Genomic DNA, 125026 nt, shown 5'->3' on the forward strand with positions numbered 1-125026 from the left:
TGCATCGGATGTGAACCTGATCAGAGCGTCATTGGTTGATATTGCTCAGAACAGGGGAAGGGAGATTCTGGCAGTGCGTCCAGTTCTATTGTTCATTGGAATCTGGTTTAGGGTAGCATTGCATGGGTTAGATGCTGTGTGCTGCTTGAATTTTTTCACATGTCGAAATTGAGAGTGCAAATAGTGAAAAGACGTCCGCACATTCAGCCCAATTATGGCTCAGGTGCTACAAGAACAAAAATAGATTAATAAAGGAAGCACTTGGCACACTGAGTATATTGCAAATCTGGTTTAATTAGCTGAGCTTTCGATCAAAATGACCTTCTTCAGAGCATCAGCGCATTCAGAGAAATTGAGAGTGCAAAAAAAAAATCCTTGGGTCTGAGGCGGAATTTCTTTACTTTTGGGGTTTGGGATGACATTAAATCAAAGCTTTTGGAAAAAAACGATGCAATCCTAGCAATAATTTTGTGGAGTTGCTCATTAATCATTAACAGTTGATCAGATATAACAAGGCAACCTAACCAAAAACACAACATGCCAAAAGAAGCAACCAATGAACCAACATTTTGATATGCTTGTATAACTTTCAATTTGGTACAAAAAAGCTCTCTCTCTACTCTATCACTCTTTTGCTTATTTTAAAATTTGTACTTTAATTACATGTTATGAGTGCATACTGCAAAGCGTAATCACATTGACTAAACAAAGTACAAAAAGCCCCTTTATAGCATGCTGAAGTCCCTTAGTATGCAATAATAATATTTCCAGTGCTATTGTGTTATTGCTAATCTGTGTTGTTAGTTTTTCCATTAATGTTTGTCTGTGTCTGCATCTCTGTCCTGCAGTGCAGTGCACCCTCCTGGCACCTCTCAATGTCACCATTGTATCCTTCAACCTCGAGCACATTCTGCACTGGCTCCCAGCACCAGGGACGCCCGGCACAGCGCACTTCAGAGTGCACTTCTTGCACCTGAGGTAACGTTGGTCACATGATCTCCTGCAGGCCCGGAATATACGGTACAGGCTAGCTGGTCTGCCATAAATGTACCCCTGGCTGTTTGACCCTTTGATCATTGATTAGAGGGAGAAAACTATTATTGTTACTACAATGCATCAAAAACTGATGTGGTTTTGTCCAGGGATAGTGTCAGTGTGTCTCCCACGAGCGACAGTATCATAAATAATAGCTGTATAATGCACCTTATTTATTAATTGTTTCATAAATTGTATGTGGAAAATACCCCCCCAGTGAAGTGTCATGGAAGCCTGTCCCCTGGTGTTTGAAAGTGGACACAGAGACCTTGTCATGTGATGTGACGGACTCCTTCGTGGACTCCACCAGCTTCTACTTGGCCCGTGTGCAGGCCTTCGGCTCGGCTCGGAGATCCAACTGGACCCTCTCCGCCCATTTCAACCCCATACTGGACAGTGAGATGCTCCGCCTCTTTACTCACTTCCTCCTATTTCCCTTTACTCCTCTCTTTGTTTCCCTCTTCATTTCCAGAAACATGAAATGAAACTGAAATAATATCAAAACTCCAAAATGTATGTTGCCCATTAGGGACAAATTGTGGAAGTAGTTTCCAAAAGCCGTAATGCATAAAAAACCAACTAAACCCGTAAATGAGTGGGAATCCTTGATATATAGAAATAATGAAGAAAATAAAACAGAGCTTCTTCCCCTCCTTCTTTCACCATTTCATCATTCCATATTTTATTCCAGACTCACTTCTTCATCCGCACATCAAGAGCAACTATGGGGTGATGTTCTCAGAAGTTTTTGGGGGAAAATATTTTTTATTTTATTTGACCTCTGACCTCTGACCTCTCCCATGTGATAGCTGTCCTGGGACCGCCCCAGGTGTCGGTTTCAGGTTGCGGGAGCTGCCTGCGCCTGCAGATCGCACCCCCCACAGGCAGGGGACCGCAGCACCTTCTGTCTCGCCACCTGCTCTCCGAGTTCACTTGCTGGGTGCGCAGGAGTGGGGACCACACCCAGGTGAGAGGGTTGAAAATCCAGGGACAGTCTGATTGTAATGGAGAAAGTCCACTCGTGTACCGTTCATAACCCCACTGGTGATTATCATCAGGTGCTGAGAGACCACAGAAAACTGTGCCCTGTTCCTTTAGAGTCACAGGCTGTTTGTCTCTGTTTATACACCAGATGAGTCAATCAGTCTGGAAGTTTTTGTTTGCATAGTTGACTTGCCTTACCTGGCTTCTTGGGTCTAATTAAGTTATTGATTTTAAGTGGAAAACAAAAGCCAGCAGCAACCCTACAGCTACCTAGGACCACGGCTGGAAACACCTTATATATATATATGCCTATACTAACTATGCATAAATTGACCTCCAAAAGTAAGGGTACAGTAGAGTGAAAAATTTTAATTTTTGCTAAGAACTATATACTTATTTTGCTATATACATCTTTTATTTCATGGTATTTATATGTGTTTAGGTTTCACCATTTTCCTGTAAAAACTCTAGCTGTTTCTGTCAAATGATAAAACTCAAACAGATGTAAATACCATGAAAAAAATGTGTGTATTTTGTCTTGCATTCAACTTTTTATCTCAAATCTTTATGCCTTATGTGTATAAAAAAAGAAAACAAATTTCTCACTGCCGTTTCCAAAATTTCGGAGAGCACTGTATAGCATTATGTATAAGCTGTACTTTTGTGTTCACTAGGGTACCGAGTTGCCCTTATCGCATCAAAGGCTGCTGGTTTCATTCCCAGATGGGTTACACCCTTCTGTTGAACCCCTCAATCAAATGCTGATATATTGTGGCAATCACCCACCTGTGTGTTTGTGTGTGTGTGTGTGTGTGTGTGTGTTTGTGTGTGCTGGTGTGTGTATGTGCGTGCGTGTGTGTTTGTGTGTGTGTGTGTGTGCACGCATGTGCGTGTATAAAACCAAAATAAAACCACCATAACACCGACTGTGGGAAGAAATCAAAAGTGAGAACAATAATAACAGAGCTGTTACAAAGCGTAACCATGACAAAGAGCTGTAGGTGTCCACCCCTCCCCCTCTCTAAAACACACCGCTTATTTCTGAGAAAAGCTGTCCCAGGAAAAGCACCTACTGTATAAGTCACGCTGTGGCTGAAATGCTCCGGAAAAAAAAGGCGGTTCGAAAATAGATTTAAAACCCTGTTGTGTATAGTCATGCGTCAAGCATGTCACGCGATTCTTATAAAACAATGAGGTTTTCTCCTTACTGCTGTCAGTGACGGAACAGTTCGCGCACCTGTAGGCCGGTACTTCCCCGAGATGAAGATAAGCAGCGCATGCCTTAAAGGAAGTTCTCTCGCTCTGAGGAGAATTGTTTTGAAGCTTGCCGTGAAATGGGAGGATTTAGTCAGCCCACGCGTTCTCTGTCACTGCTCTCTTTACGCGCTTTCATTACTCATTACTCTAACATCCCAGTGCTACATACAAACTGAAAGTAAACTGCAGTGAGGCCTGCTTTTCTTATTTCCAAATGTAGCTGTGACACATATTTCAGGAAACCACCGTTGGAGGTTTTTTTTTTTTTCCGGGCACGGTGAATTTAAGCATAGTTACTGTACACCCAGCTGATGAGCAGTATTCTTGCAGCTGTTCAGTCTTCTGTGAAGCTCTATTTAGTCACATTTGTGCTTACAGTGGCTTCAGAAAGTTTTCAACCCCATTATTTATATAACAACCAGAAAATGACTGTGTAAGTGAAATTAACAGTGAGTGTTCATACCTTTGTATTAACAACTTGTATTGGGCGAGGTGTGTATCTTGAGAGATAACATTAAATACGCTAAAAAGTTCCACCTGTGTTGATTTCGAATCCACTTGTATTCAATTGCATGATCGGTAACTTATTTTTTTATAGAGCAATGCAAATGTACAACACAAAAAAGTGAAAAACTGAAAGGAGCAAGGCAAATCACTGCAGCCTTTCACAGAAGCAGTGACATCAATATAACTCAAACAAAATTTTGTTTAAAAAAAAACCAACAATAATTTTGTTATGCGTTTCCTTGACTTTGGGGGAAATGGGACATGACAAATAAAAAGTGGAGCTTTAATATCACCAACAGATGTAGACGAGTAGAAGTGTCCAAAAAGAATATGCTAAAGCTCATTGCCTACTAGCCTGTTTATGTTTTTTATCAGGGTAATAATGGAATATATTTACAGGGAGGGGACTGCAAAATACTTTGAATCAATTTCAGTAATGATATAGGAATGGTCTTGTATATCATTTTACAGCCTTTACATGTAACTTCCACTCTATGTTAATTGTTTTAGTCATAGGACAAAAGAGGCCCATCAGTTTCCTACAGGTCCTTCACAAAACAATGCCTTTTTCAAAGCAATTAGCCTTACAAAGATTTTCTATTTATGGCAACAGCCCTAAGTATTACATTATGTCATTACAAGTATTACACTGAGGAATTATGACAAAACAAAGTCACATCTTAACATAAATTTAAATCCAACTATCATATTAAAGATTGCACTGGGTATGTGATACCATAAAGACTGTGATTTCAATAATCACTGACATTTAGAGGTTTCACAGCAGATCGGCTAAGTCTTGTTGCCATGGAGAACCAAGTAACTGCCGGTGGAACTTCCAGATTACATTACATTACATTACAGGCATTTAGCAGACGCTCTTATCCAGAGCGACTTACACAACTTTTTTTTTTTTTTTTTTACATAGCATTTAACATTGTATCCATTTATACAGCTGGATATATACTGAAGCAATGCAGGTTAAGTACCTTGCTCAAGGGTACAACAGCAGTGTCCTTACCCGGGATTCGAACCTGAGACCTTTCGGTTACAAGCCCAGTTCCTTACCCACTGTGCTACACTCCGTCCAGATGAAGTTGCTAAGAGGCAAACATCAGGAGAAGTTAAAAAAAATTAGCAAAGCTTTTAAGCTTCATAGCAGCACTGTTGAGTCAGTTGTTACAAAATGCAAAAATACAGTACTTCCCAAGATCTAGTACTTCCCAGCACTACCAAGATCAGACCGTACAATGAAACAAGCAATGAGAAGGGCAGTTTTGTCAGAGAAGTGGTTCAAGAGGTCAGCAACAACACTTAACAGAGTTGAAAAGCTCATTGGTTGAAACTGCCCAGAGATCAGTAATCTCTTCAGCACTTCATAGAGTTGGTCTTTTGGAGTTTGACAAATGTCAGATTAAGAGCAAATTTGCGAGGAGGAATGGGCAAAATGTCCTTAATCTAAATGTGCAAAGCATTCATGGTGAGCATTCATGCATTTCTCTGAATTCATTTTTAAATTTTTTATTATTGCACACTGTACTGTACAGTGAGTGTATAGAGGTGTCACTGTAAAAGGGTCACTGGGTGGTCACTGCTAATTCTGGTCCTAGCTCTTGTTTTGGCACTGGTTATAGTTCTCTTCCAGTTCTAGTTCTCATTCTGGTGCTGTTGCTGGTTCTATTTCTGGTCCTGGTTTCCAGTTCTGGTTCTAGTTCTTGTTCTGGTTCCAGTTGTGGTTCTGGTTCTGGTTCTGGTTCTAGTTCTTGTTCTGGTTCCAGTTGTGGTTCTGGTTCTGGTTCTTGTTCTGGTTCTGGCACTGGTACTCTCTGCGGTCTCTCTGGGCTGTCTCCTCCGCAGTTCAGCCTGAGGGTTTTCTCGGAGGAGTTTCTGGTGGAGCACCTGGAGCCAGGCGTGGAGTACTGCGTCACCGCCGTCGTGACGGTGAACTTCAACACCCGTGCCGAGCCGTCTGAGCCACAGTGTGCCTACACTAGCCCCCCACCCATCGACACAGGTACAGAACAGCAAAGCACAGCACTGTAAGGCTTTGTGCGTTCCGCTCTTTTTCATCAGAGCAAAGTACATTTTTCAGTCCAAAATAAACTGGCAGAGAGTATTTTACTCTGATATTACAGTAGTACATTTGATCACTACTAGATTCATATAAACCCTCATGGAGTTACATTAACACTGAAAATATGTATTTGCATGTAGTTGCATATATGCTGATTTGTGATGGTTTACACTGTAGCTCTGTGCCACCTGCCAAGCAATCTCTATCATCTGCCTATAGTTTACAGATACATTTGTTTGAGAGGTATTTTGTACTTTTTTTTCTCTGACAGGGTACAGAGCAGAACAGCAGTTATAATTAGTTATAATTAGCTTCATTTTTGAGAAATTACAGAGGACACATAATTTCCTTTCAGAAGAGATAGGGAAAATAATATATAAAAAATGGCTCCATGATAAAAAGTGATCCTTGGCCTGGTTAAACTCAGAAATAGATTAACCTGAAAAATGCGGACAGCTGGATCACATTTTGGACATATAATGAACAGGAAAACAAGTTACCCGGATAAGGATTATTTTGGAATGCAGTATGATTGTTCTGGCTGTTCGTTTTGCTGGAGCCCCCCCCCCCCCCCCCCCCCCCCCGGCACTACTTTTTAGTACTTCTGAGTATTCCTTTGTCTCTTTTTTACTTCCCTCACAAAATCCCCATAGGGCTCATCCATGACCAGTGTTTCCAGAGACTAAGGAATAATCAGAAGTGTTAACAAGCTGGAACTGATCACCAGTCTGTGCGTTCCAGCCCTAGGCTGTGAAATGAAATGATTTTACAAGCTAAAACTAAGCCTGGTTCAGTTTTTAAAGCTGCTGTCTCCTGATGCCCTCTGCAGCCACTATCCTGCTGATTGCATTGTGTGTGGCCTGCCTCCTGGGGGTGCTGTTCTGTGGCTTCTTCCTCTCCAGCAGGAGTGCACTCTCTCTCCCAAAAACTCTGCCTCAGATACTGGTAATTATGTACACTTGGCTGAACATAGCACTTTAACCCAGTGAACTCATAGGGTGTTAGACATCCAGCTGAGATTCTCAGTTCTGGTGTGTGGAGCTTCTTTGTCTTTCTTATAATGTGTTGCCCACAGCTGAACACAATGCTCTGTGTGGTCTGACAAAGGCACTGTGTAACGTCTGTCTCATGTCTCTTCCTGAAGCTGTCCATACCGTCCTTAGTACAGAACCCTCGAACGGCTGCCCCAGAGCACTTCTCCCTGGTCACCATCCTCCCGCTAGAGCCCAAAAACTGCCCCTCTGCCTGGGCCAAACTGGGCCCCAATGCAGATCAGGAGGAAGAGGAGGAGGAGGATGATGATGATGATAATGATGAAAAGGAAAGTTATGGACATATGGTCTGGGAGGCCAGCTCAGAGCCCTGCAATGATGGCCTGTTGGATCCACAGTGCTCTCAATTGGAGAAGTGACTCACCTGTTATTGCTGTTGTGATTTTCCCTTTCCCTCTGTGTGCTTTTCACTTTCCTTTTCAAATAAGACATTCTCTTGGTCAGCTATGCACGTTTTTTTTCCATTTAAAAAATCTTAAACTGCTGCATTGTTTTTTTTCAGTATGCTATACAGCAGCGCTGTAAATACAATATTTGATATTTGTTGTAACAGCCGATTTGACTTCGGTTGTTAAAACAGTGTGTGGTACAATGAAAAACTGAAAATACATTTTTTTTATTTACAGTCCTAGGGTTGTGTCTTTCTTTAAAAAACGTGGTTTTAAATCATTTTAGATATCTTATTCCACCACACAGGTATTGCAGGTCCGTGGAGGCGTGGCTGTAAACTTTCCCGAAAGATTCTCTAAAGTAACGAGATGTATTTTCTTTCGTGTAGTGAAACTTACTTTACTACAATCGTGTTGCTAACCGGAACTCTCTAATTCGGATACATTTTTCTAGCCACCGGAACTTCTTAGGCGAAATAGAAAGTATTTTTCACAATGACGGATTGGAGTTTCGTTTTCCGTTAAACCCGCCCACACGAAGATGTCCAGTTTTCATTCGAACTCCTCGTCCTACAAGGAAATAAGACAATTATTGTCACGAAACCTCTGCTGTAGCCTACCATGGACTGTGCCGAGAGGATTATGGTTTCATGGATAATATGTGTTCTCACAGCGTTGTGTACCATATCAGGTTGGTATTTTAATATGCTTTTATGACAATTTAGGCTACATGTAATTTAGAGCTTAATGTTTCCCATTAAAAATAGTCGCGTAAAGTCGTTTTACGAGGAAAACACGCCATTTTCTAACATTCAATTTTAGGAACTTGAATCCTCATCTTTCACCGTGGTCTGTTTTGTTTTATACATTAGTGTGCAGTACAAAATCCTTTTTAAGAGCAAAGTGGCTTTGTGTGATATTTTTGTCTAGAACCCGGTAATTCAGCGTTCGTAATAGAGCTATGACACTCTTTAATGGAGATGTGCTGTCCTTAATGGCTGGTGATATTGTTTGCCATTTTCCCAATTTGCTCTTTTTTATTTAAGAAAAATGTAGAGGCTGTTTTTACCAAGTCAATATCCCTCTCTCACTCTCCCTCCGAGTGCGTGAGCGTGCTCACATGCATAGTTCAAATGACGTAGCAGCCCCCCCTACCTCAGAGAGATATAGGCCTGTAGAAAGTCCCCAAGTTGGGCAAGGTTACGTATCTGGAAAAAAAAATACGTAAGTCAATGTAGGCTGTAACTAACTCTGAAATGAATACACAACTGAAGACATTTTTTCGTCGAGAACATTATCGTAAAATGCAACCCAGCCCCTAACACAATATTTACAGTCATTTTACAGGTGAAGTAGCAATTGCTTGATAAACACAATAGGCTACTTAAAATCCTTTGTTCTGCCAAGGACATATTAGCTTGTTTTAAGTTACTTTTTGTTTGACTGGTGAAACTGTCTCTTCCCACATTGGCAAATCTTGAAATGGATAAAATTCAGACCTCATTGGTAATCTTGTTGTCTTATTTAACTAGAAAGTAATAGAAATAAGATTTTAAGCGCCAATATAAGACTAAAATACTTCACTGGTTTTTGCAGTGTACTTTCTATATTGGTGTTTCCATCCATGCACTATTACAGTGTACATACAGTACATGCTGCGAGTCGCATCGAGTATCAGCGCATTAAGGGAATAGTCTTTGTCAGGGTTTCATCCGTTGACATGTCACAGGTGCATTGGAGTTCATGCGCTCGTAATGAAGCCGCACTGGTTCTGCTGTGCTGGTGTGGGTAGCAGTGCTAATGACAGTAGGTCTATAACTACAGTCGCATACCCGTGCTAATGATAGCCACTGCATTGCTGGTCATTGTAACTGTTTAACTGACTCTCCTAACCTCGCAGTGGTGCTGGCCAGTGTGCCCCAACCCGAAAATGTGAGGGTGACCTCCATCAATATGGATGTAGTCCTGGAGTGGGATCCCCCCCAGCCCTCATCTGGCAACCTCACTTACACGGCGGGGTTCACGCCGGAGTACCGGTGAGTCGAAAGAGAGAGATATAATGATAATTTATTAAGTTGCACTTGCACTTATAGGGTAAATTTATAAGTGTTTATTTATGTATATGCCCAATTGTATTTGAGCATTTGTATGTATACGTGTATATGTATAAGAATATGTGTGTGTATATATGCATGCCTATGTATATTACACTCTATTGTATGTGCGTTGTGGTATGTATGTACTTATGTGTGTATATGTTTATGCGTATATGCATGTATGTGCGTACATACATGCATATACGCATATATATATATATATATATATATATATATATATATATATACTGTTCACTACATGGCCAAAAGTATGTGGACATCCAAACATCACACCCAAATGTGCTTGATGAACATCTCACCCAAACTATGGGCATTAATATGAAGTTGGTCCCCCATTTGCTGCTATAACAGCCTCCACTCTTCTGGGAAGGCTTTCCACTAGATTTTGTAACATGGCTGCAGGGATTCGCTTCCATTCAGTCTCAAGAGCATTAGTAAGGTCGGGCACTGATGTTGGGCTATTCATCCCAACAAGTGTTTGATGAAGTTGAGGGTCAGAGCTCTGTGCAGGCATTGTCATGCTGAAACAGGAAAAGGCCATCCCCAAACTGTTGCCACAAAGCTGGAAGCACACAATTCTCTATGACATTGTAAGGTGTAGCATGAAGATTTCCGTTCATGGAACTAAGAGGCCTAGCCCAAACCATGAAAAACAGGCCCAGGCCATTATTCCTCCTCCAGCAAACTTTACGGTTGGCACTATGCATTCAGGCAGGCAGTGTTCTCCTGGCATTCGCAAAACCCAGATTCGTCTGTCAGACTGCCAGATAGTGAAGCATGACTCCAGAGAATGCATTTCCACTGCACCAGTGGAATGGTGGTGTGCTGTACACCACTCCAGCCGAAGCTTGGCATGCTGATCTTAGAATTGCGTACGACTGCTCGGCCATGGAAACCCATTTCATGAAGCTCCCGGCGGATAGGTTCTTGTGCTGATGTTGCTTCCAGAGGCAGTCTGGAACTTGGTAGTGAGTGTTACACCCGAGGACAGATGATTTTTGCGCGATACATGCTTCAGCACTCATCGGTCCTGTGACTTGTTGGAAAGGTGCCATCCTATGACAGTCCCACGTTGAAAGTCACTGTGCTCTTCAGTACGGTCCATTCTACTGCCAAAGTTTGTCTACAGAGATTGCGTGGGTGTATGCTTGATTTTATGTACCTGTTTGCTGTGGGTGTGGCTGAAGTAGCCGAACCCACTAATTAGAAGTGCTGTCCGCATACTTTTGACCATGTAGTGTGAATGTATTTATATATATATATATATATGTGTGTGTGTGTGTATATGTAAATATATGTATCTACATATATATATGTGTGTGTTTTTGTGTATGTATGTGTGTATAATGTTTGCACATGTGTGTTTAGATATGTGTATATACATGAGTATATAGAATTTTTTATCAACTTTCAATAATTTTTTTTATGTCTGTAAAATTGTTTACTATGCTTTGATAACACAAAGTTATTTCTCATGCCAATAAAGCTCAATTTGAATTGAAATGAGAGAGGGAGGGATGGAAATTGCTAATATGATTAGCCATACAGGTCTGCATATGTAAGAGCCCAGTCTCAAGAAATATACCTTAAATGTAAAGTTACCTGTTCACAAAATCTGTTCAGGAAGACACAAACAGAGTTGAGTATGAAGCTGTGAACAGTAGATGTTCCCTAGCTTGGTGATGCGGGTCGTCTGGCAAACAGGGGGTTTCTTGTAGCTTTGGGCTACAGTAGCATTAGCTGAGTAGATACTAGAGACTGGGATTCCAGGAAACCAGGTGAGCTTCCCCTCTGCTGGGAAGGGCCCACCCACAGAGCAACGTTTCATACCAGAGCTGTGAAAAAACAGCCATTCTGCCACACACACACACCCCACACACACACACACATAGCACATTCATCCAGAAGACAGTGTGGATGAATAAAAAGTATAATAGAAGTCCTCGCTGCATTGTTACTGGAACACTGGAACACTGGAACACTGGAACACTGGAACACGGAACTGGACATCACACAAAATCTCCATCTAGTGGACAAAACTTCTTGTATATTTTTTAAGTATTTCTAGATTTACTTTGCCTCACAGCTTAAGAATGTAATTTATTATTTATGTATTATTTATTCATTTATATTTATGATATGGTATACTTGTCCAAGGTGATTTTCAAGGCCCTGGTGAGACAGTATTTTTTACAAGAGCTGCAGTGAAGGGCACAGGTCTAGGATAACAGCACACTAGCAGTAAAGATTAAAATCAGTTTGGTGTTACACATGTTTGCAGCACTTAAAAAGATCATAAAAGCTTCTTCTTGTATTCAGTTGGAGGGCAGTTACAGTCTAGGTGTTGTGAGGGGAAACGAGGCTCCTAACCAAAGGTGCTTTAAATTAGCACTGTCTGTTTGTAAAGGAGGTCCCAGCCTTGATAAAGCAAGGTATGAAGTACAACACTTCATTCTGAATTGCTGCAGTAAATATTAGCCTGTGGAAAATGCCAAAATAAGATATTAGGCATATTTCATATTTTTGTTTATGTATATTTTAGATTATGTTGACAGCATTTGTGTGTGGTAAAGGATGTTTTAGGAGTTTTGAGAAGTTTATGGTGACCTGTTGGCTTTACAATGGCAAGTATAGGGCATTCAGGTTCATGGTCTGCAACAAGAAAATACACTTTGTGTAACTCCAAAACAGCTGCTGCAGTGGTTTTATAACTGCAGAGGTTGTATGTATGTACTATATAACCAGATTATTTTTCAGAAAAACTTAGCTTAATATTATTTTTGTTTGGAACTATTTCTTATGCCATATGAAACCTCTAAAATCAATGCCTTTAAGGAAAGAAGTCCCGGCACAACATGAAAAGTGATACTTATGTTTGTTTTCTGTGGAACTTTTGTTAGTATGAGTGGAGAAAAGGGATATGGAACCCTGAGGAGCTCCGCCTCCATACATAAATCTGTTCATAACCTCTCTATGCCATCTCATAACTGCTCAGCGCACCCGTCCACATCTCACGTCTACTGAATTTTAATACATACTATCCCCAGTCCACAACATGTATCATATCATCCCCAGTTATTTACACGCGCATTTCATTCAGTCCGGAATGTGGGTTTGCCTATGGCTTTCAATCAGGTTCCTGTAATGAGGAGGCCTGACGACAGAGGTGCCCTGTGGGGGGCGCTGTGACACAGTTTATGTCACCAGACCTTGGTCTGGCCTTCTGTTCACCACATGGCTCCTTCTGGGTTCTGGTTTCTCCAAACAGATAGCCATCGGCAAAGGTCGCTCGACTCGCTTGAATGGAACAGACCACGAGGCAGTCCCAGCTGATGGTAGTTTTGATTCCTGCTGTTTCATAGTCCCGGATATTTGTTGTTTCAACAGTCTAGGGCTGTGTTGATTTGGGTGTGAGACACTTTGTGGTCCCCAGCATATAACATTGCACCTTATGTTTTATATTTATTTGAATAAACACTGTTAATCAGTTCATATGTACAGCCTCTGTAAAAGTAACGTTGCTGTTTCCAAATTTGGTGACCCTCAGTTCCACTGGCTTATGCTCAGTTCAGTAAAACTATACTGAGGAAACTGGGCACTGCCGTACTGTACCTGTGACGTAGGTGGCTGATTCAGGTGTAATGATGGAAGAAACAAAGGTTGTAATTACAGGTCAATTACAAAAGAGGAGGGAGTTTCACAGCTGTTTGGGGAAATGCCTCCTGGGAGCTGTGGGCCTCAGCTGAACACCTGAAGGCCAATCAAACAGCCTTTAACCATTGTTAATTGTTGTTCACGCTCTGCTGTTCCTTAACCTGTTTTTCTGTGTGTGCAGTTCTGTCAGTGGCCTGAGGATCGTGTGTCAGAACCAATCGGAGAGGAGCTGTGACTTCACTGATCATCTGTCCAATTTTGGAATCTACACATTCTACGTGAGGGCGGAGTTTCAGACAGAGACCTCCCACTGGGTGAACGCTTCGGAGTTCGCCATAGACAAAGACAGTAAGTGAGCATTCTTACTGCCAGTGTCACACCCATGTCATGGGTATGACATGTACTGTGTAAAAAGAAGTGGAAGGAATGGGGCGGGAGACTCAGATGTTTTACTGAAACATACATAATTGATCTGCTAATCGGTGCAGTTCCCCACACAGCCATTCTGTTCTAGTGCATCACATAGGCCTGTCCCCAGTGGTAAGAATGATTTAAAATGACCTGCCACACTACTGTTGCCATTCAGCGACTGGGAGTGCATCACTCTAATAGGCCTATATTATGTTCAGGAAGTTCTCCAAGTTCTCTGAAAAGGATATTTCTGTTTTCCCCGTTATACCAGTGATTCATAATCTTCTCTTTAGAAGTAACACTCGTAAAACCCAGGGACACCCCCGACAATTACACGGCTTGAGCCACATCTGACCCAGAGACAAAGGTTAAGATACAATGCCTTTACACATCGAGGAATTACCACATTTTGGATTACCACAACCATCTGCACTTACTTTATTTGTGTCGCCCACTGGATTTGGTCAGCAAGATTTCAAAATTTTCTGTAACTGACTTCCTGTGGTTCTGTTGACAGCCCTGATTGGAGCTCCCACAGTGAGGTTGTCATCCAAGGCGGGTAACTTGGAGGTGGACATCCAAGACCCTGTGACAAGAAATCCAGGAGGTCTGAGGACTGTCTATGACCATGTGTGCTTCAATGTCAGATATTGGGAAAAAAACAAGATGGAAAATGTAAGTCCAGTTGTTTGTACAGTCTTGGGTCTGGGAGGTCACTCTAAATCCTTCCAGTACAACCCCTTCTTGGTGTAAATGTCAAACTCCTACTGAATGATGGCTGGTAACTTTCATATTTTGATTGCGAGCTGTAAAGTAAGAAACCCACTCTTAACCATGAAAGGATTAGAGGAGCCAAAAGCCTAGGTTTGAGGCACGAGAACGTGTGACCTTCTCCACCCAGGCAAAGCAGAAGCACTGTCGCACATCGGCTTGTCTGTGGAGTGGCTGAGGAAATGCAGCTAATGTAATCCTGGGCTTGCTATTTATTGTGCCTCTTGTGGTCTCCCTCACCCCCCCTCCAGGCCACTGTGCTGAACTGCGAGCAGCAGAACAGCTTGGTCCTGTCTTCTGAACTGAAGCCCAGGACCAGGTACTGTGTGCAGGCCCAGGTGTACATTCCCAGTTATGAGAAGACCAGCGACTTTAGTCGGGTGATGTGTGAGACCATCACAGATGGTGAGCCTCCTCCCTCTTCCACCTCTTCTTCTTCCTCTTTTCCCCACCTTCTCCACCTTCATCTACCTTCTCTTTATCTTTCTTTCCCTGGTCTTGCTTGTTTTTTCCCCTCATTTACTGTGCTTGATATATGGTATATTGCTTGGTAGTATGCTTGATGGTAGGTTAGCCCTCTTATATTAAGACTAGCTCAAACCAGTTTGCATTAGTAGCATTATTTCTTATCACTGCTGTTGTTTCTGCTGGTAGCTAACAGTGTCCAAGGCAGGAGACAGGTCTAGGAAGATGAGGACAGAAGAGAGTGAGGCAGCTCAAGCGGTAAGGAGGGCTTTGGTGACAGAAGGAGCACGGTCTCTGTGGTGTGGACAGCCTTGATGCCAGGCTCGTTGGGGTTCAGCACATTCTTCGGAGAAGGAAGTTCAGGAAGTTGATTAGAAACGGCACGTTCAGGGACTTTTAAAAAATGGAAGTGGCATAGGTCTGTAGTTTTTGACATGATGTTGAGTTGAGGGAAGGCTTCTTGTTCTTGAGAAGCGCAGTAACTCTTGCTAATTTGAGGCCAGTCGGAACACAGCCAGGTGTCAGAGAGAAGTTGATGATGGTAGTGAGGACAGGAAGCAGGCCTGTAGCGATAGTCTGGAGGAAGCAGGAATCAGCTCGAGAGGGCTGGTGATGGGTTGGCTCATGGAGACTAACTTCAGGACTTCCTCTGGGGAAATAGGAGATAGAGACATTAAGCAAGAGTCAAAAAGGTTCAGTCAGGGTGGATATGGGAGGGGCTTGGGGGAAGCTTGGAATAAGTAGCCTCGGACATCGTTGACCTTCTCAAAGTAGGAAACAAATCCTTGACAGAAAGAGAGGAGGTAGGAGAAGGTGGAGGTACTGAGTGAGACGAGGCTGCCGCAGTAGGGAAGCTGAGGCCAAGATATGTTACTTCTAACGAGTCCAAACTGTTAACAGGTGTGCTGAAGGTAACAAGCTTATTATGTTGCTGGTGGAGGGCTTTGTGCTTAGCAGCCCTGTCAGTTAACAAAATACAGTTAGTCGATTGACACTGGCTTACATGGTGTCATGTACTACCTACACTCCCACGAGGTTCTTGCTTAACACGCTTGAAAAAAACCATTCTAAAGCACAAAGAATAAATCCAGCACTAGTCAAAAAGCTATTTATCCAATCCTGATGACAGAAGTACCAGTCACTAAGGAGCAGATTATCAGTCACCTAACAGACACACTTCAGCTTGCAGGGACACTTCATGTTACACATGTTGTAGTAAATGTTTTATAACACTGTTCTTCGTGTCTGGCTGGTTTGTTCTCCAGGGAGAGCAGAGCCATGGCTTATCGTGACAGTCATGGTGTGCAGTCTGTTGGTGATGGCGGTGACCGTCTTACTGCTCTTCCTCATTGGCTGGTATGGCTACAAAGGGATTAAGTTCATGTTTCCCAAAGCAAAGCTGCCCGAGCACTTCAAGCAGGTCTGTATCATAGCGGTGTGTGTATGTGTGTGTGTCTGTGTGTGCGCATGTGTGTGTTTGTGTGTGTGTGCGTGTGCATGTGCGCACGTCCACATGTCCATATGCTCGTGCTCTGTCACATACACACGTTAATATGGTTGCTAGATATTTATTAGGTTTTATGCGTGTGTGTGTTTATATGTGAGTATGTCTGTATAAGAAAAACATCTCATGAAGTTTGTTTGATGAATGTTAGGTATTAGTGTTGATTATTTTTGAATTAACTGACTGACTGACTGCCCTACCCCTCACAGTACTTGGTCGAGCCCCCCCACTCCTACATCTTCTTGGCCATGCAGAACAGCTCCCAGCCGGAGGAGAAGTGTCACGAGGTCTGCATCCTGTCAGAGCTGACAGAGGGCACGGAATCAGAGGGAACCCCTCTATAACCCCCACGGAGGGGACTGTGTGGAGAGAGGATGAGCTGGGGAGGGAAGGAGGCAGAGCAAAAGACCGGGAGAATGAGGTTCCATGAATCCAAAAATGTGAAGAGCAACACATTATGCTGTCGCCCACTGATTTGAGCCAATCGTTGTCTTTTGCTGAGGAGGACATAATTTAATTGGTTTAGACCAGTCATTAATTGGCAGCTCATTGTAGGTCCACCCATTATGTAGCTCATGAAAACTCACTTTCCCATCCCTACCGGCAGAAGGGTCTGGATCGGGGGAGGTCAAGGTCGGAGTATACTTTCTGTGAAATAGAACTTTGGCAGGTTTGTACAAATTGAATGAAAAATGATACGTTTGTGGAGAAAACAAAACTCCGCATTGACTTCTGCCACCGCAGTATGCACATCCCCGCTGGACGAACTAGCTGAGATGTTAAAACACCAACCTACTGATTTCCTGCAATTGGTCTGAAATATCACATGGGTGGCTGCATTCCATCTCCCCCACGAGCAGACACACACGCCATCTTCTCTTTTTCGTTTCTTTTGTTGCAGCACTAAAGAAACTAAAGCGACTTTGAAATCATCGCCGTCCATTTGTCAAAGCTTCTCCTCCTTTACAACCACAGAATATGAATTTGTGCCCCGCGCCCCCCCCCTCCCCCCACTGAACGAACAATTTGAACAAATTTTTGCACACATTTTTATGCGACACTGTGTTCGGCTCTGCTTCTCTTTTGGCTGAGTTCACCTTCTTATCAAGTATACTCCCCCTTCTGAAGAAGTAGGGTCTGTTTGGTCTGTATAATTAAAAATGAAGTCTGGGTCTGAAGTCTGGCTTTATGGACCAATCAGCTCAAACAATGCACTTCAATGTCCTGTTTACTGTACAGAAATTTATGGATAATTTATATAGACTTTTTTCCATCATGTTGTTTGTTGTGTGTGTGTGTTGTTCTGGCTGGTGCATTATTGTTTTTTAAATAAATTCTGGCTGGTGTCTTTATCATTTCCTGGTGATGATTGGCGACTGAAATGAACTTGGCACCCTGTAATTTGTCCTGACACCTTGAGGGTCAGGAGCCCCCCCCCCCCCCATATTTGCCGTGGCCCCACCTCCACGTGGCAGCTGAGCCACAGGCCCCTCGATTGGCCGGCTGACTGCGTGCCAACTGAACATGTGACTAGACCACTGTAAAGGAGACAGAATACTGTTTCTTGTTTCAATGAGGAATGTTGCTGGAGTCACCCAGACATAAATTTATATGAGCAAGACTGCAAGTTTCAATATGATTTTAGACTCATTTCTGATATTGCCATGCTGGGGAGGTGAGATTTTCTTTATTTATTTGATTTACATTTTCTTTAGCATAATTAGCATGATAGTTTCAGTTCAGCCAGTCTTTGCTGTATGGAGAGCAGTATCATGATTTGCATGGGTGAACTTTGGTCATCCGTATGTATGCCATATTTGACTATCATGGAATAGGATCTTTTCATTTTAAAAGTTGCAAAAAAATGCATTCCAATATCCAAAACACATATATATGTTTATATATATATATGTCGCAAAACATTTATACTACTGTCTTGCTACTAAATGCTATTCAGGTAATAAAAGGCCTATGATCTGCTGTCTTGCCACTGAAGATTGTATTGGTCCTAACAAGGTATAAACCAGTTTAACCACTAAAAGCAACACAAGTAGAAGGAAGACAGGCCACTGTTTACCACTAAAATGATAAAAGTATAACCAAGGTGTGGTATTGTTGTGCATCAACTGTACTACTAAAAAAGAACAAGCTAAATACCAGCATATGTTTAACAGTAAAAGGTGTGGCTGATGTTGTCTAGAAGGTAGATGACGTCGGTCTGCCTCAAATGATTCATGGTCACCAAAAAAGGTGTTGTGCTGTGTTGTGAGACTGAGTAAATGTTGATGTTCATCAATATAAAGTCACTTAATACAGTGTTGGCCCACCACATGTGGCCCATAGAGCCTACTAGCATCTGGAATTCTGACGTAGGAGTACAAACCACTCTTCCATGAGATAGTCCATCAGCTCACACTTTTTGGATGGAAGTAGAAGCCGCTGTCAGATGCATCATTCAGGAATATCCCATAAATGCTCAGAGGGCTTCAAATCTGGTGACTGAGAAGGCCATGACCAGGGTTGTGTCAACTTCATGCTTCTACAACCATTAGGTGGCTATTCATGGGAGGGGCAATGCCGCTAAATATTTCAATAACCAGGACACTTCAAGGTGTCAACAGACATGAACATATGAATAAAGCTGCATTTTTTCAGAATTAGCTTTTCCTAATATTTCTTGACTTGAGGAGGGGGTTGATTTATTTTGTGGTTTCTTAATAAATGAAAATGGAGGTATAGTAATACAGACACATTACTCATTCAGATTTAGCCACAGAGAAATGTATTTTCTGTGTTTAACAGTCATATTTGCATTGGTGAAGTCTGGTGATGAGAAAGCAGGAGGACAGTGCCAAGACCACCATGAGGCAATGTGTGACCAAAATAATGTTGAACTTCCATATTAGAAAAAGTGCAACACTCATTCCAAATGAGTGCCCCTACCTCAATATGGGAGATTCCCAACACTGGTGGGTGACATGACTCAAAGCGTTATGTGCCACAACTGCCTGCCTCAAGTTGGGTTTTTTTTTTCAGCGTATTCGATGTTCCTCCTTTTGATACAATTGTTTTTGTTGACCTTTTCAATTATGTTTCATCTTTATCTTCTATTCAAAGAAACCATTGGCAAAAAATAAAGAGGTTTAGATGATGAACAACACATAGAAATATAAAACAAGAACCAAATGTACACTGGTTGAGACACTCAAAGTGTCATCCCTCTTTCATTATAGTTTAAAATGTGTCAGTATGACCCAAACCAAGCACATGGCTTAATGTTCCTCCCTCCAGTCCAACAAATATACTCCTAATTGGTGGAAGTTTGGTGGAATGCCTCTTATTTATAATATACAGTGTATTTGCATTGTATGAAAAGAGAAAACAAGGACATTTCCATATGTTAGGACCCTACATTCCATGGAATCAAAGTCAGAATGCAGAGACTCACAAAGACAACAAACACTTTACTAGAGAAATTAAAAGCTTATTTTATGCCATACTGGCCAGCGGGAAGAGCACTGAAACAAAACCCAAGTTTGTGGTATAGCAAGCTCCAAGCCACTGGTTGTCTAACCTGGTTTAAATACCCTCAGAGGCCTAGACTTCAAGCACATGTATATCTTATCTGTGATGGCCCATCTTTTTGTTCCAGAATGACATGTTTTGTTCATCAACATCAAATGCTACCTGTCTTGCCCAATACCTGATGGTGCCACTGTGTCAACTCCTATCCAACCTAAGCCCTTGACCTACGACCATACAATTTGCAACCTAGTCCTGATGACCAGGCCCCACCTGCTATGCTAAAGCATTGATCAACACATGCATGCTTAACTATACACATAGGAAATACCTCTGAACCCATCACATACCACCAATCTACTATTTACTCATGAAGGACAAGTACTATGTCTGTACCATAAGGCTGTTACAAATATTAATAGCTTACGAAAGAGAGCAATGCAGTATTAAGTTGTAGCATGAATGTGTGTAGTAGTTCTAAAAGAAAAAATGCTCTTAAATTACTGAAATTTCAGTAATTGTTTTTAGGCAGCAACTGTGCACTTGATCCGCCTCTTCAAAATAAAATCAATACATGACTGTTCTCTTCATGCACAAAGTACTGTATGAAGCTGGCTGTATCAGATTGGTTGTCTTCTCCCATAAACTTGTCAATATGTGAATGCATAAACAAAGATCAAATGCAGAGAGTTTGGGCCATACAGCCTTTTTTATACTTCATGCATGAAGAGAAGTATCAGGTAGAGTTTTGCTTTTAGGGAGAGTGATCAAATGTTCTGGTCTGAGACGCTTTATCCAGGTAACTGGTTAACAGCGACTTTGATGACATGTTAATTAATGTCTGACTTTACTGTGAGTTAATGTTAATAAATTGATGATTCAGTAAGTAATCACATGAACTAATAGTATCTTGATCATTTATTAATATTGAGCCACAGGAGTTCTTGATACATTGTTCATTAATTCATGCATTAAATCATGATGAGTCATGCATTATATAAGCATGAGTTGTGTCCCCTTCTTGTAAAGTGCTACTAATAATTGTGAATAATATTTCACACCTTTTTATTTAGATATAATAATATATTAATATGTTATATCAGTAGCCCATGGTCTTCAAAATTAGGCTACATGCTTGTCAAAGACGTGCCGCCGATCAATAACTTACGGCTGTGAGTACCGATTCGGCGATACATACAGAATTACTTTCTTGACACTCCCTAAACCGCCTTCACTACATTAGCTATTTGTCGGTATCGGAAAGAAACATGCGCACTATTACCAGAAACTGTCAGTCATAGGTAGACGCGAACAGGGAATGTTGTGTCGAGTGAGGGAAGAGCCTACTTTATTTAAAATATGAAATCTTAGTCGCGTTATAAAATATGAATGTAGGCCTTGGGGTTGCTGTTATTGTCATGTTTTTGGGCCATGTGTACAAAGGTAAGCCTTTGGTTTTATTTTTCCATATCTCTCTTTAAAATGGCTACAAAGAATTCCCTGAATGCGAAGACAAGACTTTGGGCATTTATATTGCATTGAAGCATACGTACATTTGCTAATTCTCTATCTCTACCTATTGCTATATTGTTACGAGCGATCTTGTGGCAATTCCGAGTTCTAGTTTGTAAGCCAGAACGAAAACTAAAACGTAGAATTGATCACTACAATAAACATTCACAATTATTTCCCTTCACCATCAAAGTTGATCATCTGCTGTTTGAATCGGCGGGCGATAGTTTTGTATAGGTCTGTTAAAGCACACGGATACTATTTTAGCCTTGTTTTATTTGGTAGTTAGTGTGCTTAGCTTGTAGGTTACCTAAGACGTTCCACTGCCAATCCTGATGCTAACAGTGGTCAGTCTTCCATGTATTCCGTGTATGGTTTCTTCAGCGTGGCACGAGTCGGCTAATTAGTGATTCGGTTGCTGGTTTTCTGTTAAATGCTGAATGAAATGCTAAAAATGAGCCTAATGTAAACAATTCAAGGAGATGTGCCTTATATGCGTGTAACCCTGAATAACCGATGTTTACATTGGCAGTTGGCCTTTTCTCGTCATCACTGTTAAATAAAATGCATTGTTCTCTCAAAAAAATGTGTTCCTTTAGCCGCCTGCAATGACAAGAAATTGGCCGTCACACTATTTTGTTTGGTGCTCATAGAAAACAGTTGAGAGAAATACAGTGCCAGTGGAGACATAGACATATATACATGTCTACGAGTTGAGAGATGAGAGTTCAGTAGCTAAGTGGTAACGCCAAGGATTTGTATTCATTAACCTCCTCGTTGGCAACAGTTAGGCTACTGTCACGCAGTGTTTAAGTATCGGGTACTGACGGTGAAACTTAGGTAGCTACGTAAATTGGATAAAGGCGAGGTTGTCTACAGCTACTCCTTTGGTGGGAGAATTTAGCATTTTCAACATTGCTTTTGAAGCACAAGTCGTAGTCTACAAAAGACTATCTGGAGCAGTGCAGCTTTAAAATATTGCTTTCATTAGTACTTTTATTAGCCTATACCTTATTCAGAGTCTTGCCGTTTTACTCGTTGTCCAGCTGTGGACTTACAAGACAGAAATTTGGGTTAAGTAGTCTAGTCTAAAGTTAAGCCAGTACAGCCTTTCCCAAATACTGTCATGACATATTCACTTATAAAAATTAATAAATAAAAAAACACTAGAGATTATTTTAAAAACAGAAAATTACTCCCATGCACAAAACTTGAAATTAATGTAAATAAAATAGAGATAGCTATAATGTAAACCCTAGTCTGTTTAGAATGTTGACTTTCTTTGATCATCTCTCATCAACATCAGCCTTAGTCTGCTACATAAACTGGATAATTTAGCAAGGACAGGTCGTGAGAGTGTGCTTACCCCCAGAGCGAAAATGGACTAATTCCTCAAATGAAAGACCGCAACTGCTCCATCCAATTCCATCGCCATCACCCCCCTGCTGCAGTGAAGGCATAGCAGCAGTGGTGTAGCTAAATCTTAATTTTCAGGTGGGCCTGCAAAAAATGGATGGGTGACAATGTCTTGCTCCAAAAATGGCTATTTATTGCCATTAGGATTCATTATTGTCACACAAACATGTCTCGTTATGTCACCTGTAGGCTTCTTTAAAAAATAGCACTTTTTGGGGCTGCATAACATTCATCACTGAGATGTTTCGTAGCATAAATAGGCGTATTTGTTTTTAATAATATGACATTCACCCTCTGAAATATGAATAGACTAACAGACTAATACAGATACTTAGCTCCTGACAGCAGACAGGCTACACAGCAGAATCTTCGCAAAACAATGAAGACAAGAGTCTTATGTGTACCATTAACCCAACACAGCCAAACAATTTTTAAATAGCCAACACAACACACAGGCCAAGATCTTCTAGACCTTCCTTTGATGTGCTCTTTGGACACTGAACTCCATATGTACTTAGCCTACGCAAGGCAGAGACGACAGTGTTTGCTGTAGAACAAGTCCATAATTTCACTGTAGTCCAAAGAGTCTGATGGCTTCTGTTCAAAAGACATAGGGGAGCGGCTGTTTGAACAGAGGGTTGTCAATGTCACGCTCAGTTGTGTTTTAATCCAACTTGTACTGGAAAAGAGTCTCTCGACAGTGCATGATGTTAAGGGCAGGGTTATATTAGCCCTTAGTAGACCATTGATATTGGGGAAAATATCTGCTGTGCAGTTGTCCAGAAATCAGGGAGGGGCAAATCCTGTACCCGTATGAATGTTTGATTTCATCCGCTGCATGAAAACCGAGTATTCTGGATCCTCGACAGATATAGTGTACAGTTTGCTTGGGTCTCTCAGCATATATCTTGCATTCCAAAGCTCGCTGATACAGGCTCACTGGTGCACGCATGGTCCCATATACATTGCATTACATTGTGATACATCGTCTTGAAACCTGCATTTCAGCTCTGTGACCTGTCTGTTCAGCATATCATTCCAGAGTACTCTAAGATCTTAGTTTCGCTTGCTGATAATTTTCTCTCTGGGAAACACCCAATATCCTAGTGCATGATGTCATTCTTAGTCATAGTCACTCATCTTTGAATTCCAGGACTTTATCAAAACCGGCCTCCCTGTATCGAGAAAGTCATTTTGATGGTCTCAGTTAAATCGAGGCAGTCCGTTACGCAGTGTCAAGCTTTGTAGCCTCTTTGCGGCAAAGTCACTAGTCTCTCTTGGTCAGTATTAGATGTGGCAGGGCCTCTGCATCTTGCTTTGTTTGCAGCTGTCTTGAGAAAACTCAGCCAGTGCCTCCAAAATCAGATTCAGAAGTTGCAGTACTTTGCTTACAGACCTTGGCTTTGAGCTCCAACGTACATCTGTTGATCTCTTCAGCCCTTACGACCAGGATACTTTTCTTTTCAACTCCACAAATCATGCGTGCCTCTGCGTTACAGGCATAACGTTTTGTAGCTGGTTCACCATCTCATAAAAAGTACTTCTAGGCCTATGTCCTGCAATGCATAACACAAAGTTCAGATTCTGCGAGTCACAATTGAGCACACAAATAGCTTGCAGAAAGGTTTGCTTCAAGACAACATACATACATACTTACCCAGTGGTTACCTGACATAAGGGGTACACCGTCGAAAGGATGAGAAATGGATCCAGGTCCTCCCGTTCAAGAACCTCAAGGATTTCCTGTCGTATCCCATCTGCAATCCTCTGTAAACGAATCTGGCTGCCCTTTCCTTGATATTGCCACCATGGATGTAATGTACACTGATAAGTTCACGTTTGGGTTGGTCCTTGTGTTCGTCTATTGGATGGCAAATGATGTTGAGGGCTCATGCAATTCTTTTTTAATCTTCTGGAGCAATAATAAAGCTGCACACTCCAGCAGTTCATTCTGCATGTCGGGGTTCATAAGTGTAGCATTACGTGGAAGACGATGGGTCCATTTTCAGGTTCATATTTTGATATGAATTCAAACATTCTCAGAAAAAGTTCCCCTAACAAAGTGGCTCCTGTTTCTCTGTGGCCTCTTAAAGGAATTAGGGGTGGGGGTTACGGTTCCTGAATCAGTTCCCTAAAAGGATTCGTTCATGGATTTGTTCTTCGGTTCCTTCACTGCTCTGTTTCAGGCTCCCGCAAACGAGAACGAGAGTCATGCATTGGCTGGTTTCGACTTCAGACTCTCGTTCTTCATGAGCAAGAAAGATAGTCGTGCAGTGACTGGAAACTCTAGGTGGCTAAAGGGAGAACCCAGCTCGGTTGTGCAAACTCATTCTCAAACTGCTCAGAAATTTGCAATGAACAAAGTTTGTGTTTCATTATAACAATATAATCTACAGGCTATTTTATTAAAATAGTCAATATTTAGCCGTGTTAGGTAATTTCTAATGAATGCGTAGCTTTATTGGTACAGAATCCATTGAGAAATGCGTACCTAAAACATACTCTTTTGTTCACATCGTATTTTGGCTATTATATCCCGCAATCAAAGAGCTGGACTAAGCTGTAATTAAAAGCCAACTGCTAATTTTACTCGGGATGGTGTTTGTCATTGCAATACGAAGACATTAGGGAGAGGGAGAGTGGTAGAGCTGCAGTGATTGCCAACCCGGTTCCTTCCCAGATTTGTTCCTCGTTGCCACTTCTTTCAGTTCAGGAACTGTTGCTTTTGGTCACATTTGATTCTCCACTGTCCCACGGCCATTGGCCGCATGGATAGACTTTAATTCATTTAGTTTACCTCGTAAAATGGCACGTGGTTTGCTGGAGGCATGGTTAGCGCAGGCCTGTCCAGTATGTTTCCAGTCTCAGCTTCCAGCCCTCGCAAATGCAAATTTGGTGTGATTTTCTGGGAAGCGTCTGCATTGATTTGAAAAAGATAGCATCTCTGGCCTTGCTGTCCTCCATTTTCTTAAAATTGTTGTAGAAGCAGGCGGAGAAGCAGCTTGACTTTATTGAAAATGTAGTCCCTTGGAAGGTTTTTATCCATGGCTGAATGGCTGGTTCATTGATTGTAGACAGATTGGATTGGGGACCATGCACTTCTGCTGCAAATTCCTCAGGTCTATTTTCAGCTCATATGGGCAGTATAATGGGAAGCAGTGTGGGAGGAGGTTCTAGGTTCAAGCTAGCTAGCTGTCAGCAGTACAGGCATAAAAATAGCAAAACAATCAAGTGTTTCAGCTGACAAAGTTACTTAGATAGCCGTATGATAAAAAAACAACCAGTGACATCGCAAGTAGTGAAAAAACACAATTTTATTGGCTCCGATAATTGATAATTGTCAATTACCAGCAGAGAATTTAATAGATAGATAGATAGTTTATTTTGTCCTCAAGGAGGAAATTCTTTTCCACAATAAGTGCATACACTTGACACAAATGGCCGTGACGTCGCAGCTAGCGCATGTTTTCATTACTGTGATTTAAAAATGCATATGTTTGTGGATCAGCATTTAGTGGAAGAAAGTAAGATGCCATCTGTTAAAAATGAATATCTCAATATTTCAAAGCTATTGAGAGGCCCACCCATATCCACACCCCTGCATAGCAGAGTGTAGCAAAAAAGCTAAATTTAGTGAAAGGTAAGTGAGCTATAGTCTGTGTAATGTTATTTGTCCTACAGGGTTGTCTTGTGTGGAGACTGGAGAAACCTTCAAACCACACCAAGGTTCCAAGCAAACTTAAGCATCGCTCACAACCAAGTGTTCCTTGCTCACAAGGACCAAGATTATTTCATTTGTTTCAGAGATCAAACTCAAACACAGCTGAAATGCTCGGGGGTGGGGGTGCAACCTGTGGCTAGCTGTGCGGTTGCTGAAATTATGGCAAGAAAGGGAGACACAAAAGCTGCACACGAATGCTCAATCAGTATTATGCTGGCATGCAAAGTAAAAAAAATTTTTGGTTATGACATATCCTCAGCTTTGCTAACTTTTCTTTATTCAAAAGTTTCAAACTAGAGGGTACCTATAAAGACAGTCAACACTCTGCCAGTAATCATTGACACGTTCTACCAGTTATTCTTACCATAAAACATCCACAGCCATAAGCTGAATTTAGTGCATACACAATCATAAAGAGCTATATAAAGACCCTGACGTCATTTTTTATCTTTGGATCTATGTATCTACAAGCAGGCTGGTACTGGCAATACTGCACGGTGATACGGGTCCATAGTGCACAGCAACAGCCTGGACTTCCTCTTCCACTGGCTCTGCTGTCATCACAAATTTATTTAAATTTAAATTTAAAATTATTTAACTCTCCGTATAAGCCAAATGCACACCTCTGTCCTGTCCACATTCAAATTGTGAACTCTCTGAACAAGCCAAATGCATTAAACCAGCACACTACTGTCCTGTCCACTTTAAAATTGTGAACTCTCTGTATAAGCCAAATGCAGTAAACCAGGACAACACTGTCCTGTCCACTTTTAAATTTTGAACTCTCTGTATAAGCCAAATTGCAGTAAACCAGCGCACTGCTGTCCTCTCCACAAATTGCTAATTTTGTGCATTAAAGAAGCTCTACCAGTCTGGGAGTTGTACCAAAAGGCTTATCACAAAAACATTTAAATACCTTTTTGTTTACTTTTTTTCTTTGCACAACCAAGCTGTAAAATGGTATAAAATATCACTTATCAAGGTTTTTATAATTTAGGCTAATTGTCCATTTTAATAACTGTTCTAAATATAAGCTGTCCTAGATCTGTGGCCTCAATTTGCTTCCTTCTCTTTCTGCCAGTGGTGGAAAAAGTACCCAAAAGCCGTACTTGAGTAAAATTTAAGATACAATGTTTTCAAAATAAAATGCATGTTTTTATTCAGTCATTAGGAATGTTACTTTAGTAAAAGCCTGATATTACATGTGTTTAAGTGTCAAAAGTAAAGGTAAATACTGTTAATCCAAAAAAATAAAACAAAGCAGCCAGACTTTGAACTTCATGCAGTTTTTTCCTAAAAGGAAACATCAGGAATATGAGTAAGTGAGTAAAACTGCATTGTACAGGACCGCACGCAACCAGGCTGTGGGAACATGAGGACGTCACAACTGATATAATCGCATCGAAAATAAGTGTTTAACAAGTACACACGCCTCCCCCGTTTCCTACATTTTATCCTCCTTCTGTCCACTCCTCTCCTCCAGGGCATTCCTTCTCCCTTAATCGTTGTTCACCAAAGGGAGTTGGGTGCACTCACGTAGCTCGTGTCTTTTTCCATTTACATTTATTAAAATGTAGCGTGTTCAGAGGAAAGGTATTGGAGTAAAAGTATGCTCTTTATTTCGAAAATGTGGCGAAGTACAAATGAAACTTGACAGAAATAGAAATAGTCCAGAAAATACAGATACTCCACAAAAAGTGTACAGTAGTGAAGTATTTCACACCGTTGCTGTTCAGCTTGTATCACCTAGCCTACTTGTTTGACTTAACATTACTCTCTGACCTAGCCTACGCTTACTGTGTGAACTGGACTTGATGCGTTCATGGCTATAATTAACTATTACATAATAAGTATTGTACTTTATCGGACCTCTGTTTTGTAGTTGTTCTAATGACCTACGGTATGCACTTATTGTATGTGGCTTTGGATAAAAGCATCTGCCATATAAATGTAATGTACCTCGATAGCACCCACAGCACTGATTTTGAACCGGAATACTCCTACTTAGGAGTTGTAGAGAGAGGTGTTATTTGCCTATTTAATAACACTAGGCTGTGGCTTGTGATGAGTCAACCATTGGCTTCTCTTGGCTTCATCAACCAGACAAGTGACATACCGCAGTCAATATTTAGGTACACATGGTGGCCAGACCAAACATCTGATTACTTGGGCTACCTAGCAACAGTATATTTGCTGTACTCAATAAAATCTCTGTGCTGTTAACTTTTTTCAAATACAGAGCCTACGCTTAGAAAGCAAGGTGCTTGTTTTTCCGTTAATGCGCTGTACTTGCACACTTGATTATTTAAAACTTTTTTTAGTCCTTTTTAAAGGATTGTTTTTTGTTCATAAACAAGACAATAAGTGAAGGTTGAGTGAATTTTATTTGTAATGTATGAGCTGTGACAAAGGTTTTCAACAATGAAATGCAAATATTTTGCAAAGTGTTTTGCACGTCCTGTGAGCATTTGTCTAAATGTACTGATGCAAAAAGCGAGAGTGTGTAGAAAGAGGGATGAAAAAGAGAGAGGTGAGAGAGCAGGCATATAGAAGGAGAAAGATTAAGAGCGTTTCAAGGCACAGTTACATAATGGTGTGTTCTCTTGCGGTGTTGAGGTGCGGGCACATATGCAGTAACCATAGCGTCCTTTTCAAGAAGAGCGCATGTTTCCTGTTATGGCACAGTCACGCACCTGAGAGATGGAAAAAATATATATATCTTCGCTTCTTTTATTAGAATGTGTTTCAGTATGGGTTTTTTCTAAAAGCGTGTCACTCGTCTTTGTTGAATTACTGGTTCCTGTTTCATGTTTCTTCACAATGCATTGTGTTTGTGTGTGTGTGTGTGTGTGTGTGTGTGTGTGTGTGACTGTCTGTCTGTCTGCCTGTGTTGCAGAGACAGTAAGACAGTTTCACTGTTTTACCTATGCAATTCTACTGTTCCTGTCTTATTATCTTTCGTGTATTCTTATTTTATCGTTTGGAACAGTATTTTGTTTTTATTTTCTGCATGTCTTTGTTTATTTACCTTTTAACTCTATTTATTATTTTCATTGTTGTTTTGCTGTCTGGTTATACTTGTGTGTCTTATTGGATTGCTTTGTGCAGTCTGTACAGCCGCACTTTCAAGCTGTTTTATTAGCTTGTTGTCTGTGGGTATTTTTGGTTTTTTATTTTTTATTTTATTGCAACAGTTATTGTACAATACCAGAAAAAAAACATAATCAAATTAACATTAGATTTTAAACAGACAAACAAGGACTGCAATGGGGGAGTACAATAAAATAAAATAAAAATAATAATATATAATGTATTTACAAATCTAATACACACAAGGCAAGTATGGCTTATGAAAATACATTTACCAAACATATAAGGATATATTGAGACGTAGACTTAAATATTTTTTCAGCTTTTCTATTTTTGGATTTCGTTAGTTTGAGGGATGAGAAGTAATTCTTGAATTCATTTATAAAGAAAGAAAAAGGTGGTTTAATTTCCTTCCACTTACAAACATGAATATGGAATTTACCCATGAGTATGTATACATTTACTAAATCTACAAAGTTTGGCTGAAGATTATTTGGGGGGGTATTTGTTCAGCGCTGCAGTAATTCGACGCTCTTCCTTTCTGCCTGCAGCGTCGGCCCTGTTGCCCAGCCCCCAGAACGTCACCCTGCAGACGCTCAACACCCGCTACGTCCTCGTGTGGACCTGGGACTCTGCGCTGGGCTGCCCGGCCAACCAAACGGCCACGTTCACCGCCCAGTACCTGCCGTAAGGCGCACACCAGCACGCAGGCACACAGGCACACAAGCACACACGCACACAAGCACGCATTCACACAGGCACACAAGCACGCAGGCACACAAGCACGCAAGCACACAGGCACACAAGCACGCAGGCACACAAGCACGCACGCACACAAGCACACAAGCATGCAGGCACACAAGCACGCAAGCACACAAGCACGCATTCACATAGGCACACAAGCACGCAGGCACACAAGCACGCAGGCACACAAGCACACAAGCACGCAGGCACACAAGCATGCAGGCACACAAGCACGCAGGCACACAAGCATGCACGCACACAGGCACACAAGCATGCACACATACAGGCACACAAGCACACAAGCAAGATTTTTTTTCTTTTACGGCTTATAGGGGAAAAAACGGGCTGGAATGGATGGTGCTGATTGACAGCGTGTTCATCACACTGTTGAGCCTGTAGCCTCGCTAGCCTTTTACTCCTTCTCGGTCTTCAGAAATAAAGGACGGCTCTTTCTAAAAGTAGCCGGCCAAACAGAGGTCTGTAGTGTGCGCACGCATGCCTCCTGCCTTAAAGAGGTTACTTTTCCAGTAAATTTAAATCTATGCAGGTATCATGTGTCCAGACATCTTTTTCCATCCTTGGTTTTCTGTTGGTCATCCGAGCCCTGATTTGCCTCTCTGCCACAGTAAATTCAAACTGCGGACGAAGAAGAGGGACTGGAAGTCGGCATGCTCGGAGACCGCGGATGCCTACTGCGACTTTACCAGCTGTGACCTGTACTACATGGGGGTCTACATGCTCCGGGTTCGAGCCAGTTGCGTGGGGAAGAACTCAAAGTGGGTCCAGCTGGAGTTCTGTCCAGACAAGCAAGGTAGGAGAAGCATCCAGTGCTCTTCATTCATTGATTAATTCCTATGTGAAGTCTTGAATATTATAACGAGGATTGCCAATGGTGAATGGCTGCCATGCAAGGTACCGATCAGCTCATTGGGAGCAATTAGGGGTTAGGTGTCTTGCTCAGGGACACTTTGACATGCCCAGGGCGGGGGATCGAACCAACAACAGACAACCGCTCTTACCTCCTGAGCTATGTCGCCCCATAATAAAGTAATGTAGTGTAAAGTAATGTAAAGTAATATAATGTAAAGTAATGTAATGTAAAGTAATGTAATGTAAAGTAATATAATGTAAAGCAAAGTAATATAATGTAAAGTAATGTAACGTAAAGTAATGTAATGTAATGTAAAGTAATATAATGTAAAGCAAAGTAATGTAAAGTAAAGTAAAGTAATATAATGTAAAGTAAAGTAATATAATGTAAAGCAAAGTAAAGTAGTGTAATGTAAAGTAATATAATGTAAAGTAATGTAATGTAAAGTAATATAATGTAAAGCAAAGTAAAGTAATGTAATGTAAAGTAATATAATGTAAAGCAAAGTAAAGTAATGTAATGTAAAGTAATATAACGTAAAGTAATGTAACGTAATGTAATGTAAAGTAATGTAATGTAATGTAAAGTAATATAATGTAATGTAAAGTAATGTAATGTAAAGTAAATTAATGTAAAGCAAAGTAATGTAATGTAATGTAAAGTTAAAGGGTGGCGGCCGGCCATGTGTGCCAGTCGGCGCTCGTTCGCAGCCACGCGACGGGCGCGGGAATACGGCGGCGCGTTCCGAAATCCGGAGGACGATGCCTCACGCCGCCTTTTGCTTCCCGTTCGCAGCTCACCTGGGCCCGCCCTCCAAAGTGGAGGCGGTCCCCGGCATCGAGCTTCTGGAGCTGCGCATCTCCGACCCTCTCACCAGCAAGAGTGCGTCAATGAAGGAGATCTACCCGGAAATGTATTACCTCATCGTGTACTGGAAAGACACCCAGGTGAGCGGCGGTTGAGAAATGTGGCCTAGCTGCTGGGAAGGCCGGGGCTCAGTTTAACAGGTTTGGGAAGTGCCGTTTAGCCTCTGAGCTATATGAACCTAACCCTGGTCGCTTTCTGGAGATATACAGATGTTGAAATAACTCGTTCAGTTAGCTGTGTGTCTGCTAAGGAAATTAAGCAAGGGAACGGTAAAGGGAACAGAAAGTAAAACTATTTTGGGGAGTATCCAAAATGCTGTTTTTTTAAAATGGCATTCTCAAGGTAATGAATTCAGTTTTTTTAACCCAGAAAAGAAAAGAAAAACAGCTGTACCCTGAAATGTTAGTTACCAAAAGCTTGAACCCTGCAGGCCAAATAAACTCACTTAGAGAATGGCTTTTATTTTTTTAACAATCTTGGCAGCTTCCCTACAGATGTTTTTTTTTTTTTAGCCCAGCAAAGAAAAAACACCTGTACCCTGAAATGTTGGTTACCAAAAGAATGAACCCTGCTAGCCAAATAACCTCATTTAGAGAACAGTTTGTATTTTTAAAATAATCCTGCTGGTTCCCTTACAGAATGCTGTGAAAGACTATCGAGGTTTGAACACGAGCATCAACATTGCGACCCTGGCTGATCTGGAGCCCTGGACTGTGTACTGCTTCAAGGTGCAGTCACGATTCAACTTCTACAACAAGATCAGCGGCTTCAGCGAAACGCAGTGCCAGCGGACCACAGGTGAACGACCCATCCGTGTGTGTGTGTCTGTGTGTGTATGCGCTACTGTATGTATGTGTGTGCTATTACACTGTGCGGGCGTGTGTGTGCTACTGTATGTGTGTGTGCCTGTGCATGCTGTGTGTGTGTTTGTGCTGTGTATGTGCACTGCCTGTGTGTGTCTGCGTGTTGTCTATGCATATACAGTGCGTGTGTGTGTGTGTGTGTGTGTGTATGTGTGTGTGTGCGTATGTGGATGCATGCGTATGTGCGTGTTTCTGAATCCTTAGCAAACATGAAATGTATCTCATTAAGAACAATTAACAGCTCATTACAATTCAGTTGTTGCAATTATGATTGGAAGAGAAACTGGCATATCCAGACTCCCAGGGTTGAGTTTGAGAACACCTGCTGTTAGAGGAAAAAAAACAGAAAAACATATCCTGCTGTATGTAGTTCTGGAGGTCTCCTATGGTTCTGCTTTATGGTTGCCAGGCACCACATTTTAAAACCCCACAAGGGGCAGACCAGTGACTATAACAACTACTTACTTACGTGAAGCTAGAGGACTCTCACCTCTTCCACTACTAATTTCCTGTCTGCCGGGGGGTACTCTGTCTCTTTCTGTCTCCTTCCCTTCAGGGTTACATCATGCAGACCTGTGCATTTAATTGAGTGAGCATTAGCGCTACTGCAGGGTATCTGTGCCGAGGGAGCAGAGGGAGCTATGACTTTATTCTGACGTGTTTTTGCTTATGGAAGACAAAGTATGCTGTATACTCTGCATATGTGTATGTGTGTGTGCCATGTTAAGTACAGTTCTGTAAGTCTGCATATGCATGTGTGTGTGTGTGTCCATGTGAAATGCACTCATGTTAGTCTCTTTGTATGCGTGTGTGTGTGTGTGTGTGTGTCCATGTGAAATGCACTCATGTAAGTCTCTGCATATGCACATGTGTCCTTCAGGTAGGACCCCGCTGTGGCAGATATTCCTGTGGTTCCTGGCTTCCCTGGTCCTGTGTTTCCTGTGCGTCCTGCTCCCTTCTTATGGCCTTTTCAGATTCTACTGGCTGATTAAAGCCACCTTCTTCCCATCCTACCAGCTCCCAGAAAACATACAAGAGGTAGGGGCTTGCTTTGAAGGGAGGGGCATATTGCCAACATACTGTATAGTGCCAATTAAATCAGGGGATGATTAGGTGGAAAGTTTGATGGAGCCAGGTTGGGAATTTAGCTGGGACACCGGGGAACCCCCCACTCTTTGCGACAAGTGTCACGGGGTCTTTAATAATCATAGTGAGTCAGGACCTCGGTTTAACGTCTCATCCGAAAGACGGCATCTCCTACAGCACAGTGTCCCCATCACTGCACTGGGGTATGTGGGTTTTCTTTGACCAGAGGGAAGATTGCCCCCTGCTGGCCCACCAACAACACTTCCAGCAGCAACTTACTTTTCCCAGGTGGTTTCCCATCCAAGTACTAACTGAGCACACACTTGCTTAGCTTCAGCCATTCAGCAGGAGCAGAGTGCATGGTGGTATGGCTACTGGCCTGTGGATAAAAACGCTGGAATTTTTCTCGCTATTTTCTACACAGAAGATCAATATATAGTGGAGTTATGGAGGCTGTGGAGTGTTGATCACAAGATCAGGGGGATCAAATGAGAAAGAAAGAGTCTGACAATGAATTGCATACCGTAGAGTATAGAAATGTGAGTGTAATGTAGTTAATTGCATATTTTTGCTGCTGTTATCTACACCTCAGGCCCCCTGCTTGGCGTTGAATATTTGTACATTTACCTGAGAAGTGTGTGTTTGGTAACACCTGCTAAGTATTTAAGCAGAAACAGATTCCCATCTGGGATTTGATCCCACAACCAGCCGGTTATAAGCCCCGTTCCTCAGTCCCTGCCACAGAGCAGCGACTGCTTCTCCTTTTGTAAAAATACAGCTCAGTGATGCCTGTACGATTAGTTTTTCACAAATTTTCCTTCCTCTTTCATAACCAGTGTGCAGCTGCATGCCAGAGGTCACATGACATCTTTACCTCACATTTATTATTCCACTGTAACTCTTCCCCTCTCCCTCAGTTCAGAATTGGTTACACTGTGGAAATGTTCTTTGCCTGGGAGTGTTTATTGCAATGCAGCAATATAAAACGCCTCTCTTTAACTCTCTTCTCTCTTTTTGTCTTTCTTTGTCCTTCTTTGACCTGCCCCCTGTCACTCACGCGCGCAGTACCTATACGACTCCTCCCCTGACTCGGACCGGCCCCGCCTCCTGACGCCGGAGTCCGAGGTGGAGGTGTGCTGCGAGTCCCTGGACGTGCTGCCCGTGGTGGTGCTCCCCGAGATCCACGCCCCAGCGGACCCCCCCGGCGGCCTGGACCCCGACCCGTCCCGGCACAGCCGGCAGGGCAGCGGCGACTCCGGGGTCTACTCCAACGAAGAGGGGTCCGGGCAGGCGGGCGGCTCGTCGACGGGGGCGGAGCCGAAGAAGGGAACGGGGCCGGCAACGGAGCGGGTGAAGATGGTGGAGATCGGGGTGGTGGAGTCGAGGACAGAGGGTCTCGACGTCGCCCCCTGTGGCCGCGGCCCGAAGTGCTGGCCCCCGACCCGCGTTTGGGCTGCTGAGGACGTTCTGGAGGAGTGTGTCTGACCCCTCCCGGTGATGTGAGGGTGGCCCAGGAGTAGCCCAAAGGGACATGCTCCCCCCCCCGAACAATAGGGCATCTGCCAGGTGACTCGTTACTGTGACCATGACGATGCCCTCGATTGACTCCATCGTCTGCAGGCCGTCCCGTGTTCTTCTCTGTTTCATACAGCCTGTGGAACAGCTGCGCTGGTGCAGAGCTGTGTGTGTACAGCTGAAAGTGTGTGTGTGTGTGTGTATGTGTATGTGTGTGTGTGTGTGTGTGTGTGTGTGTGCATGTGCGTGGGTGTCAACCGTAGGGGGAAAGAGATCGATCTTGTGATACTTTCTTCTGCGATACAGTAATAATGCAGTGGTGCCTAAAACCAACATTTTATCTAAATATATACACATATTACAATTCATGTTATTTTCATGTTATGATTTTAATGCACAACGTGAATGCAAAGAGACACCCTCCATGGAGTGCATTAAAATCATATTGGCCAGCCGCCATCTCGTCGTGGATTATCCCGCTTATGCAGTGGTCACTAGTGGGAAAAAATTAAAACAAGGCCATTTTCATTAGACGCTTTGCATTCAGAATTTAAAGGATATTAGTGCCAAAACTGCAGATGGACTAAACTGCTGCTTGTCTAGAACGACTGACATTGAAGAGCCTCACCAATTTCATTGTTTACTTCTGTTTTTCTCTCCTAAATTTAATTGCACTTAATTAATTGCATCATTTATTTACTTAAATGAAGCTACTGAAGGGATTGTGTGTTCTTGAATGTTTTATTTTCTTACAGACTGCTATGTGTTCATTGTGTTCATGTTCACAAGTACAAGTTTTCAGTGAAATTAATTAATGCGACAATTTTTGTTGAGTGTGATGGGTTTTGGCATATTTTTCTTCTTAGGCACATGATTTGAACTTTGCACTGCAGTGAAATGAGAAACGAATAAAAATAGCAATATATCGCAGTATCGTATGGCAACGCTCAGCGTATCGCAAAAGCACAAAGAATCACAATAGTATCGTATCGAGACCAGAGTACCGGGGATAATGACATTGTGAGGACCCTGGCGCTTCCCACCCCGAGTGTGTGTGTATCTGTGGGTGTTTGTGTGTGTGTGTGTGTGTGTGTGTGTGTGTCTGTGGGTGTTTGTGTGTGTGTGTGTGTGTGTGTGTGTGTCTGTGGGTGTTTGTGTGTGTGTGACTGATTGTGTTCAGATATGAGAGGGAGACCCTGGCCTGCGTTATAATGGCCACAGTGTGTCGCTGTGCGCAACAGCACAGGAAGAGGCGTTAATCTTGCATGTGGACGTGCGTGTGCGTGCGTGTGCGCATGTGTACATTTACAAGCGCTTTTTGTCAGTACTGTACAGTGTGTCTGTGTACATGCCACGTATCTCAGTCAATATGTGCGTCTTCATTTTCCAGCACTTATAAATTATGTTTAGAAGTGTTCGTCTGGCCTCAAATGCAGCAAAGCAAAAAGTGAAGCAAAAAGATTGGTGACCATTTATGATCTCCTTGCCCGCATCATCATCATATTTTTTTTTTATAGAAGTGCTGGTATGCTTTAATGTTGAAGAGGTAACTGGACTGGTATCTTGTGTGCGTGTGTACATGTATATGTGTGTGTGTGTGTGAGAGAGAGAGAGAGAGACGCATTGAGATACCACATTCACATGTTTATGATTCTTATAGAATCCTGAGGTGTGTGTCAGAAGTCTCACATGGCGTGAGCACCTGTTATGCTTTTTGTTTCTTGTTTTTTATCATCTGTGTTCTCTGCACACATTGAAGTGACAGGTGTGCAGTAGATTACTGTAAGTCTTAAAAGGAGAACTGGATCAACCCGTGTGTAAGATATTTATTTTGACTATGTCCTTTTCTATTTTTCCCTCTTCCTCTTTTTAATTTAATTTAACTTTTTTTAAGTCCGTGTGTTTACATACAATCATCGAAAGTGCTCCAAAATACACAAGTGATGTTTTTCCCTCAAACCCGATGTGTCAGTTTGAAATAAACCTGTTGGAACATGCCCCCTTGAGTAAGGTATGTCGCCTCGATTACTTCATTTGGCTGCGCAACTGAACAAGAGTGCCGTTTACTAAGGAACGAACACGCCATTTAGCATGGTGCGCTAGCATAGCATATGCAGCGCTTGCTGGTAGACCAAGCACTTGCATACAGTCTGTATATCATGGCATTGATTAGTGTAGCAATTCATAGCCGGAGTCTTAGGTATATTGTTTTGGTGTGGAATAAGAACCTCAAGATGATGTAAACCTTGCTGAACCCATTGTGCTCGTGATGAATGTTGGTTTTCTGAAAATCTGCAAATGTGCGTTTAATTGCGATTGGCAGGTGTCTGTCACTGAAGAGAGGTGAAAAGAAGTCAATTGGTTGGGTGCATGCATTTAGGAAGAGTGTGTGTGCTGCAGTGTATCATTTGGAACACTGGGCACTGAAGTGAAGAAAGACCTTAAGTTACCATTTAGAATTCCAAATTGTGGAGAGAAATAAAAAGCTATTGTGCTATGTATAGCGCAAGAAATATTATAGTATGCATCATGAAACACAGTCAGTTATCCATCATTTATATACAACCAATGTCACAGTTTGCTAATGTAATTTGCTACGGTTTGTGTTATATGGTTGTGGATACATTGACACTGCTCAGACAGTGAAATCTGTACATTCGTTCACTTACCTTGGGAAAAGTCCTTTAGATCAGATCACCTTTTTCTGTAGAGTGAAATCCAAAAACCTGCTCCTGCTATATGAATGCACATATGTATGTTGTTCTATTGCTGTGCTGTGACCCTTAGTGTGTGTAAACTGAATAGACTTGATAACTTGCGCTGCTGCGGCTTCAGCGTGACTCTCCCTTTGTAAAGTGCCTGCGTGACACTGACTGAAAGCAGCAGCCATGGCTGTAACGGATGCATTGATCAAAGGAGGGAGGAGAATGCATTGAAGAGGTGCCAACGCCATTGCACTGTTGCGTTTTTTGTGTTATGTGCACTCGTAGTGCTGTATTGAGTGTCTTGGGAAAAGGTCAATAAAGTTGGACTTTTTCATTACAAAGGAGAGTTGTACCTTTGTTTATCGTTTATTATCATCTTGATTGCAGACATGGCACGGTGGTGCAGTGGGTAGCACTGTCGCCTCACAGCAAGAAGGTGGTGGGTTCGAATCTTGGGGCCCTTCTGTGTGGAGTTTGCATGTTCTCCCCATGTCTGCGTGGGTTTCCTCCGGGTACTCCGGTTTCCTCCCACAGTCCAAAGACATGCAGGTCGGCTAATTGGACACTCTAAATTGCCCAGAGCTATGAGTGTGTGAGTGAATGGTGTGTGTGCCCTGTGATAGATTGGTGGCCTGTTCAGGATGTATTCCTGCCTCTTGCTCAATGCATGCTGGGATAGGCTCCAGCACCCCCCGCAAGCGTGCGCAGGATTAGTGGGTGTAGATAATGGATGGATTGCAGACATTACACAGATTTATGCGGGTATCTTGAATCTCATGAACGGGCCACTCAAATGATTTGAGCTGGGTTTTTACATGCATATTAAGAGAGATTGTTTTATGAGTAGCGTGCGTCTGTTCAGCAATGATAAATAAATAAAATAAAAAAACATTTTATCAGAGATGCTGCTTTCTGAAAGAAAAGGGTTCTAAAAGGTCCTGACTCCATTATAGGGCCATTAGAGATGCTTTGGCACTTATTGCAATACAGCGTGGTATTCCCCTGGCCATAATTCCTGTCTGGGTCTTTCCGCATTGATTTATTTAATCGCTGCTTCACAGATGCATTATGGTTACTGAAATGAGTCAGCTACCAGGTGCTTCATCCTGCTACAATAAACACAGTCCCAACTGAGGACTGTTCTTTGTCCCTCTCTGCAAAGCTTTACAGTATGTGATTTAAGGAGTAATTGCTGGAAGCAAGAACCTGAATACACAACAGCCCTGCCGGGACAGAATTTCTCATCCTTGAATCTTGACTTTAAAATGTTTCCTCATTTCCTTCCCTTGCTTCATTTTCTTGATGAAGGTTAGAGTTAGGGTTAGAATTACTGGTTGTGTTAGGGATAAATCTTAATTTCCTAAGTTGTATGAGCCATTTTGGAATGAAAAGTTTGCACGGGCCATTCAATATACTGCAACTTTAGTTGTAATAATTTTTTTCCCTGTTGTGATGTGATTCCTGTTGGTTTCAGTTATGTACATTTACCCTGTGTTTCATTTGTTTATCTGCCCTGCGCCTATCTTCTGGTGTCTAATTTGTGTTTGTCTGTAGGCCTGATATTTCTAGTACTCAGTCTATGGTTCAGGAAGTGGGCCACTGGGTGTGTGGGGTGTTTCTATGGTTTTCTATCTTGTATATATGTTGTGCTAATTTAATTCTAATTGTGTTGCCTGTCTCCCACACATTGTAGTTTGCATGACATGTATAGAGTTACTGCTCTTAAGTGTTTTGTTTAATTAGGTATATTGTGTTTGTTTGCCTATTTTGTATTGTTACCAGTTGTTTGTAAAATACCGGGCCTTGTTAAGCTGCAGTGTTGATTTGAGGGAGTTTGTTTCTTACCAAATCGTCCTTTCGGTTTTTGTTAATTTTCTATGCCAGGATAATCTTGTGATTTTTAAGTACGTCTGTGTGTTGTGTTCCAGTGGCAAGGTTGTTTTTTGTTTTCCGGTTGGCTGCCGTACTGAATTGGGAGTATTTTACTTTTAGCAGGGTAATTTTCCCTGTGTCCTGTTGTCTTGTAGCCTAGACTTTTTGAGGAAAGATCGAGACTAACCCCTTGTTTTTAGTGCTTGGGAGTGGATTCTGGAAGCTTGGTCAATGTCTGTTTGTTGTGTGCAGACCCTGTGGAAGCTGAGCAATTGACACTTGATCAGGCCCGAGAATGTGTGTTTTGCGTGCTCTTGTTTAGTAGTGCAAGAGTGTCTGTGTCTTTAAAGAGTAATCACAGTCACTGTTTCAGCGTGGCACCGCCCACTACACAATTTTGGAAAAATTAGCCGTTATTCTTCTGTGTGTTCATAGTGTTCATTTTTTTATACTTCTCCTGTGACACCAGCTTAAAGTATTCTGCCATTCTTCTCTTAGAAGTGGATGTGTATAATGGTGTCTACTGTATTATCATTGTACATATCTGTGAATTAGTTACTTGCTTTTAAGTCTTATCTCTTTAACTACTTTTTAACTACAGGAATAACAGACTTGAAGTGCTGCTCCTTTTTTTATAAGAGGCTGGCATTTGAAAGTAAGTACAGTGCTTCCGTTTGCCTTCTTCCCTGTCAATTCATTTACCGGCAACACCTTGAAAAGCTGTTCAAGCGTGACAGTATTTGCATTTTAGGGGTTGTCAAAAATAACCCAGTCATTTTTCTCTCCAATTCCATATCCCTACCTAGCTGAATGATAATAATGTAATTATGCTATCAGCAGTAAAACTGACTAGATGGTACAGCACAGCTCAGCTTTATCTTCTTTAACTGCAATTAAGTCTATTAATTGTGGGTTTAAAATTGTGGGTTTAGAGAGATCTGAGAATCTACATAATTTTTAGATGGTCCCTAATGTTGGCGGCTCTGGTCATGTTTCTTGTAAATCAGACAGCGGCTAGAAAGCTACCCGAGTTCTAACAGTTCGTTACACTGGAGGAAAGCTTCTAGGTTTGTCCCCTGGATAGAACCTGAATAGAAGAGGGAATCAGAAACCATGTAACCCCAGTCAGGAATTGAGCAATGTGGGAACTAAAGTGGTGTCTAGCGTTCATTTTCATGATCACAGGTGAGCGCTAATTTAAACCATGAGAGCAACTGAAAGTGGCTTTGATTGTCAGAGGCAGAGAAACTGATGACAGCGGAAGCACTGTGCATTGTTTAGTGGTTTTCAGATTGTGTTCAAGTAACATGAATGGGACTTGTTAAAATACAGTTTTTGCTCTGGCCGGTGCGTGGGGATGCCTCCTCAAGGAGGGATTTGAACCTGGAGAAACCTCAGTCCTGTTTTCTGACTATTGATCTGCACATTTGAAATAAAAAAAATGTAACATTTTTTTAATTTAAGCTTATTTTGTTTGTCGGTTATATATGCTTGTAGAGAACCACAGGGCATTGCCCTACTCATAAGGAGGGTTAATCTGTCTGATTGTCTGTCTGTCTGTCTGTCTGCCAGGCTTCTGCAGCCTGGAAATAACATGGGACCTTTAATCATTTTAATTTTTATCAATGTTAATGCTCCTTTTAAGCAATGTTCCATGATTAGGTGTGCTACTGCTACTGCTGTTACTACTACTACTAATAATCATTATTATAATAATGGTGGTGGTGTTTATATCTCAAAGCACTGTCAAAATGAGCAATGGCCACAGAATAACAAATACATATCAAAGTCAATTTTAATGCTAAATTTTAATAAATGCATTTATTAGAGATGAATCTAACACCATCACAATTTCTTAGAGACATTGCTTAAGAGTTCCTAGTGATGGGAGGTATAGATTGAAGACTCCATCAAGTGGTTCATAGCTGGCCACAATCAAGGGGGGGCTCAAGCCACAGTATGATATGTAACTCCTTCAAGACCCAACTCAGCCTGAGATTTGTTTGCTGAGAAGATGTGCCGATGTTGTTTGGATGATTTTTGATGTTGTTTGTATGTTGTTGTGATGCTGTTCTTCAGTCACTGCAGCCTTGCACAGCCCTTACAATGTGATGATGGACGCGGTGAACACCCGGTACATCCTGACGTGGGACTGGGACCAAACACAGACCAACTACACCATGGAGTTTACCTCAGAATATACATTGTGAGTGAGAGTGCAGTGATCACGCCTGGGCCAAAAATACATTACATTACATCACAGGCATTTAGCAGATGCTCTTATCCAGATCTACTTGCACAACTTTTACACAGCATTTGCGTACCATCCATATATACAGCTGGATACATACTGAAGCAATGCAGATTAAGTACCTTGCTCAAGGGTACAATGGCAATGTGTTACCTGGGAATCGAACCTGCGACCTTTAGGTTACAAGACCAGCTCCTTACACATTATTCTACACTGCCGCCCAAATAGGTTGATTTGGTATGTTTTTGTGAACGTCAAGATAGCATTCCAGTAAATATAGTCAATACTGAAATATTTCTCTCACAAAAAATTTACGTATTGCATTATATACCATTTGAAAGCATTTAAAATATCTTTCAAGACAAATATTGGAAAATACACACATGTTAATAAATTAATGCATTAAAATGCATTTAAATAACTTATTGAGAGATTCCTTAACAGTTATTGAACAAATTGCTCTTATTGCATGAATGAATGAGGATTCCGGACTATCAGTAAGGTTAACAAGGACACATTTATACTTCCTTTGAATTCAGGATAAGTTAGCAGCTGTACGCTAAAATTCAATTTATGGTAGTCCAATGCAGTAAAACTACTTTGCATACTTTATACAGAATATTTGCACTCAGATTTATTACATTTATTAGGCTAAATGTGGAATGCATTGAAAAATCGTTTATTTATACCAGAATTGGTATTTAAATGTTTTCAATTGCTAAAAGTTTGAAGTATTTTTGAATAATAGTTACTTTGCACAAAGCCTATTTAAACAATATTCACCTTAAGTTCTCCTATATTTAATACATATAATTTTGTATCATCCCTGTGTTAGTTTTGTGATCCTGGGGATATAGCCCTTTTTTAATATCAATTTTAATTAGTTCTAAAACTCTAGCACAGGTGGAACAACCTTTGTAAATTCCAGTTTTGGGAAGGAGCTCTAAACAACTTATGCGGCTGTGGTAGTCCATACGAGTCACTGTGCTGTGACAGTCAAAGTGCTCTGCTCTGATAGTCTGTATCGTCTGTACAGAATAGAACAGCGTTGTATTTGTTGTAGTGTTTATCTTACAGTTACAGACTCAGTATTAGTCTGAAGTGATCACACACGAGCAAGCACCCATCGGAGTGCCGTAGTGCCGACTTTGCAAAACACTGCCAGGCCAGCAGCAGGTGGGTGGTGGGCACCCGGTGGGCACAGCAGGTGTGCTGGGTGAGACTGGTATAATGGTCTCCATGTAGTCTGCAGTGAGCTTGATGCTTGTATCAAACCAGTCACATTTCACTTTCTGTAAAAGTTCCACAGAAAAGTCCTACACAACAGCGTGCAACAGGACAGCCGAGAAGCACTGTGACTTCTCCCATCGCCTGGAATACCACTCGCGCTACGAGCTGCGGGTTCGAGCGGAGGGCAGGAGGGAGAGCTCCCCTTGGTCACTCTGCCGTTTCTCCCCAGTCCACCAGGGTGAGTCGCAGCCTGCGACATTCTTCTCCTCCTGCCGTCTCTCGCCGTCCTCCCGTCTTTGTCCGTCCTTCCTGTCTTCTCCCCCTCTACTTAAACCAATCACACTGCTTGGAAGGTCTTGAGAACCCGTCATAATGCTTTATAAAGCCACCCTTTCGCATCATAATCCATCATCCTCACAATAACCACCGTCACGTGTGTTATAGTCATGATAGTCAGTCTCATTGTTGTCCTCACTGTGGCAGAAGTTATCTACAGTTATTATGTCATCGTTGTTGCGTGTGGTGTGAGATGTGATGGAGTGGCCCCTGTGTTTCAGCACCTCTGGGGCCCCCTTCTGGTGTGGCGATCCGGAGTAGGGAAGCCATGCTGACGGTCATCATCACAGAGTCACTGACTGTCAACAACATGCCCATGAGCTCCATCTTGCGCTTGTCTTACAGAGTACAGTACTGGGAGAAGCATGCTCCTCAGAGGGTGAGGAAACACGCTTGTGCACACACACACACACGTACGCATGCATGGATGTGATTACATGCATTTATGCACATGCGCATGTATGCACCGCTCAATATATGTTTAAAAAACACATATCCAATTTATTTCAGCCACACTGTGAAATGACTACACAATCACATTCAGACTATGGATCTAACTCAGTCCAACTGCCCTGATTCATTTTATGAATTAACCCCTAGTGAGGATGGATGAAATACCTTCAAACGCAGACTAAAGACTCATCTCTTCAGGCTGCACCTCTCCCCACCCCTCCCTAGCCTATAGTTTAGCTCAATGTACCTAGTTAGGATAATATGATTACGTTAGTTTATTTGGCAGGATTGTTTTTGTCTGATTAGGCAAATGTGATTCCAGTGCTAGTTTGTACTTGGTAGGATTGTTGTTTGCTGAACAGGTTACCTTACAGGGTTGGAGTCCTGATCGATGTGGTCACTTCTGGCACTACGATCTTTACTTCACTCTAGTGTGTTTCTTTTGCACCTCTGCACCTTGACCTAATGCACTTGTTGTACGTCGCTCTGGATAAGAGCGTCTGCTAAATGCCTGTAATGTAATGTAATGTAATGTAATGAAATATTGTCTTCCTAAGAGTTAGATACAGTATGACAACCTTGGTTTTAGAAATGTTGTATATATTGTAGCCTTTCAAATCATCTAGTAATATAGTATTTAATTTTCTTTCTTGCTTAATTCATACAGTGGAGGGTACAGTTAGCTAGTTAATGAGGTCCAATACCATGAGGTCTCAAATAGGCACCAGGACTGTTTCATAGTCAAATTGCATAAATGCCTGGGCTCCTAACTTCAGCATTGCAGTGCATACTGCTTTAGTTGGGCCAGAGGATATTACATATTCAATGGGATAAGAGCAAGGTAAGACTCACCTGTAGTGGAGTCACAGCCCGGTGTTACCTGCAGTGGAATCAGAGTCAGGTGTTACCTGCTGTAGAATCAGAGTCAGGTGTTACCTGCTGTAGAATCAGAGTCAGGTGATACCTGCAGTGGAATCAGAGCCAGGTGTTACCTGCTGTAGAATCAGAGTCAGGTGATACCTGCAGTGGAATCAGAGCCAGGTGTTACCTGAAGTGGAATCAGAGTCAGGTGTTACCTGCAGTGGAGTCAGAGCCAGGTGTTACCTGAAGTGGAATCAGAGTCAGGTGTTACCTGCAGGGGAGTCAGAGCCAGGTGCTGCTGGAGAACTAGAGTGATTGTCACCTAGCTCTTAGCGTGTCTTAGGGCCTGCTACGGGCTAACACGCAGAGGGCATAACGTATCAAGCTTTTCAGCCTGGCAGCTTCGCTCCGCATGCCACAGGAAGTGTCTCATTGTGGTAAGCGTCACCAGACCACATCTTCATGCTCGAGCAGTCTGTTATTACGTCACTGAGAAAAACAACACAGGAGGCAGAGAAAGACATTTATTTAGCATGAACATGTACATTGTCATTTTTGAATGAATGAAACATTGCATTTATATAGCACTTTTCCAGATGCAAGTGCTTTTTTGTCGTGCATTATTTAAAGGCACTGTTACTTGTTTTGAAATGTAAATGATGTATAATTGCTAAAGCTTTAAAGGCTACATTTACTAAGCATGCCACAAATTTAAAAAGGGCTGCAAAATTCCGCATCGCTGCAGGTTTTCTATTTAGCAGGGTATTTTCCTAAGACTAGGTATGTGTAGGTATGTCACACATGTATTTATAAAATGAATGAAGTCAAAAATAACAGTTTGGAGTCAGGTTCCTTCGAGATTCAAACGAGTTTGCGGCAGTGCTCCACTTGCATATGTATATGCAAACATAAATATTTAATGTGAAAGAATTGAAGTGAAGAGACCAGAAACAGGGAGCAAGTAAACTGCCACACTGCTGGCGGTGCATATGAAGAGCATTGGCACTTCACAGGATTTACAGCAGTGACCAGTTAACTGCTTATAGATTTGTGACTGCTCTCATTCACGTTAGCCTCCGAACCCAGATTTAAACTTGGAGCTACAAGTGTACAATTTTTCCTGTTAATGTATCCCTACACAATTGAAGCTAAAGGATTAATAATAAATTGGCATAAAGAGCATTGTGTTGGTCCAATTAGACTTGAATTCCACTGACTTATGTAGTGTTTGGGTTATTGTCAGATTTCTACTAATCTGTTGTGGTGCTGACATTTTCGATTGTGTTTGGTTTTTCCTCAGGGACAAAAGTAATCATTTTTCAAATGAACAAATGTAAATGTAAATATCCTTTTAACCAAAGAGAGGTAGCAGTGTAGCACTGAACTGCAAAACACTTGCTGTTGTGGGTGAATCTTTGTGTTCAAAAAGAGGCCCACATCAATGACTCAGATTGAGTTTACTTTCATCTCATATTGGGTACAGTTAGGATATTAACAGTTGAAACCTGATCCTTGAATCTCAGTGCTACATGTCTACGATAGTTGAACCCTGAAGAACACTGTTCTTTTAATGCTGCTCACTCATTGCTGCCCCCTGCTTTCTCCCCATCAGTACAGCACCCTGGAACTGCAGGCCACACAGGGGACGCTGACAGCGCTGAAGCCTTGGACAGACTACTGCCTGCGCGTCTGTGCATTTCACCTGGACTACAATAAGACCAGCCCATATTCCAGCACACAGTGCGTGAAGACTGGGGGCAGGGGTAAACACAGTTTCCCCTTTTCTTTCCTCCATTTGGAATAGGCAGTTTTTTTGTTATTCTGCAACATGGTTATGTCACCATGCAGGTAGCACAGTGGCTGAAGCCTGTACACCGCAATGCCTCCACTAATCAAATCGACTCAAAGCAAGTGTCTTTACTAACTGAGCCACTCTGTAGCAGTGCGATAGGAATAACGATGTAACGTCAACATCAGTTTTCATCACATGCACTGTCTGTCCCATCCAGACCCCCATCTTGGCTGGTACATGCTTCCACTCTTGTGCTGTCTGCTGCTCGTGACGTGTCTCAGCTTTTGGCACCGTGAGAAGATTAGGAGCCTCTTCCTACACCCCGACCTGCCCAGCAGCATACAGGTAACACATGCTAATGCAAAAACAAATGTGCAGTTGCTAGGAAATAAACCAGAATCAACTTTTTTATGGCAGCTACAGTGTGATTTGGAATGGGGGGGGGAAGGTCAGCACAGGGAACAGACAATGAAATCTCCAACATGTGGCCCTTTTATACACAAATTAAAATGTAAAAATGATATATTCTTAACAACATGTCATATTTTCAGTATTTTTGCGTGCCCTGCCAATTGCATAAAAGTCATGACAATATTACAAATTTACAGGTGATGGAAAGAAAAGTCATTTTCTTGGTCTTACACAGTCCAACATCTAACCCCCGTTCTGTGCAGGATCCTCGTCCGTCAGCTATGCGTCTCCTGATGCAGCCCCGAGAGGAGAGTTGCGCAGCGCTGGTGCTGGTAGCTGCGCGGGTACCGCAGCGCCCCCCAGAGGACTGGAGGGCAGAGCAGGCCTCGGCCACGGGGCAGGACAGCTCGGGGCAGGACTCTTCACAGAAGCTATGAAGAGAAGAACCCCGCTGAACTGCTAGCACTGCCCGGCGTCCAGCGGCATGGCTGGGTAGCAGACATCGGCCAGAGCAGCACTGCTGAATCCTCAGGATTCAGGAGAATCTCAGAGACACAGGCTCTGTCCCAGGCCCCGAGCTATCAATCTGCTATTGTCTAGCTAACAGGACTAGTTGGCGGCAACATGTTTTGCTACTGAGGAGTGGACTTTGAAAATGACTCTATCATTGACTGTCGACTGACTGAATTAAATGACCCAATGAGCCAGAGGAAATGTACGGGGGACAAATGCCTGTAATGTGCAAAACCCGTGGTACATTTACAGTAGATTGTGGGTCCATTTTGAAAGTGTTTGTTTGTCATAAATGACGGCAGCTGTATTGTTTCTTTGGTGCGTGCTTGTGTGTGTGTGTGTATGTATGTATATGTGTGTGTTTGTGTGTCTGCATGGGTGCGCGCACACATATGGGACACAATGAGAGTGCTGCTTTACTGAATGGTACTGTCTTACTAAAGGTCAATTTACACCGAAATCAATAACTGTCTATGGCGATAACAATAACCATATAAGTAAAAAATTCATTTAAAAAAACTATAAATGCAGCCATAAGGATAACAATAACTACAAGTTTTGATCGCTCCCAGAATGATTACTTTTATTCAGGTACAGTGATAAAGCACCTTCAGCCAATAAAAACTGAATTCTAAAAAAAGATCCTCATGCCGCATCTTTCACTGACAGTTTTATTCGGTCACAGATACCCCTACATCCCGCATATATTAACTCAGCTACAGAAAGTTATGACATCCATTTTGAATCAGAAACTTTTTGAGGAAGTTCAAAAGAACCCGGCTTCGTTTGATAATGGCGAACCCAAGTACAAAATCGCCACAAAAAAGCCAACAGCCGAGCAGGCGTTGGGACAGTGATCGCCACGAAAAGGCCATCCACTGTGTGGCCACCCCAGAAAATCCCGGAAGCCAAGCCTTGAGACAGATGGAACGTAAACGTAGACTATTTGGGGTTGGGGGAGGGCAATCTTCTTTTTTTATTTTTCTTAATCTTAATTTCAGTGGTGAAATAAATTCACATGACCACTAGACCACTGCCTAGTCAAACGGAACATAAAAATGAGTCATTTGGAGAATTTTACCAAATGTACTATATTTACATCCTGACCGGACACCAGGCTGTCTGCTGGTTTTCCGTCCTTTCTTAGGGTGGTGTTGGGGAAGTGAGAATTTCAAATATGACCATTTTCGAATCCAGCAGTTTAATCAGCTAGCACCCTTGTTCAATGTCCGGCACTCTGAATACCAAACAAAAACCAAAAGCGCATCGAGAGTTAAAACTCCTCAATTACCCAACCCGTAAAATAGATTTATTTGATTTCATTTGGTAAATATTATCAAAGATATCAATTATTAATTAAATCGCCAAATTCGTTGATAGGCAGAGCAACCCGTGGGGTCAAGATGTACGACTCAACCAGATTAAAATGAAGATATTTATTACACATATTCAGCATCTAAAGACAAAGGTTCAACTACCTTAACAAACCATGAATGTTGCAGACATGAACAGGTTATAGTCCCAAAAGAAATGAATCAAAGAAAGACAATATTGAACCACAGCTTGTTTCTTTGAAGATAAGAAAAACCCAAAACACAGAATATTCTCAAAAGCCAGGGATGAAAATGTGAAAATGGCAGATGAGCTGTATGGCTGAGGATGTAATGCCCTGCGTACTCTAAACACCCGCTCCACATGCAAGGTTCAGATTCCCCAGACACCCGCAGCAGACATCAGCCCTCGACGTTGACCAACCCAGCACATATACGCCCACATTTTATGTAGTTGAAAAAGGGGGAGGGACACACCCCCTCCTCTCTTGGCCCATGAATACTTAATGAATGATCAGGGGAGGATAGTTGCTCTGATTGGGTGAAGCCGAGTCTGGCGTCTCACCTGGCTATACTGTATCATCAGCTCCCTGTGACACCAGTAATGTCCCCGGTCTCTGCCCTATCAATCCCATATCCCATGGTTAGAAAAAACATCTCAAGTGAGTCAAGTAAAAAAAATTAAAAAAAATTTAATAAAAATAAAGAAATGCGTCTCTCTTGTCTTCTAGGGACAGTAGTTGGAAACTAGCAATAGCTATAATCTCTGTATGCAGTACATCGGTTACATCAACTTGTTTGTAACGAGTTGAAGTGGTACTATAGCCGCGTTTCCACCAAAATTACCCGGAACTTTCAGTCCCAGGAACGACTTTACCAGGAACTAAAAGGTTCCTTCAGCCAATGGTTGTCTGCGTTTCCACCGGGGTCTAAAGTACCGCGAAGATTAGGCAAATTAGCCCACTGACGTTGTCGTCGGTCCATCTGTCATATGATTTCTTCTGTAACCCCATTCTACCACCGAAGTAGCCTACATTATTTTCTAATAACCGGGACAGCCCGGAGGGGTTTATTCCACTTATATACAACGAGTTACCAACAATGACTATATATGGTTACTTTTGTATTTATTGATTTTCATATATCCTCTCAAACACATTCATTATGTTTTTATACGAACATTCGCTTTCATGTCTTGAAATCCGAAGCGACAGAATGCATTCACATTTATATGTATAACTGGCAACAACAGCAGAAAACATGCACACGTTGTAAGCAATTTGCTGTTTGATTACTTTCTCGTCGTCAATTCCATATAGGCTAATGGCAAAATGAAACGAAAACTCGGACTTCCGTGAAAATGTAAATTAGTAGTGGTACAGCCACCGTTTGCTTTTCTTCGAAGTTACTGCTAGCCGAGCAGCGAAGTGTGCCCTCCAGATGCGAACCATGCACCATAAATTAGTCCATAGTCTTCCTGGTCTTTTCGTGGAATTGAAAAATGGCAGTAAAATTGAGTAAAATTACGGCAGTCTGAAAAAGCTAAAGGGAAGATTACTAGAATTAACCTGTTATTTTACCCTAATAAAAAAGTGCGGAAGGTGATTTCCAGTTTGCTTGTACTGTATCACCAATGTTAATTATGCAGAACTACCGCATACCTCACATAACTGTATCAAACGTTTTGAGTCAATTACAACGGGCTAACAAAGAAAATCCGGAAGAAAATATTCAGCAACCGAATTAATCCGTTTGAATGTTTTGGTAGCCTACGTAATATGCTGTCCCAGCACGAATGCTTAGCATTTTATAAAACGAATACTAAAGCAAGAAAAGAACAGAAGAGCACACGTTATAATTCCAAGACGTTGGCAGGCTATAACCAAAACTAGGCTACTGCGCCGCATAACATACAAGTTTGATTTGAAGTTATTATGAAAATAAATTGGTTTGCCGCTGCATATTTTCAAACATGGTGGGTAATGGCGGAAAATAAATACAACACAAATGCTGCGAGTACTCGACCAATCAGAAATGTTCAGCGCTGCAAGCTCCACCCAAAAGGTTCCTGTACTTTCGGAAAGTACTACCCCCCGAGCAGGAACGTTTTGGGGGGTAAAACAAAGCCCCCAGAACTAAATTTAGACCCTAGTTCCTGCGGTGGAAACGCACTGAGTTCCTCAAAAGGTTCCTAGTTCCGGGGTATAGTTCCTGCGGTGGAAACGCGGCTTATGTTGCATTGTCCCTACCAAATAAAGTATATGACATCATACACTCTGATTGGTTTCTCTTTTGGCAGTCTTTTTTCACTCCTGTAGGAAAGCTGGAATGCTACTCCAATAAGTGCTTCCTGACTCAGAAATTGCATGACACTATGCTTGCTCATCAACTAAAACAGCAGCAAATATTCATTTGGCACTAGAGCCTGAATGTTCAGAGAATCTTTTCAAGTTTATATGTGAACTGAAACAAGGCCATACAGCATCATGGTTGATGAAAGCTTTTTCTTTTAAGTAATTTGCTATTTTGAGTTTTCTGTCAAACTTAATTTGCACAGATTTAAACTATTTGAGTTACCAAGAGACATTTTTGTATCTTTCCTTTAGATATTTTACAGTCTTTCTGACTGTTTAGCCTTTTGCCAGTTTATGGCTGTTTTGAATTTGATTGATGGCACAGGTGTACATGTTGGAGCCAGTGCATGTATTGAAACGCTAAGACTCTATGCACTTTGTTTTACACGGATTCATCTCACAGTTGTTTAAAATTCTGTGAAACTGACCAGGCATCAAAGTGTTAAAATTATGTAAATATCTTCTTCAGTTACAAACGAGGTATTGTAGATGATTATCCTGCAATATATCACGAATCACAGAAACAGCAGTATCGTGATAACATTGTATTGAGAGTTACTCTGTGATTCCCACCCCTAATGTGTATACCTATATATTTTTGTTTGGTATACTTTATATAAAACATTACAACTTTGTGCTGTCAATAAAGCCTGTTAATGTCAACAAAAAAAAAAAAAAAAGTTGTGTAAGTCGCTCTGGATGAGAGCGTCTGCTAAATGCCTGTAATGTAATGTAATGTAATAAAGTTAAATGCGTTTTGTTCCGTTTTACCGATATAACACTGTTGACATTAAATTATGCCGACTTTATAGAACGCACAATAGCCAAAAGGGATTCTCGTGAAAATCTAGAATAGTGCTATTTGTGTAATACAAAAGCAGAGGAAAGGGTCAAAACAAACGAAACCGTGTCTGCAAAAAATACTTGTTTATTGGAGTTGCTGTTGCCGTTTATTGTGCGTGCTCAGTTTAGAACAAACAAAACAGGAACTCCTTGAAGACTCCACAAGTCTTGTACTGTGTACCCATGAAGTATTTATTTAGCTCTGTCCTAAATCTTTCAACTAGTTTGTCTGAATATGTGCTTGCAAGCATGTATCACACATGGTGATGCTGAGAACAAGCTTGTTCTACAGATTTTAAAAGTCAACGATGGAAATGTGTTGTTATAATTAGATTCCTTTTTTGTGGCTACATCGAAGACATCGACTTAAGCCCTCAAAATATTTCAAGGGAATGAAATTCACCTCTCACTCTTCAGCTCTCAAATCCACTCTTGGAACATCACTCAATTATTTAATGTGAAACACACCATGTACTTTCACATTATCATATTAAACAGAATCGTGTTCAGGAATCAGCCGCTCTTCGGTGATTAATTTAACTTTTAATTATGACAATTATCAGATTAAAGAATTTGTGTTCACTGAGCCTCAACACTTGCTGACTGGGGAACATCTACTAAAATGCAATTCCAAGGCTTTTTTTCTCCTTTTTTTAAACTAGAAATAGCAAGTAAATGGATTTTGATTTAGAAACTTGGGGGCAACGTCTGACTTAATTGGTCCGTTTCAATCCGGGAAAGAGGAAGCTGAAGGCTGTAGATCTCGGAGGCCACCGTCATGTTCCTGTCCTTACAGTTTGTTCAAGGGTAAACCATTAGAGATTTCTCAGTCCCAGAATGCAATAGGCCAGAAGAGCTCTGAGTTCTGCTCAAATGAGTGTGTCGGCCTCCTCCATGGACGCCATTTCCAAATCCTCTTCCTCTGCCTCCGCCTCTTCCTCCTCCTCTTCACTGAGGGAGTCGGCAGCCGGCCTCTTGATCCCCTTTTGGTTGGATAGGGCCCTGGCGTATTGGATGTTGTAGATATTCCAGTCACAGCTGCATTGGGAGCCCAAAACAGGAACAAACACCACACACACACACACACACACACACACACACACAAAGTAACAAAAGTTAGAGAGCAGAGAGCTTGTAACTCCTCCGGTTGTATTTGCTATACCTGAGAATATCCATACTCACAGTTTAGACAGATCCTCGAAGTGTCTCTGAATGCTCTTCTGCAGTGACTGAATGATAGGCAGTATTGCTCCTGACCTGTTAAAACGTTACAACATGTACAGATTAGAGCAGGGCACTCAGTCCATGTTTTGTAACACCTTTCTGATGTTAAAAACAAGTTCACTCTTACAGTGCAATAATAGAAATGATAACAGACTTTTCCTAAGGAGACAAAAAGTAGCCTGCATTCCAAATATAAGTACGTTGTAGGTTTGAACAGTATACCAAGAATACCAGAGGCACCAATACTGAATTGATACTGATTTACTGAAACACCAATGATCGCACTAGCTCATGGAATTCTGCGTCTTTGGAATTCAGGACATTTCAAAATCTATTTTAAATTCACTTGTGTTCTGATAAAAAACAACTATTTGTGCCATAATATTCCAACTCACAATAATAAAACAATAAGTGTGTGTCATTCCTTATTCATTTTATTTTATTATGTTGCATTGTTAATACATGTATTGTATTGTGATGTAATTTTGTTGGTTTGTTGTGTTGTGTTGTATTGTAGTGACTGGAAAGCACTTTGGCGCAACTCCTGTTGTTTTTGTGTGACGACTTCATTATTTCATTATGACAACTGTAACAGAAGCAGGATGAAATAGCAGGATTAGCATGTGCAGGTTTGCGGTGAAAGCTTCACCTGTTCTTCAGTTTCTGTCCGTGCAGAGTCAGGAGCCGTTGGGCCCAAGTGAGGTAGAACTGCAGATGCCCGGAACTTTCCAAAGCTGACCCCACAAAATGTAGCAGCTTCTCAACGTAAATATCAGGTAGAGAGCCGCACACCACTGAGACTAAAACACACAATATAACATTAACCATTACTTTTACACACACACACCACAGATTAAAACACACAATATAACATTAACCATTACTTTTACACACACACACACACACACCACAGAGACTAAAACACACAATATAATATTAACCATTACTTTTACACACACACACCACAGAGACTAAAACACACAGTATAACATTAACCATTACTTTTACACACACACACCACAGAGAATAAAACACACAATATAACATTAACCATTACTTTTACACACACACCACAGAGACTAAAACACACAATATAACATTAACCATTACTTTTACACACACACACACACACACCACAGAGACTAAAACACACAGTATAACATTAACCATTACTTTTACACACACACACCACAGAGACTAAAACACACAATATAACATTAACCATTACTTTTACACAAACACACACAACACAGAGACTAAAACACACAATATAACATTAACCATTACTTTTACACACACACACACACACACACACACCACAGAGACTAAACACACAATATAAAATTAACCATTACTTTTACACATACACACACCAGAGACTAAAACACACAATATAACATTAACCATTACTTTTACACACACACACACACACACACCACAGAGACTAAAACACACAATATAAAATTAACCATTACTTTTACACATACACACACCAGAGACTAAAACACACAATATAACATTAACCATTACTTTTACACACACACACACACACACACACACACCACAGAGACTAAAACACACAATATAAAATTAACCATTACTTTTACACATACACACACCAGAGACTAAAAAACACAATATAACATTAACTATCACGTTTACACACACACACACCACAGAGACTAAAACATCCTGCTTCCCCAAAACCTGGTCAATCATCCAGGAGTACTCACTCTGCTCGTGCGGGACGGCTTCCAGCACCTCCCTGGTGAGGGCGGCTTCATTGAGGCGGAAGGCCAGCACGATGGCCGCCGCCCACTCCGCCCGCCTCAGCTGGCGGCGCACGCTGGCGGGCGTCACGTCCAGGTCCAGGTCGAAGGGGTCAAACACCAGCGTCCCGTCCAGGGAGTACACCAGCAGGCCCTCCGTGGAGCTGGCCGCCCAACTGCGCCCTGGCGAACGCGCGCGTTAAACACGGGACGCTTAATTAAAGCGATTGTGACGCAGAGCTGTCAATTTCATACAGCAGCACCGCAGCTACGGTCAATTCTATCCAATAAGACTATCCACTATCCTATAAGAAATGTGTGAGGAGCTCAACAAAGATAGCAAGCCCTCATAGCTTTCTCACGCTGCTAAATTAAACCGAAAACACCGCTACAAAAGATTAACAAACATTTGGATGGAACACACAATCAAAGTGACTTGCTGTTAATTTTTTCCCCCAAAATTCCGTCACCCGATTTAACACACGGACCTGATTTTACAGTTTTTATTTAGCCTTTCTTTTTCCAGGTAGGTAAACTGAGAACTCTAATCCTTTCACGCACTGTTGGCCTGCCCAATCACAAAGGAATACAAAGAACTGTGCTATAGCCTATCAGATGTAGGGGGTGATTAGATGCGCATTAGATGTAGAAAGCTGATTTTCCAGGGAATTTGACCAGAGCACCAGGGTTAGCTCCCATACTCCAATAAAGTCCCACAGGATCTTCAATGACTACAGTATGTCAAGACCTTCATCAGAAGACCCCTCAAAGGATGGCATCTTCTACAGCACAGTGTTGCCAGCACTGTGCTAGACAGACCTGGGTCAAATACATTTGTTTTGGATTCAAATACTTTTCTATGCTTTACTGATCTTGTCTGGTGTATTGGAACCAATGAAATACTCTCAAAAAGTGCAAACCCCGCCTTCTGGTCATATTGGCAGGCTTAATTACAACAGGCAAGATCAATATAGCACAGAAAAGTATTTGAATCCAAAACAAATATGTATTTGAGCCAGGTCTGGTGCTAGAACACAGGTCCAGAGGGAACAGCGCCCCCTTCTGTTTGCCTTCTGGCAGCAACCTAATTTTCCCAGGTCTCCCATCCGAATACTTGACATGAGAAGGGCACATGGCGGTATAGCTGCTGGTGAACATTACGAACCTCTCATGAACAAATTTGCGCCAAAAGCACATCCCTGCTGCCAACAATAATAAGAATAATAAAATTAGCGAGACGAGGTTGAAATCAGCCTGCCATGACCGAGTTGCCCTGGTAGCTTTTGTTTCCGCAAGCGACCAGCTAAATGCAAGGCAGAGAAGCCATAGCACACAAACAGCAGCTGGAGAGAGCAGTGCATGCTGGGACTCACCAGTGGGGGAGAAAGAGAGGGAGGTGACCCGAATCTCAGGCTTAAAATGACGCGAGCTCATGTCTCCTGCAGAGTGAGAGATAAACACACAAAGACACCAAATATCACTAATGGTCATTTATGTCATTTTCTTTTTCATTTTCCTTTACTGTATCATCAGCAGGCAATACTCTGTTAAATTACAATCATAATCCAGATGATACAAAATTTGATATGATTCTATAAAATTCTTGTAACATATACTGCAAATGCATGCATTTGTCATGCCAATAAAGCAGTCTGAATTAAAATGACCCCACCCCACCACTCCCTCCCTCCCTCGCCATTACCTCTCCTGACTCCAGGCAGACTGAGAGCCACAGTGTCCCCGTCCCCCACCCCCTCATCCAGCAGGGCCAGGCTCCCGAACTCGGTCATCTTCCTCCGGTCCAGGTACTCCTGCATGCACACATGAATATATGGGATATACGAGTCAAAGGGGTTTCCACAAACCATGTCCAAACCGCAGGGTTTCCCACACTCGCCCACACTGCCAATTTCAGGGCTCATTCTCTCCCAAATTCAAGGACCCATAAAGGCTGCCATTGGTGAGCAGCGATGGCTATGTCCTAAGGCCAAGGCCACATCACGAGTGAGTGTTGCAAGTTATACGTAAAGCAGAATTTAGCAGAATACCAATACATCCATATTTTGTCATTTTTCTAAAACTCAAACATTCTTAATTTCATTTTCCTGAATTTGAAAGCTTTTCAAGGTTTCCCTTTTTTTAAGGAATGTATGAATCCTGGTTTTCACGAAGCACTCACTCCTACTTAAACGTAGACGGGATGGTGAAAATATATGTAAGAGCCATTTCAACGGGTGGCCATTTGAAGAGGACAGCGCGAGCGTCGTACCTCCATAGCGTCCAGCGACAGGTTGCAGGAGATCTCAAACTTCTTCATGAGGATCTGCTCGGCGATGTTGTAGATGCAGACGAACTTGGACTGGCCGCCCGCCAGGATGCACTGCCCGTCCGCGGAGTAGCACAGCGAGGTGAAGGACCTGCGCAGAGCCGGAGTCGCCGCTCAGTCACAGAAACACTCGGCCTGCTCGTGGATTTACGTCGGCCAGAGGTGCCCGAGTCACTGCCCAACCGTAAACCACCTTGCTCGCCAGCAGATTAACCCACAACTCTGCGCCCGTACAACGTCGTCACAATCATGAACTACGGCTGCACGGTATATCGAATATGAAATATAACCGCCGCCGTGGGGCGTATAGGCGATCGTTTCTCTTTCCTTAATTACACTTGAGGCAGTAGTAAACATTCTAGTGTCAGAGGCCACGTGAAACGCTTCTGGGGAAAAAACTTCACTGTTATCTATTGGGCTTGTATAAGACAATCAGCCAATCAGCAGCTTCTTTGCTTTTCTAGTCCCATGGAAGCTGCAGGACCTTGCTGCTTATTGGTTGTCTTTTTCATCCAGAGTGTGGGTTAACAAGGGCAGTGTGGATCAGACATCAGGGCTACAGGTCTGAGGTTTAGGTTAACAGGGGCAGTGTGGGTCAGACACCAGGGCTACAGGTCTGAGGTTTAGGTTAACAGGGGCAGTGTGGGTCAGACACCAGGGCTACAGGTCTGAGGTTTAGGTTAACAGGGGCAGTGTGGGTCAGACACCAGGGCTACAGGTCTGAGGTTTAGGTTAACAGGGGCAGTGTGGGTCAGACATCAGGGCTACGGGTCTGAAGTTTAGGTTAACAGGGGCAGTGTGGGTCAGACACCAGGGCTACAGGTCTGAGGTTTAGGTTAACAGGGGCAGTGTGGATCAGACATCAGGGCTACAGGTCTGAGGTTTAGGTTAACAGGGGCAGTGTGGATCAGACACCAGGGCTACAGGTCTGAGGTTTAGGTTAACAGGGGCAGTGTGGATCAGACATCAGGGCTACAGGTCTGAGGTTTAGGTTAACAGGGGCAGTGTGGATCAGACATCAGGGCTACAGGTCTGAGGTTTAGGTTAACAGGGGCAGTGTGGATCAGACATCAGGGCTACAGGTGTGAGGTTTAGGTTAACAGGGGCAGTGTGGGTCAGACACCAGGGCTACAGGTCTGAGGTTTAGGTTAACAGGGGCAGTGTGGATCAGACATCAGGGCTACAGGTGTGAGTTTTAGGTTAACAGGGGCAGTGTGGATCAGACATCAGGGCTACAGGTCTGAGGTTTAGGTTAACAGGGGCAGTGTGGATCAGACACCAGGGTTACAGGTCTGAGGTTTTGGGGGTGGGATGAGGGGGTACTCACTTGCCCTTGGACGCCTGCTTGGCTGTGATCTTGTCCGTCTCCTTGCGGCCCGTCTGCAAGTCGTGGCGCCCGACGATGGAGCCGGTCTGAGTGGCTGTCTGGGGGTTCCAGAAGGAGATCTCCCCGTCCAGCGTGGCCACGGCCAGCTCCTCACCGTCCGGCCGATACGTCACCGCCAGGCCTGGAGATCAGCAGCACAGCGCAGCACACACAACACAGTTAGACTAACCACACACACACAACACAGTCAGAGCAGTTAGACTAACCACACACACACACACACACACACAACACAGTTAGACTAACCACACACACAACACAGTCAGAGCACAGTTAAACCACACACACAACACAGTCAGAGCACAGTTAGACTAACCACACACACAACACAGTCAGAGCACAGTTAGCCAAACCACACACACAACACAGTCAGAGCACAGTTAGCCAAACCACACACACACACACACACACAACACAGTTAGAGCACAGTTAGCCTAACCACACACACAACGCAGTCAGAGCACAGTTAGCCAAACCACACACACAACACAGTCAGAGCACTGTCAGTCAGACTACACACACAACACAGTCAGAGCACAGTTAGACTAACCACACACACACACCCAACACAGTCAGAGCACAGTTAGCTAAACAACACACACACAACGCAGTCACATCACAGTTAGCCTAACCGCACACACACACAACACAGTCAGAGCACAATTAGCCAAACCATGCACACACGCACACATAATGCAGTCCGAACACAGTTAGCCAAACCACACACACTCACAACAGTCAGAGCAGTTAGCCAAACCACACACCCAAATACAGTCACAGCAGTTAGCCAAACCACACACAGCTAGCAAGCGTCCGCCCAAGACGTTTTTGCACATCAATTATTCATAGTGCGGACAATGACATTGTGCGCTAGGTCCCGCCACTGAAGCCTCACCGTCGGACGTCAGCTGCAGTATCTCCTTGGTCTGCCAGCTGTCCAGCATGTCCCACAGCCTGACGGTCCGGTCCCAGGACGTGCTGGCCAGAACCGACCGTACCGGGCTGAAGCTCAGGCAGCTCACCGGGCCCTCGTGACCCGCCAGCACCTGTCAGTCACAGACACGTCATTCATAAAGACAACCGGAACAACAGGGGTCCTCAATCTCACCCAGAAAGGGCCGGTATGAGAGCAGCCTTCCGTTTTAGGCAAGCAGTGACGCACCTGATTCTACCAATCAAGGACCTTAGCAAAGACTCTATTGGTCGATTACCAGAATCAGGAGTGTAACCGCTTGGCTGGAATAAAAGCCTGCACTCACACCAACCATTTCTGGACAGTACTAATCCCTGCTTATTATTAATAATAATAATAATAATAATAATAATAATAATAACAACAATAACATTGAAAACATAACCATAATAACAAGCATGACAATGATGAGAAGAACAGACAGAGTCATATAGCTGTGTTGCCTTCCCTCCAAGAATCCCCATGGAGAAAAGGTGGCCAAATGTGGTGAAGAATCCCCCCCCCACCCCGTACCTCCAGCAGGCGGCCGGTCTGCAGGGACCACAGGAAGACCTGGAAGGAGTCCTGTGCCCCGGCGCACACCAGCTCCCCGCTGTTGTCCACCGCCAGGCAGGAGAACTGCGACGGGCGGGGCGAGGTGAAGGTGCGGAAGTTCCGGTACCTACAGAGCAGCACAGCCAGGCTATTAGACATTACGTTACATTACAGCATTTAGCAGACGCTCTTGTCCAGAGACATAACTTCTTACACGGCATTTACATTGCACCCATTTATACAGCAGGATATATACTGAAGCAATACTGAGTACCTTTCTCAAGGGTACAACGGCAGTGTCCTACCCGGGAATCGAACTTGCAACCTTTAGGTTACAAGACCCATTATATTACACTGCTGCCACTAGAGCGGGAGCCAACCCCACGCCCAGAAGAGGCACGCCTGCGTAAAGTAAAAATCATGTGACTGCAGTTCAGTTTCTATACGAGACACGCAAGGGGTGGAGAGGTTTGGGGCGTGGTTACGGAACCCCCTGTGACTGGGCGGGAGGAGGACGGCGGGGTTTGGGGGCGTGGCCCTCTCTCACCGGTGCAGGTCGAAGGCCCTGACGGTGCCGTCCAGGGAGGCGCTGACGATGACGAAGCCGCGGGAGGTGAAGGTGACGGCGGTGACGCTGCTGGTGTGCTCCGTGAAGGTGACGAAGCACAGGCCGCTGTTGGTGTTCCACACCTTCACCTGGAACGAAACACCCAGAAACCCCCTTTCACCGCCTGAACAAAAATTGTGTCTCTGGTCCCCCCACATGGGGATGGAAAGCTGCCGTTTCAAACGTTTCAAACGCAGCTATTTGAAATACGCATTTACGTGCATGTGCATTTCATATTCAATGCGGTTTGCTTGTCCCTTTTTTAAGGCATTACCTTTATTCAACCAGCAAAAAAAACCTAGGCCTCCATCATTCTGACTGTAGTGTATAGTTATTGGTATTCACTTATTGTATGTCATTTGTATAAAGGCATCTGCCAAATAAGCTTAATGTAATATAAACACGTTTCTTGGAGATGCTGAAGATGATGCAGTTAAGTGTATTTTTGCCCGCTGTGGTTCAGTGATTAGAGCTAATCACATCTCCACAGTCTGCAAAAGTTGGCCACACCCTGTAGCAGGGATCCTCAACATTTTTCCTGGAGAGTCAAAGTGTCTGCTGGTTTTGCTTTTACCCTAAAATCGGGAAACAATTCAGACCCAAGAAACCAGCTGAGGTAAATATCAAACATCACATCAACCGATTTAACTCATCAATCAAATGCTGAGCAACGACAAAAATCAGAAGACCCTGCAGCTCTCCAGGGCTAGGGCTCAGCACCACTGATCTATAGCCCCCCGCTCCAGCTCAGAAAAGAGACTGTCTTCGTACAGCGTGAAGACTGAACAGAGGAATATGGAAACGAGCATCTCTAGACCCCTCACCTTCCCATCATCCCCTCCGGTGGCAATGTACTGTCCATCGGGGGAGTACGACAGGGCGGCCATGTTGTTGAAGTGTCCTTGCTGCTTGAATACATAGGACTCACTCTGCCACTCCCACACAAGCAGCTGGCCCAGACCTGAGATATAAAAACACTCACTATCAAACATACAACACACCACTACAATTCACACAACATTCTAAGAACATTCACCATAAAATACACAAAACACTCCAGACACACATTATAGAACAAAATATAAAGCATGCAGCATACAACAATCACTCCAAAACAAACAGCAACATACAACACTTACTAAAAAGATGTAACAATTCTCACTGTAATACAAATAACACCAAAACATAGAACACAGCGCAAAATTGTACACTGCATAACATATCAGCCCTAAAAAATGACATTTTAAGTGAGAGACCATGGTGGACAAAGGCAGGTAATTCACAGAAGCAACTTGCCATTCCTCTTGACCACTGCACTGACAAGGCACACAACAGGCTGCTGAGGATTCAATACAACATTAGCTCTTAGAATCGACAACCACACTGAAAAACCTGACAGTTTTTCACCAGTGCACTTGTCAGTTTAAAAGCAGGGTCTGTTGCAATTAGGTAAGCACAATGAAAGTTTTTCAGAGGAGTGCAAAAAAAAAAGAAACATTTCTGAAATGTCAACATTTTCACTCATCTTTTAAATAAAAACACTAGTGTGCCATGCTAATATCAGAGATGCACATAATGAGTGCACAGGCAGTACCTGAGCAGCCAAATCCGATCCAGTCCCCTGGGCTGTTGATACATATGGAGTTGATTTGCTGGTCAGAAATGCTGCAAAAGAAAACCCAGGACAATCACAGCCAGGTACATTTCAGCTAGCTCTGTGACGTGAAATCCCCATTCACTCCAACATTCCCTGCTGCAAAATCCTTCCCAAATTAGTATGTGTGCCCGATGTTCAGTGTGGGTGCACTGTACAGCTTCAGGCAGCGATGGGAGAGTGAGACTTCATGAAACCACAAATGGGAGGAGCTACTGTATACCACCAGCGACTTCCTGAATTTAACTAATCATTACTGCTTGCTGTACAGAACAAAAGACTTTGATTGGATGAAAGAATCCCATGATTGACAGCTAATTTGTGCTCAGCTGATTGCTGGGTTCATGAAACCTCACCTTTGTGGCACTAGTTTCAGGGCAGCAGGTAGCCTCGAAGGTGAAAAATAAGACCTTGGATGTGAGACAGAGGAGAGGAGGACCAACCAAACTTTTGCCCACTGACCCTCTGGTGCGAAATCAGGGAGATGGAATTCCGGGAATTCAGAAGGGGGTGGGGGGGGCTGATTTGAGCACTGACCTGAGTGAATGGATGAGGTTGAACTCGGGGAGCTCATGCAGGTGGAATATTCCGGAAGCAAAGCCCGTCACCAGGAGGTGGCTCTTCTTGTGGAATGCTGCAGCCGTCAGGTTGTTGAAGTCACCCTCCTTGTTGAAGAAGTGCCTGATCACACAAAACAAACGGATGGACTGAATCCTCACCTACAAACCTTATGACAATCAATTCAGCAGGTCACCGAACTGACCAAATTACACACAGAGCTGGGCTCAGTGTCTCTGAGGGAGATTGAACCTCTTGAGATACAGGCCCCAGTTCCCTGTGCCACACCGCTGCCCAGGTGGCTATACCCACTTGCCCCGGCGCTTGTATCGGACCATCTTGGTGCCCTCCTTCTGCTTGTTCCCATCCGCCTTCCCCCGGATGACCTCCCCCCGGGGCTCTCCCTCCTCGCCTTCTTCTCTCTCCTCCCCGTCTTCTCTCTCCTCCGTCTCCTTCTCTTTCTCCTGGGGCCCGCTTGGACCCTTGGGGCCCCGAGTCAGCAGGCCATCGGGTTCAGTGTCGCACTCCCATACGCACAGGGCCCCGTCCTGGCTCACTGTGTAGAGCTGCCAAGGACACACACACACACACGAGCGCGTGCTCAGTTACACACACACGTTTGAGTAGAACATTTAATCTCAAATGCATGTGCAAATACATCATTCAAATAAAACTCAGTGTACTGCTGTACACACAGAGAAGAAGCCATAGAAAACAAGACTACATGAATGCTGAAGTAGAGCATATGAAACGAAGGCAAAAACAGAGAGAAAGAACAACTCCCCCTGCTGGACACTCTAAATCTCTTTAGGCTGAGAGGGTTACAAAATGCTTTGTATAAATGTTATCCATCGTCAGCTGCACTCACGTCCAGACTGTCCTGCTCGAAGAAGCAGCCCACGATCACATCCTTGTGTCCGCCCAAGCTGTAGTACACCAGGTTAGCCCACCTCTCTGCTCCAAATACCCAGGTGGTCATGTCTTTGCTGCCCACCACGAAGCACCTGCGGGAGGTTAGCGAGCAGTTTGAGGGGCCAGCTCCACACTGCTGACCGTCGTTTTGGATTTCAACACTGTTTAAAATGCTTTCAACTGGGGGCATTACGTTTTTCATGTACGTAAAACACACTTCAAGAGTGCGTTTGGACAAGTTGCCGTTCTGGCAGATGCTACATGTTCACTCGCAAAAGACAACAGCTTCAGCTGTCCGTTTTCCATAATAAGGCTGTGAAGGCATTTGCATCGGCTGGTCACTCATTCATAGCCGCTCCAAGTGTATGTATGTGTGTGTGTGTGTGTGTGTGTGCATGTGTGTGTATGACCGTGCCAGGGACTTGCAGAAAACGTGTGAAAGTCACACATCGGTGGGTCACTCACTTGGAGTCATCGGTCCAGTCGATGCAGGTGGTCTCATCGTAGGGCCCATAGTAGCTCTTGTCCAAAGCAAAGGCATTGAACTCCCTCTTTTTCCCTGGGGCGTGGTACATCAGAGCCACATTCTCTTTGGTCACAATAAACTTCCTATGAGAGACAGTGACAACACACGCATCAATCATACAGACTGCAAAAACATTAAGCAGTTCCACAGCAAAGTCTCCCTCCAACCCAATTAATAAAAAAAAATACTAATGAATCCCTGTGTCTGGATTCCCTAGTATTTCACTTACGAGTGAAAAAGTTATTGATGTACATGCTTACGACACACCCCCTTCATTTAATCTGAAAATAAGTATTTCCTGATACTGATTTTCAGGGGGGAAAATCACATCCCTGATTTCCTACTTCCACAGAAATATGTGACCAGGATGTGCACGCACTGTAAGTGACATCACAGATTTGCGGTTTATCTTCTCAATGACCAAGAAAGGGTGTAACACTTGGCTGAGTATGTATGCTTGCTTCGTGCATGAGAGAGAGAGTGTGTGTGTGTGTATACATATATATATAACAGACCTGCCATCAGGAGAGAAGCGCACACTGCTGACAGGCTTATGGAAATGGAAGTGATGGAGCACTGCCCGTGTCACTAGGCTGACCAGCACTGCTGCACCATCTGAAACACACAGCATAAGCATGGTACATTACGATCTCACAAAGCACATACAGTATAAACACTCCCCATTACGGACCTCACTAAACATACACATCAGACAACATACTCAATCACTCTATATTATAGACCTCACAAAAACACACAAGATTTTCACAAAACATACACAATATAAGAACTTTACAATACGGATCTCATAGAACACACAGTATAAGCATGCTACAATACAGATCACATAAAACAACACAGTTCAAGCAGTTTACATTACAGATGTCAGAAAACATGCAACACACTATTTGGTAATACTACAACTCACGTACATACACAGTTACCCTACGTTCAATAATACACACATGCACGATCACAGATGCAACAATTAATGTATAATTCTTTGCATTAAAGTTCTGGTTGGTCTTACCTTCATCAACCAGAATCGCCAAATTGCCATCAGGAGAGAGGCCCACGCAGGTGATGTTTTTTGTGGTGGAGATGGGCAATGTTTCGGATTTATTACTGTTGGGGAAAATTTAAGAGCAGTGTCGGTCGAGCACAAATCCCAACGCAAGCCAGACAGCGAAAAAGCATCACCCCGCGACGCGAAGGCGGCATAGCACTTCAAATCTATACAAGAATCATTATGGAGACAGAGTGAAAGTCTGACAAGCTAGCTATCGATAGCTAAGTAGCAAGAAAATTAGCTAAATCACACACACACACAAGTCAGGGACTCACTTTTTCAAGTCGAAGACAGATATGCGGTTCCCCACGGGGCTGATCACAGAGTCGCCATCCTTGGAGAAACTCAAATTTCCACGACGATACACCGCACCCAACAAATTTGAAAACTAGAAACGACAACCCAAATCACACTTCAGGCAAGTGACACGTTTCTGTGCAAGTTATATTCTCAATGAGCCACCTGGATTGTAAGCAACCCGTACCAAAATACCCTTTAAATGAATTCAATTCAGAAAATGTTACAAAGGAAGCTACATTTCCTCGGATGCATGTTCACTGCACTACAATAATATGACAAATGAATCGGGGTTCTCCAAGTGTAACAGTTGCATGTACATGAGGCTAGTAGGGAGTAGAGAATACGCTGTAACAAGCTAACAAGTTAAACACAGCCTAATATATCTTTATATTGCTTATTGCAGTCTTCTTACCCTGTATGCGAACTTCATTGTTGACACCAGTCCGGGAACTTTAGAGACCTAAATCATAACGAAAATCCCAACAACATGAATCTATTCACCGGTTTACAACACACATTACTACACTCGCACATGCTCGCGAGCAACGTGAGAATGTTTTTTTTGCTTTCAGTGTATTATTCCGGTTCTCTTTACTGAAAAGAAGGTACCGGTCGAACTATTGTACCCTCTAGCGGCAAGGAGTACCAACCGCAAATGCTAGTTTTAATATTCCGAAGATACACAGGTCTATCACTTGTAATTTGCACCACAGAAATACAAGATAAAGAAGACACGCACACACCAATTTAAAACATAGGTATATTTTAAACTTTATAATGCATACAATACATATTCTTTTTTAAATAATTACACAATATGAATACAATCTGAGGTGCTTGGCATCTAATGGAATAAATAAAAAATGTGACAAAATGGTAACCTTAATAGCCCCCCCCCCCTTCCTCACCCAAAATAAAGGGGGGAATGGGGAACTCCTCATGTTTTTTTGTGTAAATGTCACACAGGCACCTATCCTTTCCAGCCAACCAAGATCATGAATTCCATCATTCAATAAGAAAATAAATGTTATAAATAAACAGAACAGAATGCTTGCCTCTGTGCTGAATGCAGCCACAAGCTCATGATTAGCCTCCAAAAACAATCACAAGTTTCAGCTCAGTATAAAAAAACAACAAATATTAGTGTTTAAGACCACATTTTAAAGTACAAATTCATAGTCAACTTCCCATTTAATGGAAAAGGAACACAGAAGGACATAGCTTCTGGGTGTGTCCATTCTTACTCAGATATTACAAATACTTGTGAGAAGGCCCATGAATGAGATGTGACTGCAGTGAGACAAAGACTGAATAACACCCTCTCACCTCGGAGGATTGTGTCGGCTACAACTAATTTGAGTGGGAGGGGCTTGTGATTGACAACACTTTGATTGAAACCAGGGGTGTGGTCACAGACATAGACGGAAAAGGCCCACACTGGTCTGGGGTTAATGGATATCGACAAACACAGGAAAACACATTGCAGATATGACTTCGTTTCACAGCCTCTGCACTACACAACCCAGTTTCATTCAAGCCCAATTCAACCCAATTCCAAACTATCACAAGCTTTTTCATACATATACAACACTATACCACCCATCCACCACACTACAATACCCACAACCTCATAAATACACTACATTATTCAACCCACTCCCTCACAAATATACTAAACTAAACACACATGCACTCCTTCATCACTAAGCTACACTCTACATCATTCATTTACAATACACCAATTCCCCCCGTTATCACAGACAGACAGACAGGCAGGAAAATGACAGACAGACAAACAGACAGACAGACAAATGACAGGCAGACAGAGAGACACAAAGAGACAACCTCTCCCCAGCTACATTAACTGTATCTACAGGTGAAATCTAGTCAGGGACTTCCACATTTACAAACATTCAACTGAAAATCATGAAATGAGGGAACTATTTGAATATAAAAATACATTCTGAAATACTTGTTTACTGGCAGGCTGGAAAAGACAGTTGCTCCTGAGAATTTCCACAGAGAGACTCTCACTTCTGAAGTGCAGAATTTATTTTTTAAATAATTTCTTTAATCAAACTGTTCTGTTGGTGAAACATATACAGGCAGTGCAGTGATTCTTTCTATTATAGCATCTATGCATGTAACAGTATGTACAGTGGCCAGAGGGGGCGCTTTATCTACAGTCAGCAGGGGAGGGCACATAGGCACTCCAACACTAGTACTGACGGGAACTACATTTCCCATAATACCACTGGCCCCAATATTACTGGCACCAGTATGTAGGGCTCACAGACAAGCATCCGGTCTCATCTCCATAGCACGTACACATACACACATCTGCACTGGATTTGATAGTCTTTGCATGTGCATTTCATAGATCATGAGGGGTGATGGAGTTCTGAGTGAGACTAGTGATGTGGTTCAACGATACCAAAAAGGGGCGGTTTATGTAGCAGCAGTGCATTCTGGGACAGGTGAGAGATGCTCAGGCTAAGAGGGAGCCAATCAGAGAGGGCGATACAGTCCTTAATCCACCCACACAGACGGGAGAGAGAGGCCAATCAGGGAAGGAGATAGTCAAAACTCCGCCCACAGAGAGGGGAGAGAACCAGTACGCAGCAGGCTCTGCAGTCTGGAGGAGGAGAGGAGAATAAACAAACCGCATGAACCAAAAAACAAAAAGAAGAAAAAGAACTGCATGAAATAGGATGGGGTCTCAGGCTCCAGCAATATCTGCAGTGTGGTGGGGCGGGGTTTGCCCATCAGTCCAGAGTCAAGAGGCATGCCATGCCACGCCCGCCCGGCACTATGGCCCAGACTCGTAAAGGGGGGGGGGGGGGGGGGGGAGGGTCGTGCGACTCATGGGGGTCATGTGACATTGACCTCCAGCACGTGATCGTCCTTTCCCGGCAGGACCAGCACCTGCCGCCCCCGGCTGGCGTTGAACACCTGGCCGACGCCGAAGGGCTCCAGGCGGGGCAGGGGGGGGCCGCGCACCGGCTCGCCGCCCCCCAGGGAGTGCACGCTGCCCCGGCTGCGGATGCTGGCCGTGTCCGCCGCCTGGTCGTCCAGCAGGGAGACGCTGTCTTTCTCCAAACAGCCGTCTGTGAGCAGGGGGCAAACAACACAACGGTACGACGTGGTTGGTCACGAAATTCAAAATACCTCCCAAATAAATGTACGTATAAAACAGAGACTCTGGCAGGGTTTTTCATGCGTTTGGGAAACTAGAGGCGGCCCCCTCGGTCGAATTTTGTGCCGCCTCCACAAAATTCTGACCGGTGTTGGCACGGAAAAACAATAAATACGGGCATTCCACTCTATCGTTTGTAACTGCAAAGGCGGCATTACTCCGATGTGAGGCTGTATCACAATCAGCACGATGTGTATAATTCACATTACTAACAGGGTGTGGTAAATTTGATCATGTGATCCTAATTAAAGTACCGCTTCTACCTCATTTTGAGACAGTAAAAAAAACCCTGTCTTTGGATCTACAAATCATGTCTATGCAAACTCATTTTTTGCAACTGCAGGGTGAAAAACAGTGTTTTGGAGCAGAGGGCACAAACTGATAGCAGAGGTTGCAGTAATGAGTGTGACTGGTGAATATGATTATGCATTTCAAACAGAGAGTAGAAGGGAAAAAATCATTAAAAATAAAAATGAGAAAACTGTTAATGTGTATGATCCACAGGCTAGTAGTTCTTATGAATAAAAATACACATAGAAATAGATTTTATCTCAGTATCCATTTTAGAAAAAGTAAGTGTTATGGGAACTAAAAGTGTGCTCATTTCCAACCTAGGAATTTAGTCTGCACCTGCAGAGACAGATACAAGCACTGCTCCTAACCAATTAGTATTATAAGCATTAGTAGTATAGATGTGTTATTTCTGTATAGTTATTTGCTCTTAAGTACGAGTATTATGTCCATGTTAGCTGACATTCCTATAACCCAAAGCATAAGCTGTATTTAGAGCTGAGATTGTGTTGTGTGTGCAGTAAGCAGGTCAGTGTTGCTGACATTGTCTATTATGTGCAGAGGCAGTTTGAGTCAGTGCTGAGATTGTAATTGGGAAAACAAGCTGAAGTCAGCGTTGTGTCCTGGTCAGGGGTGGGAGGGTCTCACCTGTGTCAGTCTGGATAATGGGCGGGGCGTAGTGCGGAAGGTACTTGAACAGCTTGATGTTGGGGAACGGCAAGTTCCCGGCAAACAGGGGCATCACCTCCATCTGCACCCTGTGTGTGGCACTGGCAGCCACAGGCATAGAAACCAGCCCAGAGCTCTTACCACACACCGCCCAGTTACTGCTGTTATCTACAACTACAGAAAGAATGCATGGTTACACACAAACACACGAAGACACACACACACACGCACACACCGCCCAGTTACTGCTGTTATCTACAACTGCAGAGAGAATGCATGGTTACACACAAACACACAAAGACACACACACACACGCACACACCGCCCAGTTACTGCTGTTATCTACAACTACAGAGAAAACGCATGGTTACACACAAACACACAAAGACACACACGCACACGCACACATCGCTCAGTTACTGCTGTTATCTACAACTACAGAGAGAACGCATGGTTACACACACACACGGTTTTGTACAGGGCACGTGTATCAGATATGTGTTTGTAGCATTTTAATAGGTTTAGGATTTACTCTAGATCTGTTATGCAAAATGTTGGTGTCATGTGGGCTGGGCATCGGTGTGATGCATGACACAATAATAAAATTCATTCATTCATTCACACTGTCCAGTTACTGCTGTTGTCTACAGCTACAGAGAGAACGCACAACTGCATACCCACACATTGCCCGATTACTGCCATTATCTCCCTCATACAGGAGTTTGGCGGTACAGAGGCTCTCAGACTCACCCTCATACAGGAGTTTGGCGGTATAGAGGCTCTCAGACTCACCCTCATACAGGAGTTTGGTGATATAGAGGCTCTGACTCACCCGCATACAGGAGTCTGGCGGTATAGAGGCTCTGACTCACCCGCATACAGGAGTTTGGCGGTGTAGAGGCTCAGACTCACCCTCATACAGGAGTTTGGCGGTATAGAGGCTCTGACTCACCCTCATACAGGAGTTTGGCGGTATAGAGGCTCTGACTCACCCTCATACAGGAGTTTGGCGGTATAGAGGCTCTGACTCACCCTCATACAGGAGTTTGGCGGTGTAGAGGCTCTGACTCACCCTCATACAGGAGTTTGGCGGTATAGAGGCTCTGACTCACCCTCATACAGGAGTTTGGCGGTGTAGAGGCTCTCAGACTCACCCTCATACAGGAGTTTGGCGGTGTAGAGGCTCTGACTCACCCTCATACAGGAGTTTGGCGGTATAGAGGCTCTGACTCACCCTCATACAGGAGTTTGGCGGTGTAGAGGCTCAGACTCACCCTCATACAGGAGTTTGGCGGTGTAGAGGCTCTGACTCACCCTCATACAGGAGTTTGGCGGTATAGAGGCTCTGACTCACCCGCATACAGGAGTTTGGTGGTATAAAGGCTCTTAGACTCACCCTCATACAGGAGTTTGGCGGTATAGAGGCTCTGACTCACCCTCATACAGGAGTTTGGCGGTGTAGAGGCTCTGACTCACCCTCATACAGGAGTTTGGCGGTGTAGAGGCTCTGACTCACCCTCATACAGGAGTTTGGCGGTGTAGAGGCTCTGACTCACCCTCATACAGGAGTTTGGCGGTATAGAGGCTCTGACTCACCCGCATACAGGAGTTTGGTGGTGTAGAGGCTCTGACTCACCCTCATACAGGAGTTTGGCGGTATAGAGGCTCTCAGACTCACCCTCATACAGGAGTTTGGCGGTATAGAGGCTCTCAGACTCACCCTCATACAGGAGTTTGGCGGTATAGAGGCTCTCAGACTCACCCTCATACAGGAGTTTGGCGGTGTAGAGGCTCTGACTCACCCTCATACAGGAGTTTGGCGGTGTAGAGGCTCTGACTCACCCTCATACAGGAGTTTGGCGGTACAGAGTCTCTCAGACTCACCCTCATACAGGAGTTTGGCGGTGTAGAGTCTCTCAGACTCACCCTCATACAGGAGTTTGGCGGTATAGAGGCTCTGACTCACCCTCATACAGGAGTTTGGCGGTGTAGAGGCTCTCAGACTCACCCTTATACAGGAGTTTGGCGGTGTAGAGGCTCTCAGACTCACCCTCATACAGGAGTTTGGCGGTGTAGAGGCTCTGACTCACCCTCATACAGGAGTTTGGCGGTGTAGAGGCTCTGACTCACCCTCATACAGGAGTTTGGCGGTGTAGAGGCTCTGACTCACCCTCATACAGGAGTTTGGCGGTATAGAGGCTCTCTGACTCACCCTCATACAGGAGTTTGGCGGTATAGAGGCTCTCAGACTCACCCTCATACAGGAGTTTGGCGGTATAGAGGCTCTGACTCACCCTCATACAGGAGTTTGGCGGTGTAGAGGCCATCACTCTCTGTCAGCCCCGCGTCCTCCTTCTCAGCCTCGCACAGCTCCGCTAGGCGTGTGATGCACACCTCCAGCACACAGAGGGCGCCGGTGTGACAGTCCTGCGCCTCAGGAGCTGGCATGATCTCTGTTCTCAAGCTGTACAGAGTCTGTGGGAGAGAGGGGCATGACCACAGGAGAACACAGTGCATTTCCGCTGTCAGTATGGCTGTCACCATTTAGCTGTGAAGTAGCAGTGTGGGACAGGCTGTCTAAGCTCTGGATAAGGGTAACTGTAATTAAAATAAATAGTGACATAATAATCACAGTTAAATAAACGTAAGGGCCAGAGAGGCAGGCAGGCACTCACAGAAACGTCCTCCAGCAGGAACTCGTGGCGGTACGGTTTGTAGCTGGAGCCCCCGGCGGCGGCTGGAGAGAAGCTGACGGAGAAAACGCACTGGAGACAGAGCGGGGGGTCCGAGACCCACTTCACCTCCCACACACAGAAGAGGGACTGCTTACTGTGCAGCAGCTGCAGAGAGACAAAACGGTACATCACCCACGTCACATTCCCTACATCACATCACCCACATCACACTCTATACATCACATCACATCACATCACATTCCCAGCATCACATCACCCACATCACACTCCATACATCATATCACATCACATTCCCAGCATCACATCACATCATCCACATTACACTCCCTACATCACACCACCACATCACACTCCCTACATCACATCACCACATTACATCATCCACATTACACTCCCTACATCACCCAAGTCACATACCCTACATCACATCACCCATGTCACACACCCTACATCACATAGCACTCCCAACAGTATATCACACTCCCCAACATCACATCACCCACGGCACACTCCCAACATCACATCACGCAATGCCACATCAGAACAGGTGTGAACAGACATACAGAGAATGAGTTCATATATATAGATGTAACAGGTACCTGGGGGCAAGTACAGCAGTGAGCAGCGTAAATAAGCGAGAGCAGGAGTGATGAGCGGTGCAGTTTACCTGCTGCGTTTTGGCATTGAGAGACTGCAGCTCTAGAGAGGTCCCCTCTCTCTCTGTCAGGCTCTGCTCCACCAGGTGGAAGTCCATGTCAGACACATTCTGCACACATACCTGGATGTACTTCCTGTGGGCCACATTGGGGGCAGAGGTCAAAGGTCAGATAATAACAGTGTGTGTGTGTGTATATACAGTGAGCTCCATAATGTTTGGGACAAAGCCACATTGGTTTTTTAAATCTTGATTTGGCTCTGTACTCCATAATTTTAGATTTGTAATCAAGCAATTCATGTGATAACAGTGCTAATTCTCCGTTTTAGGGTATCTTCATATATTTTAGTATCAACATGCAGAAATAACAGCAGTTTTTCTACAATACGCCCCCATTTCAGGGCTCCACAGTGTTTGGCACAAAAGGCCTCACGGGTGATTAGTCAAGTGTGTTCAATTGCTTCTTTACTGAAATTTTGGAGTAAAGAGCCAACTCAAGAAAAAATAAGGCTTTGTTTCAAATATTATGAAGCTTAATGTATATGTATACATTTTTTAATGCTCATTTGTTTACCCTTAAATTTATCGATTTGATTATGTCATTATATCATGTAATTAATCTTTAAACGGTGAGGTTATATATGGGGTTTCTTTTACCTCACCAGCACATTCTGTTTTCTTGTACTTCTAAGCCATTTAAATGTTTGCTTTACGTCATCACATTTGCAAATAATAATGAAAATAAAAATAAACTTGCCTCTTCCCCACTGAGAGCAGGGAGTGTTTGGATTTAAAGGGGATGTGAAACGTCAGGACTATGAGAGTGGAGTATATAGACCAGGGGCAGTCGATGGACATCTGCGGATAGAGAAGAGTACCCCAACTATAGAACGCATTGCTTAAGTACAATAACTATACACAGAAATAATATGAGTACTTTAACTTTACAATACATTACTGAAGCTACTTTAGCTATACAATACATTATTCAGGATATTTATACATTACATTACTGGAGACAATGTATACAGAGTATTACAGAGGACTGATGTGCCATCTGAGGGAAAAAAACAGGAAATAATTGTGGGGCGGAGTCAGACTTCTGTCTATATGTCAGTATAGGAATGCATGGGTCTGTGTGTGCATGTTTCTGTCAATGTACCCATGTGTGTACTGTATGTGTGAAATACATATCAGCTTGACCTCTCTCTCTCCACCTTTTTTTCCTGTTCAATTCAATAAAGTGTTTTATTGGCCTGACAAACAGAAGAATCCAGTCATTCAAATCTTCCAATGACACCCCATGATGACACGTTGATGTTTCCCGTATCTATAGCGCTAGAGTTGTGTCACACGCACCTTCAGGTCGACGGCAGCCACGCCGCTGTCGGCCCGCTTGCGGCTCTTGGCCCAGTGCTGGAGCTCGCCGTTGGTGAGCCGCTGGCTCTCGGGCCGCGGCGGCGTCGGCGGGATGCGGCACAGAGCCTCCAGCTGGAACTGGACGGTGTGGTAGGGAGGGGCGAGAGGCAGCGATATACTGGTCACTCTCTCAGAGGACTGCACAGAGAGGACACTCTCTCCCACACGCTCTACAGCAGAGAGAGAGGGAGGGAGGGGGAGAGAGAGAGAGAGAGAGAGAGAGAGAGAGAGAGAGAGAGAGAGGGAGAGGGAGAGGGAGAGAGAGAGAGTGAGTATGTGAGTGAAAGAGAGGGAGAGAGAGTGAGTGAGTGAAAGAGAGGGAGAGAGAGTGAATGAGTGAGTGAGTGAGTGAAAGAGAGAGTGGGAGGGAGGAGAGAAAGAGAAAGAATAAAAGTAGAGATGGAGCGAATAAGACTGGTTGATGGACCTGCAATAAGAGTATGTGAATACCACTGCTTCCTGTTGCTGTCTTTGCCATTGTCTGGGAGTTAGAGTGGCCTGTACATTGACCCTACTCTAAAACCTACTTCAGATGTTTTTCTGAAGATTCTACAGTGTTCAATAATCTTTAATAATAATAATCTTTATTTATATGGCACCTTTCAAAACAAAGTTACAAAGTGCTTCACAAGCCTTTAAAAATAATGCACAACAGGAAAGAAGACGGAAACAAGGATTAATAAATAATAATACAATGAACAAAAACAGGATGTTGATATATAATTACATAATCAAATCAAGATTTCACAAAAATCATACTTCATATAAACATTTAAAAAATGAATTAAAATAGTAAACATGATAATAGGTTATAAAAAATTAAACAAAGTTTAATAAAATTCACTCTACAAATTCAGTAAAGACTACATGGTCCACGTAAAAATGACATCATAATAACTTATAATGAATGGATTCATCTTTAAGCTCTGAACTCAAGTTTAAATACTCACATTTCTGGATTTGATAGGTTTAATCTCAAAGGCTACTACAGACTAACCACCAGCCTAAACCATGTACAGACCACTAATCACCAGCCTAAACCATGTACAGACCACTAATCACCAGCCTAAATCATGTACAGACCCCTAACCACCAGCCTAAACCATATACAGACCCCTAACCACCAACCTAAACCATGTACAGACCACTAACCACCAACCTAAACCACGTACAGACCACTAACCACCAGCCTAAACCATGTACAGACCCCTAACCACCAGTCTAAACCATGTACAGACCACTAACCACCAGCCTAAACCATGTACAGACCCCTAACCACCAGCCTAAACCATGTACAGACCCCTAACCACCAGTCTAAACCATGTACAGACCCCTCACCACCAGTCTCAACCATGTACAGACCACTAACCACCAGCCTAAACCATGTACAGACCACTAATCACCAGCCTAAATCATGTACAGACCCCTAACCACCAGCCTAAACCATATACAGACCCCTAACCACCAACCTAAACCATGTACAGACCACTAACCACCAACCTAAACCATGTACAGACCACTAACCACCAGCCTAAACCATGTACAGACCACTAATCACCAGCCTAAACCATGTACAGACCCCTAACCATCAGCCTAAACCATGTACAGAAGCCTACCCACCAGTCTAACTCATGTATTGACTCCTGACCATAAGTGTGATCCACATACTGACCTCCAGTGCTGGAGAGAATTTCGGCGGAGCAGGTGGTGGAGGGCAAGATGGGCATGGCATCCATGTTACTCAGCTGCAGCGCATCGCCCTTCTTAATGCTGTAGTGACCTGTGACGACGGTGAACTTCACCCTCTGCGGGAGACCTGCCAGCAGGTTGTCTAGGAAACGAAATCAGGGTAAAGGCCACATGAGGATAAAGGGCACTCTGGGAAAAGGTCACAGTACAAAGGTCACACGTGGGAAAACATTCCAGGACAAGGTCACATGGGAGCAAAGGTCACAGAATAAAGGTCAAATGGGAATGAAGGATACAAGCAGTGAGGAGGGTGTACACACGTATCACAGCTTTATTCTCCATTTCCCTTTACAAGTTCGGTCTTTTTCTGTAAGGCGAACAGGAGATTGGCTCACGGTGTGAGTGGACCGGCAGCGAGGACGGCGAACAGACAGACCTGCGAGGGGCTCGATCCTAAGCTGGGGCTCCTGGGAGTACACCTCGTACCGCACGACGGGGCAGATGTGGGGCAGGACGAACTGCACCCGTCCCACCGTGGCGCACAGCTGCCGCAGCGTGTAGGTGCCCGGCTCTCCACTCTGCGGGAGAGGGAGGGGGCGGGGTCGCAGAACCCCACAATGTTACCGCGGAGACAGGCTTAAAGGCGGCTGCGCTCTTTCTCCCCGATTAATGAGGTAATACTTCTTCTGACCCGACATATCTTGGGATTGTCATAAGTACTCAAGCACATCAAGAGCTTATTCATTTCTTGGCAGGCAACAGCAGGAGAGAATGTTCATTAATAAAGTAAAGTGTCAGTGGTCCCAGAGGCATTGTTATGGACTCAAAGTATGTCCAGACTAATCAGGAAAGATTCATCAGGGAAAACGTGCACAGTAAAGGTCTGAACCCTACACCGGGAGGTTTTAGGTTCTTACTCCACATGGGACCGGGCTGTTACATAACTGCACGTAACAAGACCGCACACAGAGGTGAGCCAGCAGATATAAAAACAAAGGCAGGAGTCTGCAGAGGTATTCACTACCATTCCAAATTTTCATTCACATAATTTGGACCAGTGTTTCCTGCTCTTGCCTTCTCAAGAGAATAAGGCCTACGTCATGGCTGCCCCACCCCTGTTCCTGGAAATCTGCCGTCCTGTAGGTATTTACTCCAACCCTAACAAAGCACTCGTCTTCAAACAGCTTGAGATCTCATTGAGCCGCTTATTAGCAGTATCAGGTGAGCCAAATTACGGTTGGAATGAAAACCAACAGGAAGGTAGATCTCCAGGAGGAGGGTTGGGCAGCCCTGGTCTACGAGTTTGATAAATGCGTAAAATCAGTCATGTGATGAGAATTTCCTGAAGTGCCATGATGGTCCTACGAAGACCATACTAAAAAGTGCATACATAGGGTAGCTTTGTGTGAAGTCACATGTTTATTACAGTACTACTGTATAAAGTAGCAGTAGCTAGCTTACAGGGGCAGTGAAGAGGATGCTGTTGTTGCCAGGTGAAAGCACCACCTCGCTGGTCTTCAGCAGCTGGGCCCCGTCGTCCACGGCGACGCCGACGTGCCCGGGCGGGTCCAGGGAGGCGGAGCTGCCCCGCCTGCGCAGCAGCAGGTGCACGTTCTTGCAGACAACGCCCGCGGAGTTGAGGCCGTTGTCTGAGGGACTGCGGTCATGCATCTCGTGCAGCTCCACGGCGGGGGGCTGGGGGCGGGGCTGCGCTCCTGGGGGACTCTCCCGGGGGAACTGCACCGCCCCCGCCTGGCGCTGCGCCCCGCCACCAGCCCCGCCCTTCTCCAGGCTGAAGTGCACGCTGGCGGCCAGCTGCTCCAGCCGCACGGCGACGGGCATCAGGCTGTGCAGGCGCAGCTCCAGCTGCAGGGCGGCGCCCACGTGCACCACCGCCGCTGCCGGGGAGAACTGCAGCTGCCGCAGCTGCGCAAACGCGCTCATGCTCAACACCACTTTCTGGGCTGCAAGAGAGGAGCATTACTTTACGTTACAACTACATCTGTCTGGCAGACACACTCGCCCAGAGCAACTGCCCAGTCTGAGTAACCCAGGGGCCCTACAGTCTGAGTGACCCAGTATCCCAAGAGTCTGAGTGACCCAGTATCCCTACAGTCTGAGTGACCCAGCGGCCCTACAGTCTGAGTGACCCAGCAGCCCTACAGTCCTACAGTCTGAGTGACCCAGTGGCCCTACAGTCTGAGCGACCCAGCGACCCTACAGTCCACACAGTCTGAGTGACCCAGCAGCCCTACAGTCCTACAGTCTTTGTGACCCAGCGGCCCTACAGTCCTACAGTCTGAGTGACCCAGCAGCCCTACAGTCCTACAGTCTGAGTGACCCAGTGGCCCTACGGTCTGAGTGAGGCACAAAGCTGTCTCTCACCTTGGCTATCGGAGGTGTGGTTGGCATAGGTCAGGATCTCCTGGCAGAAATGTTCCCGCTCCTTGTCTGTCAGGTTGGCATCGCCAGCTAGCAAGGCACTCGTCTGAAGGTATCTGGTGCAGGCTGTCAAGGAAACTGACATTCCCACCCTACCAAACTCCTCTTACACAGTTCCCCTTGGCTGGTTTTGTTATTAATAATACACCTACCAGGAGATGAAGTGCGCACACACACACATACACACACACTGAAAAGTGGGATGAGGGAAGAAAACAGTGGAAGAAGGGAAATAAGTAAGAGAATGTAAATGGAGGCATAGAGTAGAAAGAGAGGAGTGTGGATGGAGGGATAGGGTAGAAAGAGAGGAGTGTGGAAGGAGGAATGGGGTAGAAAGAGAGGAGTGTGGAAGGAGGGATGGGGTAGAATGACAGGAGCATGGAAGGAGGGATAGGGTAGAATAACAGGAGTGTGGAAGGAGGGATAGGGTAGAATGACAGGAGTGTGGAAGGAGGGATAGGGTAGAATAACAGGAGTGTGGAAGGAGGGATAGGGTAGAAAGAAAGGAGTGTGGATGGAGGGATAGGGTAGAATAAAAGGAGTGTGAAAGGAGGGATAGGGTAGAATGACAGGAGTGTGGAAGTAGGGATAGGGTAGAATGACAGGAGCGTGGAAGGAGGGATATGGTAGAAAGAAAGGAGTGTGGATGGAGGGATAGGGTAGAATGAAAGGAGTGTGGAAGGAGGGATAGGGTAGAATGAAAGGAGCGTGGAAGGAGGGATAAGGTAGAAAGAGAGGAGTGGGGAAGGATACTCCTCGGTGTGGTTCAGCAGTTTTTGGCACTCAGCGACCTGCTTCCTGGTGTGGGTGATGGGCAGAGACCAGCCCTCTGACACGTAGGAGCTCAGAGCGTCCTGCAGGAAGCCCTCCGCCCTCCGGGAGTCGCCCTTTCTCCTGCAGAGAGACACAGAGCCATGAGGAGGCACCCCTGCTGTCTGCGCACACACAGGCACGCACTCGACTAACATTCCCTGTCAAGTAAACTTACTTGGGCACAAAATTCACACACATGCATGCACGCACGCACGCACATAAAAGCCATCAAGTACTCAAGATGTAGTCGCGACAATCTCCACTGACTCAGTCAGAGCAGACACACGTAATCACACATTCTTCTGTATCAGCACTACCCTGACGGAACAAATCCAGTAAAACAGGAGCTGACCAATCAGATGTCTCTATTCAACTCCCAGCTTGAGAACAGCAGGCTACTCCAATTGGGATAATACATTAAACTCACCGAAAGTTTCAGACATGATTGCATGAGTTCTGTAGCATAACAACACTGTTTAGTGCCATATATTAAACAAAGGAGTAAAAAAATAAGCTCAGTGATGTAATGCAGGTTGATTGATACATGTTACACGGACCAGGCGGTGTGCGGTCTCCGAGACGACGGGGTTAAACAGGGTTACCGCAGCGCTGACCACGCGGTGTCCCTGAGTAACCTCGGGGCAGTCAACATGACACCCTGGCCAGACGCTGGTATGGCGAGCACGTCAAGCACGCACACGCGTGCGCGAACGCGCCCCTCTCTGAGGAATCTCTCGCTTACATGTAGAACTCAGCCAGGCTCTTCCCCACCAGCCGGGCCGAGCGCATCCTGCCGATCGCTCTGTACATCTCCATGGCAGCGTGAGTCAGGTCCTGAGGGGGGGGGGGGGGTGGTGGGGAGAGGGAGAGAGGGAGGTCACTGGGTGTTACATAAAGCCCAGGATTACAGAGTCTACCTTCTTTAAAACCAGTTGACTTTCAAATGAATCAATGGCCAATCTCCGTGGATTTGACATTTGGAAAAGGAGTATAATGAGCCAATGGTTCCAGCTCTACAGTGGAATAAGGGTTTATTGAGTCAGTGGTTCCAGCTCTACAGTGGAATAAGGGTTTACTGAGTCAGTGGTTCCAGCTCTACAGTGGAATAAGGGTTTACTGAGTCAGTGGTTCCAGCTCTACAGTGGAATAAGGGTTTACTGAGTCAGTGGTTCCAGCTCTACAGTGGAATAAGGGTTTATTGAGTCAGTGGTTCCAGCTCTACAGTGGAATAAGGGTTTACTGAGTCAGTGGTTCCAGCTCAACAGTGGAATAAGGGTTTATTGAGTCAGTGGTTCCAGCTCTACAGTGGAATAAGGGTTTATTGAGTCAGTGGTTCCAGCTCAACAGTGGAATAAGGGTTTACTGAGTCAGTGGTTCCAGCTCTACGGCGGAATAAGGGTTTACTGAGTCAGTGGTTCCAGCACTACAGAGGAATAAGGGTTTATTGAGTCAGTGGTTCCAGCTCAACAGTGGAATAAGGGTTTACTGAGTCAGCGGTTCCAGCTCTGCAGTGGAATAGAGGTAGACTGAGCCAACTCATCAGGTGAACACGTTAAATAAATTACATGATGTTAAAGTGCAGGCCTGTCTGGTTTAGCTCTCACCAGATAGTGTTTTTCAAAAGCTTCTACCGAAGATAAGGCTTCTTTGAGTTTTTTGTAGGGGCTCTGCAGGCTACTGGCTGTGATACACAGAAGAAAGCAGAAGAGATCAGACATTATTTTTCTTCTCTAGCAATCACTCTCACACACATAGACAACAACCACTCAGAGACAACCCCTGAAGACAAATCGCATGTTCTGCTTAAGACTGCTATCCCCCTCCCTTTACCACCCTCTTCTTTCTCTCTCTCATTCCCTCACACTCCTGCTCCCCATCTCTTCATTTCCCTCCCCCCCTCTCATTCGCTCTCTCACTCCCTCTATCCCTGCCTCCCTTTCCCTCTTCCCCCCTCATCACCTGTTTCGGGTCTCTCAGATCCCAGTCCAGCGAGCAGGTCCACAGTTCTGTTCAGGTCCTCAGAGTTAGGTCCGTTCTCTGACATCAGACCACACAGAGAGCCCAGAGACTTCAGCTGAGAGAGAGAGAACAAGAGAGAGAGAAAGTGAGAGACAGAATTTGAATTCAATTTTTTAAAAAATCTTGTACATACAAAAGCACATTCAGAAATTAAAATTACATCAACCAATTCTACCAAGCAAAAAAAGAGCCTCATGGCCTGGGAACATTGAAAGCGAGCAGCGAAAGGGTTTTGATGGAGGGCTGTAGCAGTGCAGTATCTTCCCTGAGGAGGATGCTCAAAAGCCTCCGGTGTGTCAGCACTGAATAGTGATAGATTACTGTAGCAGTAGCATATTAGCAGCGTAGCGGAGTACCTTCTCAGAGGAGTAGGCCCATAGGCCCACGGTGTGGGAGCAGTGAATAGTGATGGAATAGTGCAGCAGTAGCTTATTAGCAGTGTAGCATATTAGCAGCGTAGCGGAGTACCTTCTCAGAGGAGTAGGCCCATAGGCCCACGGTGTGGGAGCAGTGAATAGTGATGGAATAGTGCAGCAGTAGCTTATTAGCTGTGTAGCGTATTAGCAGTGTAGCGGAGTACCTTCTCAGAGGAGTAGGCCCATAGGCCCACGGTGTGGGAGCAGTTGGCTTCCAGCTGCGCTCGGTCGCAACACCCCTCGATCCTCTGCAGCACTTCCAGGCAGCTGAGGAACACCCAGCAGTCTAGCGCCCCCTGCAGTACGGAGACCTGCAACGACACAGCCCTTAGCCTGGGCTCAGTGACGCGTACGCCACTCACCCGCCCGACTGGAGAGCAGATGGACTCATTTCACCAGCACTCTGGGTTTCACATCAATATCACATCACTCTTCAGCAATACATTTGACCTCATAATCTTCTTTCCTGCACCTGGACTGACTCAGCACAAGCACACATGGCTCAAAGGAAAAAAAAATGTATTAAAAAGCATCTTGACTCTGAATTAGAGCAGTGATAACCAACCCTGTGCCTGGAGATCTACATCCAGCAGGTTTTCACTCCAGTCCTAACAAAGCACACCTCATTCAACAGCCAGAGATATTGTATAGCTGCTAATCAGTAGAATCAGGTGTGCCAAATTACGGTCGAAATGAAAACCAACAGAACAGTAAATCTCAGGGAACAGGGTTGGTTACAACTGAATTAGAGAGTGAAAGAGAAAGAAAGACGAAAGAGAAAGAGAAAGAAAGGGAGAGTGAGAGAGAGAGAGATCAGATGGAGGCAGAGACTTTCTGAGGAGAGGTGCATCGCCGCATGGGTGTGCGGGTGTGTGGGTTGCGGGGACGGGGGGGGGGGGTCCGCACCTCCAGCAGGCGCAGCTCCTGCACGCAGTTGTGCAGCAGCTCCAGGGCGCGCTGCGTCACCTCCCAGGGCCTCTGCAGGAAGACGAGCAGCGTGCACTGGCGGGAGAACAGGTAGCTGCGCAGATCCAGCAGGCTGGCCTGCCCCCGCTGGATCTGCTCCCTCTTCTCCATGTCGATGGGCCTGCGCAGCACCAGCCCGTTCCAGCTGCGCACCGGCGCGCAGAACGAGCCCAGCCAGTTAGCCCCGTCTGCGCAGACACAAACGCAGCCGGCGAGCGCATGGTTACATGCTACCACAGACCGCTGTAAAACTTACAGCCAATGATTTATATCAGGGGTGACCCTACCACAGACCGCTTTAAAACTTACAGCTAATGATTTATATCAGGGGTGGAGCCAACCACAGACCCCTTTAAACCTTGCAACCAATGATTTATGCCAGGGGTGGAGCCCTAACGTCAACCCTACACACCAGCTCAACCACTCCGCTGTGCTGCAGCAGGGCGACTTGCACTCTCTGCCATCCGCGCGAATGGTTCTCACTCATCCCTACCACAAAGCTTCTCCACCTTGGCCAGTGGTGGAACAAACTCCCCATTCCTCAATGAACCACTCGGTCATTGCCCATCTTCCGCCGTAGTCTGAAGACGCATCTCTTCAGACTGTACCTGGACTAACTATCACTACTCCGCAGGACACTCCCAATCTAGGATCGCTCTTATCACTTCACTCCTACTAATTTGTTCCTGTAGCACTTTCATGTTACACTTGTATCTCCATCCAGCGTTTATATTTCAACTGCATTGTTATCTTGACGTTATAGAACATCATTATGCCTCCTAGTTTGACTTACCATAGCTTTCTGACCTAGCCTATGCTTACTGAGTGAACAGGACTTACAGTAATGTGTTCATATTATGGATAACTGTTACATAATGAGTATTGTACCTTATTGGACCTGTGTTTTGTAGTTGTTCCAACGACCTTCAGTATGTACTTATTGTATGGGGCATTGAATAAACCCGTCTGCCAAATAAATGTGATGTAAATAAATGTGATGTGGAGCCTACCACTGACCGCTTTAAAACTCACAGCCAATGATTTATGCCAGGGGTGGACCCTACAACAGACTGCTTTAAAACTCACAGCCAATGATTTATGCCAGGGGTGTCCGGTTTGATAAGGGAACAGCGGGTGCAGGACCAGCAGTAAAACATCTAACTCAACAAATCAAGGTCAGTGATTGGTAGATTCCTCGCTGGACTGTACCAAAAGCCCACACCTGCAACAGGTCTTCAGGGATAAGACCGGAAACCCCTGATTTTAAGCTCTCAATCACTTTTATATGCACGCACTGTTAACAAATAAAATAACTAATACTTGTATTTAAAGAATAGCCTATGTTAAGGCATAAACAGTGAATGAAAACCAGGGCTTTCTGTGTGAGGGAGTCTAGACCTACTCCCTCTCACATAATTTTTAAAATATTTATTACCCCTTACCCACTACAGAGACAACAGAAGTGCCCTACATCCAGCTCTACACTACAGAGAGAACAGAAGTGCCCTACATCCAGCCCTGTACTACAGAGAGGAGAGAACAGAAGTGCCCTACATCCAGCTCTACACTACAGAGAGAACAGAAGTGCTCTACATCCAGCTCTACACTACAGAGAGAACAGAAGTGCCCTACATCCAGCCCCACACTACAGAGAGAACAGAAGTGCCCTACATCCAGCCCCGCACTACAGAGAGAACAGAAGTGCCCTACATCCAGCCCCGCACTACAGAGAGAACAGAAGTGCCCTACATCCAGCCCCGCACTACAGAGAGAACAGAAGTGCCCTACATCCAGCCCCACACTACAGAGAGAACAGAAGTGCCCTACATCCAGCCCCGCACTACAGAGAGAACAGAAGTGCCCTACATCCAGCCCCACACTACAGAGAGAAGCGGCCAGAAATGCCCTACATCCAGCCCCACACTAGAGAGAGAAGCGGTCAGAAGTGCCCCACATCCAGCCCTACACTACAGAGAGAAGTGGTCAGAAGTGCCCTACATCCAGCCCCACACTACAGAGAGGAGAGAACAGAATTACATTACCTCCAGCCCCAAAGTTGAGGACGTACTGCGTGAAGAGAGCGTCCAGCTCATCATACTGAACCAAGGCGTCTTCAAACTGCTGCAGCATCTCAAATACAAACGCCAGCTCTTCCTGCCAGAGGAACAGAGAAACATTACACACACACCACACACACACAAACACACACACAGGGCAGCTCCTCCTAACACAACACTGGAACATGCAAACTCACACACACATATGGTCTCATAATTATCCACACACAAACGCACATACGAACATGCACAACACACTCAAAATGTAACATCTTCAGCTCTTGGAATGACAGACTGCTGATTAGAAAACTGGACAGTCTGTCCAGACAGGCCCATCAGACAAGCGTGGCCTCAGAGGCTGGCAAGGGAGGTGGCCTCAGAGTGAAAAACCAAAAAATAAGGCAGCCTATTTCAGCCCTGTAAGGCTTTCTCACAGAGAGAATAACTGGACTGACTGTCAGCCGATGAGAGGCGTGGCCACGGGGACCAGCCAGAGGGGTGATTGCCAGCTTGCCTGCACCATGAAGTAGTCGCAGAAGCTCCAGCCGGGCTCGGTGCGCTTCTCCCGCAGCGTGCGCATGTCGTCCTCGAACTTGCCCAGGTTCTTGGTGAAGGACATGAGCAGCAGCGTGCGCAGCTTGGTCAGGAACGAGCTCCAGGACTCCTGCGCCCGGGACGAGTCCTTCAGCGGGTCCGACAGAACCACGCACCTGGGGGCGAGAGAAAGGCCAGGGCAAAAAAACACAAATGACATCATTATTACAGGCCGGAACCAGACATAGCCACGATGGGAGGGGGGGGTTTGGGTTCTCAATCTGTTAGCAAACCTGTTAATGCGACAGTGTTCTTTGGTGCCCGGCTAGCCTACAGGTCTCTCTACGACCGTGTCTGCTGCTCAGCTAGAGTACCCGTTTGACGCTCTAGTGTACCCATCGCCCAGTTAGCGTAGCCGCCGCCCTGTTAGCATACCCGTCGGCCTGTTAGCGTAGCCGGCGCCCTGCTAGCACTCCCGTCGCCCTGCTAGCGTACCCGCCGCCCTGTTAGCATACCTGTAGCCCTGTTAGCATACCTGTCGCCCTGTTAGCATACCTGTCGCCCTGTTAGCATACCTGTCGCCCTGTTAGCATACCTGTCGGCCTGTTAGCGTACCCGCCGCCCTGTTAGCATACCTGTAGCCCTGTTAGCATACCTGTCGCCCTGTTGGCGTACCTGTCGCTCTGCTTGTTGCAGAAGTCGTTGCGGATCTTGTCCACGATGGAGGTGCGCGGCAGGATGTTGGTCTTGTTCTTCTTTTTGCCGTCGCTCTCCACCACGACGATGAGCCAGTCGGCCGAGCCGTGGAGCCGCAGCAGGCCCTGCCACCGCGCCATGTCCTCCTTCACCGAAGCCTTGTACGCCTCGGTGTCCTGGGGACGGGAGCGACATCGGCACCGTAAACGCGACGCCGATACCAGCGACCGACACAGCCGAGTGCTCTGTGCGCGGGCGTGGCACTGACATTAATGTGGACTCTCTTACTACGGGCTTTGAGCGCTCAGGCCCTGTACACCTCCGTGGGGGGGGTACAGCGCTAACTCTGACAACGAGGCCTTGTTCACACCATTCCCCTGCAGGCGCAATGCCACTGAAGCCTTATGTGTCACTGTTATGTGCACACAACACTGAAGTTAAGACCCTGTCAGTCCTCCCAAAAACTTCAGCTTCCACACATACATACACTCACGTACACACACTTATGCACACTTACACACACTTATAAACACTTACACACATTTACACACAACAAAACTGACATTTATATATACATATACTTTTGGAACGCAGTCAGGCAGATAAAACTTCTCATGAGGATGACAAAAAGACAGAACATCTCAGACCATACACATATGTACGGAATGGCTTGGAACAGCATTTGTCTCTGAACTGAGTGAAAGAAAAATATATATATACTCCTCAAATGCACCCCATCTCTACAGATCCAGAGTCCCGTAACAGCTTAAACCCCCCAATATATCCTGCTGACAGCTTCTCTTTACAGAATGATTTATCAAAGAGCCGTTCAGCTCACCGGGGACTTCCACAGACTGGTGAGCAGAAAATATAGTCTCAATGCCGGTGGTCAGAGATTTCTCACATTTCAACACCTACTGATGGATTCATTGCTCATTCAACAACAGAACGATTCCGTACTGAAACAGCAACAGTTAGACTGTGTATACAAGCACCAGAAGGAGGAAGCAATCCTCAAACATCCGAAAAACTGAACCAATACTTACGTAGAATAACGATTCAGTACTTACAATGCAGTAGAGCGATTTAGTGCTCATGCAGGTTTGATTCAGAACTCACACAGCAGTAGAGTGATTTAGTGCTCATGCAGGTTTGATTCAGTACTCACACAGCAGTCGGTCCAGTAAATGTGTAAGAAAGGGAATGTGAGGAGGGCTTTGTTCCCTTCTTTGGGAAGCAGATCTTCTTTGAACTGGACAAAGTTGGCCTCCAGGTGAATCATCTTTGGTGCACGTCCATAAGACCTAATGAGAGCAAGCGAAAGCAATACTCAGCACCTCTGTGTAGGGAGAACAATGCACCCCCCAGCACAGCAACCCCCCCCCCCCCCCCCCACACACACACACACACACGCATAAGCAAAAACTTACCCACACACAGAGATAATTATTTAAAAACATTACCAGACATACAAACACATACATACCCATACTCACACAGGCTGACCACTAACAGACAGACACATAGACACAGACGGATACGCACACACACACACACACACACACACACAAAACACAAAAGGGAAAGTTGTTTCTCAGATCTGTGCTTGTCTCCTGATATTTAAAAACTGCTGGCAGGAGAAAGCAATGCTCCAGGCTATGTAAACACACAAACAGGTTTCATTTGACATCATAGTCTCAAAGCTGTATTTCTATACCAAGAGTGCAATATTGTTGCAAACCTGTTAGCACAGGAAGCAAAGCAAATGAATGCTAAAGTTGCATCAACCACAATGGGGCTGTTCAGCAGACTAAGCGACCCCATTGTGGTTTGGGATTACGCCTATTTTTTTCACTTACCAAAGTCGTTTATTTGAAAGCTTAACCCCAAAAGCACTGATATCAATCACTTTGACACAAATAATAATTTTAAAAGCACACTTTTTTAAACCTGTTTTATGCAACTATTGGTTATTTTACCCTCTTTGTCTGTGTTTTTAAATCACTTATTTGATTATATATGCATTTTATCCCCATTCTTGAAGTATTGTCTGTTGTTTACATTGTGAAGTACTTTGCATTGTCGGCTTCCTTGTACGAAAGGTGATCTATGCAAAGTTTATTTGATCATTGCTGAGCAAATTACAATTGATTTAAAAATATTTAAAGATAAACTATTCAAAGAATTACAAATAAAGAACACAGATTATATTTCTTAATATGAATAAGGTGGGGAGGAGCAGGGTCCAGCAATATTTCAATATACTGATATTTTTCTAAATGAATCTCATATTAATATTGAAAATATCATTCATATTGAAATATTGATTATATTGAATACAGCATAAATATTATACAACACTAATATATACATGAATAGTACACAACATTCCTACAACATGGCCTGTTTTTCTATCGCTTATTTTATACCCACATAGCCCCCCACTCATAAACACTAGGACAATTTACCCAAGAGACTAGATTTTACTTCAGCGACACTAAAATACAACTGGCTCAGTGATAATTGGCAGGTACTCATTATTGTTCTTCCATTTCTATGGTCAGTATAAAACAATCACATGTACAGTAATATACAACAATGCACAGCTTAACCAGAGTGTACGACTGACAGAAGTAATTTATAGACCACCAGGAGGGTGTGTTTCACCTCTGAGGATATTCAGAGGGTATGTCCCATCATCAGTCAAGTGCACAAAATGTCTGCAATTCATTCTGCAAGTCAGGACCACCCTGTATTATCGAATGTTATGTCACAGTACTGTTTTGTAACATTTCTGATACCTGGAAAGTGGAAGGAGGAACACGAAAGTAAAATAATAACAAAGTAAATTGCTACAGAGCCATGTAGTTTTTATTTACAGTATGTACACTCACATGATGTGGTTCACCATTAAATATTTTGAGATATTTTCCACAAATATTTTGATATTGAATATTTTTATACTGAAAAAAAATCACAATATTACTGGACCCTAGGGGGAAGTATACTCTGGCTGAGCCCGAAATTACATACTATGTACTACATACTACAAATTTTAGCATGTCCGAAACAATAGCATGAATGAAATATTATGCAAAAAATACCAGGGTGTCATACTACATTCAATGAAATATCGTAGCATGCAAACACTGCACACTACTTTGGCATGAGTATCCCACAATGCATTGCAATAGTTCATGACCCAAGCAACCACACATCAACCACTAATGACACAGGGTGGTGTCGTGCAAAATATTGCACACCTGTCTCTCACCATCATCAACAAACAAAGTGCTGAACGGAATTGGAGCTTCTCTATGATGACGTAGTATGCCTAAAAAGCCAATGTACTTTTTACTCACATACTAAATGCGCTGAATGATAGCATATGTAATGTGTAGATTGTGATTTTGGATGCAGCCTCTGTGTTTTTGGAACTGTGCCCTGTACTGTGCATGACTGTTTCCCAGAATGCCATGCGGTCACTCACCTCCTCCACTCCATGGGTTCCCGGGGCAGCTGCTGTGCCAGTGGGTTGTACAGAGATGTGAACAGTGCTTGGTCCCCAGCACCTGAGAGAGAGAGAAGTACAGACAGGCAGGGGAGTCAGGCTCCGTCACCCTCACAGGTCTGTATTACCGGATCCCACTCCCAGAATAAGGACAAAAAGACAAGCCTGACAGTGTGTGTGTGTGTGTGTGTGTGTGTGTTAGAACCATACACAGCACACATTCCGCACAGATGGGTTCTCTCTGTCTGTCCTTCTCAGTGCAACATCAGTTTTTTTAATGCTTTACTGACATATTCTACATACATATTGCCAAAGCTCATATAGCTAATAGTGTAACAATTTTACAATAGGACCATTACGAAATAATAATATAATATAACACAGGCTGAAGGCCAATCGTATACTGAAGCTCTAAGCGACCGAGGAACTGTTATTTTCTGACTGGAAACCTGGGTTATATACCTGTATCATTTATCCTGCGTTTTCCTTTAACTTCACGCAGTTGAGTCGTTTTTCAGCAAGTTGTAGACGATCTTGTTCGCGTTCGTTGCGCGAAACCACAGGTGCCCAGTTGCAAAACTTAGGTGCCCAGGCGGAATTTTTTGGAAAAGACTGCGCTGTGCGAGCTGTCGCTCTCGGAAAACACTAAGCGCCAGTAGGTGGTTATGACAGTAATGGAAGACGGAGGGAACCAGTCAGAAGACTCATCTCTCTGGCTCAGATGGCGAGAATCAAAGGGGAGTCGATTTCAATCTACCTACTGAACGTGGGATAAAATAAAAATGACAGATCGTGCTTAAGCACAGCTGACGCTTTTACAAGTGCAAGAGACGCAGTTGAGTCACGTGTAGTACGGGATTTGTAAATGATTTTTTAAATGATTATCATAAACCCGATAACACAACACTAATAATTACGTATAAGTTACTGATAGTCGATACTGACCGAGGGGAGTGCCTTGAGAGGAAACTTAAACATGGTCAAATTATACTAGATTCGTGAGGTGAAAGTACTGCAGCAAGGAAAGAGACTCATGTTGGTTGTTCTCTGAAGAATTAGTTTAACTTATATGTTTAATTCTATCTGCTACTTTGAAAACGGGATCCATTTGAACAACATTCAAGTCGCCAAAATATTAAAGCCAACAAGTTATAATACGAACCTAAAAAGGGTATAGCGACACGCCTATGTAGTCAGGTGGTCCTACTGTAAAAACTCACGTGCCAACCGCGAGGGACTCCTCGCTTCCGAGCACAAAGTCAGCTAAACGTGAAAACAGAATTACGCATGAATAGTCCGCCAGTGATAGTCTGTCGAATCGAACTCAGGCATGCCTGGTTGGTGCATATGGTCAGTGAGTCGCCTGCCTTTCAGTTACTTTATTTAGAATTAAGGAAGTATTATGCTGAGCCATGGATAATTCGGTTTAACTCGATGTTGTCTAACCTGTTTGAAACGGCCTTATTATTAATTTACATACAAATGAAAAAAGAAACCAGATAGGCTAGGTAGCTTTACTTTATGAAAATGAGAAAGAGTACGGATCATCAGCAAAACTATCAAATTCACAAATATAGATGCCGGTGTACCATTCGCATTGTACGGGAGTATTCTGAGTAATGCCTGACGTACAACAGTCAGCAAAGGCCGCTCGGTTTTTTGGCACCTCGGGCGAATTGCATCCTTGCATGACAGCTGCAGCTGCAAGACCCCGAATCTGCCTGCGGGACCAGTAAGGATCCAGAGCCTCAGATATGTACGTAGCTAAGTATAACCGTTAAGATCGCTATATTCAGAACATGGGTTTACTACGATATTGCTGACCCGGGTCATGTGCCGTTAACGTTAGTTACACAGTCTAGCCCATTTTGCCCCGACCTCGCCACATTCATCTAGTGTCCGTTCATTTATGCCCAGCTAGCTTGCAAGCTGACTAGATTTCACTTCGCATGCTATAATGCCTGCTAGCTAGCTGGGCTGTAGCGTCCGCTGCACTGCTCCAAGTCGGCAAATGCCAAGAATAGCAAGCTAGCTTGTTGCTAAACAACCGCAAAACCTTTAACGTTAATTAAATAAAACACTCACATGTCACAATCGGTTTGTTTTCCATTGTGTAGATTACTGGCTTCTCCTCCAGGGCTTCCATGGACACTGCATGTCAGAAGCGACCCTCCATGTAAACGTCAAGTACAATCTCTTGTTATTATTAGAGCGCTAGTAGATGCACTACGCTTGTATCGGCAGGGCCCTTTCCCTCGCAACTTCCTGCATGTTCCTTACATACGATTTCCGGGAGGCTGGTTCCATCTTAAAGGGACCGCATACATGACTTTGACTCTGCTTTGACTGCAAGACCCATTATTTTTGTTGTCATTAACTTTGAACTTGGAATTGGCCAAAATGAGGATTTCATCAATATATGTATTTTATCCTCTGCGTGTGTATAGAGTTTGCTGTCAAGTCGTATCATGTAATTATCTTACAGAAGTGGCAGTAAAATTGTTGGGGGTGGGGGTTGTCAAGGAAGCCAATGTGAGGCTGGGAAAATGCTCCCACAGCATAACAGAGCCACCAGACACCCTCACAGTAGGGGCCAAGCTTACAGGCCTGTACTGTCCTCTTGGTGTACGCCACACATGCACTCACCCACTTGTCGAGAATATGGTGAAGGATGACTCATTTGACCATATCACTTTTTTTCATCTCTGTAGACCAGTGCCTAAGGTTTTTGCACCACGGAACTCTCAAATGTGCATTTGTCTTTGTAATGAGGGGTTTATGCACTGCAACCCTACTATAATATCCCTATCTACATATTTGTCAACAGGCTGTTCTTGCTGACAGGCTGAACACATCCGGCATTGGCATTCTCAGTCACCTGAGGAAGTGTCACTCTTCTGTTTTTTCTTATATATCGCACTAATGTACGACCATCACAGTCATCAAATGTGCGCTTCAACCAAAATGTCCGACCTCATTTACTGATGTCTGTCCCATAGATCTAAATACAGATGTCACTTTAGTCACTGTTCCTATTGAAACACTAGTCAGTTGAGCAGTCTTTGTGACTGAAGCGCCTGCCATCCGTGCTCCAATAATGAACCCTCTTTCAAAGTCACTTAGATCTTTTCCTCTTGACATATTGATCCAAAATCGTGGTCAACTGGGCCTCCTCAGCATTTTTATACATACCAGAGCATGATACGATGTTAATTGCTTAATTGTAGCACGCAGTACATCTGCATTCGTTATGTTTCTCCACTCATTTATTCAGGTTTTTCCTTTGTCACCCATCTGTATATACATAAACTATATGACCAAATGTATGTGGACAGCCCTTGGTCTGGGGCTGTTTTTCATGGTTTTGGTTAGGCCCTTTAGGTCCAGTGAAGGCAAATCTTTATGCTACAGCATACATTCTAGACGATTCTGTGCTTCCCCAACAGTTTGGGGAAGGCCCTTTCCTGTTTCAGCATGACAATTCCCCAGGGAAGACAGCAAGGTCCATATAGAAATGGTTTTGTTGAAAACGGTGTGGAAGAACTTGACTGGCCTGCACAGAGCCCTGACCTCAACCCCATCCAACACCTTTGGGATTAATTGGAAAGCCAACTGCAAGCCAGGTCTAATCGCCCAATCAGTGCTCGACCTCACTAATGCTCTTCTGGCTGAATGGAAGCAAATCCCTGCAACAACGTGTATACAGTTGAATATATTTGAGTGCAAGAACATGTGCAAGAGTATGTCCACATGTGAGGGTGTGTGTGCATGAAAACAAATATGACGATGGGGTTGCAATTAATTATGAGACATGACATTTGAGCTTCTCACTATTCATGCAGGGAATCTGTAAATGTGTAAATATATGTAAATGTAAATATATAAGCTGCAAAACAGGGATATTTTATTGATGAACAAATTACAAATCCATTGTAATTTAATACATTTTTTAAAACACTTTTGAAGAAAAAAAAATAGACTTTTGAGAAAAAATGTTAACAAAAAAACAGAAAGGTCAATTCATTAAGTATTGAGTTTTTATGAAGCCATCATTTTTATTGATATTCCAAAAGAAAATATATTAACAAAAAAGAAAAAAAAACAAAACAAAACAGAAAAAAACTACATTGCTAAAGTCAGCTCTCAAAAGACCCTCCAGTGTAAGGAAGATTACTGCAATGAAAAGACTTTTCCTTATGCTTCTACTCTGGCCTAATCTCCTGCAATCTACATCTAATGACCACACAGATACCAGGGTGCAGTGAAAACATGATGGGAGATGAAGTCCAGGTCTGCACTCCACCTCCCACCAGTGGTGTGTTGCATTTCGCCGTTCGAGTGCAACCCCGGAGGGAGCTGCTTGAGTGGCCAATTGGACTGTTGTTGGAGAGGAATTGCAAGCCAAAATTCTGCTCCGTGCTTTCACAGCACACTGCATGTCTGAAGTCGGTTTTGGACCTTGGAATGATTGGGACTGTATTAATAATAATGAGGGGAAATGGAGGCGGAGCGAGGAGGCTGTTTTAATGGAAGAGGCTTAATAATGGATGTGACTTATGCAAACTCCTCCCCCGAATATTTAATCACAGCTCGAACATGAAAATGCACTCGTGGCCTGGGTGAAACAACAGCCCTGTGTATGTTACAACTGAACACAAAAGGCGGAAATGAACGGATATGCAATACGCCCCCACCAGAGCAGTAGGTTACATCTCTTCACCCCTTGAGTCCGGCAGTGTCCAGGAATTTCACACAAACCTCTCCCTTCAGGAGTGCTACAGCAGTACACAGGCTACAGTACTTTGAATCTTTGTGTCTTTTTTTTCTTTGTAAGTGAAATGAAAACATTAGCCACAGCTGCTGCCGTCCCCACATGCATGTCATGTGCATCTGACGGCCTTGACAAACCAGATTAAGTAAAGAGCTACAAAATTACTACTAACAAGAATCCTAATAATGAACTACAGGCTGAAGCAGAGCTGGAAAGCAGGTGTGGGAAAAGCTGTGCTACGGGACGATGATGAGCCTCCGGTAGCCACAGAAGAAGAGTATTGCGTATCGTCACACTGTTGCGTGCGGTGTACATGCTGCTAAGCTAAAGCAAACACTTGACCCCACCTAACGGGAGAACTGACTGTGCACATTAATGAATGACTGAGCAAATGAACGAATGGGCATTGAATGATAAACCAAAAGCAACAAAGCAAAAGGAAAAAAAAGTGAAACATTAAAACGCAGCTGTAAAACTGGGACCTCCCGCCATTAAAAGCTGCCAGTAATTGGTGTTTCTTCTCCAACCAAATCTAACAACACTGTACTAAACTGCACGGGACTGCTGGTTGCCAGACATACTCATTCCATGCTTGGTCATAACTATTCGTTAAAGGATTTAACAGAGAGGGAACTGTTAAAGGATTTGGGTGAGAGGTGCTTGGGAGCTGATCTAGGATCTGAGTGTGGGGAGAAAGTGGGTAATGTTGTGGGGGCTCCGCCTTGTAGCCCCCAAGCAAACTTGTGTGACGGGAGACCATATACCCTGTTCGTTCAAATCAAGTGCAATATTCTTCTATTAACACGCTCCCAGAAAGCAGTGCACAATTCAATTAGACTGGACAGAGTGATGGCATAGAGATGTTTGCGCTTACATCTTTTGCGTGTGCTCTACAATGTTATGTAATAATAATAATAACAATAACAATGTTATGTGTGGGTGCTCGTGTGAGTATGTTAGTGATTATCAGCAAGAGCGTGTGAACGAGCGAGTGCATGTATGTGTACACGTGTGTCCTCTTTCCCCTTCATCTCTCTGGTGATGGGTGAGACAAAGACTGGGGGCAATTGGGGGTATGTGGCAGGGCCATGGTATGTTCCAGAAATATTTGGAACTCAGAACTCAAGTCAATGACACTCACGTCCTCCCCAGCCCCAGGGTGATAACCCAAATAAAAAAAACAAAAGACAGGGAACAAGGAAGTGAAATGTCCGTCTGAGCTATGTGGGATCACTGACAGATGGTAGGACCACTAGCCAAGACAGACATTGCAGAACTTGGATGAAGCTCAGGTCCCTGCTCTTGTTGACGAGATTTGAATATTCATGAGCAGGGAGACCACAACTCAAGACTTGTTTTGGCCGTAGCTCTAATCACAATACATATCAGCCCTGTCAGCTCATGGATATTTAGCGGGTCATGACACGGATTATATCAAAGACCCATCTGATACTCAGTACTGCGTTCTTCACATTCAAAGTTCGGTCTCCCTTTCGTTGAAGTTGAAGCTTTTCGGATTTGATGCATATTCTGTATGGTACAGTTTCAATGGACATCAGGAAGTACGGGAAAACTCCTGATACTTGCTGAACCTCCTGGAATTAAAAAAGGGAGGACGCAAGGAATGACCAACTAGTGCTAGGTCTTGATTGAGATTTACTGTCTTTGTTCTGAATGGTTGAAAACACTAAACAAAACCAAAATAGGCCCTAATATTGGTTTCGTTGAGTGTTCTGTACAAAACCTCCACTCCTACCCAACCCCAAAATCACCCAAGAGGTTTTAAAAAAGCCTATCTAAGAGCAGTGGGACGGGGTTGGGTGGGTGATGAAGGGAGGGGAGTAAGGGGGCGGAGCAGCTCATCATTGGGTGGCTGATGAAGGGAGGAGTAAGGGGGCAGAGCAGCTCATCATTGGGTGGCTGATGAAGGGAGGAGTAAGGGGGCGGAGCAGCTCATCATTGGGTGGCTGATGAAGGGAGGAGTAAGGGGGCGGAGCAGCTCATCATTGGGTGGCTGATGAAGGGAGGAGCAAGGGGGCGGGGCAGTTCATCATTGGGTGGCTGATGAAGGGAGGAGTAAGGGGGCAGAGCAGCTCATCATTGGGTGGCTGATGAAGGGAGGAGCAAGGGGGCGGAGCAGCTCATCATTGGGTGGCTGATGTGCAGGACAGGGAAGCGGGCAGGCTGGGGCAGAGAGTAGAGGACTGAAATGCAAAATGGGTGCCGCTGAAATAAGTGGGAGAGCTGTGCGTCTTAGCCCAGGAAGAACCCCGAAGCCTCGGGGCTTGGGAGCTCAGGGCTTGGCCACTCCCCATTCTTCCTCCCCATCAGTGGTCAGGCATCCATTAAAGACTCCTCCACCTGCTCTGCTGTCACACATTCACACAGTCCCTTTTGTTTCTTTTCTTTTTGTCTTTTTCTGTCACCAATGTCTTCATCTTCATCACAGTCACCATCATCTCTTCTTAAGCATAACCGATATTTTCCCCCACACGAATGTGCTTTCCTTGCCCTATCAGAAAATCTTTTATTTGTATTTTTAATTTTTTTTTAAAGGGCCCATGACCACACGATGACCGCACAGCGACCACAGAGTGACCGTAGCACAGAGACTCATCTAGTCCTGCTTCTTGGCGTTCTGGTCGCCGTAGCTGGAGCCTGTTTTGTTGACCTGAGTGACGCCAATCAGCCGGCGCATCGCAACAGTGGCTAGCAGGAGAGAGAGAGAGAGAGAGAGAGAGAGAGAAAGAAAGAGAGAGACGATCACACAGCCATTAATACACAGCAGGACAGATCGATCCACACTCACAGAGAGCGCACAGTCAGACACTTTCAAACGAGAGCCGTCAACACGGTACGATGCACGCACACACGCACGCACGCACGCACGCACGCACGCACGCACGCACGCACGCACGCCAGCTTACCTACGACCAGAAAGAGGATGAAGCCGATGATGAGGAGGGGGGAGCCGCTGATGACGACCCCCCAGGCGAAGCTGACGAGGGGGGAGAGCAGGAGGGTGGCCCAGAACAGGAAGTTGAGCAGAGCCCACGGCCGGCGGGGAGGAGAGATGGTGGGACCAGGAAAACAGCCCTCTTTCTTATACTGCTCCTGGAGAGCATCCTGAGAGAGAGAGAGACGGAGGGAGAGAGAGAGGAGGGGGAGAGAGAGGGAGGGAGAGACAGAGAGAAAGGGAGAGAGAGAGGGAGGGAGGGAGGGGGAGAGAGAGAGGAGGGGGGGAATAGAGAGACAGAGAGAGAGTGAGGAGGGGGAGAGAGAAAGAGAGAGGAGGAGGAGAGAGGGAGGGGGGAAGAGAGAGATTGAGAAAGAGGAGATGAGGAAGGGGGAGGGTTAAAGAGCAAGGCCAGGATGGAGGAAAGGAGAAAGAGAGAGAGAACAGGAGGGAGGGGAGAGGGTGTGGAGAGAAAGAGTGAAAGGAACAAGAGTAGGAAGGAGGGAAGGAGAGAGTAGGAGAAGAAGGGAGAAAGAATTTGAGGGAGAGAGAAAGTAAAGAGAGACAAAGAAAGGACAGAAAGATTCGAGAACACAGGTTATTTATTTTTGCAAATATTTATTTGATTGCATTAGTGTTCTTTTAGTGATTTCGGGTGCAGAAAAAGGGATCTGAGGTAGCAACTCATTCATTTACAGCAAAATACACTAAACTGTAGTACTATACTATCATTAGGTGTCATCTTAAGATTCAAATGATTAGATCCTTGTTTTGTGCTTTTTAAGGCACATTATTGAAGTGAAGTCAACATCATTGAAGCAAGATGGAGAAAAGAGAGAGAGAATGTAAAGGCAACAGTGAAGAGAGAGGGGGGGAGAGAGAGGGAGAGAGAGAGGGAGAGAGAGGGAGAGAGAGAGAGAGATACTGTCTGTACACTGAGCAGTGAGGAGTCATCCTGACCTTTTCCTGGTAGAGTTTGTGGAGCCAAACTGCACACTCTGCCTCTTCATTCGGGATCTCTTCCACAGGAAATCTCCTGCGGGAAAGTCAAGAGACAAGCATGCAATCAGCACCTCAACCAGCAGAGGGCAGTGTAACAACAGATTCTCTATGATAGCCAGATAGTAAGCTCCAGGATTCCTTGGTCCTCTTTACCTCTACAGTACTACTGCATCGGGCAGGGAAGGCCATTACTGCTATTTGGAATTCATATAATCTAAATGATGTAATTAGCCAAGCATTTATTTTAAAATTATTTTCATAATTGATAAGCTCATGAATGACAGCTGAACACTGTCTTTGCATCCCTTTCTGATATATTTTACTGTATATTATGGTCTAATCTAAAAAATGAACCAGCATAGCTGTATTCATCTAATGAGGTAATAGGTATGTGGAACTGGTGGGAACAGAATCTGCATGCTTTCAATGTTACAAATACAAACCTAACTCTAGAATAAGAATACTAATTATCTTATTCTACAATATCAGCCATGTAACCAGCACATCAGCCACCACAGGGCAGCATAAAAATACATGTATATGACAACTTGTAGGCTGCAGACACACCAAAAGAAAACTTCCAAAAAAAAGAACACGTACACGATTAGCAGACTCACAAAGCACAGTTTACAAACAAAGTGTGAATGGCTTTATCAAGTAATTTACTCTCTAAACTGCTTTGTGAGGGTGGTAATTGTGTGAGTGTGTGTGTGTGCGCGCGCAAAGGTTTTCTTTTCATCATAAAAACATACACGCTTGACCCACAGCACTGATCGTTGCTAAGCCTGAGCTCACTCAATGACCCGCAGAGGGTTTCAGTGCTTTAAGGAGCTTGTGTTGTCCCACTGAGAGAGATTGGCCCAGGTCTGCACCTTTTAATGGACCGTCACTCACATAGGGAATGCACTGATGAGATGGACTCTGCCCGACACATTACATTACATTACATTCTAAACGTAGGAAGACACCGCACCCTGAGGTCAGTAATACCAGACAAGATGTTATCAGCATAGTATGCAAACAATAGGTTATGTATTATCTACGATATCTAATAGGTTCTGTAATCTACTGCATTTTGAAATGCATATACACTACACGACACACACACACACACATCTGCTGTGTGCCTTCTCTTGTTAATAATCCCATCAATCTGACAATCCCTCACCACACACACTCCTATTCATAACTACATCTCTTGGGCACAGACACATGCATGCACACACACACCTGCTGTATGCTTTCTCCTGTTAATAATTGAATCAATGTCACATTCTTCCACACACACAATCCTATTCATAATTATATCTCTCACACACACACCTGCTGTATGCTTTCTCCTGTTAATAACTGAATCAATCTCACATTCTTCCACACACACAATCCTATTCATAATTATATCTGTCACGCACACATGCACACACACCTGCACACGCACGCACTCACACACACGCACCTCTGTATGCTTTCTGATGCCAATAATTCCATCAATCATACATTCACACACTTTCTCCTATTTATAATTCTATCACACGCATACATATCCAAATGCCACACCTAGAATCAACTCTAGACCTTTTAGCATTCTTGTGTATTAACTAATGTTGCAACAACACACACCTGGCCAAGAAACAGCTGAGCATCCAATTGTCCAATTACTTTTGGTCTCCTAAAATGGGGGGACTATGTATAAAATAAGTAAAAACCCTCAAATTCTGAGCTGACGGTCTACATTTTAACCACATATTGATCATTTCATTTCAAATCCAACGTGCTTGACTACAGAGCCAAAGCAACAAAAATAATGTCATTCTCCAAATAAATATGGACTGAAGTGTATATGCATTTCAAAATGCAGTAGATTACAGAACCTATTAGATATCGTAGATAATACATAACCTATTGTTTGCATACTATGCTGATAACATCTTGTCTGGTATTACTGACCTCAGGGTGCGGTGTCTTCCCACGTTTACAAAACCTCAACTGACGCATATGTTTCAATACCTGGTCCTGGGGACCTACTGTGTCTTCTGGCTTTTGTTCCTATCATTTCTGTTCCTATCACAATTGTAACCATGTTAGCTAGTCTTAATTAGACATTGTCAAAGTCCACTTTGGATTTACACTCTTACAGCCACACGTCAGTCTACGCAGACTAAATTATAGATATGTACCATGTCTCCAGGTAACAACCTCACCTGACACTCCTACCTGTGAGAGTTAACACTGTTTGTCCCAGTAATAACCTCACCTTACTCTCCTATCTGTAAGTTAACACAGTTTGTCCCAGTAATAATCTCACCTGACTCTCCTACCTGTGAGTTAACACAGTTTGTCCCAGTAATAACCTCACCTGACTCTCCCTGTGAGTCAACAGTTTGTCCCAGTAATCATCTCACCTGACTCTCCTACCTGTGAGTTAACACAGTTTGTCCCAGTAATAATCTCACCTGACTCTCCTACCTGTGAGTTAACACAGTTTGTCCCAGTAATAACCTCACCTGGCTCTCCTACCTGTGAGTTAACACAGTTTGTCCCAGTAATAACCTCACCTGGCTCTCCTACCTGTGAGTTAACACAGTTTGTCCCAGTAATAACCTCACCTGGCTCTCCTACCTGTGAGTTAACACAGTTTGTCCCAGTAATAACCTCACCTGGCTCTCCTACCTGTGAGTTAACACAGTTTGTCCCAGTAATAACCTCACCTGGCTCTCCTACCTGTGAGTTAACACAGTTTGTACCAGTAATAACCTCACCTGATGCGCATGTCTGCCATGTACTTCTGACCGCTGATGATTCCCAGCAGTGTGGGGTTCTTCTCGCCTTTGAAGTTCAGCGTGACGTCATACACAGCATTCACTGCAGCACAGGGAGCGAGAAGGTGGGTCAGAACACAGACTTCAGAGGAATGGACCCTCTAGCAGGACTTTCAAAAGGAGTAAAATACAATTGCTGTGTTTCAACTGTTTTTTGTACTGTACTGTGTGAAGTTGAAGTACAGAAACAAGGTATTTTTGGAAACCAGCTATAATGTGGTTTGTGCTTGTATATTAATTTCATAAAGATATTTTTGGTTTTCTTTCTTTTGGGATTGGTTTTCTTTTCACTGGCCTGGACATGCATTTGGGGAAGTAAATGACAGCTTTGTCTGGCAACGAAGTGTTTTGTCCTGCTTGGTTGATGAGGACCACACAGAGCACCTTTCACAGTGTGTCTGAAAGTGTGAGCGTTTGTGTGCGTGCGTGCGTGCGTGTGGGTGTGTGTGTGTGTGCACATGCCTATGCACGTCTGTGTTTCTCTTACCCGTTCCCTTCAGGCATTGCAGGGTGGTGGTGAAGCCCTTGGTTCGAGGCAGTAGGTGGTATTTGAGTTTGGGGAGGCCTTTGCTCTCTGCTACCTGCATGCTGATCTGGTGCTTCTTCTCTGTGAATCGTGTGCCTTCACAGTAGAGCAGGAACTGGAGCACAGAGAGTCAGTATTACACTCTCTCACACACACACTCACACACTCACACGTGCACGCACATGAGTGCACACACACACACACACACACACACACACACACACACACACGTGCACGCACATGAGCACACACACACACACACACACACGCGCCGTACGCATTGCGCTACAGAACAGACTTTATTACTGCAGGACTCAGAGAGTTAGTGCCTCTGCCCTTAAGAGCACAATTATCTCTGACAAATACACTTCCTCAGGCTGGCATTTATTTTATTCATTTGTGCATTATTAATCAAAGCTAAAGGTCATGCTCAAGACTTGCTTTACTGCCAAGCACACCACCGAATGTATGTGAGCACACGTAGTATGCAGATAGATATCGAATTTTTAAAAATCAAGTCAGGGAATTTGACAGGTCAGTTGGAAGAGGTAATCTTGCAGTCTGTCCGCACACTCACCCACATGCACTCTGGGTAATCTCTAAGTCTCTCCAGGCCTCTGAAGACTGTCTCTCTGTCCACCTCCCACTTCCTCCTACAGAAGACAATTTCCAGGAAGTACCAGGTCCAGCCAATCAGAGGAACCTTTAGCAACTCGTGCTTTGCCAGGACCTTGGAACTCTATTGGGGGGAGAGGAGGGAGGAAGAGAGGGAAGGAGAAAGCACAGGTCACATGACTAGAGACATAAATTTGGTGACGACAACGAGCCATTCAGCCTATCAAGGCTTGTCATTGTGCCAACAGCCTGAAGTGTATCCAGCACTGTGCTAAGCCTGGACTTGAACACTCTGATGGTTCCTTCTACATGACCTGGCAAACTGTTCCATGCATTAACAACCAAGGAATTTCACTTACTGGACTCATATCGATCAAAGACCCCTTAAGCAGCCTGATATAGCCTTTGTAATCCACTTTACCAATCCATTAAATATAATCCATTATATTAAATCCACACACACACACACACACACACGCAACCCACCCCCAGCACGCCGTAGCGTTCACAAATGGTCCACCCGCAGAGGAAGTCGATCTCGTAGTTGTGGTTGAGGATGATGATGACGTGCTCCTTGCCGAACTTGTCCACCGTGGCCTGGTCAGTGTAGAGAGTGCATTCCGTACCTGACCACCACTCCAACAGCATCACCAGCTCTGGAGTGACCAGGCAGAGAACATCCACACCGTCACACATTACTTACAACGAACAACACCATTTAAACGCAGTCAAATATCACCGACGACATCCGCCACTCGTATAGCCTTCATTCCTGCTGCTCAGTCTCTGATTTCTCATGTTAGAGTTCATTGACGGAGGCAGTTTGTGGTCTCACGTGCCGAACCCCGGAGGCTTTGTGCTGACCTCTTTCTCAGAGTCTGTCCGTTCTGACCTTCCCAGTGGATTATAATAACCTTGCGCTTTGCTAATGCGGACTCTTAAGAAAATGTTTTAAGGTCTACTGTTGCATGGGTTTTCAATATTAACTTTATCCCTGCTTTGAAGCCAGTGCGATGACAGATTGATCTATTCATTTCAAATTAGGACATCATGTTATTATTGCAGAATGATCTGGCTATGCATATACAGTATAATACTATCATTTTGCTTATATGGCCTTTGTTTTATAAAATGAATGAGCAAATGAAAGGTTTAAGACTGTGTTTTAAGGGTTTAAGACTTGTCAAAACATTGACATAGCTAACGGACATGTTTAAATTGTTCTTGGATCACCAGAGATATTTGTGCAGAATGTTAAAATAAGGAAAAATGTGGCAGGCTCTGGCATGTCGCTGGCATTTGGTTGCCATGACAGCGGATGATGTTCACGGAGTGGTGAGGTAAGTCTCATGTGATGATTATCAGCTCGGAAAGCAACCCTACCGGCTTTTCAGGGTAAATGCATTTGATGGTAGCTGGCTATTAGTGAGCCTGTCGTGCAGTTACTGTGAACGTCATATACCACAGAAACTGCGCACACGACCTTCGCAGGATGGAAATTCTTCAGTGAAGACTGTCAGGCTCATATTTATGGACCTGACAAGCGAGGCTAGTGCCATTACTGCTGAGTGACCTATTTGTTTAGCGCTCTTGTAAATCCAGTCCTGGCACTTTGCGAGTAAGCTCTGAAACCAGATATCAGACTAACCTCCTTATACAAATATTAGAACAAAAAATTTTGTCCAAAGCCAGAACAATCTCTCTCTTTCGCTTTCTCTCTTCTCCCGCCCCCCCCTCTTTCTCTTTCAATTCAATTCAATTCAAACGGTGCAAGACAATTATTGGCAAGACGAATAATATTGTAAATTTTATATAGTAAACAATAAAAAATAAAAGTAAATTTAAAAAATAAAGAACAATAATGAAATATATATTAAAAGTTGATTTTTTTTATCAATTTTTTTTTTACATATTCATGTAAAAAATTTGCTTTCACTTTCTCTCTCTCACACACTTGTTTGCGCTCTCTCATCTCTCGCACCTGCTCACGCTGACACACACAGACACACACCCCCCTCACATTTGCGCGCGCGCACACACACACACACACACACACACACACGTGCGAGCGCAGCAGCAGCAGCAGCAGCAGTCCACGGGAGGGCGTACTCACGGCTCCAGAGCGAGTAGGCCAGCCTGCAGTTGATCCTGCGGTACAGCTGCCTGTTAAAGGGCCAGATGACGCAGCTGCACAGCTGGAGGAGGTTGATGATGAGGCCGCTCACCACGAACACAAAGCCGATGAGCAGCTGCAGGATGAACTGGGTCTTCAGGTACGCCACCAGATCCATGATAGGAGCGGAGCAACCCCCTCGCACTCACACACCTGAGAGAACACACACAGGGGTGAGAGCTCTTTCACACACACCTGAGAGAACACACACAGGGGTGAGAGCTCTTTCACACACACCTGAGAGAACACACACAGGGGTGAGAGCTCTTTCACACACACCTGAGAGAACACACACAGGGGTGAGAGCTCTTTCACACACACCTGAGAGAACACACACAGGTATCGGCTCTCATACTCACACACCTGGGATAAAACACATACAGGAATCAGAGCTCTCCTATATACACACGCTAAACAAAGTGTTGGATATCTAGTTTTGGACTATCGCCTTTGAGAGACAGATAGTATAATCTGATCTGGCAAACCTGCGCATAGTCCACACAATGTGACATTAAGTGGCCTGTTCTCAGTTTGACCTTATCATAGGATATCTGCCTGTTTTTCCTCCACCCAATTCAAATAATGTTCAATATATGAAACACTAGACAAATGGACCCATTTTGACCCACAGCTACTTAAGAGTTTTGAAAAACAAACCCTTCAAAGGGTGAGAGAAAAAGAATGTCAAACAGACAGGTATTAATGGCCTCTCTCACTGACCGACTAGGAACACAATATCTGTGTCAAAGGTGCTCAAAACCGAACAGGTGACATCCCCTACCCCCTCGCCCCAATCCAAAACAGCAACATTCAATAAGGGCATGACAACAATGCAGTCCACCTTAGCTACAGAGCTTCTGAATACATTTGCAAACAAGCCACAAAACCAGCAGTCTCTGTTTCCCCACTCAACACATGGCAACTCAACAGAACCTGTCTCTTAAATATGACTTGACCTGATCACCAGTAGCCTAAGTAAGCTTTTACTTGAATCATGTATTTATATGATAAACCCAATGAAGTTATTGATGTCATGTCACAAAATGAACTTTTTTTATGCAAAAAAGATATAACTGAATAGGTGGGTGGTCTGTGGGTCTCTGATGCTTTAAAGTATAGTGTTACCGTTTCGCGCAAGTGAGGTATGTGTCCAGAATACACAAAAATCATTTATCCAGACATTATGCTATACCTGATTAAAATATTATTCCAGCGAAGTTTAAACATACTGTACAGCATTGGCATACCCACATTTTTTAAAAACATTTTGCTAATACCTAACGTTACTAGATCATAAACGATTCATAATCGTAAAAGATTAGAGTCTTAGAGCCTCTAGAGCTATTATGTCTACTGGCTAAGCGCTCCATTGATCTTATCATGACCACAGGACAGGAGGAACATTGAATAATAGTATATGACACCACGTTTTACATTTTAGGCATTTAGCAGACGGTCTAATCCAGTGAGTGACTCCCACACCGTATCCATTTATACAGCTGGATATTTACCAAAGCAATTCAAGGACCCGACGGCAGGGCTCCACCTGGGAGTCAAACCCCTGAGCTCAGATTTACAACCTCACCTCCCTAACCATAATGCTGTCTGTATAGCGTCACAGCAGTATATAAACAGGGAGTGAATGATTGGGGGGGTTACTGAAGTCAACCTATGTGAATCACTCACTTAAGGCCTGCCAATACACTACTGTCTGACTGACAGCTACCACACACTTACACACTTATCTGTCCTCTGTATCAGCCCAGCTGAAAGCTTACCAACAGTGTAAAAAACAATCACTGTAAAGGCCTGTCCTCAGATTGGCTGAAAAACAGGTAAAGCGACATCCTGAGGACTACGGCAGCACCGCCTCTCAGAGGTCTCATTCTAGAGGTCAGGGTGCCTTTGTTACGCACGTCACTGACCGCTTTGGGCTGATCCTTCTCCCCCCCCCCTCCCAGTTCTGAAAGCCTGATCGCATTTGAAGGTCCGCTTCGGGCGCCGCGACGCGCCCCGTCGATTCTGCCCGGGGCAGAAAAGCAAGCGCTCCCTTCCCAAGATTCTCTGCGTTCTCCGAGTTGGCAACCTGGCGACTGAGCTGGGCAGTCATGGCGGCAGTGGACTGTACATTGCGGTGCTGGCTGATCGGGGGGGGGGTAAGGATATGAGATAAGGACAACCCTACGGACCGAAACCCGTCCTCGTCAGGCGACGCTCACCATCGGCCCCGGCTGCATCAGTATTCAATACCAGACCTTGGAGCACTTTCACCCCGATAACCCCGGCTGGATTAGCATGGAGGAGCCACATGGGCAGCCCCACAACTCCTGACGTCAAATTCAGTCAAATTTTGGGAGGTTAAACCTTTGGCCTCTCAAAAGTCATTGGGGAGGTCAAAGGTGTGTGCAGTTGCACCTGTCTCCAGTTGTGTAATAGGGGGGTTGGGGCGGGGTGGGGTGGGGTGTGGACGGGACTCACCAGCGCGTTATTCTATTTACAGCCCCCGCTGACACGGCCCGTCACTCAATATCACCGTCCTGTAGGAAAGGGGGCGGGCACAGGAGAGGGAGGGGAGAGACAGAAACCGACTGTTAACAAACACTCATCCATACTAGCAGCCATTTTGTATGCACTTCTATCTATGCTTTCATTTTCTAACATCTGTTTACTAATGTGAGCTTGTGAGCGTTTGTGGGCGTGTGCAAGCAGGTAGAACTCCTCACGACACCGGCAGACGTGCAGGCCCGCGCCACAGGGAGACGGTGTGCGATTCGGAGTCCGACGCAGACACACACACAAAAAGCACAGGGCTGGGTTGAACTCTCTCGGGCTGATGCACACACCACACGGCACGGCCCTGAGCTCAGCGTGCACACCGAGCTTTCATCCACAGAGGGAACACACGCACACGGACGCGCCCTTTTTGCCCAACAGGATCCCAGAGGCTGCTTGCGTTCAGGCTCCTCCCAGATTCTGCCCCCGGGCTTTTGATCTTGATCTCTATCTAACCCCCCCCCCCCGCCCCCGCCCCCATAACCTTTAAACAGCCTCCAGAACAGAGGCTAAAAATATTCCATTCCATCCATTGCACACCCAGAGACGACCAGCCAACAATATAGAGAGATCCAAGCTTCCCAGTATCACACACACACACACAAACACACACACACACACACACGCACTCACTCTGTAACACACACACTCTGTCATTTTCATGTCACTGAACTCATTTATAGTCAAAAATTGCAAAGAGACATTGCAGGCAATCTCAGGGCTGTTGATTCCAGAAGGAGGTGGCTGGCACAGAGCCTGATGCATGTCTGGGCATCTCAGCAAAGCAGGAAGCGAAACAAGAGAGCAAATCGGCCAAATGCCAAAAGTCGACGCGCAAATGTAGCAACAAAAAAAAAACACACAGACATAGAGCCACAAAGTTTCTGCACGTCCGTTTCTCCCTTCCATCGGCCCGTCTCCCTGGACCCGTCTCCCAGGGCAGCGCGCCGCGCCACGCCCCGGGGGCAGCGCGCCACGCCCCGGGGGCAGCTCACACGCACCGTTTAAAGCGCCCAGGGTTGGGGGAAAGCACCGCCCGCTCTATCCGTCAGGACAGCAGCACACCTGAGCGAGCACACCTGGCTCAGCAGAGCCCGCTCGCCTGTCAGCTCGGTCTCGATTGGCCCAGATACTCGGTCACCTTCACACCTGCACGGCCCGCGGGCACGGCGTAAATTCGGCTCCGACCGGCCCGGGGCCGACAGAGCGAACCCTGAACACGCTCGACTGCACCCCCCCCCCGCCGGAGAGTCCACCGCCCCCCACATTCTGAACGGAAGCTACTCACCTTGAGGAGTAAAACGAGCTGCTGTACCTGAAAGAGTCTGTTCCACTATGAGGGAGGGAGGGCCGGAGGGAGGGAGGTAGAGAGGGAGGGAGAGAAAGAGGGAGAGAAAGAGGGAGGGGAATGGGGGGTCTAGACTCTGTCCCGGTGGTCACGCTGCACCCCCTGACTACCGCATTCTGAACTTTGTAGTCTGGCTCAACTGTGCATTGTCTTGCAATGGACATTCTCGGGGGACTTAGAGATCAGGGGATTAAGAGGCAGGGATAGACAGAGAGAGAGAGAGAGCTTCACTCTAACTGCCAAAAAAGTGTCCTGGCTGTGTGAGTGTGAGCGTGTGCAGAACGCATCAGCATCGCCTGATCCAATCAGCCGTTTCTCAGCAGATCCAGTTGGCCCTGAAACATGAGCACTCAGTCTATGAGTGAATAAGCAAGTGAGTGATTGAATGAGCTAGTGAGAGAGTAAAGTGAATGAATGGGTGAGTGAGCGAGTGAGAGATTGAAATAGAAAGTGAGCAAGTGTTTCAGATACGTGTGCATGCAGGCATGGGCAACACCCGCAGTGCAATGCAGCGTCTTGTGGCATGAATGCACAGCTGTCCTGGATATATTAAGCCCTTTCCATTGTGATGTGATCATCAGTATGTTGCAAAAATTTCATACGCTACAGTGAGGGATTCATTTTCTTTTTTCTCCACTGTCTCCGTTTCAGACTGACTGCAATGCATGGACTTTGCATTGCTACAGGCACAGTAAAGAGATTCATTGTGGGAGAACGCAGTTTCGGCAAGCTAAGCTGAAAGCTGCAAGTAATTTGTAGTAATAATAAGTAATAATATCTGCAATTTGTATTACTATTATATTCATACTACAAAGAACTAAATAAAACTAAATATGGGTATAATTCTGTGATTAGGCTCATTTTAAGGCTATTTTGGTAAATGGACTGCATTTATATAGCGCTTTTATCCAAAGCGCTTTACAATTGATGCCTCTCATTCGCCAGAGCAGTTAGGGGTTAGGGGTAAGGTGTCTTGCTCAAGGACACTTCGACACGCCCAGGGCGGGGTTTGAACCCGCAACCCCCCGACTGCCAGACAATCGGTCTTACCTCCTGAGCTATGTCGCCCCCTTTTCCAAGACTTTGCAAAAAGTGGGATGTGAACAATGTACTTTCCAAGAATCTTTAGAAGGAATGCGTGTCATGGATTTTCTCAAGGACAACAGAAACCAGACTCAGACATGGAACTGGGAAACTTCCTTTGCTCGTATGTGTACACAATCCCTGCACACATACTGTACAGACAGACACACGACATGGCTGCCGTTCACACACAACTCCTCTGTCTGTTAAAAATATAAACACACAACATTGTATGGCTCGAACCCACAGGGTCTTCCCACATATGTGAGGATTCACTGGCTTGGCTCCGACTGGGGCCCGCTCAGACACCGACGGAGGGACTGCGGTGCGGGTGCTGCGTAGGATGCGCTGGGGAGGAGAGTCTTCTGGTCGCGCTGCCAAACGGATGAGGGATTAAAGCCCAACGGCTTTTCCCTCTTATCAGGGGGAGTTTTTTCCACACGAGAAAAGCTGAGAGCAGCAGTTTCTCCTCACACAGCGAGAGAAACGAAACACACACACTTAGTCACAGTAACATTCGGCACACACACAACCGCACACACACACACACACACACATTCAGATTAATGCACATCTATCTCAATTCAATAATGGAAAATGGCCAAAAAACAGCCAGTGCTCACTGCGGGTGAGCAGGGAAAATCAATGGCTTAACAAGATACTGGATCTCCCCCAGGACTCCGGAAAGTGATGGTGACGGGGATTTGGGGGCAGGGGTTGCCAGTTTTGGCTGAGAGAAGGCCAAGTTAAAGAGACTGCTTAGAATGCCATGCCACTCATTACACGAAGCTGTGTCCCACAGACAAAATTTCTCTGCATGAAATAGAAGTTTATGAAGATGACAAGTGTGGCAGTTCTGAAATATCATTTATTTATTTATTTATTTGAAATATTAATTATCTTGAGCATACACTAAGTCTTGCTTGCAGACAACTGATGACAGGCACACTCAGCAATTTCCTAATAGGAGTCAACTTCTGCCTGCTATTTGGTGAACTGCGTAATTGGTCAGTGAAGAGAAACAATGCTCTTGACTGGTGCACATCTGCAAAATTTCTGCTGCACCTGAAGAGTACACATCACTCATCAGCAAAGAAAACGGAGCATCGTTACAGCCCCAAAGCAGAAAAGACCAGCAAGCAGCCGCACAGCTTCAAACTTAACAGCCTGCACATCTTAATAACCTGCCCATCTCGTCTGGTGTGAAACCAATTCCAGGGGAGAACATTCTGTCCCAGGAAAACAGGACAGAATGTCTTAATGTCTTTAAACTCCCTATGGCAGTTTAAAAAAAAACTTTCATTTTCTAAAATGTGGGGTTTTTTTGGTTTACGTGTGTGTGTGTGTGTGCGCGCAAAACTGTGCATGCGTGAGTGAGTGAGAGAGAGAGAGAGAGAATGTGTGTATATGAAAGATATATCGTTACATATTAACATATTATTAATCAAATCTGTAATTTATTGGAATAAAATATTTGTGTGTGTTTGTGTGGGTGTTATTGAAAGGATGGTGGAACACAGAAAAAAATGTTATTTGTTCACTAGTGTAATTAATATTTACATTTTTATTTAGCATGATTTGCTTTTTGGAGTAATGATAATAACTAATTAACTGATGCCATGAAAAAAATTATTCACAAAAAAAGATGAATGTGGTCACATGCTGCTGTGTATCCAACCTGTGGAAATAAGCTCTGTCACTTAACGGGGGTGGGGTCAATGGGCCATGATAAATGAACATACCGTAGGTCTCTTGACCTCAGTCCCTCCCTCCCTCCCTCTCTCTCACTCTCACTCTCAGCCTCAGCCTCTCTCACTTTCCCTCTCTCTCCCTCTCCCTCACAAACACGCACACAAACACACTCTCCAAAAATGGACTCTCCACATGAACAGTCACCTGATGAAGAAACAGCTTAACTGAGATTTCCCTATCTGGAGCAGGCAGGGAGTGACATGCTGAGTAGCCCTCCGGCCTAGACAGCCTCCCCACTGGTCCCAGTGCAGTGCATCTCCCACTGGTGGTTCCACAAGGGCACAGAGCACAGCTCAACCAATGAAGTGTGCAGTAGTTAAGTCAAAACTGCCTATTGGTCCACACAGTTCTAGGTGACTTTCAATTCTCAACTCTTTCTGTTTGTTACCATGGTGACAGCAGCAAAGACAAATGCCTTTGCCATTTTTTTAAACTTCTTATTCCCCAACTCTTTCAGCTGGAATGGGCCACTGCACAGCCAATGCTACCAGTCTGACCTACACGCGCGCGCGCGCGCGCACACACACACACACACACACCTGAGTATAAAACCAACACCAAAACCATGTACACACAATTGGCAATTACCACCAAACAAGCAATGCCAGACGTGCATCAAAACACATTGAAACATTAAAACAGCCAACACTCAACACTTGCAGTAGAGTTTATCCAGGGAGAACAGGGATCTTGAGGAGAGATTAGAGCGCAGGAATAAACCTGCTTAGAGGAACAGCTGACTGGCCTCCTTTACCTGCTTAACACGAACAGGTAAACACACATAAGCAAAAAAATAAGCATGAACAAATCGCCCCCAAAAACAGCATTTAGCCTACACTCCAACGACTACTCTGCGAGAGGCTAGCAGTGCCTTGCCTCGTATCCCTGTTTTAGAGTCGCAGTATGGCTTTGTCCAAGCGCAACCTAGCTCCGCCCCAGGGACCTACCAGTAGACGTAGTAGACCACAGCCATGAAGACCACAGCTCCGCAGACACCGGTGAAGATCATCACACTGCCCTGGTTCAACATTTTCCTCCTGTCCTGTGTGGTCTCCTCTCACAAACAGAAAACGGAGGCAGCCCTGGCGGGATGGGTCAGCGTCGGTCCGGTCGGACAGTCATCCGCATCCCAGGAGAGCAGGGCGACGGCAACGGGAGGCCGGTGGGTCCCCAAGATGGAGGAGGACAAGGACGCGGACGACCGGGAGGGTTCCACCAAATCCGCCTTCTCGGCTAAGCAGGGGACTGCGGTCCGCAAGTCACCGGAACGAGCCCACACCTGATCCCGCTCAACCCCAAACTAAGACGATGACAACTACTCCTCCGACAGACTTAGGCACCAGGCCTCAAGAAAACTCTGGTAGTTTTGAGGAGCGCGAGAAAGAGCTATGCAAGCTGAACAGGGTTACCAGTACCCACAAGGACATGGAGCGAGACCTAGAGACATGGAAACACCATCTAACGCACAAACGTAGCTTATAATCCCCTACCCCACTGGCCGAGATTAGTGCCGATTAGCTGTCCAGCAGCACCCTGGTTAAGTCAGTTCTCATTTACATCAGTAAGTAGCTGGGCTGGGTCCAAGTAGAGGGAGGGGCAGGTCAGCAGCTGAGGCATATAGTTTTGGCCAATAAGGTTGGCGAAGGTGGAGCCACCATCACTGCCCAATAGGCTCCCTCTGTTGTCTCTCACAAGAAGGCAGAAACAGTGACACATCACCATGGTTAGAAAACCAAGACCCAACAGGTCACAACACCGAACCAACTGAACATGCTCGGGGTGCCCTGGGCCCAGAACCCAGGACCAAGATCCTGGGACAGAGCGAGAGCCATTCATCTATCACGGTCAAAACCCTAATTACTGAGACTGCTGTGCTGTGAGAGCATTTGCATATCTGACCAGGCAGCCTTGGTTCTGGTGGCAGGATCAGCAGAATTTCTGAGAGCCGCCAAGATAACAGGCCACCATGTACAGGCCAGTCTCGAGATTACAGGACAGAAGTTTGGGAAGATTTTTTATTCATTCTGAAAAGTAAAAACCCAAAATGCTAAATTGTTCTCCAAGCTGAGGTCAGTAACACTGGTAATTATAGTCAGAACACTGCTGGGATGACATGGTCTGAAAACTCTAAGAAGCAGTCAAAACATTTATGTTATCAGACAGTCAGACAGAGCATTCTGAGATACAGACAACAGAATAATCTGAGAATCATACCACAGAACAGTAAGAAAATCAGACCGCTATTACAATCTAAGCATCGAAAAGTTGGCGGATTCAGAGGACCTGATAGAATATTCTGAGAAAGAGCCTGTAAATGCTGACCAGACAATCAAAAAAACTTCAGAGACTGCCATCTGAATCCAACCACTAGTCTCTGCCAACTGGCACAGTCAGGAGTTAGGCTATCTGTTTTCGTTACTGTATGTTCTTCCAATAAATCCCTTCATTGTTAACGTGAACAGAACACAGGCCCCAGCAGACTTAAATGAAGACAGAGCAGAGGACAGGAAGTCCTCCCCCAAGACACAAACACTAACACAGACCTAAACACACATACACACTGACACACAAGCAGATATCCAGATACTCTCACACACACTATCACATGTACACAAACACACATTTTATCTACATCTTCTCATTTCAATGACAAAGCAACCATTGTTAGTCTGTACGTGCATGTGTGTACGTGTTTTTTTTCGCAAATGCATGTACATGGGTATGTGTGTGTGAGAGCATGTGTTGCATAAACACTCTTTGGCCCGACCTGTCAACAACTTGTCCCACCATTTGACCTCATTAAAGACATAACACACTCCTCTGGGTACTACCACAAGACAGAGTGATCAACATAAAACAACAATAGATATTGTTATGTTCACTCTGTTCCTAAATGCTTAATGGCCATACAAATTCAGAATCCCCTTCCCCACCCAGAATCAGGGTAGGGAAGGGTAGGAGAGGCATTTCCCATCCATTCAGGAACTACCTCTCCTCCCCTTCCTCATCCTGATTCCCACTCACCTCCTCCACATCTCCCATCTATCCTATACACTGCCCTCTAAAACTATGCTAACTGCATGGTGAAATGTGTTATTTTTTCTACAGTGCCATTTATATAATGGTATTTACATGCATATACATTTTACCAATGTACTATATATAAACAGTGCGTTGAGTCCCCCCATTTTGTGCTTAGAGAATGCAAACTGTTAGTGGAAAATTACTGTGGACCTATTGTAAAATAACATGTACCAGGCGGACATTCCTGTTATTGCAGAAATGTCCTGGGAGTACTAACATATATAACTGAAGTTGCTAAAAGTAGTGTCCTCAGCAGCAAGTCCTGTCTATGCTTTTATCAGAAGCACTAGGTGTGGGAGAAACTATTTATCACATTATATTACACAGAAGAAAATATATGAAGATCACTGCATACTGCATTTCTGCAGAGAATTACTGATGCTGTTCTTCTCTCTGTGATATCAGGCATTAAAGCTTCTCAACCATGATTGAAGTTGCTGTGTAGAACTGAATTGTTCTTCCACAAGCAGTGCAAAAGTGAGTTAACAGATGACTGACAAGTGTTAACTGTTGCTAAAGGTGTTTTCTTTTTCGATTGTTTACACATAAAAAAGCATAGAGTGTCCAGTCATGGTTTTAGCCTTTATCTGTGGAAACCGCATTTGGAGTCAGTAGGCATACACCATCATAAAGACCAGAGAACTAGCCATAACTAATCTGCAAGCTGAGAGAACAGAAGAAACATCAACAGCTGAAACAGGTGTTCACATATTGCTTGAAACATTACATTAATTAATTGAATTGTTTATTAACTGATTAGCCATTCACTGGCAAGTTATACCTACAGAAGCAGTGACTTAGGGGACCACTGGCTAAAACTGAACGCCAACTAAAGCAGCTGCTGCAGGTAACTCCGACAAATCTAAAATGCTGCATGACACAAAAGGTGGGGGGGGGGGGGGGGTTGAGGTCAAAGGGGGCAGGTGGACAGGGCAAGAGGACAGAAGGAGGATTAAAGTGAAGATCCAACCTCCCCACTCCCAGCCTAAATGAACAAACCAAACTGAAATCCAACTACCACTAATTGTATTAGGTTTATATTCCTTAGTGAAAAGCATACACATTACAGCTTTTAAAGTTTGAGCCCGGCAGGCTGATGATCTTGGCCTCTAACTGTAGCGTGAATTCACGATATGCAGAGAAGAACAGACAGAAATCCCCAAAGATCACACTGAGACTCACTGACGGTAATAGGAGCAGATGACAGCAAGGTCTCTGGAAGGATTAGACCATTGGAAAGTGGACACTGGGGGTTTGGGGGTTGGGATTTCTGTCCAGGGGACCATATGGCAAGAAGAGATCCAGATGGCTTTGGTCTGGGTTCTAGCCAAGCTGAAGCAGACACACTGAAACACTCCTTTCTTTTGACACCTTATCACTGCTACTGTTGTCTTAATTTTCTTCTTCACAAACACAGTTCAACAAGTTCCGTTTTCAAAATGGTGTAAGAGCTGAAGAAACAAACCATTTGCTGACTGAATCCAGTTCACTGTTTCAGGGAGGAACAAGTATAGTAACACCCCTCCTGCTCCAAACTCCCATTCCATACACGAAGAATGCTTTGCCAGAAACTGGTTAACACTTTCATCAAATCCTGGCAAAGCATCATCACACAAAAAATGTGTGGTACTCCACATGTATTATATCAGGCTAATCCTCTATTTTCTCTAAGCGCATGTTAAATTAAAGGCAATGATGATGATGCAGGTCTTGATGATGACAACAAAAACAAAACGATGGTTTCAAATTCCACATTTTTTCTGTCAAGGGAACAGAAGTCACTTGCTTTAATGTTGACACAACAGCACCATATTCTGCGCTCGAACCCAAGGTGAAAAAATTCATTTCCTATGCTACTCTGCTATATTCGGGCAACAGAGGCTGTTGAAATTATAGTTCCGCATTTTATTCTTTGAAAATGGAAGTTCGGCGCGCGCGCGCACATGTACCACGTGTGAAAAGGTTCTTCTTTCAGTTCCCTTGTAATGGCACGTGCACGTCGGCGCGCACCATCATTGCAATCTACCAAAATACAAAAAGGCGCAGTTGCACCCGGAAACGTGCCCGATTCCTCATTGTGTAAACCAGGAGAGGTCAAATACAAATCCTGAAAGAACTTGTCTTGCAGTAACCCTGGTCCGGCATCCAGCGTGACAGAGGAATCACGCAGCGACAGTCAGTCGCATCTTTCTAGCGCCGTGGCTCAGAAAATAAAAAAAGAACGAACTTAACTATCGTTAGCGATCTATACTACTTGTCTTAACGCAGGCTCCAGCAGTCCTGCTAAATATGATCCAATGTAAAACGTCAACCTATCGGTTTAATTTAGTTACAATAGGTACACAGATACGTGACATGATAATCTATAGATGTACAGCAGTACTAGCTAGTTAAACTCGAAAGTACTAACTATATAGGCAACCGATAACTGCAGAGGAAAACTAACGTGATAGCTAGCGCGTTCATATAACTTTGTTGGTAGTATTATTTCTTAGGCATTATTTTATCAGTTCCGCTAGGACTTCAAATCTGATTATAATGAACCCAGATGCATCTGACATCACCCAACGACCGAGCAAGCTTAAACAACATAAAAACGAAAATATTATGCTTGCAAATTAACCGACACATAGCTGGCCGGCTAGCTGCCAAGCCACCAATGTAGCCGGACAGCTATACACCTTGCGATTACTGGCTGACTAAATAAAAAATTACAAGCAAGCTAGCGGGCTAACAATCGTTCAATAGTTACCTGCTTTCTGTTGTTGGCGTATGGTCAATCACAGGGTGGCACAGCCCGGATGGTGATCGCTTCGTTTTTTAGCCCTGTAGATTTCACAAGTAAAGCACAATTGATTGCGCTACAGACCGGTATTACACTGCAATGTTATAAACGTGTCTTTGTCCGTTATGAGTCCATCCTCCTCTCTCTCACAAGTGTACGGCGGCTAGGGAGCACCAGTGGCTTCAAGAGGCACTGCGCTTCCGGTTCAGTACTCAGGCTATTCGTCTAAAAGCAATAGTTTCATTATTATTATTATTATTATTATTATTATTATTATTATTATTATTATTGTAGTTGTTTCATGTGACAGAATGTCTTAACTGAAATACTTGGAACCGGCTCCAGCGTGACTTTAAACTGGAGTAACTAATCCCAATGACACATTTTAAAACATTGGCGATTATTTTTTTAAATCAAGAGAACTGTTCTTGTTTTGTGTGTTGTTGTTTTCTTTTCTTTTTTTAGCATTTCCTTGTAACATTGTATATATGTTTGATGTAATGCAGGGTCACACTGAAAAGGAGACACTGTCGCAGACAGGTTCCCTGCTAAATAAATTGAAATTAAATAAAACCTCCAAGCATGTGTTGTTGTTATCAAATAGGCATGGAATTGGTTTTGAAAACAGTAATATTTCTATTGAAATACAATAAGTAGCCAGCCATTTTGTGTTGTGCGTTGGGTTATGAGGATGGCGATGATGATCAATTGCTGTTTTGCTTATGAATAATAGAATTTAACAAAAATTAGCATTTGATCTTAGGGCTAGGGTGTTTACATCACTTTTTTTGTAAGTCCAAAGAGTTTCATTTCGTAGGCAACATGGAGTGAATTATTAACATAATGTGATGTCACCTATCAGTAGCACTGTTGAGACCACATTTTAGATGCTTAGATGATTTACATGAACTTAGTTTTTTAAAATATACAATAAATACTACAGCTATTTAATGTGCACATTTTTAATAAGATGGTTTGTAGTAAATATGGAAGAGACGTCAATAAAATTACTGCTATATAAATATGTTTTATATATAATTTGATAAAGATTTTCTGCAATGTATTGCAACACGGAAACAGCCCATTTGAGCATAACTCATTTCTGCAGTTCTTCCACCCCCTGCTGGTTGCCATTACTAATTACATTTTAACTACGGACTGCATTCATGGATTATGTTAATCATAAAAATTAGTCGCAAATTGGCCCAGTGACTGATCCAAGGGGTGAGACCATGATGGTTAATTAATCATTAATGATCTCGATTACTTTAGATCATTTTGAAATGCAAAAATGTTAAATAATAATAATAATTACATGGCATCAATATTTATGAAAATTTATGGACATTGCAGAACATGGCACAGCAGTCAGCGCAGCCTCTTTACCAAAAAAACAATTAAAAAAAATAAATAAATAAGAACAAAGCAGGGTTCATTTTGGAAGGTTTTAGCCACATGTCTTCCAGGCTAAAGAATCAGGTCTTCCTAGTACACTCACTAATTCACTCTTTCAAAAAAAAAAAAAAAAAACCCTCCAGTCTACGAGCTAATTCAATATACAAATTAAAGTGGTCATATTACTTATAATTAGACAGCTATAGCTTTGAAAATACTCTTTGTATATCCATGATGCCAGAAAAGTTGCCATTGATTTCATTTCATTTGGGCTGCGTAGGCGTCTATAGTAAACTAGATTCTGCAGTTAAGCCCCCATTGGCTTTATATTTGTAAATGGCTCCAGTACAGTAAATGAATTTATAGGACACAGGAGCCAGGAGAATATTTCCATCTTACCTCCACCATCTAGCAGGAAGTAGCTCAGCACTGTTAAGGATAGCTCAGAAGAGCAAATGTTCACTTCACAAAGTGGAGGGAGGAGGTGGGAGCTCAATTTACAGAAAACCGGGGGTTTATGATAATGTGAGCACTCATGAATTAATGGTACAACCACAGCTAATAAGGGTAACAAATGGCCCAAATCAAAGTGACAGCGGGGTGTAATGGATTGAGCAGTGCTTCCCTAGCAGAGATTTATGGGTAATTTTGCTTGCCATTTCCTGAACAATATATTTGCATTTGGCACAAGATATTGTTTTCAGGACAATAAAGTAAATGTCATTGAAATTGGCACCAATTGCTCTTGGGAAAGGCAGCCTTCATGGATAAAGGTAGTTGAAAAATTTGGAGATAAGGGCGTAAGGTGCCATGAAAAAGTATTGGATATTTGTCACATTAAATGGCTTCAGCTCTTTACACAAAATGCGATATTAGACAAAGGGAAACACAAAACACATTTTAAAAATGTATTTCATTTAAATAATGAAAAAGTAATCAAACAAGTAATTGCCTCCTTAGTTACTCAAACTACACTCATACCTTACCATCAGAGTGAAGTAGTCACCACAAAGTTTCTACAAGCACACTATGCCACCTTCAAAGGAAACTCCAGAAGAGAATAGAAAAGAAATTTGTTGAAATACATTAGTCTGGACAGGGTTACAAAACCCTTTCTAAGGCTCTGGAACTACACCCAACAACGAGAGCCAATATCTCCAGAGTAGAAAACACTTGGAACAGCGGTGAATCTTCCCAGGAATGGCCAGCCTGCTAAGATTTCGCCAAGAGTGCAGCAACAACTTATCCAGGAAGTCGCAGAAGGTCCCAGAAGAACATCCAAAGAAAGAACTGCAGGCCTCTCTAGTTTTAGCTGAGGTCAGTGTTTATGACTTCACAATAAGAAAGAGACTGGGGGAAAAATGGGATTCATGGGAGAGTAGCAAGGCAGAAACCACTGGGAAACATTCATGCTTGTCTGACCATTTGCAAAAAAAAAAGCACCTGGATGATCCTCAAGCCTTTTAGGATAATGTTCTGGACAGATGAGTCAAAAGTGGAACTTTTGGACACAGGGCCCATTATGTCTGGTGTAAAGCAAATACAGTATTTCACAGAAGGACTTCATACCAACAGTCAAACATGGTAGTGGTAGTGTGATGGTGTGGGGATGATTTGCCATTATTGAAGGAACCATAAATTCTGCTCTGTACCAGAAAATTCTTAAAGAGAATGTATGGTCATCTGTCTGTGCCCTGAAGCTGAACTTTGTCTAAAAACCCAAAACCAATCAGTGTGACAAATATGCAATAATAGAGGAAATCATGGGCGCAAATACTTTTTCACAGCTTTGCATGCAGAGATGTTATCTACGTTGATGGGCCTCTCTTCCTCTTATGGTGATGTAATTTATGGTGATGGGAATCAACTGTCAGTGTTCTGTTGTTTATAGCCAAGCAGTTGAGATACAGCAGCGATATTCGCCACCTCCAAACCCCGCAAAAGTCCACTGTCAAACACACACAGACAACCAAGTTGGATAATATAATCATAATTTTCTATTTATTGCATCATAACATACATATTATGTATTATAAATGTGGATTTGTACACTACAATCTTCGTTTTAACATGATATAAAATACTCAGACTAAAAAACCAAATCACTAAAAACTTTACCAAACAGTCATACACTTTTATTGATTTATTTTTATTCTCCCATTAAGAAAAGAAAATTGAAAAATAAACATCTTCAAAAATAAGAAACCAAAAAACAACAACAAAAAAAACAAAGAGCCAAGCAAAGACTGGTGGTCACTGTTTTAACTGCTAAGGGACAGATACAGACACAAAGGCGAGGAGGTAGGGGGCGTTCACGCGCGCTCAGGGAAATCACAGTTTGCTTCGTCTGACGCCGTCGACCGCCGCCGGAGTGGTCGATATTCGCGGTGTCGTAACCCGTTTCCTGTACACAGACTGCGGAGCGCGCACATGCAATCGAGACGCTTCACTGCTGGCCCTGCTTAGACGAGCTGCAACACTCCTGGCGGCACAGTGGTCAAGACTAGGGGGGCAAATGTAGCCAGGGGCACTTAGCTTTACTGTGCAAGACCGAGGTATGGGGAAAGGGGGGGGGGGGGGGGACTCAGTTCTGTGATTCAGTTTGGTCCACTCAGAATCTGAAATACCTGTTTTTTATATATATATATTAAACATTTTTTTAATATTATTTTTTTTATATACTGTGAGCCGGACAGGCCCCATCCCTGGTTCTGGAGACCCACAGAGATGCTTGTGGTATTTGTTTTTAGCTTAGAACTTCTTTAATTGATCATTTGAAGTGGCAGTTCACCCAAAAATGAAATTAAGGTGTTTTCTCTTACCGAGAGTACTATCTATCCATTCAGCTGAGATTTGATTGAAGTTCTGTAGATATCCGTTGCAGTTCACCCTGATACAACGGACCTCATCAGACCCATATTTTTGTGGTACTCAATGTGCTGAAAGTTTACATTTCGCAAAATGTCTCTTTCTAAATATAATGCCAGTCACTCAGAACATCCACAGAGCTTAATTTGTCTTTGGTTTCATCAAGAACTACTACTTCTACCGAATTACACCAAACGTGCATATCTCAGCAAATAGCAGGGGGACTAGTATGAAACTTCAGTGGTAGTGACAGGACACTGGCAGAACAAAATCGTTTGTTGTAGCTTCAATATAGCAACTTGCTCACATTTTACTTTAATAAAGCACATATCTTCAAAATTCTTGGTTTAAATATTAACGGGTGTAATTTATGTTGAAGTACAAAAATGTGAAACTTGCTTCAGTTTATGTTAACAACAGACATAACATAAAATTGGAAAAAGGTATTTGAAATCTACAGAGGGAACTCATGGCTCAAAAATGCTACATCATTTCCAGGTTTTAGAACTACAAACTAACACCCTATGGTGTGCTTGGGTTGAGACTGCATGGATACACAGTTGGCATACTTGATGAAACAGTGTACAAATTAAGTTCTGTGGATGTTCATGAGTAAATGTGGCATGATACATGGAAAGTGACGTTGCTGTTGAGTTTTTCACATCAATTTCTGGCGCATTGAGTGCCACAAAAATATGGACCCATTGTGGTCTGTTGTATCAGGATGAGCTGCAGTGGATATCTAAAAAACTCATCAAATCTCAGCGAAATTATCTGGACAGACAGATAGTACTCTGGGTTAGTGGAAACTTAATTTCATTTTTGGGCGAACTTCCCCTTTAAGAGCTCAGTAATAACAAATCCAGCATGACCTCTCTAGGGTTAGGGTTGAAGACCCCTGTTCTGAGAGTGGTGCGGAGACAAGTTCTGCTCTGGCATAATAAAGAATAGGCAGGGGGGTTTGGTTAAGGACGAAAATCCAGCTTGGGTTTGCACTGATGGCAAAGAACTATACCAGAGCTGGCACACTAGCCCACATGGTTTCACCACACTCTGCACAACTTTTCTCTCCATTTACATATTTACACGTATTTACACCATTTTTTTTTCTTCAATCAACTGAAGACCCTCCTCACTCCTTTTCTCAGTGGGGTGGGGGGAGGGGGGGCTACACTGTGTTGCCAGTGTCTGGAATGGTTGCCATGGTTTCCTGCAGGGCATGCGCTCGGAGACCTGGGCTAGTTTGGTCGCATGAACCCCCCCGCCCGGGCAGCTCTTTTGATAGGGTCCTCAGGTCGACTGGTACATCTTGCCAGAAGATGCACGCCCACGCACACCATCTCTCACACGCTTGCTGTGAGGGCTCTGGTAAAGCTCACGATTACGCCAGGATATTTCAGATTTTTTAGGTTCAAGGCAGATGCAGGTGCAGGTGCGCAAATATGCACACACACAAACAGCACCTGCCATGAGTGCTCATCCATAGAGATGGGGAGAAAATGTCTTTGAACTTTGGTCGGTCTAAATTTACAGAAACTGCTCTACCAAGAAAATGCCGGAAGCTAAACCATTTCCCACTTCTGGTGGGTACAGAACTTCTCACTTTTTCTTTCTTCCTTTGAGAAGAAAAAACATGGAAACACGATTCCCACGCCCACTCAACTGCCCCCCCACCCCCCCAAACCCCACTTACAGACGACAGACACACATACACACGTACACATACGCACAGCTGGAACAGAGATTAAACAGTTCACAGGTTCATGGAAAGCTTAAGAGTCAGTATGTGTCAGTCAGAGCTGGGCTAACCTCCGATTGGTCCTGCACAGACACGCCCGCTCCAATCCCCACCCCTAGTGCTGTCTCATGACCTCAACATTAGAGGTTTGAACTGAACACCATTAGGACGATGGAAATGGACAGAAGACTGCAGGTCTATGAGTAAGCCAAGCTGGACTGCAATGGACTGTGGGAAATGGATGTTGCGAGACAACTGAGAATTACAGTTGGTTATGATATGACAGATTTCAAAAAGGTTCACTATGTTACAGGACCAGAATCACAATCACAGCTGGGGAAATTAACAAGACCAGCAATGGAAACCAGTGATTTTAATTTAAAAACGTCATCTTTTTATTTGTAATTTACATTAATATAACCAAGCAGCAACTGGTAATTTGGCACTTTTTGTAAATAGGGGTTGATTTCATTGTTGGCACAGACTTACAAACAGTTTACGGTTTGCTCTTCTTTTCACTGAACTACAGAGGCAGTTTGATATTTTTCATGTTGACACACATCTCTTCCTGTGATATGCAGTTTAAAAATAAATTAATTAAAAAATCAAATATCAATTCATTATCACCATGCTAAATGGTTGTTTATGTATAGACCAGTGTTGTATGATTATCATTGCAAGTAATTCAGTTAAAATGAAATGTAAAAAATAATAAATTATTGCATGTCATAAAAGGGACTAACAAACAAAACAGTAAAACACACCTACAAATCTTACAGTTTAAACTTTGAAATGATAGACTTCTGCCATTTCAAAGTGAACAACAACAAAATCACAATGTTGTTGGAAATGTGCAAGGTTAAGAAATTGCATATGACGACCATGATTCATGAGCACAATGGGACACGCTTTCTCAAAACCACTGCAGTAGACTTACTGGAAATGATTTATGAATACACGTCACAATCGTGGATTAAATCTCATTCAAACACAATGTTAAGACTCGTCCACTAAAAAACCCCCTTCGATGCAAACAGATTGCCCACCTTTTGTCTTCGCATTTGAACTTGTTTTTCTTTTTGCTTTTTGACATGAGGCCAAGAGAGGATCCGATTGGGTCAATTATTTTCATGATATGGGTGTAAGGTCGCTCATTTTTTAACCCTCAATAAGACTGAAACAGGACCACAAATGGTCCATGGCTTGACAAGGGCCAGTTAAGAGCCAAAGAACATGACCACTCAGAGCCCTGAAGTCCATTTAAAAAAGGG

General features: G+C 44.1%; 7 protein-coding genes across 11 annotated transcripts in view; 4 read left to right on the forward strand and 3 right to left on the reverse strand.

Annotated features, from left to right (window-relative positions):
• Positions 1 to 7534, forward strand: part of LOC118224345 (interferon alpha/beta receptor 2-like) — a 7729-nt gene extending 195 nt beyond the window's left edge. Inside the window, exons 2-7 of the mRNA XM_035411793.1 lie at positions 849 to 978; positions 1253 to 1431; positions 1845 to 2002; positions 5641 to 5797; positions 6687 to 6802; positions 7002 to 7534. Coding sequence (XP_035267684.1) covers positions 849 to 978; positions 1253 to 1431; positions 1845 to 2002; positions 5641 to 5797; positions 6687 to 6802; positions 7002 to 7268 — 1007 coding nt within the window. The 3' untranslated portion in view covers positions 7269 to 7534. The remainder of the gene's footprint in view (positions 1 to 848; positions 979 to 1252; positions 1432 to 1844; positions 2003 to 5640; positions 5798 to 6686; positions 6803 to 7001) is intronic.
• A 275-nt stretch (positions 7535 to 7809) lies between these two features.
• LOC118224346 (interleukin-10 receptor subunit beta-like) lies at positions 7810 to 17576 on the forward strand. The gene is made up of 7 exons (XM_035411794.1): positions 7810 to 7989; positions 9199 to 9334; positions 13251 to 13417; positions 13998 to 14155; positions 14503 to 14656; positions 15982 to 16136; positions 16430 to 17576. The coding sequence occupies exons 1-7, from the start codon at positions 7920 to 7922 to the stop codon at positions 16562 to 16564; spliced, it is 975 nt and encodes a 324-aa protein (XP_035267685.1). The 5' UTR covers positions 7810 to 7919; the 3' UTR covers positions 16565 to 17576.
• Positions 17577 to 20994: 3418 nt separating this feature from the next.
• LOC118223752 (interferon alpha/beta receptor 1b-like) lies at positions 20995 to 38474 on the forward strand. The gene is made up of 7 exons (XM_035410700.1): positions 20995 to 21185; positions 30033 to 30168; positions 30852 to 31036; positions 31892 to 32043; positions 32602 to 32761; positions 33707 to 33864; positions 34978 to 38474. The coding sequence occupies exons 1-7, from the start codon at positions 21128 to 21130 to the stop codon at positions 35395 to 35397; spliced, it is 1269 nt and encodes a 422-aa protein (XP_035266591.1). The 5' UTR covers positions 20995 to 21127; the 3' UTR covers positions 35398 to 38474.
• Positions 38475 to 40977: 2503 nt separating this feature from the next.
• Positions 40978 to 48482, forward strand: LOC118223863 (interferon alpha/beta receptor 1a-like). The gene is made up of 7 exons (XM_035410875.1): positions 40978 to 41189; positions 42084 to 42210; positions 43557 to 43723; positions 44043 to 44200; positions 46748 to 46898; positions 47145 to 47272; positions 47602 to 48482. Exons 1-7 carry the CDS (start codon positions 41144 to 41146, stop codon positions 47773 to 47775), a joined length of 951 nt encoding a protein of 316 aa, XP_035266766.1. The 5' UTR covers positions 40978 to 41143; the 3' UTR covers positions 47776 to 48482.
• A 3964-nt stretch (positions 48483 to 52446) lies between these two features.
• On the reverse strand, positions 52447 to 66774 carry pwp2h (PWP2 small subunit processome component). Its single transcript, XM_035410874.1, has 21 exons — positions 66631 to 66774; positions 66194 to 66306; positions 65880 to 65974; positions 65365 to 65464; positions 64789 to 64932; positions 64280 to 64415; positions 63724 to 63977; positions 63391 to 63534; positions 62794 to 62864; positions 62024 to 62160; positions 61140 to 61288; positions 60572 to 60719; positions 59981 to 60131; positions 59026 to 59206; positions 57642 to 57789; positions 57075 to 57183; positions 56746 to 56811; positions 55337 to 55555; positions 54253 to 54403; positions 53562 to 53636; positions 52447 to 53417 (listed from the first exon to the last, which is right to left on the reverse strand). Exons 1-21 carry the CDS (start codon positions 66646 to 66648, stop codon positions 53249 to 53251), a joined length of 2778 nt encoding a protein of 925 aa, XP_035266765.1. The 5' UTR covers positions 66649 to 66774; the 3' UTR covers positions 52447 to 53248.
• A 190-nt stretch (positions 66775 to 66964) lies between these two features.
• LOC118223544 (trafficking protein particle complex subunit 10-like) lies at positions 66965 to 92508 on the reverse strand. 3 transcript variants are annotated; one of them, XM_035410227.1, is made up of 23 exons: positions 92373 to 92508; positions 90267 to 90348; positions 87945 to 88080; positions 86756 to 86952; positions 86061 to 86256; positions 85532 to 85643; positions 83430 to 83677; positions 82688 to 82834; positions 82048 to 82162; positions 81693 to 81769; positions 80831 to 80922; positions 80029 to 80169; positions 79219 to 79331; positions 78295 to 78797; positions 77270 to 77411; positions 76817 to 76975; positions 75085 to 75314; positions 74483 to 74583; positions 73738 to 73861; positions 73050 to 73214; positions 72669 to 72849; positions 70354 to 70548; positions 66965 to 69325 (listed from the first exon to the last, which is right to left on the reverse strand). In XM_035410227.1, the coding sequence occupies exons 1-23, from the start codon at positions 92431 to 92433 to the stop codon at positions 69090 to 69092; spliced, it is 3753 nt and encodes a 1250-aa protein (XP_035266118.1). In that variant the 5' UTR covers positions 92434 to 92508; the 3' UTR covers positions 66965 to 69089. The 3 variants fall into 3 exon arrangements, with proteins under 3 accessions (XP_035266118.1, XP_035266120.1, XP_035266119.1); XM_035410228.1 differs by lacking the exons at positions 66965 to 69325; positions 70354 to 70548 and adding an exon at positions 70588 to 70722; XM_035410229.1 differs by lacking the exons at positions 82688 to 82834; positions 83430 to 83677; positions 85532 to 85643; ... (3 more) ...; positions 90267 to 90348; positions 92373 to 92508 and adding an exon at positions 82464 to 82524.
• A 1661-nt stretch (positions 92509 to 94169) lies between these two features.
• On the reverse strand, positions 94170 to 117936 carry LOC118223445 (1-acyl-sn-glycerol-3-phosphate acyltransferase gamma-like). Of its 3 annotated transcripts, none has more exons than XM_035409994.1 (10): positions 117722 to 117936; positions 107628 to 107686; positions 105090 to 105302; positions 103463 to 103632; positions 102939 to 103100; positions 102323 to 102476; positions 101776 to 101878; positions 98975 to 99050; positions 97986 to 98184; positions 94170 to 97767 (listed from the first exon to the last, which is right to left on the reverse strand). In XM_035409994.1, exons 3-10 carry the CDS (start codon positions 105265 to 105267, stop codon positions 97676 to 97678), a joined length of 1134 nt encoding a protein of 377 aa, XP_035265885.1. In that variant the 5' UTR covers positions 105268 to 105302; positions 107628 to 107686; positions 117722 to 117936; the 3' UTR covers positions 94170 to 97675. The 3 variants fall into 3 exon arrangements, with proteins under 3 accessions (XP_035265885.1, XP_035265887.1, XP_035265886.1); XM_035409996.1 differs by lacking the exon at positions 117722 to 117936 and adding an exon at positions 112833 to 113907; XM_035409995.1 differs by lacking the exon at positions 117722 to 117936 and adding an exon at positions 108991 to 109153.
• Positions 117937 to 125026: the final 7090 nt, after the last annotated feature.

This window comes from Anguilla anguilla, chromosome 3 (genome assembly GCF_013347855.1).
Source record: "Anguilla anguilla isolate fAngAng1 chromosome 3, fAngAng1.pri, whole genome shotgun sequence".
Lineage (NCBI taxonomy): Eukaryota > Metazoa > Chordata > Actinopteri > Anguilliformes > Anguillidae > Anguilla > Anguilla anguilla.

What these genes read in the sequence shown, in the direction of transcription:
- LOC118224346 (XM_035411794.1), top strand. Translation starts at nt 7,920, where the DNA reads ATGGACTGTGCCGAGAGGATTATGGTTTCATGGATAATATGTGTTCTC. An exon ending in AGCGTTGTGTACCATATCAG is followed by an intron (nt 7,990 to 9,198) that starts GTTGGTATTTTA and finishes CTAACCTCGCAG; the next exon opens with TGGTGCTGGCCAGTGTGCCC. An exon ending in GTTCGCCATAGACAAAGACA is followed by an intron (nt 13,418 to 13,997) that starts GTAAGTGAGCAT and finishes TTCTGTTGACAG; the next exon opens with CCCTGATTGGAGCTCCCACA.
- LOC118223752 (XM_035410700.1), top strand. Translation starts at nt 21,128, where the DNA reads ATGAATGTAGGCCTTGGGGTTGCTGTTATTGTCATGTTTTTGGGCCAT. An exon ending in GTTCTGTCCAGACAAGCAAG is followed by an intron (nt 31,037 to 31,891) that starts GTAGGAGAAGCA and finishes TCCCGTTCGCAG; the next exon opens with CTCACCTGGGCCCGCCCTCC. An exon ending in TCCCAGAAAACATACAAGAG is followed by an intron (nt 33,865 to 34,977) that starts GTAGGGGCTTGC and finishes TCACGCGCGCAG; the next exon opens with TACCTATACGACTCCTCCCC.
- LOC118223863 (XM_035410875.1), top strand. Translation starts at nt 41,144, where the DNA reads ATGTGGGAACTAAAGTGGTGTCTAGCGTTCATTTTCATGATCACAG. An exon ending in CGTGAAGACTGGGGGCAGGG is followed by an intron (nt 46,899 to 47,144) that starts GTAAACACAGTT and finishes TGTCCCATCCAG; the next exon opens with ACCCCCATCTTGGCTGGTAC. An exon ending in ACCTGCCCAGCAGCATACAG is followed by an intron (nt 47,273 to 47,601) that starts GTAACACATGCT and finishes CGTTCTGTGCAG; the next exon opens with GATCCTCGTCCGTCAGCTAT.
- pwp2h (XM_035410874.1), bottom strand. An exon ending in TGTCGCTGGACGCTATGGAG is followed by an intron (nt 57,184 to 57,641) that starts GTACGACGCTCG and finishes GTGTGCATGCAG; the next exon opens with GAGTACCTGGACCGGAGGAA. An exon ending in TTCGAGGATCTGTCTAAACT is followed by an intron (nt 53,418 to 53,561) that starts GTGAGTATGGAT and finishes CTCCCAATGCAG; the next exon opens with CTGTGACTGGAATATCTACA.
- LOC118223544 (XM_035410227.1), bottom strand. Translation starts at nt 92,433, where the DNA reads ATGGAAGCCCTGGAGGAGAAGCCAGTAATCTACACAATGGAAAACAAA. An exon ending in GCGACTACTTCATGGTGCAG is followed by an intron (nt 85,644 to 86,060) that starts GCAAGCTGGCAA and finishes TTCCTCTGGCAG; the next exon opens with GAAGAGCTGGCGTTTGTATT. An exon ending in AATTCTCTCCAGCACTGGAG is followed by an intron (nt 75,315 to 76,816) that starts GTCAGTATGTGG and finishes TCTCTGCTGTAG; the next exon opens with AGCGTGTGGGAGAGAGTGTC.
- LOC118223445 (XM_035409994.1), bottom strand. Translation starts at nt 105,267, where the DNA reads ATGGATCTGGTGGCGTACCTGAAGACCCAGTTCATCCTGCAGCTGCTC. An exon ending in AACGCTACGGCGTGCTGGGG is followed by an intron (nt 103,101 to 103,462) that starts GTGGGTTGCGTG and finishes TCCCCCCAATAG; the next exon opens with AGTTCCAAGGTCCTGGCAAA. An exon ending in GCAATGCCTGAAGGGAACGG is followed by an intron (nt 101,879 to 102,322) that starts GTAAGAGAAACA and finishes CCTGTGCTGCAG; the next exon opens with TGAATGCTGTGTATGACGTC.